Raw genomic sequence first — 141,740 nt, 5'->3', positions numbered from 1 at the left:
AACTTTTCATCTCAAGAGAAAGCTGGTCGTGGAGACAGTCTGGACGTCAATCAGGATGTGAACATTTCAAGCAAATATGTACACGATAAAGCTTTTGTGTGTGATGCAGATAGGGGTGCAATTAAGCCTGCTAGCCAATATACTAAATTTGGTAGAGATATAGAAGATGAAGTTAGCGAACATCCTAATATGGGTGAAGCAATGCAAATTAAAGGAGATGCTATCATCTCTGATGTTGGATATACAGATGCTAACTCAAAGGACTTTCTCCTGAACCATGATGATACGCCCCAAGTTATGATAGATGCAAAGCATTTCAGAAGTTTAGAAGGTGCTGCTGTTACAGACTGTCCAAATGTTGCTTTTGGCATCTCAGTCGGTTCCTGCATACTTTCGGCGAATAATAAGGGGACTTTACCTGAATTTGAAGCATCTTTTTCAGATCATATGGGAACTGTTCCCCCACATAATGTTTACTCTATTGAAGGATCTCCCGAGATGATAAGTGGCAGAGAAACTTGTGTATCCATTGATAATTCATCCTCCAAGGTGATAAGTGACAGTGAAACTTGTGTACCTGTTGCGAACTCATCCAAGGTTACTAGGAAGAGGGAACATAGAGGTGATCAGATGGGTGTTTCTAGTACGAAGACCAATGTGAATGTCGAAACAGTTAGATTCACTGATGATGGAATCACGAGCTGTTTGCTAAAGGATATTGTTCCTACAATGGATGGTGACTTTGTTGGTGACAAAGACAGATGCAAGGAGGTTAATTGCTTACAAGAAGGCCCATCTGGAGTACAAAATTCAGACCTAGAGGTTCATGTTACTGCAAATGGCTCATCCCAAGGCTCCCAGAAGAAGCAGAAACTTTCCAGCCCAAGATCGAGTATTTCATCTCTTTCTGAAGATGATACAATTGCAGATGGGTTCAGTAATCCGCCAATTCTTGAGCAGCATCCCACCAAGCCATCTGAATTGGGAGCTGAGCCAAGTGGGAATACTTCATCAGCACCCACAAACATCTCACAATGTCGAACCACAGATGCACGAGGTGAAGACTTAAATGTTGCAAATCAGGACGAGATTCTGGTAGATAGAGACAGATTACTAGGGATTGATGATCTGGCTTTAATTACTAGTGGCATATCGTGTTCTTACAGAAATGGTCCCAGTGCTTCTGATTCTGGAGATGAATCGTTAGCATCTAGCTTTGACATGCGATCTTGCATGTCTTCTCCTGAAGGGCTGCAAGTTTACTCGGATTCATGCATTTCCAGAAACACTGAGACATCCGCCTGCCTATCAGATACTGAAATGATTTGTCGGAGTGACAAAATATCCAACAAAAAGAATGTGTTTGCTGATCCAAATACCGATTCTCTTGGGAAATGTTTAGAGGTAGCTGTGAACAAATCACAAACTAATCCTGTCGCTCCACAATCTCTACTTCAGAATACCAGTCAAGTTGTCAAGAAACGTTATCCAGTACATGGTAAACTTACTTGGAGTAAGGACCAATTTCCTTCTGCCGTTACTAAAGTTTTTCCTGTGCAGCATCTTTCTCATGCCACAAAATCAAAGACGTGGTGTCGAACTGTTGACTCCACTGCTTCAGTTGCGAAACCTAAAGTAAAACCTCCTGTTCCTCAGAGTAGTGCAACAAAGGCAGCTGGACCTATACAGAGTTCATACATACGGAAAGGAAATAGTCTATTGAGGAAAAATTCCCCATCAAATGACACTTCACATGGATTCCCTGGTTCAAGCTGCTCTGTTTATCGGCCAAGTCCTTGCACCAATACTATCAAGAATGACCTGGAATCTGAGTACAAGACTGGTGATACTGATTCATTAACTCTGAAAAGAACAGGGAAGGTAAACACTTCTGAAATGACAAAAGCAATGACCCAAAATCGTAATCGGAACTCATTAAGTTGCAGTACTTGCAACTTGGAGGAGCCTTTGCCCGTCAGTAATCCTCACAGCAATGATTTTCCTTCTAAAACTTTAGATGTCATGGAGGAGAGGATAAAGTATTCTCCGGCCCCTGAATGTGGAACTGATTCAGTCATCGTCTCAGATAGCCCAAGTACAGCCGTAGAGCGGAATCCTGGGAAGAAGGTTGTCTATGTCAAGAGGAGATCTTACCAATTGGTTGCGACTTCGAATTCTGATGGTATGTCTATATTAGGGGTGGATAGTACACAGTCACGATTATCTGATGGTTACTACAAAAGTAGGGAAAACCAGCTTTTAAGAGCGTCACCAGAAAATCATGTCAAAAGAGGGAATGAAGATGCTACTGCGTCTGGACTGGTGCCTCACTCAATTATTCCTAAAATTCCTACTAGGAGGCAATCTGGTCTTGCCAAGACTAGCAGATCATCAAAATTTTCATTTGTATGGAAATTACATGATACACAGTCTTCAGAAAAGCATAAGAATTCATTGAGACCTCGGAAAGTCTGGCCGCATTTGTTTTCTACTAAAAAAGCTGCTTATTGGAAAAGTCTTATACAGGGTATAAACCCGTCTCATTCTAACATCAGGTATGTGTTTATGTCTTGCATCTCTCTTGTTCACTGCTGCAACTGCAATGCCTTTTCCCTTCTTTCTGAGCTGTTTGGACTTAACTAATGATGCATTTGTTGCATGTCTCTCTGTCTCTTTGTCTGGGTTGTGTAGCCAAAAGCTGCTGGTGTCAAGAAAGAGAGGTGCAATTTACACTAAATCAAGTCATGGATATTCTCTTAGGATGTCAAAAGTCTTAAGTGTCGGTGGTTCTAGTTTAAAGTGGTCAAAGTCAATTGAAAGGAGCTCGAGGAAAGCCAATGAGGTTTGTTGAGCTCAAGTACTCATGGATATACAGCTTCAATCATGCAAGTGAGTATGTTATATATGCTTTATTAATAGGAAGCTACAAGAGCTGTTGCTGCTGCTGAGAAGAGGAAAAAGGAAGAAAAGGGTGCTGTTCACATTGCTTCAAAGAGCAGAAATCATGTTTCTCGTAAGTGGGTTCTTAATGTTAAGCTGCGTCCAGGTACGCCGCTCTGCAATCCTGGTGTGGCATTTCAAATGTGCAGTATGTTGAAAAAATATGCTTATAGATAAGCTAAGATATAGTATACAATATGTAAAATACTTGTTAATTATTGTGAATGTTAGCTATATATAGTATCAATTTTATACTCCCTCAGTGTATATAACACTGTGCATTTTTGGATCAAATAAACAGGTGTACGAATATTTCGTATTGGTTCAGATCGCTACAAAATGGATCCAACAAGGAGGACTCTTCAGAGGATCACAGGTGGCTTTACATGCCTGCTCATTAGTTGCTCATTAGTTTCTGTGTCATTTGTGTTGGTCAATTTGTCATTTAACTTAATATTGTGTATATTACCCAGCCTACCTTTTCTCTATTTTCGCTAATATATTTGCTGTTATGTCATGAAAATATTTATGTGTTCAATTTTTTATGAATGGAGTTCTGTTCCTCCGTGTTCAATTTCAATATCGATTTCATCCTGATTCAAAGTCATGATATGTCTGAGTTCTCTTGCATTTACATGCCAAATTTTGTGATAATGCTGTTGATGAATGACATTTTGTTTGATTCCATTGTTCGAATGCTATGTATAATTTACTGTAACTTGAAGCAACTACTCTGATCTGCCTCTGGAGATTTATATATCTATGGTTTTAGGTTCTTATGTCATTGAACATGAGAGCTAATTTAGTTTGCGTGTCACAATAATAAGATCATCTCTGTTGTCATTACCTGTTGAGATCTAATCATCTGATCTCGTCTCATCATGCATATCCAACAGACAAAGAATCATCATCATCAGTCGCTCCTCAATCTAAAAAGAATGTTAAGAGATCTTATATTCCCAAGAGATTATTGATTGGCAATGAAGAGTAAGTTCTCTTGCATGACTCTGCTTCTATAATCTTGTGTGATTTATTGAAGAAGTCCTTAATAAATGAAACAAACTTTTACTAGCAATGTAGATACAATTACTGAGACAGACTTTGAGTTTGAGCATATTTTAGTGGTCTTTTTGATACCTTGCTATTTATTTAGATATGTTCGCATTGGAAATGGTAACCAGCTGATTAGAGATCCAAAGAAACGTGTTCGTGTCCTTGCAAGCGAGAAAGTTCGCTGGAGTTTGCGAACTGCTCGATTGCGATTGGCTAGAAAGAGTAAATATTGCCAATTCTTCACTAGATTTGGAAAGTGCAACAAGGATGATGGGAAGTGTCCATACATCCATGATCCCTCTAAAGTAGTAGTCTGTACGAAATTCCTGGCTGGTTCATGCACCAATGTCGACTGCAAATTGACCCACAAGGTAATAAGTGATTGTTGTCGCGCGGCTCTCAGTGTATGGTATCTCTGTGTATTTATGCAATGACACTATTTGTGATGTAGGTTATCCCGGAGAGGATGCAAGATTGTTCATATTTTCTGAAAGGTACTGAGTGCTGCATATTTTGGTTGTGTCGTATTAAGACCAACAGTCTAGTATCTCATTCTTGTTTTTACAGGGTCGTGCTCCCATGACAATTGTCCTTATAGACATGTACATGTCAATCCTGATTCAAGTGTTTGTGAAAATTTCCTCAGAGGCTATTGTGCTGACGGCAATGAGGTATTTGCTCGTCTTGGCTTTGGCTTCTTCACTCTCAATTTTTGAATGATATTGATTTCTTTTGGGTTTTGCTAAATCTACAAGAGGCGTTCTAATCACAAAACATAGGAATGGCAACCTTAGCTTATTTATCAGTTTCCGATATAGTTTTTCTGCTATCCGTTTTGTCTCCTTGTTGTGTCTCCCAAACATCCTTCTCCAGAAGATCTCTCTGTTAATTGAATCATGCACTTTCTTTAAGATTAGATGAGTTTTCGAACTATTTCGGAAGAATTTATTACCTGTTATAAAGCCCTTCACCCCATATGCTGCACGCTGACCCTCAAGCTAGAGAGCTGGATTTGAAGCAACAGCAAAAGACAACAACATTCCTCTGTTCACGCGCTAGTTATTATGTTTCTAAACTTGCAGTGCCAGAAGAAACACACCTATACCTGTCCTGCTTTTGAAGCAACTGGAGTGTGTCCTCAAGCATCAACTTGCAAGCTACACCATCCAAAAAAGAAGACCGAAAAGAAACCAACGATGGAGCAAAAGGTTGTAAGAGGGCGCTACTTTGATGGAGGACTTGTTGGAGTTGATGACTGGAGCTCAGCATCAGCATCAGCACCACCGGTAGAGAAGCTCGCCACGAGAGGTAAGGATGACATTGTTGTGCACGAAGGACAATACCCGGATTACATTAGCTTAGAAGTCAGCGATGATGATGAAATGGATCAAGGATGTGATGAAATTCCGCCAGATGCACAGAAAGATCAGAGTGTCGAATAGTTATAGTGTGTCATGCATATATATATGTTCGTCTCCAGCCATTGGCAGCCGGGAGATGAACAACGTAGATGTAGAGGTACAGGCAATGTTTATGATCTATACTTGTAGGTTTTAATGTATCTATATGCAGTTTTTAAGGTTTAGTTATAGGATTTTGTAAAAACAAATTATGAAATGAAATTTGAAATTAGTTAAATCTATTTGTTGTTTTTGAAGTTGCTGTGCAGTTTTTTCATGATTAATGTCAGAAAGGGTAATCCCAAATTTACTCAGCTCAAACTCCACTCCTTCTGGCCTCCATTAATTGTCCACTTTTACTTTTTACTTACCATTTTTGTCCACTTTTACTTTTTACTACAAATGGTAAGTAGGTTTCATATTTAACTAATTCATTTCACTCACATTCTATTATAAAATTAGTATATAAAAGTGAGATTCATATTTCACTAACTTTTTCAACTTATTTTCTTTTACATTTCTTAAAACATGTGCTATAAATCAGAACTAAAATGGATAATTATTGAGGATAGAAGGGGTAGTATATTTTTGTGGAGATATTAGCTATCCACAATCATATCTCTTATTCATATGTTCCATTCATTATTTATGATCCCACGCCACTTTTACTTCATCTCTTAATTAAAATTAAGAGATAGAACTTGCAAGCCATCTTTTGTTTAAATTATCACAATTTTACTCTAAGATTTGCCACCAAAAACGATTTTTTTTAAAATAAAATTATTCACTATTCAATTCAAAAATACAACTAAATAAAAAATATCAATTAACATACATTAACTACAAAACTCGGAAATACAAATTGAAATCCTAAAAAACAAAAAAAAATTGCATAATTGAAAATTATATAACTAAAATCCTAAAAATTTAAAAATTACATATTTTAATTCCTAAAAAATTACTCAATCAGCAGCGGTGGCTGAAATCCCAATCGAACCCTGAGAAGCTCAAGTGTTTGGTTATGTGCTCTTAATTTGGAAGGTGTCATGCGAGAAGTGTCGACAATTGTGGCCACCAGAACGTGGCTATTAAAGTTTTATCCGGTTGTTGGGTGGGGGCCGTCTGACTTGATTCGTCTCGTCCCCTTCCTCGAGCTCTGGGCGCCTACTTGTTCCTTCCTTGGCTTCCTTCACTGGACATTTTTGCACAACGAGAGAGATGAAGATGTGGAGAAAAATGAGAGATAAGGATGTAGAGTGTTTTGGTGTGAGAAGAATATTGTGATAAAAATGAGGTATTTATAGGTGATTGTGGGAACATAAAAAATATGAAAAACGGTAAAAGAAAGGGTCTGGTTTTTAAAATTTTTTAATAATTTATTTTTATTTTTCGAATTAAAAAAATAATTCATAAAAATAACGCCCACTCGCGGGCTGGCGAGTGAGCGTGTCACGCCCCAATAACAGTGCCCCACATTGGGGGCGACTCGTACCGCTAGGACGAGTCCGAGCTGGGCTAGCCCCGCGTTGCAGGTGCCCTTAGTAGTAGAATTGTATTGTGATATTCTTCCAGCACAAGATAACAAAAATCCTCATCCACAGATAACAAAATGAGGTCACAAATCCATCACAAAATTGAGAAAAGCAAGAGTGAGGGAGATAGAGGCAGAGAAGCATCAACATAATTAAACATGGCTGCTGCCTCCTCAGCCTACGCCGGCTTCTCCATGCTCCCATGGAGAAGCCGCAGCCAGAAACTGAAAAAGATCAGCACTTTCACAGTCTCAGCCCAGCAAGCAGAAGTCGAACAAGACACGACGAAGCAGCCAGGCATGACCAAGCCACGGCCAGTGGAGCCGCAGCTGAACGTGGAGAGCAAAAACATGGGGAAGGAATACGGAGGGCAGTGGCTTAGCAGCACCACCAGACACGTCAGGATCTTCGCAGCCTACATCGATCCAGAGACGTGCGCGTTCGACCAGACGCAGATGGATAAGCTCACCCTCATCCTTGACCCCACCGATGAGTTCGTGTGGACCGCCGACACCTGCACCAAAGTCTACTCCTACTTCCAAGAACTCGTTGACCACTACGAGGTATCTATCTATCTATCTATCTAACGGCATATGATCCATTGCTAACTTTTCTCTAATCGCTGACTTGCTAACTCATCAACGCAACATATTAAAAATGTTTGATACTTTTAATATGCTGCGTTGATGAGTTAGCAAGTTAGCAATTTAAGAAAAGTTAGTACTATAATCTATCTATCACGTTAAACTTAGTGGTGTGAACGGAACAGGGAGCTCCGTTGACAGAATACACGCTGCGTCTGATCGGTTCAGACGTAGAACACTACATAAGGAAGCTGCTGTACCAGGGAGAGATCAAATACAACATGGATGCAAGGGTGCTGAATTTCAGCATGGGGAAACCGCGCGTCGGATTCAGCTACGACGGCCAAGTTCCCGATTCCTACTGATACTTGTTTCAAAATATATCTGTGCAATAGTAGTATTGTAAAAACACAACAATATCATTTATGCTGCTACTGAAATAGTTTTGTGAAAATTCCAACATCAAAGATAAAAAATAGCAAAACATCAAAAATTGTCAAAAACATGTGATCTTAGACCAAATTATACAACAACAACAATGGAAAGGGCTTGCACTTGATAGTCTTGATTCTGGGGTTTAGGCAGACGGTAGCTCCAGCTCGATGTAGCGCTTGTGTTTCCATGGCCGAAACACTCCTTCACGGCTCACATTCTGAAACGGAGTAAAATTTCAGTCAGTATTATGAGGCTCTAATTAGGTATGAAGAACAAAGAAACAAAGCTGGTCCAAGTAGTGCTAAAACGGTAAACCAGATAACGGAGCGAGGAGGTCTGAAACGCATATCAACGAGGTTTCTAAGCAACTGTTTAATGAGCCAAAATGACTGAACAAAACTTGATTTTTGCTGATTAGATATTGAAAACAAAGGCTGGTGTAGTATCTAACCTCATGTAAAATGGCAACAACATTTATGTAAAATTTATATATCATCAATCTAAGAAATACATAGATTCTATGATACTATCATGAATGTGTCAACAAGTATTAGTGAACAAACGAAAAATACGTTCACCAACCTTAAGCCAAAACATAAATCCGCGAAGGATGGTCAAGCAATTCTCCCGTCTATATCTGTATCTCGTGAGTCTTTTTTGCACATCTGCGTTCAATAAGTACACATTAGATAATTCATCCAAGAATCTATGAACTGACATCAATTGAAAATTATTCAAAAAGATAAACAGAATCTTCACTGACCGGGATGGTAACAGGCGTATAATCCAGACTTGAAAGTTTCTCGGGCCCTTTTGAGTTCCACTCTGTCAAATGGCTTTCTGAGAACTTCTAAGAGCTCTTTCGTGAATTCGCCATCACCTGTTTTTTCAGGACTTCCTTCATTGAAGTCAAACTCATCATCATCCATCTGTTTAACGAAAAAAAGGAAGAACTTTCGATTACTACCAATTGCTAACGAGAAACTAATAACAGAAACACGGCCTCAATCAAAAGGGAAGTAGTTGTGTAAAGAAAAGACGTACGCTTCTGTGAAGTAACTTATCAGAAATAAAAGGGCTCCGGATTTCTCTGTTAAGAACCTTATCACTGTCTAGGATGACCAGTTCTGGAACACTCTTACTGCTACCTTCTCCTTCTTCCCAATCCCCTTCACCACTTCTATATACGCGCGAGCATTTAGGACACTTGACCTTTCTAACTTCTTTATGGATTCCTTTTTGAGGCGGACGAATTTCCACGTGATGGCCAGGCTCCTCCTTCTTAACAGCAGCACAGGCAGCCATCGTGCGTGAATCTCCTCGGGCTAATTTCCTCTTCCTTCTTATCCATGAGTCTCGATTGTGCATTTTCTCATGGTCTTTTATCACCCTAGGCTTATTCACGTCAGCCTCGCGCACTAGTTTCAACACACCCTTGCCTTTTCCATGTGGCTTCTCTTTCGAGCTCTTAACTGGTGTTACTCGAGCAGCACGGTCACATGGGGACCGTGCCGGCTTCAAGCCACCTTTGGCCAACGGCGCCTTATTTTTCTTTATAATCCGAGCTCTGCCACGATGACCACCATGCTGGTCTTTGACTACGCATTTTCTTTTCCTATCCTTAACTAGCAAGGGCCTCTCCACGATCTCAACGACATCATCTGATTCAGATGCATATGATTCAGAATCATCTGATTCGGTTTCATCTGATTCAATCTCATCCGATTCAGTTTCATCCGAGTCAGTTTCCTCCTCGGTTGAATCATCCTTATAACGTTGATCAACGATTCTGCATTTTCGTTTCCTATTCATAACCTGCGAGGGCCTCTCCATCACCTTGCTTGGACCACCCTTATCATTTTCGTCTACCATTCTGCATTTAAGCCCACTTTTCTTAATGTACGAGGGCCTCTCCATCCGCTCAATGCCTACATCCGGTTCAGCTTTCATCTTGCGCAAAGCATCCTCATCATTTTGGCATTTGATTCTGCAATTCCCCCCACTTTTCTGAGCTTGCAAGTGCCTCTCCATCTGCTCCATGCCTTCATCATCCTCATCATTTCGGCCTATGATTCTGCAAATTTCCCCACTTCTCTTAGCTTGCCAGGGCATCTGCATCTGCATCTGCCCAATGCCTTCAACTGTTTCAGTTCTCACCTTGCCTGGACTAGCCTCCTCGTCCGAGGTTAGAAGGTTAATGATGACGGTCTTGTAGGTCGAATCCATGCTGCTTCTTCCCTCCAACAGACTTTTCAAAATCCGGTGGTTGGGCTTATTCGCAGATTTAGCAGCAAGATGCCTTAAGTCGGAACAAGCCTCGGTGAGTTCCAACTGAAGATGCTTGGCACTGGGTGTAGTCGACATATTCGCTCACACGGAAATCTAACAACAACGCAGCAAAACTAACATTAGTTTTCTCAGAATTAACAACAGGAACACATATACAAGGGGAGAAAAAATCAATCTTCATAGAAAGGGACAATCAATTAAGAGTAACTATAAATCAAAAATAAAAATAAATGTGCCAAGCATACAGCATTAAAACTCAACAATCCAACTTTCAGAATTAACAATAACTGGAACACAAGGGGAAAAATCAAATCTTTGATAGGAGGGAGCAATAAATTAAGAGTAACAGTAAAAAATAAAATTGGCATGCATATATCATAAAAACTCATCAATCCAACATTCGAAATAAATAAACTCCTTTTCAGATTAACAACGGGAACACATATACATGGGAAAAATCAAATCTTTAATAGGAAGGAACAATCAATTAACAGTAACTATAAAAAAAATGTAGCAAGCATATATCATGAAAACTCAACAATCCAACATTCTAGATAAATAAACTCCTTTTCAGAATTAACAACTGAAACACATATACAAGTGAAAAAAATCAAATCTTTTATGGGTAGGAACAATCAATTAAGAGTAACTATAAAAAAATAAAAAGAAAAATGTGGCTAGCATATATCATAAACACTCAACAATCCAACATTTAAAATAATGAAACTCCATTTCAAAATGAACAACATATACAAGTGGAAAAAATCAAATCTTTAATAGAAGGGACCATCAATTAAGTTTAACTAAACAAATAAAAAATGTGGCAAGCATACATATATATCATTAAAACAATTCAACATTCACACACACACAACATATATTAACAATTCTTGGATCTGTCAAAAAATTCCCTATAAAACTCAATTTAATAATCCAAAAAAGTGCTGTATCTATCTACCATTCTTGCAGAAAATAAAAAGAGTGCTACAAATAAACCAACAGCACCTAAGAAATGGCTTGGAATGTTTCTTCTGAACTTTGAGGGATTCAAGAATGGCTTAGAAATTTTTTTCTTCTTGCAATTGTTGAATTTATTTGAGAGAAATAGAGACTAGGGAGAATTTTGAGGTTTCTTCTACCCTTAATTGCAAATAAAATGAAGAATCTTTCCTTTCTTAGTCACGAATTTAATGTGAATACCTGTATTAGATTCATACACTCAATTTTCTCCATCTATTTTCAATTCATACAAATTTTTTCAACTATAAATTTTTATTTTTATTGTAAATGCTTAAGGATGAATTATGTACTCCATTCAAGTCAACTAAAGATAGAATCTACTATTAAAGTGTTGAGCTGTATCCTATGCAAGTTAATAAATACTAATTTCATTTTTTGAAAAACGGAATATGTAAAATTTTGTTCAAATTATAAGAAGGGAAATTAAATTAAAAGCACACAGTATTACATAAAAAAAATACTAGTACTATACTACTATATATATATTAGATAGTGGTACTGCTTAATTTTAAATTAAAAAAAACTTAGTAGAAATCTAAACTCGTAAGAGATTAGAATAATTATTTTAGATGTTAAGTATTGCATAATATGTGCATCTGGCTGAATCCATAATCGATCTTTAAATAACAAATTAGATTAAATTCAAGGCAACTAAAAGGGCACATTTACTATTGCACAATATTAGCAGCTGGCTCCTATGCAAGTTAATAAATACTAATATCATTTTCTTAAAAAATAGATTTATAATATCTGTTTAAAATATATGTAAGAAGTAGATAAATAAATATTCGTTTAAATTATAAAAAGTGAAATGAAAATAGAGGTACACAGTATTAGATATTACCTCTCCATATAATTCAACTATAAACTAGGGTTGCAAATTCGGGTTATTGTGGTATTTGAACCTAAAATTTACTATTTCTATCTTCTAAAAATAGAAATCATTATTATTTTGGTTTGTTATATAAAATTGGAAGCTTTTTATTAAAAAGACCTCTATGTAACTCATTCTGCATTAACAATTCTTCAATCATTTTTCTTTCTATCTCTTTCTTACTTTATCAATTATTTCTTTTTGTTTTAAAATTTCTATTATTAAAGGACAAATGTAGTAGTATATAAAATATTCTACGTGATATTCTATCCGCATGTGAACGCAAGTACCCTTATACGCAATGCAGGTACCCAACTAATTGGATATAGACAAACCCAAAATATTATGCTTTAAATTTATTCTATGTATATAAACTATAGTTGTGATAAGTATATGAGGTATGAAAATTAACATAGTATACTACTTATTGACTATTGGTCAAAGATCAAACTTTAGCGCTTTATTTTTCTCAGTATATACTAATGTGGGGGTTTATTGTGGAAATTTTTCAATTCAAACAAATCAAAGTACATGATCTATTTTGATGATTACTAATACTAAATCTATCAGGCAATATAAAAATGTCGCATGCTAGAAAAGTTAAATAACTCATGTAACAAACATATAAAATTCTAAAACATGAATTCAAACGGTGAGAATGCTATACCTTCAAGATTCTCCAAAGAATCGAGATTGCTCGCTACATCTCCACGTGCTGATCATCGTGGTAGAGCTCAAATTACTAAGAAAAACAAGGTGCCATTAGCCAAAGGTGGTTTGCAGCCGACACGATCTCCACGTGACCACGCTGCTCGAGTAACACCAGTTAAGAGCTCGAAAGGGAAGTTACATGGGAAAGGCAAGGGTGTGATGAAACAAGTGAGGCTGACAAGAAAAAGCCTAGGGTGATAAAAGACCATGAGAAGATGCAAGATCGAGACTCATGGATAAGAAGGAGGAGGAAACTAGCACGAGGAGATTCACGCACGAAGGCTGCCTATGCTGCTGTGAAGAAGGAGGAGCCTGATTATCATGTGGAAACTCGTCCGCCCTGAAAATGATTAAGAAATGTTAAGAAAAGCGGGTGGAAAAAAGTTAATATAATACAAGTTTCACTTGTATATATTACTTTTAAATGAAATGTGAGTGGAATGTGGGTCGCTATTACCATTTATGGTAAAAGTGAATCGAGACTCCTATTCATGGACGGACTAAAATTGGAAAACATGACTCATATTTGCGGACGGAGGGAGTACTAACTTTTTCCACTCATTTTGCTCTACATTTCTTAAAATCCATGTAAAAAAGAAATGACACTCCTAATGGTAATTGATTGTGTTACTTACTTTAAACGATGCTCACAGCCAGTCTACTAAGCAGAAAAATTAGAATTCTTTATTTCTTATACTTTAAATTTAGAAAATAATATCTTATATATGTGTATAAATGTTTTAAGATTTTTTTATTATTAAAATGTATAAAATGGAGAAAATATAATTGTATATTAAAAAATAACAATAAACATAAACTCATAATCGAATATTAATAAGTACTCGAGATTCAAATCCTACACCAATGACCTAAATCTGCATTGGAACTAATAATTTCAAATTTCAAGTACCAAAATCTGTTGGGGGAGTCGGGATCAGGTATATTCGAAACCCAAATAACTAAATTTGCAATCCTAACTAAATAAGAATGAGATATATATAAATTTCTTCAGAAAGAATTTTTTGCTTCACTTATAAAATGAGAATGAGAAAAATATGTGTGTTTAATGTAATTTATAGAGTTAACTTCTTTGAAAACCATTTCTTTATCAAATCACAAATATTTCAATATTTTTAAATTGGATATATAGAGTATAAATAGAAAATTAAAATTTTGTGATTTGATAAAGAAGATTGTGGAAAGGGAAGAGTAAAACCCCAGAAGAAATTTAAGCTTGAGAGATGAAGATGACTTGGAAGAAAAACGTTAATGACACCAAGAACAAGACCAGAAAACGCCCAATTTCTTCTAACCCTAACCTTCCATTTGAAGATGTTAATTCCACCTCCGCCCCCAATTCTGCTCCAGAGCCGCTGATTGAAGCCGAATTGCCCGGAAAAGACACCCTACCTGAAAAGAACATCACGGTTAGAGACGAGGAAGCAGAGGAAAGGAGGAATCTTGCTGGAAAATTTGAAGCTCAAGGAAATGATCTTGCTGAGGTAAATTCAGTTTCATGATTTTTATTTGGGGTTATTGTGCATAAAGGGTTTAGAATTGTTGAATTCAGAAATTTTTCATGTGTGGATGATGAATTGGTATTGATTTAGATGTGTATTTCATTGATGCTATATATGAAAATTCAATTGGTTGATGTATGAAAATGGAATGAGTAATGATAATCTGAGAACTTACTGTAACACATTAGAATTCTGATGATGGCCATTGTGGTGTTGTGCTTTCCGAAGAGATCGTCCAGATGCCGGATACCAGTAAATAGGTTTAACGACGGCCTGCTGGACCTTGTGGCGGCGGAATTTGATAAAAACTACATTTGATGTTATGCCTCTTGAACCCTAATTAATCGAATATATATAGCCATCAATACGCGCCTTCTAGTACACGTGTCGTAGTAGCGTTAGTTTTACGCATTAGAAATGACGCGTTTTCTAGAAGTGTATGAGTAAGTTCATAGCTGTCACAATAGAATCCCATGCTTACTCGTTTGGACTACATTTCCCCTTCTGCAATGAGGTTCGCGTAGTCTGCCAGGATTGGCTCTAAAAGAGTTGGCCTTTATTTACATAAGCGAACTATTTCTAACACACTTAATGTCAATGAATTAGCCAGTGGCACTAAGAAGATCGGTTAAGTAGTTGGATGTGGTGACTAGAAGAGGGGGTGTCATATACATGACTAAGCTACGACTGGTAAACAGTTGCCTCCCACTAATAAAAGGGCTTAACGCCTCTCGGAACAGCTTTTCTCTCACGAACGAGAGAAAAGAGTTAATATTGTTGTGACTGAGTTAGTTCTCTAGTTTGATTGTTTTTTTTCCTTAGGTGTTCTTGAAAAAAGTTAAAGAATACTTTAGAATGAGAAATTTTGTGGAAGTCTTAGTTTGTAATTGCTTGAATAGGTTGATTCGGTTTACCATTTCACTGTTTTTTTTGCACGGTGCTTTGTTCTTTTGTTTCAACCATATTTGCTCTTGCGTCGTCAATTCAATGACTAGAGGAAGAATGCTTTGGAGATTTAGACAAATGTGCCGTTGCAGTATATTTTTCGTAAATCACATTGCTTTTTAACATTTCTAGGTGATTATTTGGCTCAGTTGCTCATTGAATTCCATTCACTCACTTTCCTTTTCTGAAGGAGGGAAAATACCGCGAAGCACTTGTAAAGTGGGAAGCTGCGATAACATTGGTGCCCGAGAAAGCTATATTGCACGAACAGAAAGCTCAGGTTCTACTTGAACTTGGAGAAGCATGGACTGCTTTGAAGGCTGCAACTCGTGCGTCCTCTTTCCCATCCTTGCACATATACGTCTTGTTTCTTTGTTCAATCATTAATTAACCAGAGTCTATTCCGTCACATGAATATTTGGCATCCTCTTTTGGTAAAATTAACTTAGCATTATAAGATACATCAGTTAAAACCAGTTTCTCCTTTTACTTTCAATCACCTTATACTAAATCCATTTTATGTCTCCTCATTTTACTCATGCTTTGCCCATGGTTATAGGAGCTATGGAATTGGATCCCGGATGGGCTGAGGTAAAGTTTCTACTTTATGGATCTACTTTTGTATGTATTTTGCTGTGATCGGTCTCACCAAGACGATAGTGTGTAACAACTTGTCAGACGTCCATGAGTAACTTATTTTGTCAATGATTATTTAGCAAAAAATGGGAACAAAATCTCTTGATACTATGTTAGTGACTATAGAGCAATTATTTCCTGTTCTAAAATGATTTATTGAAGAGTCCTTGTTCTTGTTTTCCTTTATTCTTGATAGGCGTGGATTACTCTCGGAAGAGCCCAGCTAAATTTTGGAGAGCCTGATCTCGCCATTGAATCGTTCGACAAAGCTTTGGCTATTAAGGTACACTTTAGAAACTTCCTATCACTACCTCATCTTCTTCATTGTCTTCGTATTAATCATGGATCTTGGATTCTTGATGATTTCTGTACTGTTCTTTACATGGAGTTTACTTTGAGTGATGAGATAGATTGATAACACATAGGATTGAGTATTTGAAAGACAAGATGATCAATCAAGTTCAAATGTGTTGGCCTAGTGGTAGAGTGGTTAATCTCCGAGGTCGAAGGTCTCAGGATCGAGGCTACTGTGACTTGGCCTTCAAATTTTTGTTTATTTGTCTGTAAAAAACAGTGGATTAGCTGAGATTATTTTTTTCATCAATCCATCCTTATTCAAAGTAAACCCCTCCTTAATGTATTGGATTAGGTTGCTCACATAAGTATCAATCACAGTTACAACGAACCGATTCCTTGATTCTCTTTTTCTTCGCCCAGTAAAGTTTTCTCTGTAAATGCAGCCCGATTCTGTGGAGGCAAAAGAGGACAGGCTTGCTGCATCGCATCATGTGCAGAAGAGAAAACAGCTTCATTCAACAGGTTTGAGCTCATCTGAAAATCGTTTCCTCGTTGGAGATGAAGGCTGAAAGCCATCGGCCTTGCAGCCACTGCTTCGGTGTATATGTAAAAATGTGTTTGGATTTAGGCTGAAAACTAAACCGTGCTCGTGTGGTTTGGTTTTACGGTTTCAAAAATGTAGTTTGGTTATGTTTTTAACAAACATAACATTATAATGCATTTTATGTTATTTCAGTTCATTGATTTGGTGGACATGATTTAATTCCCTTTAATTTAGTAAGTCAAAACCAACATTCTTATTTTTCAAATAGACCCAATTTTTTTTTTAGCTACTCAAATTGATTTTTCGTCATTTTGAGTCGTGTTTAAACTAGTGATTAAGTACAACACATAATGGTAATGTAATGAGCTACTCAAATTGATTTTCCATGATTTAAAGTCAAACACCAATTGGCTATGTCACTAGATGAATGATTAAATCCAAACTCTTGGTACATAATGTAGACAACCACTCAAGTTAAAATTCCCATCATATTCATTAGTAATAATGTAATAATAATAATAACGATTATTAATCGACTTAGACGTAAGATTCCCTAATAATAATTTCATTAAAGAAAATCCAAAATTTTGCTTATATGCCCTCTCCGATTCCAACAAAAGTCGCTTAATCCTTTCAACCAAAAGCGTCTTTAACATAATTAGGTCCCCATATAAAACGCTCTCGAAAAGAAACAAAAAAAGATACTCTTAAATTAACTGAAACACACACACACACACAATGCGGCGGAACAACCAGTGGAGGCGGCGGTCCTCCTTCGATTCCGACGTGGATTTCGACGACGAAGAGGACGAAGATGAGGACGACGACGAGGACGCTTCTTCCTCGGCGGCGGCGCGGCGGCGAGTGAGGATGAAGTGCCTGTCGTGCAAGGAGGACTACGGCGATCGCAGCGCCGGCACTTGCCGCGAGTGCTACGAGGAGGCCGGCGAGACGGAGGAGGAGCTCAAGCGAGAGATCGACGAACTCAAGTCCAAGGTCAATTTCCTCCGCCTCTGTTCCAGCCCCAACTCCGTTGCTATGGCCAACACCCCCTGCTTCTCCGACGTCGTTTTGGTCGCCTGCCCCTCGCCGGACTCCTCCGATATCCCCTGCAACTCCCCCTCCATCCCCGCACATCGCGCTGTTTTGGTACGCCACAATCTCTCTTACATTTTGCCCTATGATTTCAATTTTCGAATTCAGCAAGTTCTCGTGCTTAATCAATTCTACATTAGGTCAATTTCAAATCCTATTGGATTAGTACTTATTCCGATGAATTCGTCATGCTACATCAATTAATTCATTAATTTGATAACTGCTTATTCCTAGTATCATGATTTTGCTTAATCAATTCTAAATTAGGTTAGTTTCAAATCCTATTTTAGTACTGATTCCGATCAATCCGTCACGCTACAGCAATTAATCGTTCATTAATTCGATAACTGCTTATTCCTAGTGTCATGATTTGCTACGCAGACGAGCCGATCGCCGGTTTTTAGGGCAATGCTGGAGAACGAGATGGAGGAGAGCCTGAGCGGGACTATCAAGATGAACGACGTCTCGTACGACGCCCTCAGAGCGTTCGTGAACTATCTCTACACTGCAGAGGCGAGCCTCGACGAGCACATGGCCTGCGACCTCTTGGTATTGGCAGAGAAATACCAAGTGAAGCATCTCAAGACCTACTGCGAAAGATATCTCATGTCCAGACTCAACTGGGAGAACTCCCTCCCTTACTACGCCTTCGCCCACCAGCACGGCGCCAAGACCTTGCTCGAGGCCGCCCTCTCCCTCATCCTCGACCACATGGACAAGGTCACCAAGCGGGAGGAGTACACCGAGCTGGTCGACAAGGATCCCCGCGTCGTCGTTGACATCTATGAAGCCTACCTCTCCAAGCAGGTCAACACTGCCGCAACCAAAGACTCAACACCACCCAAGCCCCCTTCATAAGACTAGGGATGATTCTTGATTCATGGCTGTGAGTTGTTGCTCTTTTGCTTTCGAATGAATTGCAATAACAATTGGGAAATTTCCTTTTTGTGTTTTGGTACCAACAATCTAAGAGTATTTGTGTGAGAAAGAGAACATACATTTAGGTATATATGATATTTATGCATGTTCCCTTGCCAAAAAAATTGGGTACTACATCTTACAATCGTTTCTCGCTAGCTAAAAGCTTCCAGTTTGAATGGGGCCCCTCTCCAGAGTCGAACACGAAGGGCACCCATCCTACTGCCTTTGCAATTTCTTCGAGCTGTGCAATTACATCAGTTGTGTCGCGTATGTAAACGCGCCCGCCTGGTCTGAGGATCCGGTCCATCTCCACCATTATGTTGGTTATGTTACATCTGGAGGGAGACAGATACATTAGTGTGCATTATATTGAGAGCTAAAAATTCAACTGTGTGAAAATTTCTTACCTCCTCTGTTCTACAGAGAAGAGGCCTACTGCATTCAGCAAATCGTATGTTCTTGGATTCGTGTTGAACGGCTCACACCTGTACAGGCGTTCTACATGAAAATCGTGTATAATATGCAGTCGATTTATCATATGTTGTATGCTTAACGTACCAGTCGTGCATAACGCCTATAAAACCACGGTCGTATATCACAGGCAGCGTGTTGGGGCCACTTACTGGGACGACGTTCATAACCCAGCTGTTGAACTGGAAATCAACCAAAGCTGCAGCATATCTACATTGCACAACAATGTCAAATCGAGTTGAGATAGAACCCTAGTTCTAGAAATGAAGACAGAGAGAGAGAGAGAGAGATGATTACCCTCCATATCCAGCTTTCATGTCCATGACATTCCTCAGATTCATCTGATTGAGGTGGAAAGCGCCAACATATCCTCTAACCATATCATTCCTATATCTCGAATCTGCTTTGTACAATTCTTTCCTAGATTTCTCTGCATCCATTTCTATGGTGAATAGCCTATCTGGTGGACTGTGAAGGCGAGCAGGCCAGTCGGTAGTGTTAGTTCCGTAGCCATTTTCAGGCAAACGCGTGATGCAAGCCTTCACGTCTGCGTACCTGAGATGTAAAGACATGTCCCTCAATGCTACAGATTAATCAAACTAGGAGAGAAATTTGCAGTTAGAAAATACCATATATTGTCTGGATTGTCGTCTGTGTTGCATAGCGATGGCTGTACGTTAGGATCGCGACTGAGATAGCAACTGTTGTTTACTGGCTTCTGCCAAATGGCAATATACTCTTCCTTATTGACTAGCTCCCAACAAATGTTGCTAGTGAGATCCTCCATTGCTGTCAAGAGATAAAATTTTTAATCTTGGAAGGCATAGTTTCATTCTAAAAGTGGAAAATACTAAATGTAAGTGATTGACAAGTTAGAATCAAGATTGTCTACCTCTCCATTGCTCGCCAAGTTCGTTATCATATTTGTAAACGGGCTCCGCTTCCCACACAAAGTATCCTCCACCTCTAAGCAGACGATTCGCCTCAAGAAGCAAAATCCCACCTTAACCAGACCAAAAAACATCGTATTTTGATCATAATTAACATACAGCATCACTTTCATTCATTCAACAAACAGCAAAGATAACAGAACCAAAGAGAGAAGCATACCATCCACAGTCCAATTAACTCCACACCTAGAGCAATGAATCAGATCAAATGCTTGGCTAGGGTAAGGCAGCCGGCGCCTTCCAAATGTAGCTACCATAGCAGGTAAGCCTCTCTCTAGGGCAAGTTCGATCTGGTTAGGATGAACATCACTTGTAGCTATTGACAGAGTTGTTACATTCCGTTCGAGTAGGTAGGCCCCGAAATTTGCAGGCCCGGAGCTGATATCTAAAGCAACTCGAGTATGACGGCCAAATGCAATCTCAGGAACCATCTATATCACATTCTCCAGAGATCAGTCTAAAGCAAACAGAACCAAAACCTAAAGGGAATAAAGACAAAAGCAAACCTTGGATATCTGATCCAAGTATTTATCTGTGCCACGGATAAATTGAGGTCCCTCTCCTAGAAACACAAGCTTGTCGCCTTTTCTTGATACTGCACCTTCGTTTTCCCTATCCAAGCGCGTGTGAGGCACATTATCAAACCAGACCTGCACTAACATTACATTAGGATCAAAATCTGCTTCTTCCAACCCCATTGCTCACTAGCTATTGCTACAAATTACCTATCCAACATTTCTTCAATTATTGAACAAGAATTTCATACATTATATAGTTCTTACGATTACTCATAAATTCGTTCGATGCTGTGATCCTACTCAAGCAGAATTTTTTGCCTATTATCCCATCAATACCCTCATCTACTCATTCACATTGCACACACACTATCATGACCAATCTACATAAAACTCAAAAACCATCTCTACCATTACACAGTCAAATCCCAGAAACCAATTCAAAGCCAAATCCCCCAAAAATCTGAAACCAACAAAACTGAAAAAATGAAATCAAGAAAGCTATACCTCATCTCTGCTTTTGGGCCATGGAATGTGAAGCTTGTACTGATTAGGCCTCGGCACCAAACAATCCAATCCTTCCCCTTTCACTGTCAAATTATCCAGAGAAGGAACATAATCACTCAAATTCATTTCACAAATCCTAAATTTCTCAACTTTAACCACTTTCCTCTCCCCTCTTTCAACATTTTCCCTCTGATCAGTGCTGTTGGCCATCGCCACTATGCTTTCGATAAGCCCTTCATCGATTTCCCCAACTACGAAATCATCCGTCATGATTCCCAGCTCATTTATGATCCCTGTCCTCTCCAGCAACGGCCTCACCACCGCCACCGCCGCAGGCGACGGCGGCGCTGAAGGGGTGGCTGTGGCGCGAGTGGTGTTGAAGAAAGAGAGGTGCTGATTCTGGATTGTGGGAGTGGTGAATGCGGAGAGATATTTGAATATGAAGAAGAGGGAGAGGGAGAGGAGTGAGAAAGATACGATCTTTGAGGTCGTGATCATGGCTTTGATTTTGTTGATGCAGAAAAAATGGCGGAATGAGAAAGCGATTGATTAGATTGGGAGAGAGAGAATGAGAGGAAAGGGTTTTGATATTCTTTGCTGAATTACGCGTAGAGGCTGAAAAGTGAAAAGCGAAGATACCTAAACCCAAATCGATTTTTATTTGTCGGAAACTGCTTTGGAAAGTTATTTACTTCGCAAAGATGTGATGGAATTTTATTGTTAAATTACTTACCTAATTTTATGACTTTATATGGGTAAGTTATAAATTCGAATCAAAAGAAATACGTCAGTACTACTTACTAGGAGCACAAAAATGTTTGAATTTAAATTATAATTTCATAATTTAAACATATTTAAATTAGATAATTGAATCCCAAATATAAATTACACAAACTAAACATACACTGCACATAAAAATGCACACACTGCAACATACACAAACACATACGTACATGCAAAAACACACTATGTGCGTGTGCATATAATATATATTATGTGCAGTGGCGGAGCCCGATATTTCATAATGGGGGTCTAAAATTAAACTTCAAAAAAAATTACATAAATTAAATTATAAGGTTCAAAATGTAAAAGTCAAATGCAATCACATCATAACATTTGTCTTCTATTCTTCATCTTCTGAAACCGCTGCATAATAGTTTCATTGGTAACTTTAACAAACACATCCTTTTCGATGTAAGGAACTAAACAATCATTCAATAGTTGGTCTCTCATGCTATTACGTAGAGAAGTCTTGATGATCTTCATTGCTGAAAATACTCTTTCTACTGATGCAGTGGCAACTGGTAAGATCAATGACAACTTAACTAATGAATAAACCATTGGAAAAACTTCATGTTTCCTTGTAGAAACCATCTACAGAACCACCGTAGCCATATACCTACAAAAATAGTCAACACTGATTAAGTTCAAAATATTTGATATTTTCTGTATGCAAAACTATTAACACACACATCAAATAAAGAATTGGAGTTATAAAATTCCAACTACAGAACCACCGTAGCCATTGAATTACATAAGCTATCTTCTTTCTCCCCCTTTGAATTATTATTGCAGCCAAACAAAAAAACAACCCATGTAGAAAAATTAATTGAATTATATTTGAGTTTTGAATATACCTAGTTCTAGTTTACCAGATTTCAGACTTGGAACGGCATAATGAATACGCTAAATTCAGACTTGGATTGGAACGGCAGAATGAATACACTAAATTAAGAGGCACGATTCATATATATTTTGCTGAAACCTATCTCTAACATTATATTTATTATAAATTATAATTATTGTGAAATTACTAAAATACCCCTAAATTTTTTAAGAATTAGTGGGGGGGGCCATGGGCCCCCCTGGTCCCACCCTCCCTCCGCCCCTGAATTTATGTGTATGTAGCGTGTGCAATGTGTATTGTGTGTGTGCTCACAAAATATTTAAATTCAATTTCGTATCAATTACTGCCTCCGTCCCTTAAAACTTGTCATGTGTTAACCCGAAACTGATTTTAAGAAATGTAGTTGAAAGTGAGTTGAACTAAGTTAGTAAAATGTAGATATAATATTTTCATATTAGTTTTATAATAAAATGTGAATGAAAATGAGTTAATGGAACGTAGAATCTATTAAAAAATATTAAAAATGAAATGTGATAAATTTTATGAAAAGATGAAAATGGAAAGAAACGACCAAATTTGTAGGAGGAAGTAAGTACTTTATTAAATATGGAGTACTATAACTATAAAAAATTAATTAGACCGATCATGTACACTCATTTTTTTTCATACAAAGGAGTTCGAGATACATTTTGGCAAGTGAACTAGCTCTACATACAGCCCCCTCGTGGCTCAAATACTAGCCCCCCAGCCGAGCACTAGCCTGTGAACTAGCCTTTTCAAGCCCGTTCTCTAGCCCCCTGGTCAGCCGGGTCCGGGCCCGTAGACTACCCACCACCCTCAGACGTGGTCAGGCCAAGCCCCAAGGAAACATCAGGCCCACAGGGGAAATTAATCACAAGTTGCACTATCCAGGATTCAAACTCAAGACCTCCTGGATGGTGCCATATCCTTGCCATCCTTCTTGACCACTTGAGCTAGGAGGGTCGGATTGATCATGTACACTCATTACAGTACAATTATTTTATCATGACCGACAGTTGACAATAGTGGAAGGCCTTACAAAAGTACTCATTTGTCACAAGCCACACACATGATTTGATAATAATATAATAATACGAGGATTAAAATGTAAGGCAAAAGGGGCAAAACGCTAGTTCATTCGAACGCAAATAGAAGTCATGTTCTGTTTTTTTTTTGTTCGCGAATAAGACTCCCCATCTATTTTTATCATAAATAGTAATAAGGTCACACATTTTACTAACTCATTCCACTCACATTTTATTTAAAACTAATACTCCTTTCGGCCACGAAAAATAGGACACATTGTTAATGACACAAGTTTTAATGTGAAATTGGTAAAGTAAGAGAGAAGGAAAAAAAGTAAGAAAAAATTGTGTTAGTGGAATGTTGGGTCCATATTATTAGTAAGAAAGAAGTTGTTGAAAACTTTCATTTTTAAATGTGCTCTATTTTTTGTAGACGACCAAAAATGGCAAATGTGCTCTATTTTTCGTGGACGGATGGAGTATATACAAGTGAGACCCATATTCCACTAACTATTTTCCACCAACTTTTTTGAACACTTCTTAAAATTCGTGCCGCTAAGGTATGAGACTCTATTGGCGGAAGATGGAGGGAGTATTTGGTTCAAATTTCAATAGTCATCTATGGATATATTTTTAGTTTAAAACTGATACCACGAATAAAATGGTGCGCTCCAACTCCTATGCGAAAATATAAGAAACTAGTTAATTATTATAATTTACACTTAATTACCTACCTCGGTTAATATTAATTATCTTAATTAATGGTACATAGAATTTAGGCGGTGAGCGCATCATAATTGTTGCTCTCACAAAGAGTTTTTTATCCACACAAACAATGGCGGATTTAGTTAAGAAGTTAAAATTGGACGGTCGATCGATTCTACTGTTGATCATAAGAGTAAAATTTTTTTTATTAAATTTAGTTTTTGAGATGGTTGGTCGATCGATCGAGGTTGGGTTACTTTTGTCATTCATCGCAAATGATAACTGTCACACCGCCTCGCTTATTCAAATAATAATGATTTATCTTTGTTCTTAACAAATGCCGTTTACAGAAGCATTATTGAATATAAATGATATTTTAAGAGATTTTAAATGGCCAGAAATTAAGAAAAGGAAACAAAAATTTTGTATGTTTATGTAGTTTGAGCTGTTTTGCCAACTGCACAAGCAAAAAATTGAGATTCGTGCATAAATTATTTGCCGAAAAAGAAAATATGTGCGTAGCGGAGCCTACGGTTTTGTACAGTTACAAATGGAAATACTCCGACTCTTTGTAGCAGTGTGCCACTTTATTATTTTAACGAACGCACTGCATGGTTGGAGTACCGGAGGATTCTTGGTGGGTGGGCCGTGTACGTTACGATTTAATTGCAATAATAATTGTATCGAAAATCTCATGTAATAATGTAACAAGAGTTTAATTGGATTACTTAATAGGGTACCAAAAATATTATCCATCTTAAAGTCATAATTAAATTTGGTGCTGACTTTTAAAGGAAATGCGAAAAACAATTATCCATCTCAAAGTCCCAATTTAATTGATCCAGAGTTTTGAGAAAATGTGGAGAAAAAGTTAGTGGAAAAGTCAAGTAAATGTATATTTTATGTATTAGTTTATAAAAAAAATATGCAAGTAGTAAAATTCAGTAGAATTGATTGTCAATTTATTCAAAATAAAAAAAAAGTAAATATGAGTATAATCTGTATATATTTTAAATGATAAAATATCACATTATTTTGTGGAGTATATTTGAGAAGCTAAAAATGTCAATTTTTTTTAAATAATGAAAAATAAGGGATAACACAAGGGGTACAAATGTCAAAGTCAAATGAGACTCTATTCGAGTTGGAGGGAGTAATAATGATTCGAAATTATATAATACTCCCTCCGTTCCACTTTAGGAGTTCGGCACAAGTTTTATGAATTGGAGTATAAAAGAAAGTTGGTGAGAAAAAAATAGTTGAATGTATGTCTCATTTTTCTATACTTACTTTAATAATGAAATATAACTGAAAAGAAGTTAGTGGCATGTGAGGTCTATTACAATTTATGGAAGATTCTAACTAAGACTCCTAAAATGGGATAGACTGAAATGGATAACCGGGACTCCTAAAATGGGACAGAGGGAATATCCTTTTGATGATTGTTCTAACCGTTTTTAACCAAAGAACTCAATAACTCAATGATGAAATTCAATATACATAGTAAAGAAAATGAAAAATATTCTTTTAGAATATAAAGCATAATTTGAAAATTAAATTTACTAAAAGTATACGACCAATCATACAAATATTTAATTTAAAAAAAAAAATCATTTTTACTATTTAAGTCAAAACAAATAATGAAACATCGAGTCCCAATTCTCATGTTGAATTTAAATGACAGCCCAAAATCTTCATTGGACACTGATTCCAAAAAATTGTTTTCTTTGATGAGCCAATATGGACAAGGCCCATTCTTATTGTGCACAATCCTAATCTGATTGAATAAATTCGGCCGTTATCACAACCACTGGGTGACGTTCAGTTGTCATGACTAATATCATGAGACTATTCATCTAGGATTAAGTTGAATGGTTCAATCTTATGATCCAAATATGATACATATTTAATCATGAGATTTAATCTTGCCAACCGAACACCCCCTTGGAGTATTATAATAATAGAACACTAAATAAGGTTTTTCAATTTTTAGATGCAATAGAACACTAAATTCTATACAATTTTTCGAAACTTGTAGATGACAAAATTAAGTTGTATCGTATAGGTAATCTCACTATCTAGTCTAAGGATTCCATCCTCTCTACTCTCTACGTAATTACTTTCACGTTACACTTTCATCTCTTTTCTCTTTTAGCTCTTTACCCAATACATACATATTATAAATTTCAAAATTATTTTCTGAATGATGCTATTGCAGTTTATAAGTTCTATAAAGTGCACTTTATAAATTCTCCTATTAAATTAACAATAACCGGCCATATATTTGAATACGTTAAAGGAAGTCTTTCTTAGTTTGCTCTAATAAAATGAAATCTGAAAATATAAGAATTTATCCACCTTTTAACCGACATAGTATTATTTTTTATTATTTCTAAACTAAAATATTAGGGTCAAACTAGCAAAGTTCTAACAAGATTCCAAGGAATCAATTGACATCATTTCCTTAAACTCCTCGAAATCTAGCAATCCATCGGAATTCGTGTCGTAGACGCCAATCATTTGCATACAATCATGGCCACAACTCTTCTCATCCCATAATCCTAACCTACCTAATGCAATCCGCAGCTCCTCCCCGGAGATGAACCCGTCGTTGTTTAGATCAAAAACCCAGAACGCCTTCCTAAGATCGTCGTCAGGGAATTCAAGGTCATCCTCCTTGATTTGGTCACGATTTTCTTGAACAATGATTTTGTTCAAGGATTGGTAGAAGAAGAGGAAGTTGAAAAAGTCGAGGGCTTTGTCATCGCCCACTAGAAGCTCAAGCTCGGCCTGTTTAGCATGCATGCCGAGCCTGGTGAGGAGCGACATGAGCTCGTCGATGCTCACTAGGCCGTCCTTGTTCCGGTCTAGCTCGTTGAAGATTTGGTGCAAGTGGTATGTGGTGAGAGGATACATATTGTTATAATGAAATGTTTAGGTAGAAATTAAGGGGAACATAGAATTTATTTAGTTCATATAAATAAATAGAAGGGAATGGTATATATATAGAGAGATGTAGAAACGTGGAATGGCCTTTTGTACTCATCAAATAATGACGCGTTTTTATGTTGTACAAATGTACCGATGTATATATTGATTAACACAATATTTCCATGATATTCACAAATACACGATTGCAAGAAATTTCGAGGAAAGATAGTGGCAAAAACAAGTTGAAGTTAGGAAGATTCGGTAATCGATTTTGTTTGTTTAATCCAAGTAAGAGCATATATAATATTAGACAAATTATTAGATAAATAATGAAATTTGATTAATTCTGATTGCTCATCAATCTAGTCTCAATTATCATAACATGAATTCTTTTTTTTTTTTTAGAAAATTGGGAATATCTGATATGATAACATCGTTTAATTAAAAAGTAAATTCAGAAATGGAATCCACTACCAATAAACTATAGTAATTGATATTGTCTATTCATAAAGAAAACAATTTTGTTTAGCAAGATGTAAATTTTTTCGTCATGATACAAATTTTAAATAAATTCAAAATTTAGAATTTTTCCTTGGCCTTTCATTAAATATTATTATGTGAACTTTTTAAGAGTTCTTTTTCCTTCTCGGTTGTTGGTGATGACATATGGAAGCTATTGGTCATGCATGTAGAAGAATAAAATTAACGTCAAGTGGAGTTTTTTAACGTAGAAATTGACTATAAAAAGGTGAAAATGGAAGTGTGATACATGGACGAGTATATATCTTCCTTTTTAAAAAAATAAAACAAAAATATATTAGAATCAAAAGACTAAAACCCAAATACATCGGTTAATTTTTTTCACCCACGCCTTCATTATTGTGGTGAAACATCTAAGAAATTTCCTCTGAATTTAATTTTTCTTATGAGTAATAACTCAGATATAACAAATTAATGTGGCCAGTAGTTTTAGCCCACCATTTCTTATTAATTATTGCAGCAATAAAATCATGAGTTGATAGCTTCTTTCCATACAAATCCCAAACAAACTTTTGGAGGAGAATAAGAACACGAGGTGCCTCCAACGACTTTTAATCTATGGTCGACATCGATCAATTTCTCCATTATATTTATGATGCCATATTTATATAATTAGTTTTTCTAGCCATGCTTCCTTTTGCTGTTTTTCTAGTTTGGTTTGCTAGTTTGATTTCGACACTTTGATTTGTTTGTGTAGTTTGAATTAACCGTGGACGGAGAGAATAACAGAACATAAAGGTACTAATACAATATTATGAGATAAGTTCAAATAGACTTTATATAAGATTAAATTAGTTATATAGGTATGGTTTGATGGATAATAACAAGACACATTGTAATATTTGCACCATGTAGATGGGTTGAAGATCTATGTTTTTAAAACAATAAGAACCGAAAAAGAGATAAGAATAAACACGGTTTCTACTCTCGTTATACGTAATACGTAAATGTAACATGGAATTTTGTAAGGTCAACCATTATTCAACCAAATAAAAATACATGAACTTATAATCAAGAAGGGCTGGCTTGCCAAAATTACCCAGAAATTACATGAGTTGAATTATTCGAATATATAGAATGATGCGTAACAAGAAATTATTAATCAAACTATAATTATTTCCATGTGTCACTGTGTAATAAATTATTGAATTATTGAGATAGGAGCTGCAAATGTGGGAAGGTGTGTCCCTATTTATTAGGGACATATGACTTAATACTCTTTGAAAGGTTATTATTTAGGGCATCCGTAGTTGTGCGGATGTCCCGGCGGAATTCCCAAAAACACCTCCTGCCATGTCATAAGGACTTCTCACTGCACTGCCACGTTATACGGAATTCCCACTGCACAGTGGTGGAATTCCCCTGCGAAATTCCCGACGGAATCCCACAATAAAAAAATTCACAAATTCACAAATTAAACAATTTCCGGAATTAAACAATTTACGTAATTAAAATTTCAAGGAAAATAGGGAAAAAATTCCATTAAAAAAAGAAAAGTACATTTCACCAAATTAAAAAAAAATACATTTCAATAATTAAAAACTACATCAACGACGACCCCTACGCTGCCACACTTCTTCAATAATATCGTTCTGGAGTCGAACGTGGGCTTGTTTTTGGCGCATGTCGGCAAATGCACGGACTCAATCGACGTCGTCATGGGGAATCCCTATGCGTACATTGTTAGTGGCCACGCCGCAGCTTGGACCCGCAGCATCAGCATCATCATTGGCCCAATCGGTCAGTGCTGGACCTTCATCTTTGACGATCATGGTGTGTATGATAATACATGCGTACATGATGTCGGTGATGCTGTCAACGTACCACAGCCGTGATGGACCCTTCACTGCCGCCCATCGAGCCTAAAGCACACCAAATGCCCGCTCCACATCCTTGCGCGCTGCCTCCTGACGTTGCGCAAAGTATACCTTCTTCGCATCCGTTGGGCATCTGATCGTCTTCACAAAGACGGGCCACATCGGGTATATCCCATCCGCCAAATAATAACCCAGGTTGTGCTGGTTGCCGTTGGCGACGAAGTTGACGGCCGGACCGACGCCCATGCACTGGTTGTTGAAAAGGGGCGACGACTGGAGGACGTTGATGTCGTTGTTCGACCCGGCTACTCCAAAATAGGCATGCCATATCCACAACCGGTAGTCAGCTACCGTTTCAAGGATTATCGTGGGATTCTTGGCCTTGAAACCGGTAGTGTACATCCATTTCCATGCAGCGGGGCAGTTCTTCCCTTCCTAGTGCATACAATCTATGCTGCCCAGCATCCCCAGGAAGCCGTGCTGAGACCCGTGCATATCCAGCAGAGCCTGACAATCTTCGGGGGTAGGCTTCCCAAGATACCTATCCCCGAATATTTCCCTAACGCCCTGACAAAAATACTTCAGGCAGTCGCGGGCTGTCGACTCACCGATGTGGAGGTACTCGTCGAACATGTCCGCCGTACCTCCGTACGCCAACTGCCTGATTGCGGCAGTGCACTTCTGAATCGGCGTGTGGCCAGGTTTACCGGCTGCATCCTCCCGCACCCTGAAATACCTGTATCGATGCTCCAAAGCGCCAACGATACGCATAAACAACGGCCTCTGCATCCTTAACCGTCGCCGGAATAGGGTCTCCCCAAACCGTGGCTTCGGCGCAAAGTAGTCCTCGTACAACCGACGGTGGGCAGCGAGGTGGTCGCGGGGTACTATAGTGCGACGATGGATGGGTCGAGGCACCGCCGACACCGAGGCCGCTTGTTCCTCCCTCGCCGCGGCCTCCCGCACACGTGCCCAAATCGGAGCCATTACGTCTTCATGATGGCCACTACCACTACCAGCCATTACTATTATATAAAAGAAATTTAGAGAGAGAGAAACTTGTTAAAACAAGTGGTGCGAAATGAAACGAAGTTCAACGAGCGGTATATATAGACATTACAAAAAAACGAAATAAAGCGGAATTCCGCGGGAGTCGACGCAATGGCGGACGTCCCCGCGGAATTCCCTGCTGAATTCCATATCCCTGGAGGGCATGCACAATGGCGGACGTCCGCCACGGAATTCCGGGACGTCCGTGGGAATTCTGCATCGACGGGCGCCATTGCGGATGCTCTTACGCAAATCCTACGGACGTGGAAACCCGTATAAATCAACACTAGACTAAATAATGTTACTATTAAAATACAAATTTTAAATATTGTAAAAATTCGAGACTATGATCATGATCTTAGAAAATATCAATAGATGACAAAATAATAACAACAAAAAATATTAATACAATGTCAACAAAGCATCAATCGTTGACACTAATTGACATTTTTTATTGCTGGTATTTTATAATCTGTTAACATTTTCTAACGGTCCTGTCATAGTTTAAAGTTTGTATAATATTTAAAGTTTACATCTCATTACATCCGAGATAAAATATAATTATTTAAATATTATTATATATGATTATGTGTCAATTTCCACTTGATAATCACTAGTCCAACGTGGAGTGAATGACACCTTAAAGCCGTTATAGAGTTATAGTGTTTGTTTGGTGAGTTTTCATTGTTTGGTAGAGTTGCAATTACTATTAAAGAACCATTACAAAGCTATATCATTACTACTAATTGTCCAAAACGTGGTTCTCATTAATAATTTCCTATATAATTCATATAAATGCATGCGTCACAGTTGACTAAAATAGGACAACAAAAACACACAATAAAGGTTGAATTAATAATCTAAACACTGCCAAAAAAACATAACATAATTCCGCCGACTATTAACTAATCAAAACCAATGCTTCAAACAAATTGAATCAAACAAATATCAATATACATCAGGTTGGAAAATTCTATTAAATTCGGTCAATTAAGGCCCCGTCAGCCACATTTCTGACTACACGAGTTTCATTTCCTGAATCCGCTGACAGACATCATATTCTTAAACTCGTGAAAATCCAAAACGCCGTCAGAGTTATCATCGTAGACACCGATCATGCACTTACAATCGTCGGCGCCACCGCGCTTCTCGTCGAGCAGGCCTAATCGGGAGAGCACGCTCCTCAGCTCCTCCGACGAAATGTAGCCGTCGCCGTTCAAGTCGAAGACCTCAAACGCCCTGCGAAGATCTTGCTCGTGTTCGTGTTCTGGTTTCGAGGCCTTGACCATGGCCTCGTAGAAGAAGAGGAACTCGAAGTAGTCGAGGGTGGTCCGCCCCACGAACTTGTCGAGCTCCTCGGGGGTCGTGTGGACCCCGATTTGGCCGAGGAGGCCGTGCAGCTCAGCAATGCCGACTGCGCCTTCGTTTTTCTTGTCCAAGTTCTTGAAGATCCGGTCGAGATCGTCTGCGTTGATCATCGGAGACATTACTCGTAAACGAGAAGACGAAAATGAAGATGAAGAAGAATTTCTTGTTTGATTTGGGAGGGATTAATGTGTGATTAATGGTTTTTATAAGGGGAGGGAAAAATGAAAATGTATTTTATTTCAATGATTGGAATGCGTGTGTAACGGTCATTTGAAGAACTAGTACTATTTTTTATGGGAAAAATCGAAGAAGAAGTAGAAGGAGAAAAGAGGAATTTTAATAATAGAGAAATTTCTGTAGTCGTTTCATTCTACTTTTTGTTTGTTGCCATGTTTTTTCTAGTTCGGAATAATCGAGTGATCCTTCAAGAGCTTTGAAAAAGTGAGATGCAGTGTAATAAGTTGGTGAAACGTGAGCTCCATTTATTAAATGTTGCAGTAGTAATAGATAAATCAGATCTGTAATTCATGGACAGCGAGTATTTTAAATAGAATTTTTCCAATGTTGCAATAACGTTATTCCAAAAATATCTACTCCATCCGTCCATGAAATATTGTTCAAGTTTGACTCGACATGAGTTTTAAGAAATGTGAAGAAAAGTGAGTTGAAAAAGTTAGTGGAATGAAGGTCCCACATTTATATATCAGTTTTATAATAGAATGTTATTGTAAAGAGTTAATGGAAAGTGAAGACCATTTACCAAAAATAGAAAGAAAGCAAAGTGAACAATTTTGTATGGATAGATGAAAATGGTAAAATTGGACAATATTTCACGGACGAATGGAGTATTTTTTGTGCGGAAAAAGTACCAATTGTTTTTTCCTCAGTTTGATGCTTAGGAAAAACAATGACTTCAATTCATTCACCAAAATTAGTCCATATTCATTAGTCTATGAAAAATAGTTACTAGTATATTATTTACTATCAATTCACCAAAGTGAGTCCCTGCTATTTATGACTTATTAATTCGTTTTGATTATTTCAACATATTATAAATTCTCCAAATTATAATTTCGATAACTCCAATTAAATCTTAAAGACAGCAGTTTTTTATATCAATAACTCTAATGTAATTTGTTATCTTCAATATATACACTTTGAATTTCATTTTTTGTTTCATTTTCTGTTTCTAGTATAAGTTCAACTGTCCAAATATTTTCAAAACTTATTTGTTGCATTTTATAAGTATCTATACTTTTCATTGGGCTTCAAAAGCTTATAAACTTTTTTAACAAATACGGAACAAAAATAAGATTACGTTTACAATTTCTAAAATGTGTTAACTATGTCAAATTAGGCTCCCTAAAGAAAGCTGTATTAAATTAGGGAAGAATGAAAAAAAAAATATTGTTAAGTGGGTGGCACGCCGTCAAATAAGTACCAAGGAGCATAAATATTATTACAAAATTACTACTCCTACATTTTTTGAGAAATGGAAGGTGCATATGAACTACATAAGTCAACGTGATAAGGATGTACATTTATAATATTGACATTAGTATTCAATCGTTGTCATTATAGGAGATAAAAATGGACAATAATATATCTATGCCATTTTAATATAATGAACGAATTTATGAGATTTTACATATCATCCGTAGCAATAAGTTAAGGGTTCGTTTCTTAAGCTCTTCTAAGAAAGTAATTTGATTTTAAAATTTTAAACTCATATTTGTTTGATTTTTTAGTTAATAGGAGTAAGAAAAGTGATAAAAATCTTGTTAACAAGGAAAATAATGCAAATATAAGTAGAATTCTTGTTTCTTAACTTTGCTGAGATACTCCTTTTCTTAATTATCAAAATAATAGTAATGTTTAATTTGACTTTTAAAATTACTTGGAAAGTTAGAGTGTGAGTGTTATTATGCTTTGAATCAGTATAATTTGCCGCTAGCCAAACGGGGGTCGACGTTATGATATGTTTCTGTTTTAGGTCTTAATTGTTATATTGAGCCTAGCCCGTCGTCTTTGTGCCTATTTATATAGAAGTAGGACACATAACTCTGTAATCCGAAACCAATTTGAATACAATATGTTCATTGTTTTCTGCTATGGACGTAGCAAACATAACGTTGATGAACCACGTAAATTCTATGTCTCTTTACATTTCTATTTGTCTCGATTACACAATTGCTCTATTCCATCATAATAATTAGCGTATTTTTTTTTTCATTGGCAATAATATTTTTTTACTCTAAAATTGGTCTAAAACACTACTCCAATTTCATCTTCTCATAGTTTATTCTAAAATTACTTGGAGTATATGTTGCAAATAATAATATAATAGAAGACTCCCTCCGTCCGCGAAGAGAAGTCTCATTTTTCTATTTTGGTTCGTCAGCGAATAGGAGACCCGGTTCATAATTACAATAAATGGTAAAAAAACTCCACATTTCACTAACTCATTCCACTCACATAGTATCATTTAAAACTACTCATAAATAGGCCGCCGCGTCCCCTTGTCCCAGTTCGTCTCCCAGCTGCTCTCCCGCCTCCGTCCACGACTTCCACTTCTCAATCCACGGCAGATTCCCACGCCCCTTCGTGGCGAAATGCGTGGCCTATGCCATCCTTCACGGCGTCCAATCCCTCCGCTCCCACAACGCTGCGGGAGCTCGAGCTCAGGCAGTTGGATGAAGGACTCCACATACCTGCACAGTTTTCTTTACCAAATTTGAAAACCCCTTATCTTGAAACCGAGTTGTACTTCGATGATTATGATCCTCTTCAGCCTTGGCTCCGTTATGGCGTGGAGAGGGAGCCCTTTCGAGAGGCTCACTCTCCGCTGGTACCCCATTCCTCGCCTTGTTATAAAGGCTCCCAAGCTTAGAATTCTTGAAATCTTTTCCTACGATGCAGTGGGAGAGATATCTGCTCCGTTGCTTACCTCGTTCACATGCCATTGCCGTCATCCTTGGAGTGATGCTAACATGAACATGAATCTCCCGTTGTTGGAGGAAGTTGATTTAAACATTAATGGCGATGGTTCTGTCACGACCGCCCTTTATGGTTAATAAATACGGGCGATCGTGATTAAAAGAACTTAGTAAACAGACGAAGGAAACTAGGGTTTCAATAAAGAGTTTGACCAATAATTAATATTTAATAAAAAAAGGCCAAGAGGTTGACATTATCCAAATAATTAGGTTCAAAGCTAAAAGATTTATGAGTAAAAACAATGTCTCAGCGGAAGCGTTCAAGAGAAAGAGTGACGTCATGTGTGGAGACACAACGACACTCGTAGTTCACAACTAACCAAACCATGCTTCAAAGTTTAAATTGCCCAACACCACCAATTGCTCGTCGCCGCTCAACCTGCACATAGAGAAAACACATGCAGAGCTGAGTACTATAAAATATACTCAGTGGGCTCTTGCCGAAAACATTTACAATAAAAATATTATTTATCATGCCATACATAAGTAACCATCGGGGTTTAGCTTTAGAAAGGCCCGAGGCACTCAAAATCATTTCCCATTGTAAAAGTCGACTGATCAGTCATTTTCCCATAGACGTTTACCATATCTGCCAATACATGACTTGGAATGTGGCCACAAACCAAGCCACTAGACCGGCCAGCCCGTACGCTAGCACACGATCTACCATAGGTGTACACTAATCCAAGTAGGGTTTGCGGCCATACGAGGACCCGGATTCGATTTATATAATAATGGCATAAAGCCACATCAGATAGACACGTTAAAAATCAAATCATGGCATGATAAATAAAGTTTCATTTCCATCGATAAAATATTTAGGACGTTGTCCTTATTTAAAAGAAAGCCCACCTCGAGTGCTTAATCCGAAATTATTTTCTTTCCCTTGCGATCATGATTCACTTGCGAGATACCACCTTTAGAATTTACATAATACATAAATCAACACACTTTCCAAATAAATAAATAAGATGCATGCATCCTATGTCTCCAATTATTTTTCTCGTTCAAGATTATCAAATTTTCCCAATCAAAGGCTTAGATGTTTTCGATTAATTTCGGCCGCTCACGCCCCAACCAATTACATTAGAAACAAGCCCAAACCAAATAAATTAAGAGACCCAAAGAAAGAAATAATATACTCCCATTTATAAATACACGTGTACTGTATACACCATTCCCATTTTTAATCAACCTACTCCCTCACGTCTTTATTTAATAACTCAGTTGGTTCCTGGGTGGTAGATTGTCCCTAAGCAGACAGGATCGAATGCTGGCAGCCGCAGTGTGGGAGTTTCACCACTGTGGTGGCTCCTTGTGTGCTGGTTACCAGTGTAAGTTCCTCCCACCTAATGGGCCGCTGAGGTACCGTGTTTGAACCCCTCCATAGCGATGTCGGGCCGGGTTATGGGGGCGCCTGGGGTGAGCGAATCACTTTTTGTCCCTAAACAAGGAATTAATAATAGTAAATATTTTTATACTCCCCATTTCTTAACAGTACACCCTCCCACTCCACTTTATCAATAATCAAATATATAAAGAAGATAATTAATACAATAAAACAAGAGTTTCACATCTGAGTATCCTACTCTCTCTCTCTTGCAGCTTTCTCTTTCAATTTCGTCCAAGATTTTTCAAAGAACACACCCTATTTCTCAAATTTGCAACACACTCAAATTAAAGATTTCAGAAGCACCCACACACAAATCCATCTCTCTCTCCCTCGATTTCTTTCACAGGAAGAACAAAACAAGACCCCTAAATTTGCTGCTGCAGGATCGATGCTGCAGTGTCCGTGTTCGCCCGCTCCGTTGCCGTTCAGGCAACGTCCAGACCGAGCAGCTGCTGGGCGGCTCGCACCCACCGTCGTCGCTGCTCCAGCCGCCCCAGCTCGCCGCCGTGCGACTGGACCTCGCCGCCGCTGTTGTCTGCCGAGACCGCGCCTGCTCCGGCAGCCTCCGAATAGCCCCGATTTGCCCCGAAACTAACCCGTTCAGCCCCGCAAGACCCCGATTTCGCCTTGATTTAACCCGAAGATAAGTTCTTAAATTTGATTTCGCGAGATAAAGTTTGATTCTTTAGTTAAGTATGCTTTGTCTTTTTTTTTTGATTGGAGATTTATTTAAGATTAATAGATGGTAGTGTGGGATGTAGGGATGCAGTAGTATGAAATAGGATTTGGGTGGAAGGAGGTGTATACCTTCAACAATATGGGACGTGTAGCTGTAATGAGGTTGTGGCTTCTATCCTCCCTTCTCTCGGTTTTCTGCCAGAAGAATATAATGAATGAGTTGATTACCAAAAGGAACGTGCAAAAACGAGGGGAAAATTTCTGCAGAATTACCTTGAATCAATGTTGTTAAGAATCTGTCTTGGTTTTCTTGCTGCAGAGAACGGTAATGAGAAAGAATAAATTTGTGAAGTGTTTAATATAGAGGGAGTGTGGTTAAAAGATATGGGAGAGATTTAGGGGAGAGAGGGCGGTTTTTCTAACGTGGGTTGGGGAAAGAATTCGATTTTCTTTTCTTTTATTTGAATTTATTTGTTATTTGTTTGCAGATCACGGAGGAGGAAAATCTTTTCACGGAGGAGGATAATCTTTATAAAATCTTTATTTAATATCTGAATTAATGTCGATTGATGATCAAATCAACATGGAGAATATTTATTTTAATTAGTTTAATTCACAGTCCATTGTATTTTATTTTAAATTGTGCAGTCCCCAATTTATTTATCACGGACTGAATTTTTATATTATTTATTCAATTTATCCAATCCAACTCGCGGATTGAGTCCAATATATTTATTCCACACGGAAAGGAATTATTTTAGATTTGCACAGTAATTTACTTCACAATTTCTAGCTCTAGTAATAAATTATCAATTATTCACAAACATTTAATTTCACCCCACATCAATTATTCAAAGCAGACGTCACATATTCCACAAAGTTGACCCAAACAAAATCCCAACTCAAAATTAGGTCACGAAAAGTATCCAACAACAATTCCACTCGACAATTAATTCACGGACTTCGCGACATTAAATGCATTAAATGCAAGTACTTTAGGGTTCGAAAATTAGGGTTCAAAAAATGGGGCGTTACATGTTCACCATCGAATCGGTGGCGCGACTTATTATGGATGCTTCACCAACTCGCCAACGCTACCACTGTTACATTGACTTTGGAAACTCTCTTGGTGATTATTTCTCTCTCCCCCTTCTCTCTCTCTATATATATCAATCTCTTTATCTTGAATTAGTACTTATATGATTGTTTGTTTGAAATTAGATTCTTGAATGGGATTGTGATCTCCATAAGAGAAGTCCTCCATTTCCCAACATCAAATGTCTCACGGTGGTTAAAAGGAGTCGTCGTGACCGCATTTGTGAATGGCCTTATAACGACATACTGTAAAGGAGAGTGATGGAGTATATGGCAGAGGGAACCATGAATTTTGAGACATTGTGCCACGACCACAACTTCCTAGTAATATTAAGTGTAGTTATTTCGCGACTAAACTAACTCATTGGTCACAAGCTCGTCATGAAGAGGTACTTGATTCAAGGAAACAATGTCTCAAGGTGAAATGAGTACAACCACATCGAAATCAGAGTAATTAACCTAGTGCATAGTCTTTGCTTAAACGATTCTTAAACTTTGCAGCGGAAGGTTCCAAGACAAAGTAATATGTATAAAGACATATTAAATCAGCTACCTAGTTACTTATTTAATATTCTCTCCTTACACCTCCTCTGCTCCGATCACGTTTAACCTGCACATTAAGAAAACAACACGCAGGACTGAGTATTTGGTATACTCAGTGGGCTCATTGCCGAAAACATTTCTTATTTAGTTGTCAGCCAAACTTGAGTGAGCTCGAGGTTTTTCTTAAAATAATTCCTAGTCACTAAAACTTTTATCTTTTCAAAAGGTTAACTGCTCAGTCACATATCATCTCATAACATACCGTATCTGATCCTGTGTGAACCGGGAATGTGACCACATTCCACGACGATCACTGGACCGGCCAACTCTAGCGCTAGCACACGGTCCCTTATGTGTACACTAGTCTGAGTAGGGTTTGCTGCCCTACTGGGACCCGAATTCGATTTAACTTGCTTGGCATAGCCAACAGATAGGTAATCATAAACAAAACATGGCATGAAAACTCATTCAAAAATATTCACGTTTTCACATAAAATCACATTTTGAAAGAAAAGCCCACCTCGTTTGCTTAAACTCTCAAACGAGCGTTCCTTGACTTGAGATTACTTGTCATGCGACGACGTTCCTTTATAACAAATAACATACTTAAATTAGGCTTAAGTAATTATTTATCTTTCGTGTATGCATGCCTAAGCATGTAATCATCTTCTTTTCCTCTTTCCCTAAAACATAAGATCTTTAATTATCAATTAAATCAAGCGATTTAATTTATTCGGGAATTTGCCGAATTATTCGTGCATTAGTTAAATTCCGGAAAATTTTCTTTATTTTTAATGCCATGAATTAGATGACGGCTACTTATTATTAAATTTGTAAAAATACTAGGAAGGCCCATACTTAATTCAATGTTTGTCACACTAGAAATTTTAGATTGGCCCCTTCTCCACAATTTATTCTATCAAGTTAATGGCCCAATCAAACTAAAATTTAATGGCCCAATCAAACTAAAATTTAATGGCCCAATAATATTTAATCTCGGCGGCCCGAGGAATTGATAGTAGGCCCGACTTGATTTAACTAGTAGTGGCCCATTTCAAGCGAGAATCCGCAATGGCGCCCGTCCCGGCGGACGTCCGCGCGGGACGTCCGCCATTAGGCGAGAGAGGCACGGATACGGACGTCCGCTGCGGACACCGAAGTTCCGCGGCATCCCTGGGATGTCCGCGCAAACGTCTGCGCGGACGTCCGCCATTGCGTTGACACGACGGACTTCCGCGAGGACGTCCCGATTTTATTTTTATTTTTATTTTAAAAAAAACTATATATGTTTTAATTTTTAATTTTATTTGGGAGATTTTTAAGGAGTTTCGAAAATTGTAAATCAGTCCTTCGACTATCAGAAATTATGTTTCCGGATGAATTTTCTACACAACAACTTTAATGGAAATAAATTGGCAAGCTTACGGACCTGGACCCGTCTGAGGGTGGACAACTTACATGCCCGGGACTCGTCTGAGGGTGGTCAACTTACATGCTCGGGACCCGTCTGGAGTGGGCTAGTTCGTGCGGCCACGAGGGACTGGGGGAGGTTAGCTCGCTTGCCGAATGTATCTCGAACTCCGATATGTGTATGTGTGTGTGTAAAAAAAAACTTTAATGGAAATAAAAAAATTTCCAAACTCGACCACAGCTAGGGGCTGCCGCCCCTTGGACCCCGCTTCTTGGGGGCGCTGCCCCTAACCCCCCACACTTCCAAATTTATTTGATATCTCATTATGACAATATTGATCAATCAAGTTAATCCAATGTATTTTTGTTTTAACTATGTATTTTTGTAGAATTTATGTATGTTTTTTTAATAATTATGTACCTCTTTTTTTAAATAAAGTGGTTGCATTTTTTCCATTTTTGTGTCGAAATTTTAATTCTGTAAATTTTTAATTCCAGAAATTGTTTAGTTTGTGAATTTGTGAATTTTTATTATTGTGGAAAGTCTGTCGGGATGTCCTTGGGGATGTCCGCCACTGTGCAGTGGGATGTTCGTATGACGTGGCATTCGCAGTGGATGTCCTTATGACGTGGCAGGAGGTGTTTTTGGGATGTCAACCGGGACATCCGCACCACTGCGGATGCCCTTAAGTTGGAAAAATAAACATTTGAATTATTCAAGACTTTTGTCAAGATTTGTCAAAATAGAAAGAGTAAAAGTGATGTTGACATTAAGTTGGGATAACAAACATATGAATTGTTCAAGACTTGGACATCCATTGACTTGGCTCAAACTTCATGTGTATATTCTCTCTCTACCCCACCATTATATCAATTCACACGCATAATTAATGTCATTTAGGCTATCCGCAATGCTGTCAGTTATCCTTCCATTAATCGTCTCTTAAATTAATATTCATGGGTCCCTTTGTACATTTTCCTCCATCTCATAACTAAGGGACAGACACCTGCAACCCTCCATCTCTTATCCGTTCTTAATCATCTCTTAAATTAATATTCATTCATTCCCATTTTTTATTTTTATTTCCAACAAATTCAACTAATAAAAAACACACTTCATTAAATAAAATAAAAATACAACATAAAATAAAAATACAACTTAAAATTCAAAAAAATAAAAAAATACATAATTAAAATCCTAATAAAATAAAAATTACATAATTTAAAATACAATTTTATAGAAAATAAAAAAAAACTACTCCGCCGGCGAATCATCCCCGAAGGCGGTGGAGGTGCACTGAAGCCACCTGGAGGCGGAATACCAAGTTGTCTTGCCATAAACTCAATTCCGGTAAGATAGGCTTGGTATTGGGGAGGCGTCATGCGGGAAGTGTCCGCCATTGTGGCGGTCATTTACATGGACATTAGGGAGTTCGAGGGTGCCCCCGAGCCCGAGCCGCCTAGCATGTTTCGGCTCGGCCCCTCCTCCCTCTAACCGCCTTCGCCGCATTTCTCCCTTGCGGCCGACGGCGCCCATGGGAGGACCCCCTGGCATCGTATGTCGTGCCCTCAACCCCCTGCGAGGCAAACTCTTGTGCGGCGCTGCCCGAACCGCCCTCACTAGACGAGTATTGGCTACCTGTTGTGTGCTTCGTGCTCTTCGAGGTCGAGCCTGAGCTAGATCGCACACCGCCGGCCTACCTTTCCTCGTCTTTGACGACCTCCCAAACATCGGCATGTTTGAATTGTTTGTCGGTATCGTCGAAGTAGACTCGCAGAGCCGACCTCAGAATGTTGGTTTCCGTGGCTCCGCTTTGGTAGTGGGCCGCTTCACTCTTGTAGATGGCGCATAATTTTTTGACCTATCTGTCGACTCGGTCAAAGTGAGCGCGGAGCATCTTAAATGTGCGGCGGCGGGACCCCTTCGGCTTAATCTCGTGGTAAGCCTCGGTGACCTTTTCCCAGAAGCACTTCCGGGATGGTTGATTCCCGACGATGGGATCGTACGAGACGCTGATCCAGGCATTGTACACCGCCAGCGTTTCCTTGGGCTGTACGGATGCAGGCATAGATCCTCCTCCTCCTCCACCTCGTCCGCCTCCGCCTCCGCCCTAGAGCTTCCACCGCCTAAGCCTCCTTCTGGAGTAGGTTCAACCCAATAATCCTCCTAAATCTAGGATAATCCCTGCGAATACCTCGGGGCTGAGGGACGGGCGTATGTATCCACATCAAAATGGGTTGGTTGGTACCCCCGGCGTCGACGAACCCTGGGTGCCCGGCGTCGACGAAACGGAACCACCACCCAGGACATTGTACTTGCCCCCCAGTCGCCGAACGCGTTGACGTCGAACCCGCCGGAGCCGCCACCGCTAGAGTTTTCGTCGCCGTACATTTTGTGATGAGAGATTAGATGAAAATTGGATAGGAAATGGAGATGATTTTGGAAGAATAGATGTGTATTTGTGTGTGAAATGAGGATGACTTAGGAGTATTTATAGAGTAAAAAATTAAAAAAGAAAAAAAACGGTAATATTAACGGTAATTTTACCGTGTTTGGTTTTTTTATTTATATATTTTTTAATTTTGAATTTTATAAAAATGATTTATTGCATCAGCGTGACGATACCTACTCGCGGGCCGGCGAGTGGGCGTCACGCATGGCGCCGGAGCGCGCCACGTCGCACTGGCGCGGGGCGAGACATCTCGCCATCCGTCTCGGCGGGACGGGACGCTCGACGGGCTGGGGAAGAGACGGGACGCTGCAACGCGTCTCGCCGTCGTCTCGTCCCTGCGTGACGGGTTACGGGCCACCCGCGTGACGCGTTGCGGGTGGCCTTATTAACAAATGTTCTTGTTTCCAAGCAAATGTGGAGACTTTATTTTATCTTGGTCAAGATTTGTCATATTTACATTTATTTCCGAATAAAAACGAGATTGAAAGTTTTTGCATAATTCTATCAAAACAGTTTTGACGTATTTGTTTAATCAGATCCATCACAATTACTCTGGTTTGAAATATTTGTTTAATCAGTTCCATCGCAATTACAATCAGGTTTGAAATATATTTGTTTAATCAGTTCCATCACAATTAATCTAGTTCATGGGACCTACAATAATGCTAAAGTCCAAAGACTCCAAGCTTCACCACTTATAAGGGCATCCACTATGGGCGCCCTTAGGGCATCAATAACCCCGTCCCCATTTCCGGCCCCAAGTCCCCTTCACATCATCATTCTTCTACAGTTGCGGCCCAGACCCCAACTGCTGTAACCCTGCATGCCGCAACTCGGGCCGCAACTAATAAATGACAATATTCACAACTCCAACCTATTTTACACGTAAAATAAAAAACACCGGAAATTTATAACACGGAAAATTTCATTTATAACACGAGAATTTCATTTTTAATACAAAAACAATAAATTATAACCTAAAAAATATAAAAAAATTAGAATATTAAAAAAAATTATAAAAAAATAAAAAATTGGGGAGTAGGCAGCACGTCGCCCCTCTCCTTCTTCTCCCTCCTTCTTCCTCTCCCCCTCCCTCTTCTTCCTCTTCCAAAATGTAAAAATTCAGAACAATGATTGCAAATCTGCAGCACGTCGCCGCTCCTCTTCTTCATCTTCTTCCCTCTTCTTCCTCCCCCCCTCCCTCTTCTTCCTCTTCCTCCCTCTTCTTCTCTTCCAATTTTTGGCAAAAATTGCAGCCCTTCCGTCACGGCCCCGAAGCTGCAACGCCGTCCCAAGCCGGGACGCGGGACGCTCACCAGGCCGGGAACGCGGCCCGGGACCGGCCTGGGCCGTGACTCGCCTTCGTGTAACGCATGGGACGGGCCGGGACTCGCGATTTACGGCCCGGCCCTCCGCGTTACAGATGCTCTTAGGTCCGCCCTAAAGTCCGCCCTTAGTATTTTAATTATTTGAATATTTAAATAACTACAAAAATTGGAAAATACCTTAGTTTCATAAAAATTCAGCCGGGTCTCATTTTTTAAGTGAGAAAGATTGCGAGAGAAATATTGGTGTGTGGGGAAAGTAAGAGATGGGAGATAAAATATGGTATGAAAAAAAGAATGAGAAAGGGGGTTTAAATTTGTAAAATTTCGAGAAAAAAAAAACGCGTTGCATCGTCTGCCTCGCGTGTTTCAACGCCATCGTCCGCAGACGATCTATAGGGCGCGGACGATGCATCGGGCATCGTCCGCATACCCACAGTGGCAGACGATAGGCCGCCCGATGCATCGGGCGGACTACCGTCCGCCCCACTATGGATGCCCTAATAATTCTAGTATCTTATATGGCGGCCTATCGTCCGCCCCACTGTGGATGCCCTAATAATTCTAGTATTTTAGCGGGTGGCCTATCGTCTGCCCCACTGTAGATGCCCTAATAATTCTAGTATTTTATTATTCAGGTCATATATAGATAATTAATAAAGTACGGTAACAAGTAAACATTTATATATTCAGTTAATTGGATCTTGCCAAGTTCACAAGTTGGCCTAGTGAATTCGTAGCTATTTGAATTAGTGATTAAACTGAACAATAAGATAATTACTTATTTTCGAGTATTTTTTCCGGAAATTATAAGAGTGTCCACTATAAGGCGGATACGCCCAATAGCCCCGCCCCAGTTTTTGTCCATAGCCCCAGTTTTGTTGTCCATAGCCCCAAAATTCTATTTCCGCCACTATAGTGGACACCTCCAATAGCCCCTAAATTTTATTATTAAAATAATCGCAGTGTTAATAAATAGAAAACGAGGTAATTAGGGTCGAATATTCGTTGTATTGCAAACCGGTAAAATTATACAACGAATAATTAAAATAAAATACAACTAAAAACTCCGCCACCGTCTACTAGGTGTAAGAGTCGGCTTCCTCATCGTCTTCTTCTTCTTCTCCTCCCTCGCTGCTGCCGGCCGCGGTTTCCCCAGGATCATTATCAACGCTCCCCAGTCGTCTCTCAATCCGAGTGATGAGCCGCTTGTAGATGTTCCTGAGGTACGGGTCTTTTTCCCCTGCATATTTGCTGCATACGTCTTGCAGTTGTTGCATCAACGTTACGTCTATGGTATTGATCAATACCTCGTGGGGTTGCACCGTGGGCTGTGGGATTGGGGCAGACTGGGGGATGCGCGATCCGGACGCGGCCGCCGTTAGGCGGGAGGCACTTCTACCCCCTCTGGCGCTGCGGATAGAGGCCTGTTGTCCCGGGGGCCGTCGTCGCCTAATGTGAGTCGCGACTGGCTCTTCGACTTGCTCATCGGACTGCTCGAACTCGTGCGAGCCGCTCCCACTGCTGTATCCCCCGGCAAGGTTGTGCCTTGTGCGCTTCGGGCCAAGAGCTGTGCCCACCTCTTGCGCCACGATCGACCTGAATTTCGGACAACCCGCGAGGACAAGATACTCCTCCCACAAGGTGAACTTCGGCGCGCCCGTCTTGTGGTATTGGCCCTCCGACAGGGTCTTCACATCTGCTACGCTTCGGCCATTCTCGGCGTGGCGAAGGTTGTTCTCGTATATGGACGCGAACAGCTTGGTAGCCCGCAGAATCCTACCGTACTTTTTCGGATCTGTTCTGGGCCGAGCTTCTCAGCGCCGTCGGGCTTGAATTCCTCGTATGCCATCATGACACACCTCCAAAAGCTCCCCGACTCCTGATCGGTGCCCACCACGGGGTCCGAAGTGATAGAATCCCACGCCTTCGCCACGGCAATGCTCTCGTCTTTGGTGTATGGCTTGTCGCGGCTGGACCCCTCGGCCTGATTAGAGCCACTGCTACCGCCGGCGCCACTGCCCTTGCTACTCGCAATGCCGGGCCAGCTGCCCGAGCATCCACCGACGTTGCCGGTGCCACGACTGCCGCCTCCGCACCTAATGCCTCCGCCCCTAGCGCCACCAGGGCCCCGACTGCCGCTACCTCCTCGGGTCGGAACGGGCGTTTCCACCCGCGCTGCCGGCGTATCTGGGATGCCTGAACTGAGCAGACCCATCATGGTATCAAATGTGTCTTGACCTGCTTCGGTGATCGGAGATTGGCTGGCTTGGAAAGGGGAACCCGGCCGCGGCTGGTGAAGCGCGTCTAGGTTGGGTCTGTAATCTCCAAATGCGAAATGACTCAGATTCCGCTGTAAAGGTGGCGGCGTTGGAGAAGACCTCCACGGCTGAGATGGAGGAAGGGGTGGACTCGATGCCCACGGTGGGGGAGATTGATTCAAATTCCAATACTGGGACGGAGTCGTGCCATATCCGGCAAAACCCGACGGGTGTGATGTATTGGTGTCATATCCCGATTCCTGAGAGTCGGGTGAGTCATCGTCTCCTCGATTCATTTTTTAGAGAGTGGTTGTGTGGATAGTGAGTGGATGGATTTTGTGAAAATGGTGAAAAATAAGTAGGGGGTGTGGTATTTATAGAGGGAGTGTAAAAAAATATCAAATTCCCTGCAACCGGCTAATTCGCCGCTGCTATGTCGTCCTCTATAGGCGCCGCGCCTATAGGCGCGGCTATAGCCCCCCGCCGCGTCCTCGCCCCGCACCCGGCTATCGCGCGTCCGCCGCCTCTCGCCCCCCTCGTCGCGTCCGCCCCCGGGGCGGACAACTTCTCCACTATAATCCGCCGGCCCCCCGCCCACCCTCGCGGCTACAGCAGCGTCCACTCCATAGTGGACAACCTAATGGTCCACAATCTGAAATAAGAAAACAAACATATAGAATATAGAAAGGTACATATACTATATGAGAGAATAGAATAAAACATAGAGAAGATGTGTTGCTTTTTACCGGAAAAAGAAATAGTTGTGACTATCTATTTCATCCTTTTTTTAATTCGTTCTCATAGACAAAAATTGAACTCTTAACCTTATGTCGTTTAAAAGGAATGAGGTGCTGAACTACTACAGCAACAGTATTTATTTATTCCAACTTTTATGAATAGAAACTAAGGTTTAAATATTCAAAATAGAAAGAGTAAAAGTGGTAACATAATGGATGTTGACATTAAGTTGGGATAACAAACATTTGAATTGTTCAAGACTTGGACATCGATTGACTTGGCTCAAACTTCATGTGTATTCTCTCTCTACTCCACCATTATATCAATTCACACGCATAATTGATGTGATTTAGGCCATCCGCAATGCTGTCTTTTATCCGTCCATTAATCGTCTCTTAAATTGCTATTCATGGGTCCCTTTGTACATTTTCTTCCATCTCATAACTAAGGGACAGACACCTGCAAACCTTCATCTCTTATCCGTCCTTAATCATCTCTTAAATTACTATTCATTCATTTTCATTTTTTATTTTTATTTCCAACAAATTCAATTAATAAAAAACACACTTCATTAAATAAAATAAAAATACAACATAAAATAAAAATACAACTTAAAATTCAAAAAAATAAAAAAATACATAATTAAAATCCAAATAAAATAAAAATTACATAATTTAAAATACAATTTTATAAAAAATAAAAAAACTACTCCGCCGGCGAATTATCCCCGAAGGCGGTGGAGGTGCAGTGAAGCCACCTGGAAGCGGAATACCAAATTATCTTGCCATAAACTCAATTCCGGCAAGATATGCTTGGTATTGGGGAGGCGTCATGCGGGAAGTGTCTGCCATTGTGGCGGTTATGTACATAGACATTAGGGAGTTCGAGGGTGCCCCCGAGCCCGAGCCGCCTGGCTTGTTTCGGCTCGGCCCCTCCTCCCTCTAGCCGCCTTCGCCGCATTTCTCCTTTGCGGCCGACGGCGCTCACGGGAGGACCCCCTAGCATCGTATGTCGTGCCCTCAACCTCCTGCGAGGCAAACTCCTGTGCGGCGCTGCCCGAACCGCCATCACTAGACGAGTATTGGCTACCTGTTGTGTGCTTCGTGCGCTTCGAGGTCGAGCCCGAGCTAGATCGCACACCGTCGGCCTACCTTTCCTCGTCTTTGACGTCCTCCCAAACATCGGCATGTTTGAATTGTTTGTCGGTGTCGTCGAAGTAGACTCGCAGAGCCGACCTCAGAATGTCGGTTTCCGTGGCTCCACTTTGGTAGTGGGCGGCTTCACTCTTGTAGATGGCGCATAATTTTTTGACCTCTCTGTCGACTCGGTCAAAGTGAGCGCAGAGAATCTTAAATGTGCGGCGGCGGGACCCCTTCGGCTTTATCTCGTGCTAAGCCTCGGTGACCATTTCCCAGAAGCACTTCCAGAATTGTTGATTCCCGACGATGGGATCGTACGAGACGCTGATCCAGGCATTGTACACCACCAGCGTTTCCTTGGGGCTGTACGGATGCATGCCGGCCTAGATCCTCCTCCTGCTCCACCTCGTCCGCCTCCGCCTCCGCCTCCGCCCTGGTGGTTCCACCGCCTCGGCCTCCTCCACCGCCTAAGCCTCCTTCCGGAGTGGGTTCAACCGAATAATCCTCCCGAATTTGGGATAATCCCTGCGAATACATCGGGGATGAGGTACGGGCGTATGCATCCACATCAAAATGGGTTGGTTGGTACCCCCGGCGTCGACGAACCGGAACCACCACCCAGGACATTGTACATGCCCCCTAGTCGCCGAACGCGTTGACGTCGAACCCGCCGGAGCCGCCACCGCCAGAGTTTCCATCGCCGGATAATTTGTGATGGGAGGTTAGATGAAAATTGGAGAGGAAATGAGGATGATTTGGGAAGAATAGATGTGAATTTGTGTGTGAAATGACGATGAATTAGGAGTATTTATAGAGTAAAAAAATAAAAAAAATAAAAAAACGGTAATATTAACGGTAATTTTACTGTTTTTGGTTTTTTTATTAATATATTTTTAAATTCGAATTTTAAAAAAAAATTATTCATTGCGTCAGCGTGACGATGCACATCCGCGGGCCAGCGAGTGGGCGTCACGCATGGCGCCGGAGCGCGCCACGTCGCGCTGGCGCGTAGCGAGACTTCTGGCCATCCGTCTCGTCGGGACGAGACGCTCGGCGGGCTGGGGATGAGACGGGACTCTGCAACGCGTCTCGCCGCCGTCTCCTCCCGGCGTGATGGGTTACGGGCCACCCGCGTGACGCGTTGCGGGTGGCCTTATTAACAAATGTTCCAAGCAAATGTGTAGACTTTATTTTATCTTGGTCAAGATTTGTCATATTTACATTTATTTCCGATTAAAAACGACATGAATCTTCAAAGTTTTTGCAGAATTCTATCACAATTAATCAGTTTTGACGTAATTGTTTAATCAGACCTATCACAATTACTCAGGTATGAAATATTTGTTTAATCAGTTCCATCACAATTAATCTAGTTCATGGGACCTACAATAATGCTAAAGTCTAAGACTCTAAAGTTCACCAATTGTAAGGGCATCCACCGTGGGGCGCCCTTAGGTCCGCCTTAAAGTCCGCCCTAAGTATTTTAACTATTTGAATATTTAAATAACTATAAAAATTGAAAAAAATCATTGTTTCATTGAAAATTCAGTCGGGTCTCATTTTTTTAGTGAGAAAGATTGAGAGAAATATTGGTGTGTGGGGAAAGTGAGAGATATGAGATAAAATATAGTATGAAAAATAGAATGAGAAAAGGGGGTTTAAATAGGTAAAATTTTGAAGAAAAAAAAATGCGTTGCATCGTCCGCCTAGCCCACAGTGGGGCGGACGTTACTGCGGACAATGTGTGTTCCAACGCCATCATCTGCAGCCGATCTATAGGGCGCGGACGATGCATTGGACATCGTCCACATACCCACAGTGGCGGACGAAAGGCCGCCCGATGCATCGGGCGGACGATCGTCCGCCCCACTGTGGATGCCCTAATAATTCTAGTATTTTATCGGACGGCCTATCGTCCGCCCCACTATGAATGCCCTAATAATTCTAGTATTTTATCGGCATCGGGCGGCCTATCGTCCGCCCCACTGTGGATGCCCTAATAATTCTAGTATTTTATCGGACGGCCTATTGTCCGCCCCACTATGAATGCCCTAATAATTCTAGTATTTTATCGAGGGGCCTATCGTCTACCCCACTGTGGATGCCCTAATAATTCTAGTATTTATTATTCAGGTCATATATAGATAATTAATAAAGTACGGTAACAAGTAAACATTTATATATTCAGTTAATTGGATCTTGCCAAGTTCACAAGTTGGCCTAGTGAATTCGTAGCTATTTGAATTAGTGATTAAACTGAACAATAAGATAATTACTTATTTTCGAGTATTTTTTCCGTAAATTATAATGGTCCACAATCTGAAATAAGAAAACAAACATATAGAATATAGAAAGGTACATATACTATATGAGAGAATAGAATAAAACATAGAGAAGATGTGTTGCTTTTTACCGGAAAAAGAAATAGTTGTGACTATCTATTTCATCCTTTTTTTTAATTCATTCTCATAGACAAAAATTGAACCCTTAACCTTATGTTGTTTAAGGAATGAGGTGCTGAACTACTACAGCAACAATTTTTGTTTATTTATTCCAACTTTTATGAATAGAAACTAAGGTTTAAATGTTCAAAATAGAAAGAGTAAAAGTGGTACCATAATGGATGTTGACATTAAGTTGGGATAACAAACATTTGAATTGTTCAAGACTTGGACATCGATTGATTTGGCTCAAACTTCATGTGTATATTCTCTCTCTACTCCACCATTATATCAATTCACACGCATAATTGATGTCATTTAGGCTATCCGCAACGCTGTTTCTTATCCGTTCCATAACCGTCTATTAAATTACTATTCATAGTCCCCACTGTACATTTTCCTCCGTCTCTTAACTAAGGGACAAACACCTGCAACCCTGCATTTCTTATCCGTCCATTAACCATCTCTTAATTTACTATTCATTCATTTTCATTTATTATTTTTAATTCCAACACATTCAATTAATAAAAAACACATTTCATTAAATAAATAAAAATACAACATAAAATAAAATTACAACTTAAAATTAAAAAAATAAAAAAAATACATAATTAAAATCTAAATAAAATAAAAATTACATAATTTAAAATACAATTTTATAGAAAATAAAAAAACTACTCCGCCGGTGAATCATCCCCCGAAGGCGGTGGAGGTGCACTGAAGCCACCTGGAGGCGGAATACCAAGTTGTCTTGCCATAAACTCAATTCCGGCAAGATAGGCTTGGTATTAGGGAGGCGTCATGCGGGAAGTGTCTGTCATTGTGGCGGTCATGTACGTGGACATTAGGGAGTTCGAGGGTACCCCCGAGCCTGAGCCGCCTAGCTTGTTCCGATTCGGCCCCTCCTCCCTCTAGCCGCATTCGCCGCATTTCTCCCTTGCTGCCGACGGCGCCCACGGGAGGACCTTCCGGCATCGTCTGTCGTGCCCTCAACCTCCTGTGCGGCGCTGCCCCAAACCGCCCTCACTAGACGAGTATTGGCTACCCGCCGTGTGCTTCGTGCGCTTCGAGGTCGAGCCCGAGCTAGACCGCACACTGTCGGCCCATCTTTCCTCGTCTTTGACGACCTCCCAAATATCGACATGTTTGAATTGTTTGCCGGTGTCTTCGAAGTAGAATCGCAGAGCCGACCTCAGAATGTCGGTTTCCGTGGCTCCGCTTTGGTAGTGGGTCGCCTCACTCTTGTAGATGGCGCATAATTTTTTGACCTCTCTGTCGACTCGGTCAAAGTGAGCGCGGAGCATCTTTAATGTGCGGTGGCGGGACCCATTCGGCTTAATCTCGTGGTAAGCCTCGGCGACCTTTTCCCAGAAGCACTTCCAGGATTGTTGATTCCCGACGATGGGATCGTACGAGATGCTGATCCAGGTATTGTACACCGCCAACGTTTCCTTGGGGCTGTACGGATGCCAGCCTAGATCCTCCTCCTCCTCCTCGTCCGCCCTGGAGCTTCCACCGCCTCGGCCTCCTCCACTGCCTCGGCCTCCTTCCGGAGTGGGTTCAACCGAACAATCCTCCCGAATCTTGGATAATCCCTGCGAATACCCCGGGGCTGAGGGACGAGCGTATGCATCCACATCAAAATGGGGTGGTTGGTACCCTCGGCGTCAACGAACCTTGGGTGCCTGGCGTCGACGAACCAGAACTACCACCCAGGACATTGTACATGCCCCCAGTCGCCGAACGCGTTGATGTCGAACCCGCCGGAGCCGGAGCCGCCACCGCCTCTGCCAGAGTTTCCGTCGCCGGACATTTTGTGATGAGAGGTTAGATGAAAATTGGAGAGGAAATGGAGATGATTTGGGAAGAATGGATGTGTATTTGTGCGTGAAATTAGGATGAATTAGGAGTATTTATAGAGTAATAAAATAAAAAAATAAAAATGAAAAGAAAAAACGGTAATATTAACGGTAATATTACAGTTTTTCATTTATTTATTTGTAAATTTGAATTTTAAAAAAAGATTTATTGCGTCAGCGTAACGATGCCCACTCGCGGGCCGGCGAGTGGGCGTCACGCATGGCGCTGGAGAGCGCCACGTCGCGTTGGCACGTGGCGAGACGCCTCGCCATCATTATCGCCGGGACGGGACGCTCGGCGAGCTGGGGACGAGACGCTGCAACGCGTTTCGCCGCCGTCTTGTCACGGCGTGATGGGTTACGGGCCATCCGCATGACGCGTTGCGCGTGGCCTTATTAACAAATGTTCTTGTTTCCAAGCAAATGTGGAGACTTTATTTTATCTTGGTCAAGATTTGTCATATTTACATTTATTTCTGAATAAAAACGAGATGAATCTTCAAAGTTTTTGCAGAATTCTATCACAATTAATCAGTTTTGACATATTTGTTTAATCAGATCCATCACAATTACTCAGTTTTGAAATATTTGTTTAATCAGTTCCATCACAATTACTCAGGTTTGAAATATATTTGTTTAATCAGTTCCATCACAATTAATCTAGTTCGTGGGACCTACAATAATGCTAAATTCAGGGACGGACCTAGCGTAGGCCAAGCCACCGCTCCAGCGGGGGCTTGGCCGGCGCCGAACCAGTATTCCGCCATGGTTGCCCGTGAAGTGTGCTTGTGTCTGTGAAAGAATTGAAATGGAAATACACAATGAAGAAGAAGAGAAATAGAGAAGTTTTAGTGGGAAATGTGTAAAACTTACAAAAAGTAAAGCTAGATGATGTCAAATTATATATAGACGATAGTGAAGAGGTTACGAGGTGCGTAGGTGTCGTTCAAGTGAGGATATATCCTACTGGCAGGATAAAGATCCTAACTAAGCCTAGACCTCGTCTTCAAAGATTCCTCAACCCACTTCTACTGATCAGTATAGAATCCCACAGAGATGGTGCGTTTAAACTACTGCGGTGATGTTTTGGAGGGTTGGTTAGCTACCACGCTCGGGTTGAGTTTCTACCTAGGCGAGTAATTAAAGGGTGGCGTCCTACTGACTAGGATGGGGGAGCAGATCATGGAATGCAACTGTGTACGTGGAAATGAGGGGACATGGTGTAACAGAAATTGTTTGGAAAGGACGGTATTTCTATTTTTGGCTAAACAGAATATTCAGAGTGTAGTGGAGGTAGTGGTGACTAGGCTGACAGATCTGCAGGTACAACCAGAGGTGAAGGACAAAAGAAAGCAAAAGTAAATAAAAGTAAGGTGGTCCCCAATCTGGATGTAGACATCGTCTTCTCCAACAACACAACTTAAACTCAGATAACAATTCCAGATCCAACCCGGCAAACGCAGATTAACAACTCGCGAACACAGATCTAAAACTAAGAAATCAAATCTGAAATCAAACGCTGAAACTGGACTTCTGCATGCTGGTCAACATGAAAAATCGATTCAGAAAATAAAACGAAGCCTTGCATGCAACGATCTACTTCCAGATCAAATAGTACATGTTTACCTATCCTAAAGAAATTTGTTACGTAACAGAATTTAGAGATTTAGCACTTAAAACACCGAGAAATCTTAGATCTAAGCTAACTAGACAAGGAAAGAAAAGAACACTACAATGAACGAAACGGAAATCAACTTCATAGCATTAACACGTTCGGATATCCAAAGCAAGTATTTCAAAACAACAAAATCCCAAAATGTAACAGAAATCCAACGTAAAGACGGAGAACTAATTAAACTACGAAAGCAATTTAAAGATTGTTTGCCACTCCGGGCGATAAAATCTCTGACTGGAACTACGATCTAGCTAACTGGAACGGACGATGACTGGAACTCGGGAACATTCTGAACGTCAGGTGATCATGGCTCGGCGAGGCAAGAAGTGGACACGGCTGAAAGACTGAAATTACCGAGAGAACTCTCTACCTAAAGATGATGGTGAATTGAAGTCTATCCCCCCCCGGCTGCTCCTTCTCTCTCCAACTTGGCTACCTTTTATAGGGAGGCTACCCTTGATTTTAGGGTAAATCCTCGCTGCAATTTGACTTCTTTGCCCTTAATTGTGGGTAATCCGTCCCAGCTATCCGTCTTCTTCATCTCAAGCCGTTTTAGCACGTATACGGATCAGTATGAGACCATGCTGGCGCTTTTTCTACCCGAACACTCCGGAACTTCCCTACTGGCCAGAACACTTATCCTGCACACTTTGAGCAACTGCTTTGCAAATATAATCATTTAAACCTGTCATACTGACCAGTAACCGAGGCCTAGAATACGACTTATCAAACTGCTCACACTTACCACATGCTTGCCCTCAAGCGTGAAGAACAAACAAAAAGCAATAAGTCGCATTCTAGCCTGGTTACTTCCCTGCCCGACTCTACCTAAAACTGGACTCTAGACTACAACGACGAAGAAAAAAGAAAACACAAACACAAACACAGAAATACATAAAACACTAACAGATTGGGCTACATTTTCAACCATCCCTCCCCTCGGGATCAGGTGCAATCCGGCCTTAGACAGCCTTGAACTTCTGCCGCCCCCCTCTTTCTCTCCCAGTCAGTACATCTGCTTGTCAAGATCGCCCACACTCTCGGTCAACCACTAGGTTCACTCAGTCACTCGCACCTCACCAGGAACGTTAGGACTGAATTCTCTCATCATGCTCAACCACAATTGCTTTGGACTTAGATCTCACGTGCAGCTACTGAAGGACTTTAAGGCTTGTAACGGGGCTGTTGGGTTGTAGTGTTTTGGGTAGATGTTCCTAAGGCTCTAAGGTTCAAAAACTTCTATTTAATTTATGAAGGGGGATTGTGTGCATCAGGCTTCTGATCAGTTGCTTTTCTTAGCTGGTGCTTCTGGCTTGAGTTTCCAACTGGTTAGTAGGCTTCTTGTGGCTTCGCCACCCTTATTCCTTCATTTTTTTGTGTGGTCAAATCTCTGACCATTTTCTTCTTTTCTTTCTTTCTTCCTCTCTTTTTTTTTTCGTGGCTTTGCCACCCTTATCCCTTCCTTTTTTTGGACCTGGAATGTCTCCCTGGTCGATTTTCTTCTAACTTTCCTGCCCAGCTGGTTTCTGCTTTTTTCACACTTCTTCCTAGCCAGTAAGCTCCATTTGTTTCATGCCTTACACACAGTCCCAGGGGCTAGGGGTGTTTATCTGGGTATAAAAGGTTAAGAAAAAAAGGGTTCTAAAGGTGGTGGTTTTCTTTTCTTTTTTTTTTTTTTTTTTTTTTTTATGGGGGGGTTCCTACTGCCTTCAGTATTTGCTACCCGTGATCACTTCACCCTAGGCAAATTGTGGCAGCCTCCCTTTTCTTTAAGTGTATGTGGAAAGTGGTTCCACTTTAAGGCTTATAACTCACATTTTAGAGGGCTTTCGTGTTTGGCTCTAAGTGTGGGCTTTTCTCTCATACTCACATCATCCATACTGGTCAGGAGGTACTAAGGAGAGTGGTTTCGGTTTTCCAGCTTGTCTTATCTCCCTCAATTCCCTTCACCTCCAGCTCAGGACGGTTGAGTTTTAAGCCCAAATCAGCACACAACATAAAAAAACTAGACCTAAAAAACACAAAACGAGCACAAACACAGAACACACATATATACATCATACTGGCCATTACGTCCCCCCTCCTACTTCACAAGTGTCTGCCCCAGATAAGGCTGTGAAGTGGAAAAAAAAGTACTGGCCAGTATGGTAGACACACAGACAACAAAATAACAAACAAAAATAACAACTCAAACAGAAACTTCTCACACTTAGGCTATGGAATAGGCTAAGTGGGAGAGGTTTGAACACCGGACAAAATCCACTAAACAAAGAAACACGTATATTCAAAAGAAACACAGAAAACATGCTACCAAGAAACAAACCCTAACTTCTCACACTTAGACTATGGAATAGGCTAAGTGTTATGAAGTGGGGTTTGCTCGCAAACACAGATTATACTACCTAACCGAATACCACAACATAACAAAAATACGAAAAGTTAAAAAAGCTTAAAAAAAAAACTAACTTGGTCAGTAGGGGGGGGTCTATCGAAGTCGCCTGCTCCTTCGTGGGGCAGGTGGTGCAGGTTGTTCCTTCGGGTTGTCCTCTTCCGTTCCAGTTTCATTTTCCTTCGCCGGCTCCTCGGCTCTTGCCAGCACCTCGGCGTCCGCTGTCTCTTGCTCATCTGCTACTCCGGTCTCTTGGATATGTGGTTCATCAGTCCGGCCACCATGGCCACTCGGTCTTGCAGCTTCCTTTCCTCCTCACAGGCTGTAGCATCCATATTCACTTTCTGTACTGCCCAGTATGCTCAGTGCTCGATCCCTACAGGTAAGTGGCACATTTTTCCAAAAACTATTCGGTAAGGGGACATACCAATGGGGGTCTTGTAGGCTGTTCGATATGCCCAGAGAGCATCCTCTAATCTCACGCTCCAATCCTTCCGAGAAGGATTTACAGTTTTCTCCAAAATCTTCTTTATCTCTCGATTAGAGATCTCGGCTTGGCCGTTAGCTTGCGGGTGGTAGGGGCTTGAAAGTCTATGGTGCACACCGTACTTTTTCATTAAAGCTTCAATTGTACGATTACAAAAGTGTGTACCTTGATCAGAGATGATCGCCCTTGGGACTCCGAAACGGCTGAAAATGTGACTCTTTAAGAATTTGGCCACCTCCTTTGCTTCACACGTACTTGTGGCCGTCGCTTCTACCCATTTGGAGACGTAATCCACCGCGACTAGGATATACAGATTGCCATAGGACGAGGGAAAAGGCCCCATGAAATCCATTCCCCATATGTCGAATAATTCACAAACAATAATCGGTACTTGCAGCATCTCATCTTGGGCAGATATTCCACCGGTCAGTTGGCAACGCTCACAGCTCCGGCAGAACTCGTATGCATCTTTGTTGAGAGTTGGCCAGTAAAAGCCGCTATCCAGAATCTTCCTTGCCGTCTTCTTGGATCCGAAGTGCCCTCCACATGCTAACGAATGGCAGTGGGTCAACACATCCCGCTGTTCCCAGTCAGGAATGCACCTTCTTATCACTTGATCGGATCCTACCCTCCATAGGTAAGGGTCGTCCCAAAAATAATATTTTGCCTCACTCTTGATCTTCATTCGTTGGGCTTTGGTAACACTTGGTACCTCTGGAAGTTCTCCAGTTACTAGGTAGTTGGCCAGGTCCGCATACCATGGCTCCTGCCCTACCTTCTCTTTTCCTTTTGCTGCATCATTCTGACCAGTAAGTTTGTACACTTCTTCCCAATCAATTTTTCTGGGTGCAAAAATCACCTCACATAAGTGTTCCTCTGGAAACTGGTCGTGCACCTCCTCGCTGTTTCCTTCTTGCACTATTCTGCTCAAATGGTCTGCCACCTTGTTTTCGACTCCTCTCTTATCTTCCACCTCCCAATCAAATTCTTGCAACAAGAGTACCCATCGGATCAAGCGTGGTTTTGATTCTCTCTTGGTAACTAGATACTTAAGGGCTGCATGGTCAGTGTATACTACGACCTTAGATCCCAGCAAATATGGCCGGAACTTCTCGAAAGAAAACACCACTGCCAGCATCTCCTTTTCGGTGGTATCGTAATTCCGCTGGGCTTGATTTAGAGTCTTGGACGCATAAAAAATTACGTGCCTCCTCCCATCGATCTTCTGACCCAGCACGGCCCCTACCGCAAAGTCGCTGGCGTCGCACATTACTTCGAAAGGATGGTTCCAATCAGGAGCTCGTATGATAGGTGCGGATACTAATTTTTCTTTGAGAAGATCGAAAGCTGCCTTGCATTGCTCATCAAAAACGAACTCCACATCATTTTGAAGCAGTCTGGTAAGGGGTTGGGCGATTTTGGAGAAATCCTTTATAAATCTTCGATAAAATCCAGCATGTCCCAGGAAACCCCTTATTCCCTTCTGATCAGTAGGGAATGGTAATTTGGATATGACATCCACCTTGGCTCGATCCACCTGGATACCTCTTTCTGAGACTACGTGTCCTAGGACTATCCCTTCGGTGACCATAAAATGGCACTTCTCGAAGTTCAAAACCAGACTCTTTGCTTGACACCTTTCCAAAACTATGTCCAAATGATGAAGGCAAGAGTCGAACGAGTCTCCGTAAACCGTGAAGTCATCCATAAATATTTCTATGCACTCCTCAATCAAATCGGAAAATATGCTCATCATGCATCGTTGAAACGTACCTGGAGCGTTGCATAAACCGAAAGGCATGCGACGGTATGCATAGGTTCCAAACGGGCAAGTAAAAGTGGTTTTGTCCTGGTCCTCAGGATCCACGTGAATTTGGAAGTACCCGCTGTACCCATCTAGGAAGTAGAAAAATTTTTTCCCAGCTAATCTCTCTAATATCTGGTCGATGAAAGGCAAAGGAAAATGGTCCTTCCTTGTTGCATTGTTCAGCTTCCGGTAGTCGATGCACATTCGCCAACCCGTGACCAGCCTTGTTGGAATCAGCTCGTTCCTCTCATTCTTGACAACTTGGATCCCGGATTTCTTTGGAACCATGTGGATCGGGCTGACCCACTCACTGTCCGGCACTGAATAGATAATCCCTAGCGACAACAACTTCAAGATTTCCTTTAAAATTTCCTCTCGCATGTTAGGGTTTACCTTCCTTTGAGCATCTCGATGAGCCTTCGCTCCCTCTTCTAGCCTGATGTGGTGCATGCAAACGTCGGGGCTTATCCCTACTAGATCTGTAAGGCTCCATCCGATTGCCTTCTTATTCCTATTCAACACAGTCAGTAGCCGCGCTTCTTGTTCTTTTGTGAGACTGCTGTTGATGATTACGGGATATGAGTTCTCCTCCCCGAGGTAGGCATACTTCAAGTTCGATGGTAACTTTTTTAGCTCGACTTGGGGTGGAAGTGTGTCTTCGGGTAGAGGGTTTTTCTGGGCCTCCCCGTCTTTCTTTAAGTCTTCCCCTGAAGGTTCTTCCGTACTGACTGGAAGCTTGGCCCCTGCGGCTCCAATGAACGCCGACTTTTGACAGAATTCCTTGATCGCTCCTTCTATTTCTTCGTCGGTCAACCCCTGGCTACTGATCAACTCACACCACGCAGCAGCTTCTTCGTCGGCCTGATCACAAGCATCTAAAGCCTGGAGTTTTTCCTGTAATAGTTCGGTCTCAAGAAAATCTTGGACTAGAGGGTCAATCACATCAACAAAGCATAGATTTTCAGAATCAATGGGTTTCTTCATGGCATCATTTATATCAAAAGTAAACTTCTCACCATTAAAATCAATGCAAATAGTCCCCTCGGCCATATCCACTATTGTCTTAGCCGTTCTCAAAAAAGGTCTCCCTAACAAGACTCCACTAGACTCTCTCGCTTCATGCTCACTCATTTTGATCACATAAAAATCAGCAGGGTATGTGAACTCCTGTACTCTAACCAACACGTTCTCTAAAACTCCCTCAGGGCTTATGCACGACCTATCAGCCAGCTGGATCAACACCCTAGTGTTTGACAGCCTCACTCCTTTCAGTCGGTTATAGATTGATAATGGCATGACATTAATGGAAGCTCCAAGATCACACATCGCATGTTCAACCTTCACATCCCCTATAGTTATGGGTAAAGTGAACATACCTGGATCGGCCCTTTTGGGCGGCAGTTTCTCTTGCACAATTGCGGATGCGATCCCTTCCACCATGATTTGTCCATCTTTTTGAGCTTTCCCGGCTATGAAATCCTTAATGAATTTTCCGAGCGGGGGTAGTTTCACGGCTTGGAGGAATGGTATGGTGACGTCCAACCTTCCAAAAATCGACAAGTAGTCGACCGGGTTCTCTTTCTTCCTCTTTGTAACAAATCGGAATGGGAATGGTTTCTCCCCTTTTTTCTCTTCTACGGGTTCCTCAGCAACTTTCCTTGGTAGCTCTTGGGTCCGAGCCTCCATTCTGGGATTTTTCTCTTGAGGAGGTTCCTTCCTGGTCAGTAAGGCATCGGGTTCACCTCTTATACTTGGTGTATCATCCAGGAAGAATGGATCCTGCATTCGAGGCATGAAATTCCCTATTTCCTCAGCTGAAATTGTCTCGCCTCCTATCTTCGTTCCATTCGATCCTTCACTCGGCTGTTTCGGTTGAGGTGCATCATAAGTAGTTCCTGACCTCAACGTGACCTTACTCACATTTGCCTTCTCGGGCATTTGGACTGTAGATGGGAGTTTTCCTGCATTTCCCTTCAAATCACCCATCGAACTGGCCAGTTGAGCTAACTGCCTATTCATCATATCCATGTTCGCCTTATGTTCTTTCTGGGAATTTTGCATCCCCTGCACGACCTCATTATGGGCTTGCAATTCTCCTTTGATGTTCTGTTGTGATGCTAGCATTTCACTCATCATGTCCTCAACGGATCTCCTCGGCCTGTTCGAGTTTTGGAAATGACCCGGCCCTTGGTGTTGATAGTTCTGGAAGGTTTGCTGTCCTTGATTAGGCGGGTATTGGTTATATTGGGCAGGAGGAGTGTACTGATCTTGAGGATATTGATTCTGGTGCTGGGCTTGGAATTGATTCTGGTTCTGATGGTGTTGGGATGCTTGGTTTGGTTGATTTTGGTAGTTTTGGAAATTTCTCTGATGGGGTGGCACGTAAACAGGGTTCGAGTTTGAGCTTTGTGGGTTATAGTTTTGGGCTTGTTGGTTTCTTCCTGACCAGTTGGGCTGGAAGTCTGGGTTTGCTGGTCCACGGTTAGGGTTTTGGTTCGGGTAAGGGTTATATTGGTTCTGGCCTTGACCTTGGTTCTGGTTTTGGTTCCCTTCTCCCCATCGAAAATTCGGGTGGTCCCTCCATGGTGCGTCCCGTTGTCTCCCCTGGATCCAATTCTCATTCTGGTTAAAATACCCAGCAGCATTAGCTTGCTCCGTACTGATCAAGTCATTCGGATGCTCGTATTGGGCCCCTTGATTCCCCTGCTCTGCACCCTTGTAGTTCCCAGTTGGGAGAGGTGGTGGAGTGCTCTTCTCGATGGCACTCAAAAGTGACTTCTTCAGTTCATCCATCTTCAAGTCCATTTTCTGCTCCAGCTTGTTCTCCTGATCAGTAGTCGATGCAACCGCAGCCCGCTCTCGGTTGTATCCTTCCCTTGAATGGTCATACTCTTTCTTTGCATTCAGTAGCTTCCTTAGGACTCTCTTTGCTTCGCTGACCCGTAATTGCGTGAAGCTTCCTCCCGAAGATGAATTGGCCAGGTCTTTGGTTACCGCGTTCATGCCCTCGTAGAAAGTATGATGTACTTCAATGTCCGCCATGCGATGGTTGGGACACGATTCCAAAAGACCCATGTATCTTGCCCAATAGTCGCTCAAGGGCTCGTCATATCCTTGCTTCACATTCGTTATTTCTCTCTTCAGTGCGCTTGTCTTAGATGACGGAAAAAACTCGCCCAGGAATGCTGACTTGAAGTCGGCCCAAGTCTCAATAGAGTCAGGGGGCAAGCGCATGAACCAGGTGTTCGCTTCCCCCTTGAGCACAAATGGCAGAGCTTTCAGCCTATAATCATCTTCAGTCGCTCCTGCTGGTCTTCTCTGCGCTCTACAAATCTTACAAAATTCGTGAAGGAACTCATACGGCCCTTCATAGCTTTTCCCGCAGTATGTAGGTAGAATCGCTATGACATGAGGCTTCACGTCACAAGCAGTCTGTCCCGGGGTGACCACGATAGCTTGCGGTGGTTCTCCTTCGGTATGCGCATTCAGCGTACCGATCTCTGGATCTTCGTCCATGTTGGCAGCCATTCCTGGATTGCCTTCCAACAGTGGTAACTCCACGGGAATTGGTCCTTCTATGGTGTCCTGTTCTTCGTCGCTACTCGTGTCTAGGTCAGACAGAGTTGTTGACAGGCCAGAACGAGTGGTCACAAGTATGGATCCTCGCTGAAGTATCTTCGGTTTCCACGGATTAGGATCCGAACTGCTTCTCATAAACTGAAACAAAAGAAAAAGAGAAAAAATTATACACAATATTTACGCCAAAGTATCACACACAATAGTATATAAAACGCCATCCATCCCCGGCAGCGGCGCCATTTGAAGAGGTTACGAGGTGCGTAGGTGTCGTTCAAGTGAGGATATATCCTACTGGCAGGATAAAGATCCTAACTAAGCCTAGACCTCGTCTTCAAAGATTCCTCAACCCACTTCTACTGATCAGTATAGTGGAGGTAAGGGTCGAATCCCACAGAGATGGTGCGTTTAAACTACTGCGGTGATGTTTTGGAGGGTTGGTTAGCTACCACGCTCGGGTTGAGTTTCTACCTAGGCGAGTAATTAAAGGGTGGCGTCCTACTGACTAGGATGGGGGAGCAGATCATGGAATGCAACTGTGTACGTGGAAATGAGGGGACATGGTGTAACAGAAATTGTTTGGAAAGGACGGTATTTCTATTTTTGGCTAAACAGAATATTCAGAGTGTAGTGGAGGTAGTGGTGACTAGGCTGACAGATCTGCAGGTACAACCAGAGGTGAAGGACAAAAGAAAGCAAAAGTAAATAAAAGTAAGGTGGTCCCCAATCTGGATGTAGACATCGTCTTCTCCAACAACACAACTTAAACTCAGATAACAATTCCAGATCCAACCCGGCAAACGCAGATTAACAACTCGCGAACACAGATCTAAAACTAAGAAATCAAATCTGAAATCAAACGCTGAAACTGGACTTCTGCATGCTGGTCAACATGAAAAATCGATTCAGAAAATAAAACGAAGCCTTGCATGCAACGATCTACTTCCAGATCAAATAGTACATGTTTACCTATCCTAAAGAAATTTGTTACGTAACAGAATTTAGAGATTTAGCACTTAAAACACCGAGAAATCTTAGATCTAAGCTAACTAGACAAGGAAAGAAAAGAACACTACAATGAACGAAACGGAAATCAACTTCATAGCATTAACACGTTCGGATATCCAAAGCAAGTATTTCAAAACAACAAAATCCCAAAATGTAACAGAAATCCAACGTAAAGACGGAGAACTAATTAAACTACGAAAGCAATTTAAAGATTGTTTGCCACTCCGGGCGATAAAATCTCTGACTGGAACTACGATCTAGCTAACTGGAACGGACGATGACTGGAACTCGGGAACATTCTGAACGTCAGGTGATCATGGCTCGGCGAGGCAAGAAGTGGACACGGCTGAAAGACTGAAATTACCGAGAGAACTCTCTACCTAAAGATGATGGTGAATTGAAGTCTATCCCCCCCCGGCTGCTCCTTCTCTCTCCAACTTGGCTACCTTTTATAGGGAGGCTACCCTTGATTTTAGGGTAAATCCTCGCTGCAATTTGACTTCTTTGCCCTTAATTGTGGGTAATCCGTCCCAGCTATCCGTCTTCTTCATCTCAAGCCGTTTTAGCACGTATACGGATCAGTATGAGACCATGCTGGCGCTTTTTCTACCCGAACACTCCGGAACTTCCCTACTGGCCAGAACACTTATCCTGCACACTTTGAGCAACTGCTTTGCAAATATAATCATTTAAACCTGTCATACTGACCAGTAACCGAGGCCTAGAATACGACTTATCAGATAGCTAGCAGTATAACCTAATCAATCCAATAAATTTTCCTATTTTATTCAATTCAACTCAATTCAATTACATTGGTCACCATTTTCGATCAGTAATTCTAGTTATTCTAATCTACCAATCCAATTTTCATTAAATAAAACTATACAAATGCGCTTTCCCCTTTAATTAAATAATCAATTATTTAGGTTTTATAAATTAAAGCTGAATATTTTATTTATTTATTCAATTTAGGATTGAATTTTTGTAATTATAATAATGATTTGTGATGCTTATTCATTCTATTTTTGGGAATAGAAAGTTAGAAATGTAGGTAGTAACTTGCGATTATAATTTATCATTAATTTCAAAATGGAGATTTATTGAATTTTTGTTCATTATCTAGCATTTTATAAAAAGTGTAAAGACATTATTTATACAAATGAATAATTATTATTATTACTCCCCCCATTCTGTGGTAGTTGAGTCATTTCATTTTCTGCACTCGTTTTACAAAAATGATACTCCCTCCGTCCCAATAAGTTGAGTCGTATTCCTTTTTGGGACGTCCCAACAAAGCTGAGTCATTTTCCTTTTTTACTAAAAATAAAACATTCAACCACTCTTACTTTATTTTATTCACCTACTTTACTATTTCTTTATCCCTCCTAGTACTTTTTTCTCTTTCCTATTGTATTTTAGAGCATCCACAACCGTGCCATTGCCAGCGGCACGGTTGTGGGCCCGACCCCACTTTTTCTGCCTGCTCTCTGGCAATAGCACAACACCCACAGCTGTGCTCTTCCGCAAGGACGAGCACAATTAATTTAAAATTCAATTACACAAAAACATTTCCATAATACTAAAATTCATTAAAAAACCACAATAAATATTACAAATTACAAATAAAATAAAAAAGACATAATTAAAATCCTAAAAATTACATAATTAAAATCATAAAAATTAAAAATAACATAATTAAACTCCTAAAAAATAAAAATTACATGATTATTGGCTAATATTACCCGAGGAAGACTATGCATCCGGCGGCACCAACCCCAATTGTTTTTTGAGACCCAATATCATGTCCTCGTGCGTTTGAAGTTGCGTGGGGGTCATAGTTGACCTATCGGCCATATTGAGTTGGGCCAAAAGGGCCCACAACGAGTTGTTCGGGGGTGGAGGTGGAACATAGGGTGCGGGTTCGGGGGCGGGGGCAGATGGAGTCGCGGCGCGACGGCGTTCGGCCGCCGCCTTCTTCCTTCCTTGCGGTCGGCGTCGGGAACCGCTTGGTCCGGCGTCGGGGCTACCCAAGTTAGCTTCGGCGAGTTGGCTAGCCACTTCTTCGCCGGCGTCGGATAGGGATGCCGACCGTGACCGTTTGGAGGAGCCGCTAGAGGAGGATGTTACGCCTCCCAGATACTTCGGGTGCGTCCTCGTTTCCTGCCAAACATTTAGGTACTTGAACGACTTACCGTTCATGGATTGGTAGGTGCTCAGCGCCGCAGTGATGATGTCGACCTTGCTCCGGCCGCTCCCGGCATTCTTCGACTCCTGGAAGAAATAGCCATTGAACTTGCCAATTTCGTCGTTGGCTCGGCCGATGCAGTTGCGCACCATACTCTCGTTGCGCTCGATCATTCCCGGCGGCCGGTTTGCATTGTATCGCGGAGAGACGCGCCACCAAAAGTGATCGCCGGATTGGTTCGTGCCAACCACCGCATCTTCGGAGATTTCCAAGTACGCCTTGAACAATCTATCCATCTCCGCCGGTGAGTACGGTGTGCGGGCACCGGCGCGAGATGGAGGAGTCAGAGTTTGGGAAGGGACGGGAGGCCTAGGCTCCGGTGTCCACCCGTATCGCCCATCGGAGGCACCTTGCTCGTCGACCGGGTATGGCCGGTAGCCAGCCGGAACGCCCGAATCTTGGGTGAGAGGAGGGGCCGAATAGTCCGTTTCCGGACTAGGAAACGGTTGTGAACCGAACCATTTGGGGTTCCAACCGTGGGAGCCCGTAGGGTTATCGTCTTGGCCGGACATAGTGATGTTGTAGGGTATGAGAGAATGAAGATGAAAATGGATATGAGAGATTGAAGATGAAAATGGATATGAGAGAATGAAGATGAGAATTGTGTAGTTTGATGTGAATTTTTTGGAGTGAAATTGGGGGTATTTATAGATGAAAGTGTGTATTTTTGGGGAAAAAAATGAAAAAAAATTAAAAAGTGGAAAAAACGGTTATAAACGGATATATTTTTTTTGGGAAGTGAAATTTTTTTTAAGTGAAATTTCACGTCAGCTGCTCGCTGGCACGGCGCGAGCGCAGCGGCGGCGGGTAGCGTCCGTGCCAGCGGCGCGGACGGCCGTGGCAACGGACGCCACCGTTGTGGATGCTCTTACTTTCATTTAATCTATTCTACACAATTTCTTAATCTCTGTGCCCAAAAGTTTTTGTACCAATATAGTTGGGACGAAGGCAGTAATAAATAGTTTAAATGGAAAGAAAGTAAAGTAGGTGATAAAATAAAGTAGATAAGAGTCTTATCTACATTATTCTCTCTCTTAGTTTATTTTTTCTTTACTTTAACTATTTATTATGATTTTGTTAAAACGAGTGCAAAAAAAAAATGACTCAACTAACGCGGAACGAATGAAGTATTATTTTAAATTTCAGCACCAACTTCTTAATATTTCTGGTTCCGTCCCTGGCTAAAGTCTAAAGACTCTAAACTTCACCACTTGTAAGGGCATCCACAGTGGGGCGCCCTTAGGTCCGCCCTAAAGTCCGCCATAAGCATTTTAATTATTTGGATATTTAAATAACTACAAAAATTGGAAAAAAACCTTCGTTTCATTGAAAATTCAGTCGGGTCTCATTTTTTAGTGAGAAAGATTGGGAGAGAAATATTGGTGTGTGGGGAAAGTGAGAGATGAGAGATAAAATATGGTATGAAAAATAGAATGAGAAAAGGGTATTTAAATAGGTAAAATTTTGAAAAGAAAGAAAAACGCGTTGCATCGTCCGTCTCACCCACAGTGGGGTGGACGATACTGCGAACGATGCGTATTCCAACGCCATCGTCCACAGACGATCTATAGGGCGCGGACGATGCATCGGGCATCGTCCGCATACCCACAGTGGCGGACGATGCCCTAATAATTCTAGTATTTTATCGGACGGGCTATCGTCCGCCCCACTGTGGATGCCCTAATAATTCTAGTATTTTATCGGGGGCCTATCGTCTACCCCAGTGTGGATGCCCTAATAATTCTAGTATTTTATTATTCAGGTCATATATAGATAATTAATAAAGTACGGTAACAAGTAAACATTTATATATTCAGTTAATTGGATCTTGCCAAGTTCACAAGTTGGCCTAGTGAATTCGTAGCTATTTGAATTTGTGATTAAACTGAACAATCAGATAATTACTTATTTTCGATTATTTTTTCCGTAAATTATAATGGTCCACAATCTGAAATAAGAAAACAAACATATAGAATATAGAAAGGTACATATACTATATGAGAGAATAGAATAAAACATAGAGAAGATGTGTTGCTTTTTACCGGAAAAAGAAATAGTTGTGACTATCTATTTCATCCTTTTTTTTAATTCATTCACATAGACAAAAATTGAACCCTTAACCTTATGTTGTTTAAGGAATGAGGTGCTGAACTACTACAGCAACAATGTTTGTTTAGTTATTCCAACTTTTATGAATAGAAACTAAGGTTTAAATATTCAAAATAGAAAGAGTAAAAGTGGTACCATAATGGATGTTGACATTACGTTGGAATAACAAACATTTGAATTATTGAAGACTTGGACATCCATTGACTTGGCTCAAACTTTGTGTATAATATTCTGTGTCTAAATAGTAAATATACATGTATATATATATATGTGTGTGTAATGTTATCATACATGTCACAGGCATAATCTTAGCTATGATCATCTTTATCTCCATCTTCGTGTTAACCTCCTTAATCTCATCAACTCTAGTGTTTTCATCACTTAATAATTTCCCCATAGCCAGGCCCGGCTGCAAGAGTACTTGCGGCGAAGTACAAATCCCCTTTCCTTTCGGCATCAAACGCAAATGCTACCGCACGAAACAGTTCCTCGTGACTTGCAACAACACAGATTTCACTCCTCCGAAGCTATTCTGGGGTAACGTAGAAATCACAGACATATCCCTCGACGGCCAGATCACGGTGGTGCGCAGCATAGCCAAAAACTGTTACGATAAACAACAAAATCGTTCTAGCGACAACAACCCCATTCTAGAACTTCCTTCCAATTTCAGGGTGAGTAACACTGCGAATAAGTTCACTATCGTCGGGTGTGACAGCTACGGCTATGTGTCGGGCCGCCGTAGGATCGGCCGCAACTTTACTACGGGCTGCACCGCCATGTGCAGCTCCCGTAACGATCTCCAGGAAAGAGAGTGTGCCGGAGCCGGCTGTTGCCAGACTACCTTCCCTGAAGATGTTTGGTGGGTCGGGTCCAACTTTATCTCATAATTAATAGTCTTTTTCATTTTTTTTTTAATTTTGGTCAGTAAGTCCCTTATTAATTCATTTTTAATTTTAGGTGCGAATTGATGTCAGGAGTTATTCCAATTATACCAAAGTTTCGGACTTCAGCAATTGTAGTTATGGCTTTATTGTTAAGGACAAAGCCTTCACATTCTCTAAGGACAATCTTACAAACTTGTCCAACGTTACAAAACTTCCTGCGGTGCTTAATTGGGACATCGGGAAAGGCACGTGCGAGGTGGCCAAGAGCAACCTCAAAGCCTATGCTTGTAAAAGTGCGGAATCGGAATGCTACGAACCCGTAAGCGGCTCTGGCTACCGCTGTCGCTGCAGGAATGGATATGAAGGAAATCCCTACCTAACTAGTGGATGCATAGGTATTGACTTTTAAGAATCAAATGTGTTTGTTTACTACTCTCTTTCTATTTACTATATTTGAACTACAATGTTTGCAGATATTGATGAATGCACACTCAAGATTAGTAATTGCACCAAGAATGCGAAATGCGAGAATACAATAGGGAGTTACACATGTTCTTGTCCCAAAGGTCACAAAGGTGATGGAAAAGAAGGAGATGGCTGCGTAAAGAAGCAGAGTCTGATGATTGCCTATGTCTTAATTGGTAATAAATCAACACTTGATCATTCTCAAATTTTGGTTTCTTCAGATTTATCTTTTAATTTTGGCTTTTCAAACAAATTAACAGGAATCATTGCTCTGCTACTTTGTATCATTCTACTCTACTTGGAACTTAAGCGAAGATCACAGCGAAAGACCAAGCATAAATTCTTCCTCCAAAACGGTGGAAGTATATTGCAAGAGAAACTCGCTACGGGAGAAGTCTCACCGCAAATGGTCACCATTTTCACCTCCACCGAGCTACAGAAGGCGACAAACAACTTTCACAACAGCATGATCATTGGCCGAGGTGGCTTTGGCACCGTGTACAAAGGTGTGCTAGCAGATAGAAGAACAGTGGCAATCAAGAGGTCTATAAGAGTTGATCCCACACAAATCGAGCAGTTCATCAACGAGGTTGTTATTCTGTCTCAAATCAACCATAGGAATGTAGTTATACTTCTTGGATGTTGCCTAGAAACAGATGTTCCGCTTTTAGTCTACGAGTTCATTAGCAATGGCGCCCTTTCTTCACACTTGCACGATGAGGCTAAGGCACGTGTTCTTGATTGGAACATGCGTCTAAAGATCGCTACAGAAACTGCTGACGTCCTCTCGTATCTTCACTCTTCAGCTTCTACTCCCATCATTCATAGGGATGTCAAGCCGGACAACATCCTTTTAGACCATACTTTCACAGCAAAGGTGTCGGATTTTGGAGCTTCAAGGTTGGTTCCCGTTGATCTCGCGCAGCTATCTACAATGGTGCAAGGGACTTTCGGATACCTTGATCCTGAGTACATGCAGACGCACCAGTTGACAGAAAAGAGCGATGTTTACAGCTTTGGAGTTGTTCTGCTGGAGTTAGTCACGGGGCGTAAAGCGTTGAGTTTTGATAGGCCGGTAGAGGAGAAGAGTTTATCCAGCTATTTCCTTTATGTACTCAAGCAAGATTTGTTGGTAAAAATAATTGATGAAAAAATTGTGGGTTCGGGAAATATGGAGCAAATATATTCGGTTTGTAAGCTAGCGAAAGAGTGCTTGAACGTGAAAGGAGAAGATAGGCCGAATATGAAGGAGGTAGCAATGGAGCTTCAAGGACTTATACTCGGAGGAAAGCACTCGTGGGAACGAAATAATGCGGACAATATAGAGGAGATGGAGTATTTGCTACCAAATAATCATGATGGAATGGGAGGTGTGAGCTCAAGTGTGGGATATGATAGCATCAGCAGGGATCATATTGGTTTGCCAATCAATGGAGGAGGAGGAAGATGATATTTTACTTTGAGAATTTATGTCTTCTTTCGAGTTTGTGCAATTTGGTATTGTGTCTGTCACACATTGTGTTTTGTATCAAATGTCCGTTTTTATTTTGAAATATTTGTAGTGTTTTTATTATAACTAGTATTAACACCCGAGCTATGCACGGGATATAAGAGTTTCAAATAATGAATATAAAATATAATAAATATATAAGAATTGAAAGCAATATTGTGATAAAAAAAAGAAAAATGTACTTATCTTGTCTCACTCAAAATGAAGAATTTATTACTCCTCAGTAAATGAAACATTTATGCAATTTTAATTTATAATCTAAGTGAAGTAAAAACAATAAAATTAATGACAAAAATAAGATATGTGACTAATGATCAAGGAGTATGAATTAATTAGAATAAGATATACAAATAAAGAAAATATGTGTGAGTAAAGATGTTTATCATCGAGCTTCAATGACAAAAAACCTAGCCGTTTTAAAACAGAAAAGTAACGCCTTTTCAGCTTCAACAATGAGCTGAACTTCATATCATCGAGCTAGAGCTTCTTTCTTGGGCCTGGACTTGAAATGATTTTGGGCTTGAGATAATTCAGCCACATTACTTTCAGAAGGTGTTTGCAAAATCTATACCAATTCAATTTTGAAATGTTATTCTATCACTATGCCAACTCACGTACACAATTGATGGGGTTTGTCATTTTTACATTTTATTCTGAATAAAAACGAGTTGAATCTTCAATGTTTTTTGCATAATTTTTGTACCAGTACAATTTTGATGGGGTGCTAGCAAAAAATTACTTCTTGTCATAGTTTATCACCAATCATCTTTGATGACCCATTCCATATTCTAAAGAAAATGACACAACAATGAATACTCACACTATGTTAAAATACTCTTCTTTTGTGACAGGGATGGAAGAAGACCCCTGTTTGCAAGTTGATTATTCATGACTCGAACGTCCGTTGACTTGGCTCAATTTCATTTCCTATATTTAAGTCATATTTTGCAGAGGGGGAGGAGACTATGTGCGACGGTCGGTCTAACGGCGACAAGCGGGAATGTCGGGCTGTGACAGACCAGACCCAGGTGAGGTCGACATTCGTCCGAGGGCCGCCGGAAAGTTCATTCATGGACCTCCGACTCAGTTTAGTTATTTATAGTTTATTCATAATAATTTTATGTTTTGTAAAATTTATATCAAGAAGATATTTCTTTCTCATGGTATACATTAATAATTTAACTGATAGACTTAATTTAAGAATGTTTTTCAAATTTAATGATAGATTTCATCCATCCAATATAAGCCATACGTTTCTTTTGGATATGAGATTTAAAAAAAATGATATTTAAAATTAAGTTGAGAGAAAATAAGGTAGGAGAGATAATTAAGTAGACAAGTGAAATGAGAATAAAAAAAATCGCTTATGATGCGACGGAGGGAGTACTATGTTATTGTGATCAAATTTATATTTTTTTCTACTTTTTTTCCTTATGTGCTTAAATGAGTAGACGGAGGGAGTACTATGTTATTGTGATCAAATTTATATTTTTTTCTACTTTTTTCCTGATGTGCTTAAATGAGTAGTACTCATGTATATGCTTAAATTCTTGAAACATGTTTTTTACTTATTATAAATCTAATAAAGTGTTAGTATATATATTGGATATTGCCTTATTCTAATTAACACATTTTCTGAAATAGAAACATAATTATTTCTATTTTATCGTATGTCTTACTTTATTCCATATCCACTCAACTTACAAATAAAAGCGTATAAAATCTTGTGCCGAATAGAAAATACTTCACTAGAGTGAAAAGGGATAAAATACATTTTTTAAGTGTACATAATGATATTAGTTTTTATTTCTATTGAATTATTTAGAATTTGTATTTATTAAGTGAAAATTATATGTCATGTGCATAGCACAAGTGTTAATACTAGTTCTTAAAATAAAACGGCTGATGATTGGCTACTACAAGATTCCTAAGAAGTTATTTAGTAAGTGGCTCCAAATTTAAAAAGGGCAAATAAACACATACATTTAATGAGTTGTGAGCTATGAACCAAATTGCGAGTGCCCAAATTTGCAAATGTCCGAACCCCAATTTGGGAGTTGTGAACCCTAATTCAATTTTCACGGTGTAATGAGTTGTGAACCCCAATTGTGAATTGAAGTTACAGATCTCAAGTATCGTTTAGAAAGTCAAACGGCTTAATGTCCAAATTTAATTTTAATTTCATAATTTTTGTTTTATTTTTTATTTATATTTTTTAATTCAATAAGCCTTTATGACCATCTAAATAATGTCCGATGGCCAAAATCGACACGTGCAAATTTCAAGTCATTCATATTGAAGTGCATTATCAAACAGTAGAAATGAGATGAAATATTCATCTTCCTCCATCACTTGGTATTTATGGTCCATCTATTTGTTTTTACTTTAGATTTCTTTGTCATAATGTTTAACTAAAGATACAATGTAATTTTACTCTAGTTGTATTCATCTTAGTTGTAGTACTATAAAATATTGAAAATGGGACACCAAATGTGGGACAAAAGCAATAAAATCATTGGATTAAATAGAAAGAGATGGTGATGATGTCAAAGTAAAGTTAATTTACTAAGCATACACATATCACTTTTTAATTTGAGTAATTGCTAATCATAAACCAACAAACTGCCGATACTATTTGTCACCATCTTGTTTATATTTTTCGATACTCAAACTAGTTACTATACAATTCTGCATAATATATAACGAAATATTCCAATCATTCCCTCACTAAGGGGCAAGGGCAATAAGCTTATAGTACTATTTACTTGACTATCTTCACTAATGTTTCTTTATGAATAGAATAAAAATTAATAATTTCATTAAATAACTAAAGATTACATAATTGAAATCCCAAATAATATAAACATAATTAAAAAAAATGAAATGAAAACTAAAGTTACATAATTTAAACTCTAACCTCTTGTTCTTCTTATAGTGGAGTACTGTACAATCTTCTCCTTTGGGAATAATCAGATAGGGAAAATGAAAATCTGCATAATTATGGCCAAAAATAATATGGCATTCATTATTTCTAGTATTTAGTGTTTAACCTATTAATATTGATCATACGATGATTCCATCCACAACCAATTCAACTACAAATGCAGTCACTCTCACCACAAACATAGTGTGAATTAATCAAAGTGGCCAATTCAACAAGACACAAATAAATCATCTATAAATACCAATGAAACTAATTAAACTAGAATCACTAAAATCAAAAATTTTTAAAAAAATGGCCGTAACCAAAGGCAATAAAAAGCCTCATGTTTTGGCAGTGCCGTTTCCGGCTCAAGGCCACGTGAAGCCGCTCATGAAATTGGCGCGCCAAATCGCCAAACACGGCATTAAGGTCACGTTCGTTAACATCGAATGCGTCCATCGCCAAATCCTCGCGTCCTCTCGGGCCGAGGATATGGAAAATTTGGTGATGGCCGCTGTGGGCGACGGGCGGGGCCCGGGAGAGGAGGATGACGTGTTCAAGCTGCTCGACACGCTGAGAAGCTCGATGCCTCGATCTCTGACGGAGCTGATCGAGACGATCAACGCTTCCACGCCCGATGAGAGGATCAGGTGTGTGATTGCTGATATCACTATGGCTTATCTTTCGCAGACGGCGGAGAGTGTGGGGGCGGACTTCGTCGTTTTCTCGCCTCCCTAGGCCGCGGCCGTCGGCATACTCGGGCTGATTCCTAAGCTCCTAGAGGAAGGAAGTCTGGATCAAGATGGTGAGATTTCCCGCCTTATTCTTCATTTTAAAATTAGTTATTATTTTTATTTTACTACACTTTAGTAGTATACCATTTTTTATTTAGTTGGTAATGAATAAAATTTCACTTATTTTTATCATTTAACACTACCCTACCATCGTAATAATATCCGCAAAATCTAAATACAAACTAATACTTCATGATTCGTTCCATTTAAAATGACATATTTTTTATTTTTAAGACGTCTCAATCTACGTAACACATTACTATTTTATTTATTTATCTATATCATACTGAACATCCAACTATGTTAACTTATCTACACAAAACTAAACAATTGATCTTATTTATAAACTATCATGACTAATCCTAATTAATGCCATGAATGGTTGGGGATAGAATTTTAATGAGACATAAATGGACTTATTTCAAGGTGTAATAGCTGTTAATATCATCAAAAATAGTTAATTAAATCATAAACTTTTGAATTTGGTGCAATCCAAAAATTGCAGGAAGTGTGACAAATGGAGTGATAACAAGCCTCTCCAAAGACATACCAGTGTGGAAGAGAGATGAATTTTCATGGAGTTTCGCAATCGACCTAAAAACTCAGAAAATCTTCTTCGAATGTTCTCGAAGGATCGTTAGAGATGTATCCGAGGCCAAGCTACTCATAAGCAACACTTGCTACGAGCTCGAGACCGCAGCTTGCGATCTCACCGCCAGCATCCTTCCGGTCGGGCCGCTGACTATAGTCAACCCGGACGGCCCGAAGCCCGGCCCGAAATCATGCAACTTCCACCCTCAAGACTTGTCTTGTCTAAGCTGGCTGGATAGCAAAGAAGTTGGATCAGTCATTTATGTCTCATTCGGCAGCTTGGCTGTTTTCTCTCAGCAGCAACTGGATGAGCTGGCGTTCGGGCTCGAGATGTCGGGCCGGGCTTTTCTGTGGGTCGTGCGGTTGGACCTCGCGAATGGGTCGCGGGCCGTGCTCCCGGACGGGTTTGCGGGTGAGAATGGGAAGATTGTTGAGCGGGCCCCACAGGATCTGTCTCATCGCTCGGTCGCGTGCTTTTTGTCGCACTGTGGGTGGAATTCGACTCTGGAGGGGTTGAGTAGGGGTGTGCCGTTTCTATGTTGGCCTTATTTTTCGGACCAGTTTCATAACCAGAAATACATATGTGATAAATGGGAGATTGGATTGAGGATTGATCATGATGAGAATGGGATTAGGTGTAGGCATGAAATTAAGGAGAAAATAGATTTGGTTTTTTGTGATGATCGTTTTAAGAAAAATGCGTCGAGGCTTAAGGAAGTAACTAGGGAGAGTGTTGTCTACCAGCTTTCATACAAATTGATTTCAACACGAAGCCTAAAGTAAACATCTCCCTCAAACGAATCCGTCGACAAAGTAGCCACGCCTCGAGCCATGAAGAAATCGCCGGTGCCTCCAATTACGGAAATATCCCTCGTCTTGTTCATCAACGGATCAGCCCCGGCGAAGTTCAACGTGCCCACGTAGTCGGTGGAGTTGAAGAGGAACGAGAAGCTGAGCCACGCGCCGTATATGCTCTTTTGGTCGTACAAATACATGCCTTGCGCCCGGCCCACGGGCGTCGAGTGCAAGTTGTTGTCTAGGGTTATGGGGTCGTCGAACGCCACTAGGTCCCCAAAGTTGTAGGGCGTTGCCACCGTGGTCTTGTTGGCCCACTGTGGGGACCCAATGATCGCGAAGGTGGCATTTCGTAATTGTGCCCGTTGTAAAGGATGTCGTGGAAATAAAAGACGAGTTGCTGGCATGGCGGCCGGGGGTGGGGTTTCCGGCCGCGGGGGGACGAGGCACAAGAAAATGGCCTTCAACATGGATGTAGTGGCCATATTTTGGTAAGTGAAACTAGTAGATGTGTTACAAAATTGAGTAGTCTTAGACTCTTAGTAGATTTTGCATGTGTGTGAGAGTCTATATATTGGGACTTGTGGTTGGTGAGCTTTGAAAATTAAATGATTAAAGAGAAACTACTTTCAATAGGGCAGGTCGTTTTTCTCAATTTCAGACAACAATGTTAATCAAGTTGTAACTTTCATAATATACTTGCATAAACTATTTTTTATTAATAAAATTTATTCGTTTTATTAGGTATATTCTAATTTGCTCCTTGTACCTTTATGATCAATTTCGATTGGGCTGTATATAATATTGTTACTTTATTAGGTCTTGTATTTTTATTTATATATATTTGAAGAAACTAATGATTTTTAAATTTTGAAAAGGGGAAAAACCAGAGAAATCAAGATTCCAATTTGTCAGTATTGGAAATTCAAATGACACTCGGCTACTAAAGTTAGGACTTGGGATTTAGGAAGGTCCCTCAAGTCCACTTTTTAGAGTGGTAGCTTTCGATGTTTAAATCATACATATGGAATTAATATGGACAGTGCGATTTTAATTAGTTAGTAAAATAATTATAATAAAATTTTTATCTTGGTTCTATTTCAATATTTTCATGGAAACATTTATGTTAGTTATTTGTATATCACTAGAAAATAAAATGCCCAAATTATAATCCTCACATTTAGGAGTGGAAAAACAAGTATTCATGGATGCTCAGCCCGAAAAATCGGATATTTAGAACTCGAAAATGACTTAAAGTGCAAACTCGATATATCCGACCTGATACATTTTTTGTTATTCAAATACCAATATGGGTATCTAACCCAACAAATCTGGTACTCAAATACTAACACATGAATTCAAATCCGACATATTAGGTACTCGGATACCCAAGATATCCTAAACCTATTACCCAACCCCGCAAAATTAGGTATTATCACTTTTTCAACCCCTATCAAATTTCCTTTAAAATTCATGAATTTTCTCCTAGTTTTTTTTCCCATGAACTTTAAGTGTGTATTAACACTAATAAATGAAATATTCACATGATTAATATTTCCTCTGTCCAAAAAAATTATTTTATTTATGAATGGCACATATTTTAGTGAGAAATTAGTAAAGTGAGAGAGAATGAGATCCAACCAAATGTTTAACTCTTCATTATCTTTCCTTCTATTCATATTTCTCTTCATACCCATATATGAGAAACTTATTTATCATGAAAGTGTAATTTTTTTATTTAATTGTATAGTATCATCATATGTCCAAATCTAGTGGAAAGTTGCAACTTTTCATTTTGGTCAGAGATGTACAAGATAAAGAGGAATTGTCCTCCATACTTGCATCTTTATATCACCTACCACAATTATTGATTTGGAAAATATGTGAGAAGAAAATTCCATTGGCTTCTTATTCGTTTAATTGTCAAATTTAAAGATCTGATGAAGACAGCCACTTTCAAGTTTGAAGTCACTAAAATAACTGCACCATCTTATGTTCATATTATGCATTTCTTATCCATATACCATATTTTTAAAATGTAAATATTTTATTCATAAGAAATTGAGATCGATCATTGTAAGGGATTTTCTTTCATTAAACTATTTTTAAAATTAATTTTCTTCCTATATAAATGTCTCATTTCTACATAGTGATAATGCAAAAATAAAATAAAATTACTTTTTATCATCAATGCAATATTATTTGCATTTTAATGGATTGATCGTCTATTTTTGATAGATCTCCTTTAAGCCCAATCTGCAACATGGGCCTCAAGGCCCAAATATATCTCGGAAACATGTTCTGATTTTTCTTCAGAGGATATGAAACCTAAATTAACTACACCATGTTTCTTCATAAATGCAATTTTTGTTATATCATGTTAACTACGTCGCCATTTTTCCCTTTTGATTTTACAAATTTTAAATGTTTTATGGACTCATTTTGGTGTTAATTTAATTATTTTTGTTGTGGTTACGCCCATTAAAACGATGTTGTTTTGGACACATATTTATTTGTAAAAATTCACATTTAATATGAATAGGTGCGGATTATAATCAAACAGCCTCAAGTTATTAAGTCTATTATCTCAACATACCTAAAAATCAATGATGGAATTAAAAAAAATCTTAAAATAATAGTTGCAATCAATACGTCATTGCTTTGACATACCATCATTCCCCAATAATACTTTTATATGGAATATTTTATTTGTAAATATTAAAAAGATGGCAGTTCTCTTTAGTTCCAGACCTAACTTAACTTACTTTTATGAGTGGAACTAGGAAGGGATGGATGTAAAATTAGTAAAGTAAAAGAGATATAGATAGAAAAAGTAAATAAATATTATTAGTGGAGTATGGGTTTCACCTTATTAGAGAGAAAAAACTTTTCAAAATTAGAAAGGGCATATTCTTTTGGAACAGACTAAAAAGGAAAGAAAGCATATTCTTAAGGGACGGAGGGAGTAATATATACAAATAGGACTCTTATTCCACTAACTTTCTTTCACTCACTTTTCTTAACATTTCTTAAAATCCGTGCCATAAAGAAATGAGACTCATATTCTCGGACGGAGGAAGTACTAACCAAATACTCTCTCCATCCCAAGGAAGATGACCCATTCGTTGGGCGGCATTCAGTTTTATTGTGTATTAAGAGGAGAGAGTAAAGTAAGAGAGAAATAATAAAGTAGAGATAAATGTTTTTCTATTTATAGAAATGAATCATCTTGGATGAGACAAACCAAAAAGGAAAGTGGGTTGTCTTAGTGGGACGAAGGAAGTAATAGTATTAGAGCATCCACTACGTTGTCCACCCACCGTCCCTTAAACTACTATTTGAGGGCCCCACTGTACTTTATTCCTCCATCCCTTAACTAAGGGACGGAACCTGCAACGCTCCGTCCCTTAACCGTCTCTTATTCCGTCCCTTAAATTACTATTCATTAAATTTCATTTTTTATTATTTTTTTCAACCCAATTCAATTAAAACAAACACACTTTATTAAAATTAAAACAACATTAAAATTCAAAAAAATAGAAAATGGACATAATTAAAATCCTAAAAAAAAATGACATAATTTAATTTTCTCCGCCAAAGTTTTCCCAAATGTGCTCAATTAGATCCTCTTGGAGTTGGGCGTGGGCGCTAGAGTCGCGTGTCCTTACCCGAATAGACAACCGTTCTTGTATTGACGGATGCGCAAAAAGAGTCTGCTTTGGGTTCGCAAGCCTGTTGCACATCTTCACGAAGGTCGGCCACTTCGGGTAGATGTCGTCGGCGAGATAGTACCCCATTTTATACAGCCGAATGTTGGCGACGAAGTTGATGGCCGGCGTTTTACCATCCAAAACTTCGGTAAAGAGGTCGGACTGGTGGAGCACGTTTATGTCGTTGTTCGAGCCAGGGACCCCGAAGTACGCGTGCCAGATTCAAAGCCGGTAGTCGGCAACGGCCTCGAGTATAACGGTTGGGTGGGTGCCTTTGTGGCCGCTCGTGTAGGTCCCCCTCCAAGCCACCGGGCAATTCTTCCATTGCCAGTGCATGCAATCGACACTGCCAAGTATCCCTGGGAATCCGTGCACTTGTTCGTGCAGGTCGAGGAGGAACTGACAATCGGTCGTGCTTGCCCTCCGGAGAAATTCATCAGTAAAGGTTGCCCGGACGCCTTTGCAGAATTTGAGCAAGCACATGCGCCCAGTGGTGTCTCCGATGTGGAGGTATTCGTCGAACACGTCGGCCGTTTGTCCAGTCGCAAGCTGACGGATTGCTGCAGTACATTTCTGCAGCGTCGTGTGGCTGGGACGGCCGACCGCGTCGTACCCTTCTCGGAAGAACTGTTCCCGGGCCGCCAAAGTATTCGCAATGTGGAGAAATAACGGTTTACTCATGCGGAAACGGCGACGGAAGTAGGTTTCTCCCCAAATCGGTTTATCGAAGAAGTAGTCGCGTACTAACCTTGCGGCGGCTTCCTCCCGGTTGCGATGAATGTATGTTCGGGAGCGTCGTGGAGGCGGCGCGGCTTCCTCCGCCTCTCGGTGTCGATCTTCTTCAAGTAATTGTTCCATTAGTTGACGCATTTGCTCAAAAGGATCCATTTGTTTGAGTTGATTTAAGATGAAATTGGAGAGGTTATAGAGAGGATTTGAGAGGAATAGATGTGTGTTTGTGTGTGAAATGAGTATGAAATAGGATTATTTATAGAGTAAATAAATTTTAAAAAATAAAATAAAAAGAAAATAAAAAATTAACGGTAACATTACCGTTTGAAAAATAAAAAAAATTTAATTAAAATTCGAATTAAAAAAAACGAATTATTGTGTCATCCGTGACGACGCCCACTCGCGGGCCAGCGAGTGGGCGTCACGCATGCATCGGGGTCGCGACACGTCGCCCGGGCGCGTGTCGGGACGGCGCATCCCTTGTCTCGCGGCTACGGGCTATGGGACGGGCTAGGGACGGGCTCGGTACGAGACGAGCGTTGCAACGCGTCCCGCGGCGGAACCGTCCCTCCGGGACGGAACGCGAGCCGCGCGGGGGACGCGTAGTGGATGCTCTTAGATTGATATCTTGTACGATACAAAATGTGTCAAGTCAAGCATATTCTTAGGCATTAACTTGTAAACATAACACATTTTGAATGTTGCACGCTCGAAGGGTGTTTTCCAAACGGTTGCAGGAAAAGAACATTGTCAAAAGGTAACAACACGCTTTTGTAGATTCATAGTTGAATTTCATTCTTCAAACATCAAAATCGTTTAGTGAAAATTGAAGAAACAAGATTACAGATTTCCCACAACATGATTTAATTTTCTAGCAAAATTATATTTATATTGAAAAAACAAGATTACAGATTTCCCACAAACACAAAATGAACTTTAATTTCATACAAGTCAATTGTAAAATTAGACTCTTTTAAACAAGTGAAGTAGAAAAATAAGCCACAAGAAATTAGAGAAATATCACAGAGAATGGGATCGAAACAATTGCAGTCAGCCTAGATAGGGTCTAATTTTCTTCCATTATTCTATGTTCAAAAGCATGAATCCTCAAAATCCCAACTAACTCACTCTCTGATCAGTTGCAGAAGCCCCAAGAATTTATTTGATGTATATAATGTTACAAAAATCATACAAAGATTGAATCATGCAAGTAGTTGAAGACAGACCTCTATATCCAATATCCGATATCTGAATCAGATCTCAGGGGCTTAATGAATACTTTCCGGGCTCGTTGTATGTCTTCTCCAACTGCTCCACTTTGATCATTTTGAAACCTCTGATCCTCACTTCTTCGGGCACTGAAGTATCCTTGTAATCGACTTTTTCAATGGTCCATCCTGCGTTGTGCACAGTCCCTCCTACTTTAACCTGTTGAGAAAATGACCAGTGATCAAGTTCAGGTTCCTTGTATCGTCAAAAAGAGCTGTTGTTGGAAATTGTGAGATATACTGTAACATACCTCAGCATTGTCAACAGCATCGATAACTAGAGCTCCATCCAAGGCAAGATCCTGGAGAAAGATGCTTTGGCCCTTTATGGCAATGGTAGATCTTCCGGTAATGGAGCAGTTTCCGTTGACTTTGCTTTTGATATCTGAGAATGTAAGCCCCCATTTAGGACTCCATGCAATACGAGGCCATACGTCCACCTCCTGCCCATTGAATACATCTTGAACTGGATCATCCACCTTGACTCCAGCCTGTTAATGCAACAGAGTGTTCAGTTGCAAGCTCAAAGAACACATTGGTAATGAGAAGAGCTTTAATTCTTTGGTACAGCTAAGAAACTTATGGGTAATGAACCAATCAAATCCAGTTTTGTGAGATGTTGTTTTCTCTTATGCATACAAGGAAACAATCACTGAGATCCACAGACCACAACAAGCAATCTAAAAGAACTACAGCATCGCAAAACATATTTTTGATTCATGGTGTTCCATGGAGAAAAACAATAACATGATGTTTACTATAAACCTTTATATGTTTAGGGAATATGTAAGGAACAATGACCATCTGGTGAAAATTACGTATGATTCATGGACCATGGTATAATGTAAGAACCAATGACCATCTGGTGAAAAAATGATTCATGGTACAATTTGTAGCAGCTAGATTTCGTAAGAGTATGCAGTTTGTTACTCCATGGTAGAGGAAACAATTTTACATATAAACCTTTATATGTTTAGGAATTTTCAGTATAATACCTCTCTCAAAATAAGGCTGTTAGCCCTATATATAGCCATCTCCCCGGAAGTAGCGCTGTGATAGGGATTTCCTTTAGGTACCTTAAAATTGCAAATACAAGTGAGATCCAAAAACATTTTCAAGTTATGTCATGCATGAAGCACAAAAGCAGTGTACAAGAGTTTCTGCAAGGAAATATGATTGAGGTAAACTAATAACTAGTAAAGAGAATTTGTGGAACGAATTGTCTATCTTCGCGTATTTTCTAGAGTGCCACTGTAGGACAGAATAGTGTAACTTCAATAACTTCAAGTAACAAGTTCTCATTTTGTCTCCTTCAGTCAGCAGAAAGATAAATGGAACACGGCAAATTCCCGAGTTCATAGAAAGTAAAATGTTGAAACAGGTCATGCTACAGAAGATTTTTGTATATGAGACTGTGTCCTCTTTTGTTTTGTGATCCAGCAGAAGGTCAGGCATTTCACATTTGCAGCCAATGAAGTAATACTGGAGATATCCAAATATGTATGCAAAGCTATTATTTCTAAATTTTGTTCCCATTATGTATAGGATCAGAGCATAGGTTATATTTTCATAATTATCTCTAAACAATAAATACACAATTTACTTCTCCCAAATAAACAAGCATCTGAAATAATATATCAGATTTCAACATTGTTACCAAATAAATGCTAAGATAAATATATAGTCATACCTTAGCCGCATCCTCAGGGTTATTCTTGACAGGTGCATAAGCAAGCCAAGCTTCCATTACCTGAATAGCATAAACCACATATTTGTTATGTCAAAGCCAGAACTTACAGCAGAGGGCATTAGGAACTAAGAAAAAAAATCTTGAAATTTTAGAATTTAGGGGTTATGCTTACAGTAAATCCAACTCTAGCTGAAGGTGGCAGAGTTTTAGGATAATCTTGCATCATACATTCCAGCCGAGTAGATGATTTGAAAGCTGTTTTAGTAGAATCTTTGTATCTGAAGCAGACAGTAAATTATTAAACACACAGCAAGTTCACAAGACCCCGGAAGGGCTCACTTGAAGCAGAGAAGAAATATAAAGGCGATGTAAGAGACAGATAACTCACTTTGGATTAACAAATTCCTTGATAGAACCACCTGTTTTTGAAAGTTCTTCCAGATAATGGCCAATTTCAAAAATCAACTACATAAGAAAATGTAAAATCAAATATGCAGAATACTAGATATGCAAATGCATTGTTTCAGACGATTTCATGACTCATCACTAATCACACTAACACTGCTAGATCAACTATAGGCATTATTGAAAACTGCATGATTTCATGACTCATAACAGAATATTCAAAAACCGACTATAGGCATTAGTGAAAACCGCATGCATTAATGGCTCATCACTCTAACACTGCTAGATCATCTGAAATAGTGTAACAAAGGTATGCACAATAGTTTCGGAGGATATATATACTTGATTTATGTTGCCTGGAAATGGAGAATATCCTGTTTCATTGTTCACATCACCATCAGGATACCCTGAAGCTCTCAGCAATGGATCAAGTTGATTGTATTCCACATTGATCACCATTGACCTCCCTGACCAAAATTTATGCTTCAATGTGTCAATAGAATGGTAGTATAAGACAGTCGTTCAATAATGTTATTGTAGCAATCAAAATAATGTTATGGCATTACATTCACATAAAAATATTATATAAAGGTGCATAAAGGAAGCTAGCTTAATTAATGATGAAGACAATCTGGAATAAAATGTCAGGAGCATAAAAGGTAGAGTATGTGTTCTTCTCTTTTAGGAGGGAATAATGGATGATGTGTTACATTGCATAGTAACTGGTAAGACTTTGCCTATTAGTTTATAGGAAGAACTAGCCACAAAAAGAGGCTGCAGAAAAGTTAATTCCCAACGCAAGCATGTGATTTCTATGTAATATATCACCCTTCACGATGAGCATACAAGATCAAAATAGTGTACCATCTTTATGAGTGAGCTTAGTAATTCCTCCAATAGCTTCCTTAGCTTTCCTGGGAACTGCAAGAGAATTAACATGGTACTCTTTGATGGCACTGACACCCAATGCAGATGGAACTGCCTGTGATGGTGGATCAGGAAATGTGAATAAATTAAGCAGGAAAATAGACATTCATAAAACTATACACAACAACAAATTAGCTCCACAATTTACGTTTCAACCGAACCTTGAAAAGAAGGCCATTAGTATCTTGGAAAAATAAAACCCATTTGCGTCCAGCAGCGTGCCTGGAATGTAGAACAGAGGATGAATCATAACTAAAGATTTGAACATGACAGAGAACAAACCACTAGCATCAAAATCTATGTGTATACCATTCTTTAAGAAGACCTGTTGAATAGAGAAGTGAATGAACATCGCCATGACCATGAGGCTTTGTCTATAGAAGAGTTGGACAACATTTCAATAACAGTTACATATCTTAAATAAGCTATTACATTAATTTTGTTCATAAGATTGATATGCAAAAGAAAAGACACCTGAATTTGGAACTTATTGTTTGGATCCACAGCCAGCCTAGCATCATTATCATCTAAACAAGCAACTTTCTCCTGGAATATCCAAAGGAAACAATGAAGTACAGAAGTTAATTTCAAAGCAGTTTAAACTTCACTAAATTATAGGATATAATTTTCAGAAAATCACCTGCTTCATCATTTTTACTTGTGAGGGTTTCATCCCAAAATAAGCATTATCCTCTAAGAGCTTTGTGGTACGTGAATGAGTATCATCAGATGTCATAATGGCCAAAGGAATTTCGGTTGGTCCTTCACCTAAATTTGTAAGAATGTAAAAAATAATGAAAAATGTATGAGCTTATCAATATCAAAAGAAATACTAGATATCAGTAATATTTTATAAAGGTGTTTGCTTGAAAGATTTTTCTGTATATGGAGAAAATCATCATAGCAAATATCAACAGTACTAACTTCTCTATAGTAAGACCGAATAACCTAAAAATTAATGCATATTGTTCAATAACCTAATAACTAATGAAAACTGATAAACTACTTAAGTATTTATAATAAGAGATGATTCATATACGAACCTTGACTTAGCCTACAGCTCGCATCTTGCAAGGCTAGAATAGATTCAATGTAGTGCTGTAAGAAACACGTTCCTGTAGTAGATTCTAATGGCAGAGCCACCTGCAAGGGGTAGAATAATTATAAGTCAAATGAACTGAAGTTGATCATTTCATGTTGTAAGCATATGAAAAGGTTCTCAATGATAGTATAGATAATACACATAAGCACAACAATCAATAAAAGTTCATAATCAGAACATCAAATAGAATGATTAACACCAGAAACAATTGCATAAATTAATGCAACAGTTACACTACTTCCACAATTGTCTTACCTTTATACCATTGTAGCCAAGACGCTCACCAAGCCCCCCAGCAACAAGGACAAATGCAGCCTTCCTTGCCTCACGAACACCCGCGTTCTCAAATTGAATGAAATTTTCATCACCGAAATTCAAAATTTCCCCTGATGGTACCTATGTTTCCCAAAGTTACATGCACAACATGAGAAAAAATCAGGCGAACACAATATGAAGTGAGTATACCCACTCTCAAGATTAAGTGATAAAACAGGTTACGTTGCCAACTGAAGGGGCAAAATTAAATCTAAAATTCAGGGGATTCCTCAAAAAAACCTGGCAGTTGGTTTGGTCGAAACGGTATTTGAATCCAGTCAAGATTAAAGAATAATGAAAACACAAAGTTCCTCTTAAAGTCCAGAGAAAAGAAATGAATCCGCATATGTCTACTCTTTAGCATATCAGTCAAGGAAAATCTAACTTACTGAAGGAGAAAACCCATCATAGGGGTTCTTTCCAGCCTTTGAATCCGCCAAAAGTTCCTGAGCAGTTGTGATGTAAGAGGCTAGGCCACCAGGGTAACTTGCATTAAGCCGAGAAACCTACAAGATCATCAAAAGACAAAAGACTAAGTGCCAAAAATTTATCAGAACCAACAAACATGAAAAATCAGCTCTAGTTAAAAAAAATCCTCATTTAGCAAATGGTACAAAACATTAGTAGAAAATGTAAAACTACAGGTGTCAGTTAGAGATCACTTCACTATAAATGTTCAAAACTCATCTGTCAATTTCGTGATCTAAATTTGAAGGATCTCTGCGTAATCAATTGTTATATCACACCAATATTCAAAGACAAAATTTTTTTTTTGTCTAATAATACATAAAAATGTGAAAATTACAATGAATGAGGCAAACTCAAGAAAGAACTTCTGATCTCTGGAATGGAGAATAACCGAAATGTTAAACCCAAACCTAAGTTTCATCCAAAGTTGAAAAGCCAATTCAAATCAATACAAACGCAGGTAAAGCAACCACAACACTACCTGTTCGAAAAAAGCACGCTTGCCATCATCATCAACACCGGGCTCTGGCCAATGCTCGAACAAGTGAGCCTGATTCAAATCCAACAGCATCTTCGCCAACTCCACCTGCACACACAAAACACTGCATCAATAAACCAACAGAATTTTAGCCACGTAAGCATAGAATTTAACGATCTGGACAGAAATGTGGACCTGATCAGGCGAGAGGAGGGACAGGTTTTTGTGGAGATTGGGGGCGGCAGAGGCCAAATCGTCAATAGAGAGCTTGGAGAGCGCATCCGCTGCGGCGGCGGCGGCGGCGGCCATGACGTCAGATTCAGGCGACTATGCTGAAACAGTGAGAGAGAGAGAGAGTATTACTTTGCAATTCTAGAGTTTGTATCAAATAAATACATATATACACAGAAATTTAGAAGATATTGAGTTAGTTGGTGATAGTGACGTGAATCGAACCGATTTCGTCGGGTCGGGTCGGGTCGGTAAACGGCGGCGAGAGTTGGTTGAAAATTTGAAGAAGGTTCAGTAAATATTTAGTAAATCGAATTAATATTAATTTTCCCTCAAAAAAAAGTAGATTATGTAGTTTTTTATTCATGAAATTACTTTTGGATTAATGGTAGATTGTGTCCACTTTTAAAATTAGACGAGAAATAAATAAATGAAATTTATGTATTTTTTTTGGTTTGAGGAGATTAATTTGTTTGCTGTGCTGGAATCATGTGTATAAGTTCAAGATTTCCTTAACTTATAAAATAATATCCTCAAAATAAGTTTAAAGCAATGTTTTTATAGTATAACCAAAAAAATGTATACAAACAAATAATTTCATTGTATCGATTAGAAAAATAAAAAAATATATAATTCGATTTTGACTGAATTAGCCGAAATAGCCTAAATAACTGAATAAAATTCAAATTTTCAATTTGGTTTGTTATTCCATTAAAGAGCACTTAGATACAGACTAAAGAAATGACGTAACACGAAAATAGGAAAAGATGAAGAAAAAGGGTCACGGGGTAAATTTATTTTTTCCACTGTAGAAAATAGAAATCTTTACAAAAGCCAAAAAAGTTGATGAATAATGATTGTTATTGAACTGATTTTGCCTCTAGTTGGCATATTCCAAGGAACATCCTCTCTTTACTTTTTAAACGATGTTAAATTATTTATTATTCTTCACCAGAAAAGTGGCTTCGAATCAAAGCTATCGAAAAGAATTCAGTGCCAAACCCATGTACATTGATTCCTCCTAAAAAATATTTTTGTATCTATTTTTTTTATTTATTCAGAGAGTGTGAAACATGCCACACCTTTGCTGAGATGGACGCATCCCACACACGAGCAACCGGAGAGCGGCGTGTAATACAACTGGCAACGATGTGCGTTTCTCCCTTCGCACGGCATGTAGTGCTCATAAGCACGCGCTGCCAATGCCCTTTGTATATCAGAATCTTGGATACATACCTAAGCAGCTTGTTCCCCCAAACTCCGAGTACATTAGGCTAACGTCGCACGTTTACCTTTTGCTTCCCTCGACTGCACATAGTTCACAAGCATGTATAAGATTACACTTGATGTCATGGTTAGAGATAAGTAAGCAGAGAGAGAGGACCTGTGCAGCGGCTGATCGCTTTGAATCAAGAAACTGGCTGTAGATATCATACAACCTTCGCTTCTCAGCTTCTGATACCGACGGTTTAGCATTGGAAGCGATGGACTTCAAGAGAGCATTTGAGATTACAGGCATCTTTTTAGTTGTGCTGACATCATTGTTATCTAAAACCTCGTGAACCGCTTCAAGTTGTGTGTCAGAGAGAAGCGCTTGAAGGTCGGCTCCACTGAAGCCTTCAGTCATTTGAGCTACGTGCTCCAAGTCGACATCACCGTCCATTGGTAACTGCAGTGGTTCTCGGATTAGTCATTAGTGAGTTGTGTAAACACGAATTCTTATGGTCCAGAAGACTGAAACCACTTGAAACTTCTTACACCACGAAGAAGAAATCACCGACAAAAAGAACAAACGTCTACAAATTGCAGATATTGGTGCTTACCTTTCTTGAGAGGACCTTAAGAATCTCTAGCCTCTCCTGGTGTGATGGAAAATCACAAAATAAAAGTCGATCCAGCCTACCAGGCCGTAGAAGTGCAGCATCAAGCAAATCTGGTCGACTGGTTTTCAGCAGGCAATGTGTTACAAAAATAGCATCAAAATGAAGCTTCTAAGTGATAGTAACTTTTCAGATTATTTAGCATAACATTTTCATTTAGGGAGAGAGAAAAGGAAGGTCCATAACAGGTCATTCAATTCTGCACTGAAAAAAGTTCATTTCATCAATGTATACAGATAACTTCTGAAAAGCAGAACTTACCTAGTAGCAGCAAAAACAAATACACCAGTCAAGACTTCAACACCATCCAATTCTGTTAGAAACTGGCATATAATGTGACGAAGGTATTGGTAGCTGAGGCGGAACAGCAAAAGAAATATTAGGTTGAGCGGGATGAAGGAACTGACCTGATTGACAACTCTATCAGTTACACCCGTATTATCATGTCCTCTCTTCGGAGCGATAGAATCAAATTCATCAAAAAAGAGAAGGCAGGGAGCTGCTGCAGCTGCTTTTGAGAAGATATCCCGAACCTAAAATAGTTTATTCATGCAGTCAGTTGCTTCTCAATACCTATCCCCACAGAAACTGAGAAAAGTAACTTGTTTTTGACATCTCTTTAAGGACCTCAGGGCTGTGCGACAACTTCCAAGCCCAGCTTTGATATAGCACATGCCAAATGGCTTCATGCATTAATGAAAAAAGTACATCTGAGTGAATTCTACGTATAACCCTAACTGACCATAAGCAGGCCCTTTGGATGTCTAGGTGCCCAGGTATCATAATCTAACAAATGAAAATGTAGACTGCTAAAGGAAAACCAGACTATATAAAGGCCCTATATTTATTGACATTCTAGTGCAAACCACCATAGAAATGAACTAGATCCAGATTTCGAATAATAGTAACAAGTTCAAGCCACTTCCAGTATTGTATTTGTACCCAATGGCTGATGCACTTGGTAACATGCATGCTAACAATTACAAATTACTCCATAAGGTATGAAGTAGTATTCGAGGAGGCGAAATGAAAACTAACAAACTATCACAACAGATTACCTATAGTAGGAGAAACTAAAAAGACAAAATATAGATGCTTAGTCTCCAAAAGTAGAAAATGAAATCTATACAAGGCAGCTCATATCTTACAGCTTGTTCAGAAGCACCAATATACTTGTTAAGCAATTCGGGCCCTTTCACTGAGATGAACCGTAGTGAACATGCTGCAGCAGCTGCACCAACAATATGTGTTTTCCCACAACCAGGAGGACCATATAAGAGAACATTGGACCGCAATCTTAATGGTGCTTGTGCAAATATGTTGGGATATTTTGAAGGTAGCTCAATCATCTGATACAAAAAACAATACACCATTAATCAATCTATAGCCAATATGTACAATGTGAAGATGGACGATTGAAAGAATACAAACTCTATATCCTACAGAAATATACCTCTTTAATAGCATTTCGAATATCATTAAGACCACCAACATCTTCCCAACCAGAGCGACCACCTTCTGTAGCTGGTTTAGTGATGTCTCGCATGGCCACCGGTAGAAAATTTTCCACTGCTTGTTGAAAGTCATCCCGAATCAAAGTAGGCTTTCTATTTTCTTTAGATCCCAAATCAGCAGATAATGAGCGACCAATGGCTGCATGCACGGATCGGTCTACCAGTATTTCCTGAAATATATAATTTGCATATGAGTATATTTTAGCCAAAATTTGTTGTCATAAAGGGTAAAAATCCAAATCAATTAGATACCAGTTAAATTTCATCCATATAGCAGTAAGTTGTATATAAGTTTTTTAGCAATGACTTACCAGATCATAAGCATCATATCCATCACATTTTGATGCTATATCTGACAGGAGATCATCAGAACATTGCAATGATCGTTTCTCCATCTCATGCTTCAATATAGCTGACCGTTCAGCAGCAGCAGGTGCAGGAAGATTGATATGAAAGTCAAACCGTCCTGAATTCAATCAATTCTAGTTGTCAGATAAAGTCATAAAAGAAAACAATTATTTAAAGAAAAACAATTATTTTCACTTAATGCAGAATAACGCACCAGAACAGCTCAAGCTCTGTGGAAAATTAGTCAGGGATTGCACAGTAGCAATGAATGCAATGGGACCAGTCCCACAAAAGCTCCTTTGCTTTCCCTACAAGCATGAGAGCATAAAAAAACGTTATGTCAAATATAAAAGAAATGTGTCCACCTGGAAATAGCCATCATCTATTGTGGTTCATTGTTCACTCATTATTAGGAATCACCATACACTATTAAACATGATACACCAAATAATAAGTAACACCAAATAATAAGTAACATGCTGTATCTTTATTTTGAGGAAAAACATGTGACATCTAGTTGAAATGGAGCAAATGCAGAGAGAGAGAGAGAGAGAGAGAGAGAGAGAGAGAGAGAGAGAGTGAACCTACCTACAAGGGAAGCACGAGGTGGGTTAAGATCAATGCATGGAGCTCAAAAAGGACTAAAATATTTTCACTTACATGAATTAACTTATATTTTGTACATATAGATCACAATTATTCTAGGTCAAAAAATGAAGCATCAGTGGGTCAACTCCCAGTTTCAGAGAGACAATAACAAACCATCAGATTCTTAAGAGAGAGAGAGAATTTCAAATAACAAATTCATCTTGCCTCATCTAATATATCAGCAAGAAACTCAATGAATGCTGCAGAAGATGATGAAGGTTGAGACCCCTCCAGATCCGAGGAAGATGCAACAAGGCTGTCAAGATCATCCAAGATGATGACAGAAGGTGCATGATCCAGTGCTTCGGTGATGTTGCTAGAAAGTTCTTGACGAATAGTTGAAGGCTTCTCCAGAGTGAGCCTAGAACAAGACACAAAGACTCTGCAAAAGGGAACCTCTATCTAATCAGATTCATGCATCAATTAGAGGTAGGTAAGACCCAAATTCTTGATGATAAAGTATGATTAAATCAGAAAATTCTTACACATGTGCCAAAATATCATTACAGCCTTCAATATAATTTGCAGAGGCTTTGGCCAATAATGTTTTTCCAGAACCCTACAAAACAAAATTTTCCAGCACATGATAATAATCTGGCTTCATAAAGGTAAGGTAACAGAAACAAGAATTATATATTTTAATTTTTCCCTAATAGATAAGTTGACATTGTTTTATCATGTGCATATATATTTATATAGTCTAATCAACATTTCTTTAAGAAAGATTCAGGCAAAAGATGCCAAAAAAAATCCTTCTAGAAAAATATTTTCTTTAAAAGGCCTCAAATGAGTTAGTTTTTGTGAGACTTACTGCAGGTCCGCATATTAGAATATGCCCAGGCAACGGCAGATTATAGATACTGAACAACATTCCAGAAGTAGGAGATAACAAAGAGATCAACCCTGAAGGTTATTAAACAAGTTAAGATGAAATATTTCACAATATAGGAGTATATAATAGCAAACAATCAAAATAGGTACAGTACATATTCCTGTAGCCAAACCATGAACAAATGGCCTATGGAACCAAAGTTGTATCAGGAAATTGACATAATTCTTATGATGATACATGGATATGGTGCTGGGAGTTTAGTGGTCTAAGGTGACAACCTTCTTTGAGAATATGCACCTTTACCTATGCAAATTTTCAAGACTTCACTCAATTCAGAGACAACTTAATCACATACATTACCTGTAGCTTGTTTGGGCTTTAAATAGAGCTATACAGTTACAGTTTAGTGGTTGATGGCAAGTTTTTCATCTTATGGTCTCCTACAGAGTATAGACCTCCTAAGCAGTAACTTTTGAATCCCACAAAAAATACCCATTCCATCACAAAAGATTGAACACACAACACTTTTATAAAGTTTTTCTTCTAGGCAGTCCTATAGCAAGAAAATCATTATAAGCAAACCAGTAACTAGGCAACGAATCCCCTCCTTGGGGATCAAGTAGGCAGTCATCAGTAGTCTCACACATGTACAGACATGTTAATCCCATACAGAAATTTCAGTAGCATACATAATTATATTATGATGGAAATGAAAAGGTAACTAGGTAAAAAAATACCTACTGTGATTTACATCAGATGGAGCTGTACCCATCCAGTCCAATGAAGAACTTGAAGCAGAAATGACATTTCCAGGAAATACTGAAGGGGCAACATGAGAGAATAACATATCACCCAGCTGCAGCTTCTCTAGCAACATGTCTAAACTTTTTGAAGAAAAGTTGCTCACGCAGCCTTTGTCAAATGCAAGTTCATAGGTATTATAGTCTCCATCATGCAAAGATTCATCAACAAGTGACAGCATATAAAGGATATCAACCCATGCATCTTCAGCCTGGTTTCTGTTTCTGGGGAAGCTTTTACCATATGTTTGTATCTTGCAATTTATAGGCAAACTCTCATATTTGACTTTTAAATGAAGTAAGTTTTTGCTTCCTATAACCAATGAGCTTACGTCTTCTGCTGAATTTGAAGCAAAAGTTTCAAGCTGGGCTATACACCACACTCGTAAAAGATCTGATAAACCATTTCTATGACCAAGTTTCCTGTGTCTTTCCCTGGTCTTAGTAGCTGTGGCTTCAACCATGTCACGGGAAAGTCCAGAAGAAAGTGCTGCAACAACCTTGTCGTGCATAGACCAATCACTAACACCCAGTTCTGCATTTGAACTAATACTATCAAGACTATCGTTTTGTTTATGGTACTCACGGTTGCTTGCAACTTCTGGGCTGTTATTCTCCATAAACTGATTCTTTTCAAATATCTTGAAATGATATGGTGAAATAGAAAAGGGAGGTATGTCTCTTTTTGCACTAGTGATACACCCTTTGACATGTACCCCTGAAATAAGAACAGAGTAAATGAATATCACAAACTTAAATAAAGCCAAAAAAGAAGACCAAAAAAATTAGGGTATTGTGACAACTGACAAGTTAACAAAACAAAGACGAACTTACCCGTTTTGATTTTAATTCAACTAGAAATGTTACTCAATACTTTGAAGAATGAACTTACATGAGTGTAATTCTACCCCCAAATACAGGCGAAGAGACTGGGCTAGCATTATGTGCCCTTTTGACACTGATTCACATAATAATAGATGGACGATGAGATGCTGGGGGGAATTCCGCTTATCGTTATGAATACCATTGTTGGCTTCATTTTCATTTGAATTGCTTCTAGATTGCAGCTTTTTCTTGCTATTTTTGGATAGAGACCGTGGAGATATCTCTACAAGCTGACAAGAACTGAAAGAATATTTCTTAGCTGTTTCTGGATGGACATAAACACCAAATGTGAGTACTACGTCCATTTCAACACCATTCTCCTCATATTTATAAACTGACTTATTATCTGAATCTTGGATCCGAAGTTGTGCTTTAGCAATTGTGTGACCCTCATCTGGAGATTGCAGGGACGGATTTTTACGTCTCTTCGGAGCTACTGCAACTTCAGTTCCAGGAACAAGTTGAACTGGAAACAATCTCACATGTAAAATAACAAGCATAAAAAATGATAATCTACTTAATAGAAGTATGTTCACAAGAGTTTTCATTGAATGGAAGAGGATAATAAGAGGCCTTAAACTGGCACAATATAACAAGTAATGCATAACCCAAACATAAAAGGAGAACTGCTTCGAAAGTAGAACAAAGAAAAAAGAAAAAAACAGAATAGGGAATACGATTTCCAGGATTCCAGAAACTAAAGCAATGCAGTTACCTACTGGATTCTGGGGAAATATTGACATAACAAGAAATGTGACAACTGTTTGTCCATGCAACCACAACGGAAATTTCATTTGTTCGTGTACAACTCCAACCTGTATGCAGCCAAATATGAGTTATAAAAGTTTACACAACATTTAACAAATCAAATTGTCAAAATATAAAATGAATCACACCCTAAATCAATCCCAAACTTCTTAACTACAGACAATCAAACTCTCCCTAACAAGAGGCATTCTCTTAAACTTAGAAACGCAGCCCCAAACGAAAACACACGAACTCAGACCATAAATCCTACTTCGAAAATACTACCATGTTCCACCTTACTGTACAGTAATTCGAATGCACAGAAGCACAATCGAACCAAGGCAGAATCAATCAAATCACCTGCTTCAAAATAACACTTTCAGCAAGCTCCGAATTGAGCTCCAGAATCTCCCAATCATCCTCCGTGAGCGGCTCAACCGTCACAAGCGTAGCTTTCGGTAAATTACTGACCACACGCACTTTAACCGCGGTCCGATCGCTCAATCCAATGCAATCCGCATAGTGACGAGCTATCTGCAAAAATTCACCCCCCACGCCCAAACCGGAGATTCAGATAAGTAAGAGCACCACTCTCCAACCAAAACAAACTTAAAGCTCTACCTCAATTGAGGAAGGGGAATTCGAGGCGGCGCCGCACCACGCGACTTGCCAGAGGCGATCGTCGGAGCGGAGCTCGAGCGCTAGAATTGGAGGGAGGTAACCGGTCTGGAGGGTTTGGATGAGGGAGAGAGGAAGGGAGACGAAGCAGCTCTCGATTCCTCCCACTGCTCTCACCTCAAACTCCATAGCTGAGTAGCTTCAATTTTTTGTTTACTTTTAGAGCTGAAGAAATGGTTGATAATTTTTTTATAGCAGTATGAGTGATGACGTTGCCTGCGGTTCCTTTGAATACAGTTCTTTGTGGTATCACTCAAAAGTGTTTAGTCGATGTTGATATGATTGTGAATGCGATTGTAGGGACTGACTCCTCTTATCCATTCTATAGTTATTGGTTGGAAAGCGTGTATGTCCAAGCTGCAAATGGGTCGGGCCAATCCGGGTTAGATCCGATCCGATCCGATCCGATCCACGAAAATGTGGTTGAATTATATTGGTATGGGTTCATTAATTCATATCGGGCTCTAACAGCGCCCAAGCCGACTGAGGCCCAATATTAGCAGCCCCAAATTCTATACTAACTCATTTTCTATCACACAAGTGTATCATTTTTAAATTTTTATTTTATAGTAGCAATATTAAATCCCTTGGGCCATTCGGCTAATCTGCTCGGGTTATCGGGGTATACGGAAATGGGCCATTCGGGTTATAAATTTTCAAATCAAATCTTAAATCGGATTTGAGCTTACCCGTTTGGGCCAATAAGGCTTAAAAATGAATATATTTTTTTTACTAATATACTCCACTCGTCCCTAAAAATTTATCACTTATTTCTATTTTCGTCCGTCGGTAAAAATTTATCAATTTTTTTACCATTTTAGTAATGGATATAATATGAGTCTAACTTTTAAATAATGACTCAAAATAAATTTTTAAGTGCATTTGAAAAAATATTATTGGACTAACTTTTAAAAATCTAAAAAATGTGATGGAAATTGAAAATTAAATAATGAAATTATCTCATTTTGGGTCAACCCTATGGGACTCAGGTTCATTTCCGGCCAATCAGATTGTGGGCTATTCGGTTTAGGATTATTCAAATTGTGATTATTTCGATGTATATTTTACAATCCTATAATTACAAAATAATAAGGCTATTTAGGCCAATACACAGATTTTAGGTTGAATTAATATCTCTACAAATAACCCAAACATGCTATATCTCTTATAAACCGTTTAATTTAGCTAAAAGAAACAATGAAATTAAGCGTTCAATATATATTAAGTCCATTATTCAATTTCCAAAACAATAGAGCATATTCGAAACGAAGTGGTTATATGTTTTTCCGGGTAATATTCTCCGTTGACTCTCAACCTATATAACTAACAAAAGATATATATTCTGAAAGTCAACTATGTGTGAAATTATTGTCGTAATATACACTCTTTGAATTGAATTCTTCAAGTCAACATGTTTCCTGTTCACGTGCCTTTGGGAATTGGTCGCCCACGCAGGGACGGACCTAGCACAGGCCAAGCCGCCGCTCCAGCGTGGGCTTGCCTGGTGCCGGACCAATATCCACCATGGCCGCCACTTACCTATTGTGTGGAGAATTCGTGTTTTCATTTTTTTTTACAGAGGGTGTGAAAGAGAATGAGGGGGGATGAGAGAGAGAGTAAAAAAGCAGGGTATAACTTTACCGTTGGTAAATATGGGACCCCTTTTTCATTTTTTCTCCTTTTTATGTCCATAGTCATAAATATTGGATTTGGAAAAATAATCATTTAAATATTGTGTCAACATCTTTTCATTTTTTCGATATACTATGATCATTTATTTGTAAAAGAATATTGTGTACTAATAATTTGTATTTAAGGTTTATCGCTGAATCTCTATTAACTTACTACTATTTTAATAACTTATTTTAAATTGATGTATTTCTTTTTTATTTCTCTTGAAAAGTAATAATTGAATTTAATTTAATTTTAGTCGGTTTTATAAGTTTGAAATTAATATATTTAATTATAATTTTTTTCTTTTTTTAAAGTTATTTCATTCATGTATAAAATACTTCGTTTTTGGTTATATTCAAAATTATGGTTTCTTTTTTTTCTATTTTTTGTATTTTAATGGAACAATATTTTTATAAGACAGTATTTATATACTGATAAGAAAATTTAGAAACTTAAAATTTTGTGCTTTAGTATTTTGATTTAAAATGTTATGAAACTATTTAACTAAAACTTTATAACTTAAATGATTACTATCCCAAATAAAAATAAACTACTAATATTTGATTTGAAATTTATTAGTACTATATTCATATATTTATCATTCTATAAAATATGTAAAATAAGTAGGAAATGTAAGATTTGTGAATTACAGTATATTTTTTGTAATATATATGGAGTATTACTTTTTAGAATTTTAGCACCGACTTACGTAGATTTCTAGTTCCGTCCCTGCGCGCACGCACTTAAGTACGAGAACACACGCACATATAAATACTCCCTCCATCCACCAATACAAAGCCAATTTTGACTGGGCACGGGTTTTAAGCAATGTGATAGTAAATGAGTGGAAAATGTTAGTTCAAAGTGAATCCTACTTTTATATACTCTCTATGTCCCAACTAAGATGACACACTCTTCTTTTTAGTTTGTCCAACCAAAATGACACGTTTCTATTTTTAATAACTTTTTCACTCCAATTAATACACTCAATTATTTCTTCTCTCTTCAATTAAATATTCAATACTCTTTCTCTCAGCGTTTAGTATTTACAATTCACTCTTTCTCTCTCCAACTAACCACTCTTTCTCTCTCCAATTAACCACATTAATTAAAAACTTCTAAAATTCTCGTGGCAACTAAGAAATGTGTCATCTTAGTCGGGACGGAGGGAGTATTGGTTTTATATTGAAATGTGAGTGAAATAAAGTTAATGGAATGTGGAGTCCATTACCAAAAGTAGTAAAAAGGCAAATGAGACATTTATTAGTGGACGAACGAAAATGATAAATTAAAATGGGACACTTATTGTTGGACGAATGGAGTATATAATTATACGACTGTTATCAAATGCTAACTAATTCTCAATTCAGAATCAAGAAGTTCAATATTGTGTATTAAAATTACCAACACAAAGACATAGCTTTATTAATACAACATGTAAATTACAATATCAACACAAAGACACGAGTATATCGACAATCTTTGCGGTGATATAGTTGTATCTCTATGATAATTTTAACCATACAAAATTGAGATTTTGGATTGGAAATTAGTTAGCATTTTAACGGGACCCTATAATCTCTCTCTCTCACACACACACACTTACACACACTTGATGTCAACAAATATAAACCTGTAAATTAGTCTCTTTCACAACATTGTGCCTCGAAATTTCCACAGTAATCAACCAAAAAAATTTGCAATATTTTCGACGTGTTCTTTCTTGAAACCACACAGAAATTTGGGAGAATAAAAGTGACAAAAATGTAGCAGATTATTGGTGAGTAAGTGAATAATGTTTGTTAGCACTTAGATTCATTTTGCATTGTATTGTGCTGATTAAATTCAGTTGTGTTATTACATATTAGTAACCATTGATGTAACTTTTAGTACGTATTCTCTATAGAATTTATGTAAGATTAAAAATTTTCACATTTAATAAGATTCAAAATTTAACATGTTTGATAATTTTATGACAAAATTTAGATAATACAATGGGAATAATGAATTTCATTCAATTTCGAGACAGAAGTTGGTTAGGAGAAGAAAAGGTTGCTATTTATATTACTATTAACTTTTTTAGTTGATTTATGATCAGTTTCATAACTTTTAAATTCTTGAATTAAGTTATAGTAGTAATTTGTTATAATTTGTCCCAAAAGAAAGTTCAAATCACCAAGACACCAACGCATAAATTTGCATATGTCTGGATTACGGTTTGGAATTTTCGAACCCCAATCCAGCTTCCACGCAACAGTAAGTTGCGAACTATATTCGAACTGTGAATCCCAAATGGCAAAGCTCTACAATTCCAGTGCCAATAATGCCCTAAATTGATTAAAATGAAGGAAACTATGTCGTTTCAAGTCTACTTAGACGATAACGGTTTTTAAAAATCTACGCTTTGTCCATGTAAATAATCTGGCTTCCACGCCTCTACTAATTTCACCAAAAAAATAGTCTCGTACGATAATTCACTGCAAAAAAACTTATCTTTTAAGGACACAAAAATTTAGACATAATTACTAGTGTTTGGAAAATTTTAAAAATAAACCATAATTTAAGACACAAAAGAAATCGTTCATAAGTTAAAGACAAATTATCTTAATCATTAGTTGGGACACCAACAATATGAGAACTTTATGAAGCATTGACCGTTACACACGTAAATTAGTGTCCTTAATAGCATTAAAATTGTCCATATCCAATTTTTTGTTGTAGTGATTGCACATTAATGTTGTTTAATTTGTATGGTTCGAAATTTATGGAAATGGCCATTAAGTCAACCAATAGTTTTGGTGATTATGCAAAAAAAATACTCCAGTTTTTAGAAAACCTTTTCAAGAGATAGATAAGGTCATTTTACTCCCAACAAACACGTTAATCAATATAACGACTCTAGTTAGGCTAAAAAACGAAAAGGAAGCACAACGATATGAGTCACACCCAGTCGAACACAAGCATCAAATTCGGCAGGAAACTGACTTCAATTGTTTTTTGTTGTTTAATTGGTATACGTAGTTTAATTATTTTCATTTGATTACTAATTTACAAGAAACAAATAAAGCAAATAAGTAATCAAAAGTAAATTCTGAGCGTGTAAGAAATGCACTAAAATTACGTCAACAATTTATATCCGTAATCAAGGATTGAAATTAGCCGTTCTATGAATGTAACAAGATTATTGAGTTCTTCCGAATTTCGTTTAGTAGACGTTGTAATTTTCATATACGACATATGTTCAAAAAAATAGTCTGATTAATGACGATATGAATTTTAATGCAAAATCAGTTAAATAAGATAAAAAACAGAGAGAGAAAGTTAATGGAGTAGTATAATTAATAGATTATAGAACCCAACTCATTAAAGATTAAAATTTTTTCATAAATTAGTGGTCAATCCAAAATGAAAAGAAATTACTACTATTTTCTTAAGTGGAGGTAGTATAAACCAAAAATATTGACAATAACGGAGTGGAGGTAGTATACAATGTTATACTTCCTATCCCTAAAAATAGTCTATTATGATCCGTTCATCAAAATTAGTCTCATTTTTATTTATAGAAATATTCTCTCTCATAATTTATTATGAGACTAATTTTTATAGACGAATAACATTTATTCATACGAAGTATTGCATGATCACGTGACCCTAATAGTCCTAAAGCCGATATTAATTTTCAGGTAATTAGGAGTATTAATTAAAAAAAGGCATATTCGCAAAAAGTCAAATTCAATACATAGTCTCACGCGACGCGACGCCTACACTTTGAATTCTTGAAGTCCAATGTTTCTCACAAAGAGATACATGCATTTAAAAACGCTGTGGTCCTGCGCAATTACAGTAACTAAAATAAAATATATTTTAAATTTGTAGAGACAAATAATATCTCATATCGGAGAATGAACAAGAATTGCATGCATATATATTGGCTACCCCAACTCCATTAGTATGTGGCCTTTTGAAAAGTACCCCAAGAGCAAAACTCAAAAAAAAGCCAAAGCGGACAATATATATACTAATATGGAGTTTGGCCGTTTGAGTTTACACTACCAATCCCCAACAAAATTCTAAATTTACTTAATTAAAATGGAAGATTATAAATTTGAAATTTGAATTTTTCTTAAATGAAACTGAAATTTACATACTGCGGAACCAAGTAGGGACAGAAAATTAATGATTAATTAAAATCAAAGCTGTGTCTATTTTGAAGGTAATTAACTGAGACGTGTGTTGTTAAGGTCAACTATTTGAGAAATTGTTTTTCGAATATGAAATCTTGAATTCGTGAAGTCGGAGTCACGTGTCTGTCGGAAATGGTCGCGCGCGCACCCGCACCCAAAATACAACTACACACACACGCACATATATATACACATAATAGAAGTAATTATACACACACACACACACAAGCGAGGCGTTGATCTCCTCAAAAATAAACCTGCAAATTAGTCTCTTTCACGAGATAATACCTCGAAATTTCATCAATTAATCTAAACAAATATATAGAATTACAATATTTTCGACGTGTTCTAACTCCAGAAAGTCCTTCAAAAATCGAAATGTTTTGTACTTGTACAAACACAAAATTAACATGATCGTTGGAAAATCATGAGCAACGTCTCCACTTTGATTTCTTCCTTGAAACCACACAGAAATTACATAAAAAATGTGATTTCAGGAAAAATTCACATTTCTCAAACCCTATAAATATCGAACATATCTTCAACCACACAACACCATAAACCAATACAAATTATCAACACATACACACACACACACACACACATACATTTAAGGAAATAGTCAAGAAGATGAGTTCGAGCAACGGAGGAAACAAGGGAAGTATTTTCCCGAAAAAGATGCCAAAGGTTTCGACGATGGTAGGGAAGAAGATTGGAACGGCTGCGGTTAAAGCTGTGAAAGCCGCTGCAAATGCAGTCAAGAACAAGGGAAACTAACACTTCCTATATTCTATATATACACACATGCCAACAATGTGTTGTTTTTTGTAATATTTTGTGATTGAAGTGAGAAAATGTAGCAAATAATGTTGGCACTTAGTTTAATTTGTATTATGATAGATTTGTTGTGTAATTAGTAACCCTTCTTATTGAGTTTGATGTAACTTTCGTTATTAATGTATTCACTTTGGAATTTTACTATGTTCAATCTATGGATTAATATTTGATAATATAGTATATGCACATGGAGATGCAGGGTTAGCTAACATGAAATTTAATGTTTTATCGTGAGAATTGAAAATATTGTAGTACTAAGCATATAAACTTATTCATAGCGTGAAATCAACTACACTCAGAAAATTAAATGAGATTTTCACATTTTATAAGATTTTGTCGTAATGACTTGAAATTCACACAATGCTTGCAAAACAGGCTGTGGAATTAAAATTATCGCTATGTTCTAAGTACGATAGATTTTGGCCATCGGAGATCATTTAGGGGGTGAAATCATCATTTTATTGTTTTTTCAAGATTTTTAAAATTTTCATAAATTAGTTTGATTTTATATTGAGTCCCTAGGGTTCCGAACCACTTATAAATAGCGTCTTCATATTTTTTCATTAAGTATCCTTTTTTTAAAATCAAGATCTCGTGATCTAGTTTTAGGCTGAAAACGGAAACAAAAAGAATTTTGAAATTTACATTGCTAGGAATTGGATGATGGATTGTAGACATTTCATGGTTTGCACCAAGTCGACATAATATTTCCTTCCAAGAAACAGGGTACGAATTATTAAAAAGAGAACTCATTTATTTGTTTCTTTTGATATAGTTAGACTATTTTCAAAGGATATTATGTTCAAAACTTTTTTTTAATATAATTACATGAACATAAGTTTAAAGCCGCATCACATGCAACTCAATTATCTTGATTTGCATTTATAAGTGTCGATGTAAACAATACCATCTTTAAAATCTTTGTTATGGTGGGTGGAAACGAACGATCGTACATCGAATAAGCCACATGCAAGAGTATTTTAAATTTTATGATGATTGTTTGAACGTTGTGCATAGTAAGGTTACACATTCTGATTTACAGCTCTTAAACTTTTTAATGCCCTACACTTCCTAATTTCAGGCACCATGCTCGATAAAATTTAAATTCCACAATTTGGAGATAGAAGTTGGTTATGATCGAAAAAGAAAAAGGAAAAACAAAAGAAATCGAATTAAGGAACATGACAATTGACAAGGAGAGAGAAGTGCGCAAATAATTAGAGCATCCGCAATGGGCGGACGATGGCACGCCCGATGGCACGCATCGTCCGCGCCATCCATCGTCCGCACCAATTGAGGGTGCATGCCATAGGGCGCGGACGATAGCCGCGCCCTATACTTCGGTCGCGGAGGATAGCGCGGACGATGGCCATCGTCCGCGCCATCGTCCGCCCCATTGCGGCTGTCGCGGACGATGGCCGCGGATGATGGTCATCGTCCGCGCCATCGTGGAGGTTGCGGACGATCGACGCGGACGATGGCACGCGGTTTTGATTTTCTATTTAAATCTCGTTTCACATTCAGTTGTGCATACGAACATATCGACTATCTCTTTACATATTCTCTCTCTACATCCAACCAAAATGAATCTCGGCGACACCAATAGTTCTAGTTCGTCTGAATCCGGTGGTTCGCTTGACGAAGCATTAGATGCAGCCGTTGAAGAGGCCATGGCGGCATGCTATGCGCAAAAGCAGCGCGAGAAGGAGGCGGCGGCCACTGCGGCGGCAACGGCGGCTGAGCAAGTCCATTGGCCTATTCGACATAGGTCGTATGTCCGACGCGACCACCAGGAAGCTCACAGACGTCTGGTTGAAGACTATTTTGCCGATCAACCGCGATGGGGCCCGACTGTTTTCCGCACTGGGAGTGGAAGAATTGTCCGACGGCGTGGAGAGGCCAATTCACAAGTGGATACAAGGGCAGCCACCCGACGATGATCCTCGAAGCCGTCGCTGACCATCGGCTCTGGATCTGGCATGCTTACTTCGGCGTAGCCGGGTCGAATAACGACATCAACGTCCTCAACTCGTCCACCCTCTTCACCGACCAATGTAACGGCAACGGCCCGGCCATCGAGTTCACTGCCAACAGACGCCAATACCATATGGGGTACTACTTGGCCGATGGCATCTACCCACGGTGGCCAGTTTTCCTAAAGATGGTCAGCTGCTCAATTGGTGAGAAGAGGGTTTTATTTGCGCAAAAGCAGGAGGCGGCGCGGAAGGATGTCGAGCGGGCATTTGGGGTGCTCCAATCACGGTGGGCAATTGTGAAAGGGCTGGCTCGTTTCTGGTACAAGGAAGTCATCGCCGATGTCATATATGCGTGCATAATCATGCACAACATGATAGTCGAGAGTGAAGGCGGAAGCATCACCGATTGGAATGAAGACGACCGTGCATCTAGCTCTTCCGGCACATCGACCGACACACCCGATAGAGGGTTACCGTTAGGCTTCGAAGAGGTTCTATCTAAACAGGCCTCAATGCGCAACCAACAGGAGCATGCTGTCACGCCCGCCCACCCCAGGGGTGTTGCAAACGAGGCGATCGTGACCAAGGGACAAACATTAACAGTAGCATTTAAGGATAACAGTATAAGGCGTATTGTGCTTCACTTATAATCTCATCTTTTAGCGCCTCATCGCTCGGCACACCCAAACGTCCATCGGCCTCCATTCGCACTCTCGATCTCCTTGCCTCGTCGTTACTTGACATTAGGGGTTCACCCCAAACTTTCAGATTCTCGTTCGTTTTCATCGCTCGGAAAAACGATAAATTATCTCAACTTAAAACTACGGTTCGCGCGTATTCAATCTCGCCTACACATAAGCACTTTATAATCACAACACATTTCACATCTACTTTAAAAACAAATATTTTCTTCAAAACTCACACTTTTCTCAAAACTTTTCACATAAAAAAAATATATTACCTCTTTCTTGGTTGAGCGTGGCGAAGCGGGATGTTGAGCCTTCCAAACGAGGTGTTGCAAACCCAGCATACGTCAAAATTCTGTCATTGACAGAATTTTTGATTTCTGCAAACGTCAAAATTCTGTCACGATACACCCTCGTTTGTAACACCTCGGATCCGCCGCCCTCGTTTGCAACACCTCGTTTGCAACACTCTCGGATTCTCGGATTCTCGGCGCTGCAGACCGCGACTGCGGATTCGTGGCAGCGGCGGCAGCGGTGAAGAGAGAGGGAGAATCCGAGAGAGAGAAGAGAGAGGGAGAATCCGAGAGAGAGAGAGAGCGCCGCCGGAGGCGGCGACGGTGGACGGCGGCGCTGAGGATGGCTGGAGGCGGCGACGGCAGCGTCCTCCCGGCTTCGCGTCTCCCGGCAGCGACAGCAGCGGCGCTGCGTTTTGATCGAGGTGGGCTTTTGAACTAAAGTGTTTCCAAGAGCTTTCGTTTTAATATATATCGGTTTGAACATCATGTTTTATGTGATTTATGTGCTTTAAATGAAAGTGATGTTATGCGATTTTTTTGATTGAATTGTGTGAAGTTTGATTTGAATCTTTGGTGAATGATCTAAGTTTATGTGCAAACATGTTTAAGAGAGTCTTATCAAGCATGATTTCGTGTTATAAGCATGAGAAAATTATGTTTGGATGATTGAGGAAGAAACTCAAATTTCGAATTTGTGAGTATGAAATCTGTGGTGTTCGGACAGTAGATTCCAACGTGTATTTGACTGACCAAACGATCGAATTTTGGTATGAAAATTTTACTGAGTTAATTTCAAGGTGTTTTCTGTGTCTCGTATAAATTTCAGCCCCGTTCGACGAAAGATGAATTTTTGAAAAATGTTTGAAGTCGACTGCGCAATTCTGCCATAAACTGGTATTCTCGGCCAGAATGTTTCGTTTTCTGTTTGACCAATCAAATGACCTCCGTTTGATGTAATTCTTGAACTAGATGAAAATTTGAAGTGTCTTCTGAGTCTTGTAAAAATTTCAGCCTTATTGGGCATTGGATGAATTTATGGAGAATTTTTCAAATGAACTGCGCACTGCCAGAAATTTTATGTTTCAAAAAAAAAAACGTTTTGAGGAAAGAAAAGTTGAAAAGGTTATGTCAAGCCATATTTTGTTTTGGAACTATGCCTATCTGACTGCAACGATGAATGGAATGGAATGGATTGATGGGAGACCGTGGGAGGTAACCACTTCCCCGGCACTTGAATGTTAAGATATGATGAATGATGAAAGGAATGATGAATGATGAAAGGAACGATGAATGATGAATGGATTGATGAATGAACAAGAGATAGTGAAATCGGGTTTGTCAGATACGGCATATGTTCCAGGAAAATAGATCGAAAGATCGCTTTTGAAAAAGGAAAAGAAAAATGTTTAGTGTTCTCGGACTTTTCCTAAAATCCCGAGTTCACTCAAAGAGTGGCTTGACAAAATCTATTTTTATAAAATATATTTTGGCACGTGTCCACTGAGTACACCAAGTACTCAGCCCTGCATGTTTTCTCTATGTGCAGGTTGAGCGGTGACGAGCGCGGTGGGTGTTGAGCATGAAAGTGAAGAAGATTGTAAATAAAACTTTCTGAATATATTATGTCTTCATACATAATAGTATTCTACTCTCGAATGCTTCCGCCAAGTATTGTTGAGATAATTTTATCTCGAGTTGCTGATTGTTGAAAAGACACTCTGATTTTAATTGAGCTTTTCCCATTTGTTTGGAGCTAAAGTCGAGTTTGCACTCTGTGTATCATACACTCTGATATATATTATTCTTTTAAGCTAATTGAGTCTTTCTTATGAACTGTTATCCTTAAATGCTACTGTTAATGTTTGTCCCTTGGTCACGATCGCCTCGTTTGCAACACCCCTGGGGTGGGCGGGCGTGACAGAATGGTATCAGCGAATCGAGATTCTCGGAACCCGAGAGAGAGAAGAGAGAGGGAGGAGCCGCTGGTGGCGGATCCGCGATGGCGGATTCGTGGCAGCGGTGAAGGGAGAGGGACGAATCGTGTCAACGTTTGTTCTACCGATTCGTTTTGTGTCAAAGAAGGTATATTGTTCACTTTCTATCATCCTACCCGTTTTGACCATGTTCTTGAGTCCTACATGCATGTAGAGGGTGTAGGTTTGATAGATCGCAAGTTTAACGGGAGGGAAAGTGTGTTTCGTAAGAACTTGATTGATTTTGCGCTGTTGATTGAAATCATGTGTGTTGGATTGAAATATTTGGTGAATAATATGAGTTTATGTGCAAATATGTGTATGAGGAACGTGTAAGCATGATTATGTGTTATCGAGCATGAAAAATCGGTGTTTGTGTTGTGGAAGTTTTAAAAACCCTATTTTCGAACTTGAACCAGAAATCTGTGATGCACGACCAGTGACTTATGATCTGTATTTGACCTATCAAACAAACGAATTTTTCTATGAAATTTTTACTGAGTAAACTTCAAGTTGTTTTCTGTGTCCCGTATAAATTTCAGCCCTTTTTGTTGAAAAATGAATTTTTGAAAAATGTTTGAAGTTGACTGCGCAATTCTGCCAGTAACGTGTGTTCTCGGCCAGAATGTTTCGAAATCTGTTTGACCGACCAAATGACCTCCGATCGATGTGATTATTGAACTAGATGAAAATTTGAAGTGTCTTCTGCGTCTTGTGAAAATTTCAGCCTTATTGGACATTGTATGAATTTACGGTGAATTTTTCAAATGAACTGCGCAGTGCTGCTAGAATTTTATGTTCCGATCAGAGAGTTGCATAAATGTTTTGACTGACCAAATGATATGATTTCAGTGTGAAATTTTAACTGGGTGAACTTGAATGTATCTCATGTGTTGTGACCAAATTTTAGCGTCATATGAGGAAGGATGAATTTTTGGTGAATTTTTGAAGTTTACTGCGCAATAACTGTTATCCTTAAATGCTACTGTTAATGTTTGTCCCTTGGTCACGATCGCCTCGTTTGCAACACCCCTGGGGTGGGCGGGCGTGACACATGCGCAGCTCATGAGCGACATGATTGAAGAAGTGTGGGCTCGTAACCGCCGTCGCTGAGTTTGCGTTTTTTTAATTCGCATTGTAATGTATTAATTTTTATTAAATGAAATGAAGTTTTTGAAATTCGTATTTTAATGTATTATTTTTTTAAAATTCGTATGGATTTTGTAAATATTAAAAAAATGATGACGTGGCGCGCCATAGGGCGCGCTTTAGGGCGCCCCACTGCAGGTGGGGAGGTAGGAGGATAAAACTGCTGACGTGGCGCGCCATAGGGCGCCCCATTGTTAATGCCCTTAGAAAATATGGTATGCTACTATGATTGGTTAAATAAGGTACTGTTGCCCGTTGAAATAATCATCATTTGTCTCCTCAAATTAGTAGTCCCATGAAAACGAACAAATGGAAGAAAAGGAAATAGTCACACGCGGTAGACACGCAGTGGAATTACATGCACCAAATTCAAGAATGCCACACAAAAATCTAAATTAGATTTTCTGACAGAGGGAGTTTAAGTCAATATGTTTCCTGATCACGTGCCTGTCGGAATTTGTCAATACACAACACAAATAAACACTCTTATACACACACACCAATTAAAATAGGCATAAGATTAAATACAAACACACACAGTGACACACATAAACACGCGAGGTGTTGATGTTCACAAAATTAAACCTGAAATTAGTCTCTTTCACAATATAATACCTCGAAATTTCATTGATCAATATGAAAGAAATATTGCAATATTTTCGACGTGTTCTAACTTGTGAAATTGCCTTCAAAAATCACAAAATATGATCACTGGAAACTCATGAGCTTCCATGAAATCACACAGAAATTAGTGGTTAATTAATGTACGCAGAAAATACCTCAAAAATGTGATTTCACGAAAAATCACAATCCTCATACACTACAATATTTCACAGTTTTCACATTGATAAAATTGAAAATGTGGCCCTTTTTTTGTCTACCTTCAAATAATCCCATTCAATAGAGAAAAATAATAAGTAAATAATGATAATATTTAAAAATTATAATTCAGCATTATTAAACCTTTTGCAGTTTAGTAAGATTAATAGACATGTGATATAATTTAAATTTTGTTCAAAGTTGTGGGACTAATCAACTTAATTTCCTAATTGTGTCATGCATTATGAATGTATGATATTACTCTGTCTCTCTCTCTTTAACACAGCAACACAGTTGATGTGTAGAGGAGTGGATGCAAACTTGAACGCTCCATTAACCAAAAAAAAACATTAACAAAGCTTGACATCCATCAACATAGAAATTTCCAAAACAAAGTAATTCAAGAAAAAACAGAGGAAAAGCAAAATCTCTCCATTATAAATACCCATAATCCATCTTCAATTACACACCACACCAACAAAACCATCAACCAAGATAATTAATCTTTACATACTTTTTAAACACACACACACACACACACGCAGATAAGAGGTTGAAGATGGATCGCAACGAAGGAGGGCGGAGCAATGGAGGCCACGAGAGCCTTATTCCGAAAAAAGGGAAGAGTGTTAAAGAAATGGCGGTCGACAAAATTATAGATATTGGAAAAACGGCTGCTAAATCTGCTGCTAAGGCTTATAAGGATCACAAAGATAAGGGAAAGATCAATCCTTCTTCTGATTAATTCTTCAATTTATAACATATTATGCATTCTTAATTGTTTATTTATTTTTGTTTTCTCAATCGGGTGTTTCATTAATGTCAATGTAAGTCTAATTTATCATTTGTCTAGCTGAGGACGAGGTTCAGTTTCATCCCTGTAATATATTGAATAAACTATATAAATGTTCGTTAAATTGTTGGATTTTTTTTCTTTGGGGCTTATGGATAAAATTATTATTGATTGTAGCTAAACTATGTGTATGATTGTGTAATATTTTTTTATCTTACCTCGAACAGACAATAACGGCAAACATTTTTTTATTTAGGTCTTCGATGTACCGGCTATTACTTTTTAAGAATATATGTTACCTTTTTTTTGTTTTTGTGAAGGTAAATGAGAAACATACTCTCAATTTACTTTTCCTATTGGAGATTCTCTTAGTTCATTATTAATACTTCATAGTCCATCCGTCCACAATTAATCGGCATGTCACCTAGCTCGGGTTTTAAAAAAATATAATGGAAAATGGATAGAAAAAGTTAGTGGAAAGTGAGTCATACTTTTATATATTTAGTTTTATTTAAAATGCGAGTGAGGTGAGTTAATTAGTAGAATATGTGGTCCATTACCAAAGGTTATAAAAAGTTAAGGTGTCAATGAATCGTGTACATATGAAAAAGAAAGTAATACCAATTAATCGTGGATGAATGGAGTATATATATTAGGTGATTCACTTGTAATTAATGAGGGGTAATTATATCCTTTTATATGAAAGTATGTAAGTTTTACGATATTTATAAAGGTGGATATAATTTATTTTTAAGGATAATAATCATTTAAATGACAGAATTCGGTAAAAATTTGGTCAATTTCATAAAATTTGAAGTTATAATACTAAATCATGAAAAAAAATCAATTGCCTCATGTACACCAACTTTGTTGATGTTTAAAATGACTATTTTAGTTAAAAAAGGAAAAAATATAAAAAATTACTATTTTAATAAATAAACATCGTTTTGAGCGTCACCAAAAATATTATTTTATACACAAATAATACAGTTGAAAAAAAAATTGAAACTTCATAATTTAGTATTATGTTTTAATCAATTAAAATTAGTTCAAATTTCATAATTTAAATAGCTATTACTATTTCTTACATTTACTATCTCAAAAAGGGATATATCTTATGATTAGTTAATTTAGTTTCATAAGTAATATTCCATTGATAAAGCCTAAAGGACACAGTATCATTCATGGTAATAATGGCTAATGATTCAACCTTGACTATTGCTTTCTCTACCCTCTCTCTCCAGAATGTAATCTTCCATTGTTAGCTACGAAAGTAAGAACCAACAACAAGAGGCCTTAAGATTATTTCTAATGTGTAATATTCCATTAATTTAGGAGGAAAAATGCCCAAGATAACGAAATTACCTGCCCATGTTCGAGGCCTCTAATTAACTCATTCGATTTTAGTTTTATTTTTATTCTTACATTCCTAGCAAATTCCTGGAAACTGTGAAGTTTTCATTTTTTTTTTATATATACTTTTTTGTGCATTGTCTCTCTATCTCCCACACACATACAAGAACACAAGAGACGTGTAGGTTAGGTATACACTTTTGTTATAATGAGATTTAAACTTTACTGACTAAGAAAAATTCCATCATAAACTTCTACACATTCACACATATTTGGCTAGATACTTATAAAATCAAATCATTTTTTGTATATTTTTAGAATGTCGCAGAAATTACGTAGAATTAGTAACGAAAGTTGAGAAGATAAAAAATTAAACCAATAAAGAAGGGGCATTTGGCAATCCCTACTATAAATATCTCTCAAATCTAGCTTAAACAATACACCACCCCAACTCAAAACACAAACAAAGAAATAAAGGAATCAATCAAGAGGTATATCTCATTATAGTAAGTACTTATGTTTTAGTTTTGGTTTTCAAATTTACTTCCCAATATAGGTTGTGTTTGTTTAGGAGATTGTATTCTTAATCCATCACTTTCTCTTGGCTGTTGTCACTTAAAAAAGTGGGGATTATCGACATAATCACATGTCGATGAACCCGAAAAATCAGTTGGTAATTAAATTTACCAACGGATACAATTGTCATGTACCAACATTAGTTTACGTCGGTAATCCATTCTTATTTATTTAATTTTTTATTTTGATTTGTTCATTTTTTTTAACTAGTTGCAACTTGTAACATGTTATCAATGAACCCCTAAGCGATAAAATGACAACTCACCGATAAATAACAATATGACAAATCATTTGTTCGAACAAGAACAAGTTTAACTAACGTCGTATCTCGTTATTGAATAAAATTTTTTATGCGTAGCTAATTCTTCGTTGATATTTGGTTTCTATTTGTAGAAGAGGGTGAAGATGAATCCCAACAACGAAGAGAGTAGCAGTGGGGAGAAGAAGGGAAGTAGTGGTTCTAAAAGAGGGAAGATTACAGCAATGGCAGTGAAGAAATGTGGAGAGCTTGCAAAGAAAGGTGCCAACACTGTTGTTGAGGCTTATAAAGACCACAAAGATAAGGGAAAAGTTAAACCTTGTGATGATTAATATCTATACATAACTATTGTTCTTTAATTATATCATTATGTGTCACAAATTTGTATTTGTAGTAAAATATAGGTCAGAAGTATACTTTTGTAGAATGTCTACCATATTGATCATACTTGTGATTCGATTCTCTCTGTAAACGTATACATTATTTATTACTAAAACACATTGATTGTGGATTTTTGGTTGTGTTGTATACCATTTACCTATATATCATTAAGAAAATTACTGAAAAAACTGTGAAATTTTAAATCCCTATCTAAGAAAGTGTTGATCATAGATTCGTAGTTTGTGGTTTTCAGTGGTTAATAAGCTAAAATTTCAAACTATTTGAGACAAAAAGATTTCACAAACTTTTTCCGAAAAAAACAAAAGTCAAATTTAACTTACATATATAAGTTAAACAATTTTTCAAATATAATTGTTTTTAAAATTTTTATAAAAATCTGAAGCAAAGACAAATAATAAAGAAAGAGAAGTAAATTAACCATACAATTAGAGCTTCAACAAGAAGCAAATTGCTAATTATCAAATTTAACTAATTAATTAATAAGATTTTAAAGAAACTATAACCTTATAAAATTATTTATCTCTAGAATATTTTGAAATTGGACCACAGACCCCATTATATCATGTAGCTCTACTTTTATCCCTGACTGTTAGCGTTTTTCCATAATATCTATCATCATAATTTTGCAATAATAATTTTAGGTCTAGAATATTGTTTGTGCGTTCACGAAAACTAGCAAATACTTGCATATTCTTGAAATATTAATATTTTAGGCATATAAAGTAAATTGTGATGTGAATAGTTAAAACATCGTTGATTTATTGATTACATATGGGGAACAAACAAAAGACAATTTTAATTTGGAACAATTCTTGTCTTTATTATTATCCCTTAATTAAACCCAAAACTATTAAAATCAGTATAGTCATTTTAGTTACGAAAAGATAAATTGTTGTCTTTGTAATTTAATGTTGATTAACATGTTGCCGCGAAATCACACCAAAATTTCACAGTAACTACGTAAAACAAAAAAAATCTTAAGAAATTGTATTTAATGAAGCATCACGTTTGTAAAAATCTTGATAGTATATTCTTTGACAATATGATTTGTTCATAATCTTTATCTAAAAGACGTATATACGATTCACGATTGTTTTTACGTGCTAAGATAGTCTATAGCCCCACACGGCAGATGTCATTGTATACAATTTAATGTGGAGTGGCCTTCTCTTATTCCAAATAAATTTACTAGGATGCAGTGGTCGAAATAGAGGGAACAAAGTAAACCACAACAAGAACAAGGAAAAAAGACACAAATTTGATCAAAAATCTTTAGATGATCATGTATTAAATAATCAACATTCTATAGCATTTAAACAGCAAAGCGGGAAAAATTAACCAATTTATCCCTCAACAAATATCTTGTGTTCTACACCAATGATGAATATTTTTTAATGCGATTTGAGCATTATACATCATTAGTAGATATTCCCTCCATCTCTGGATAGTGGACAACGTAGATATTACTACCTCTGTATTTAAAAAATAGAAATATTTGAAATGGCGGGAGGAGAAAAATGAATAAAGTAAGAGAGAGGGAGAGAAAAAGTAGTGGAAATAGAGTTAGTGGATTGTGGGGTCCACTTCCTTAGAAAATTTAGAAAGTTTCTATTTTTAAAATACGGAGGTAGTATTGAAATATTGTTAATTGAAAATGGATATATATATAGGAGGAGGAAGAGAGAAAAGGTGCTCAATCCCTAAAAAATAGACAACATGACCCGAGTTTTAATGCATAATTGGTAAAGTAAAAGAGATGAAAAGAAAAAATTATTAAAGTATTGTTAGTGGAAAATGAGACCTACCTCAATAGAGAGGAAAAAATTTCCTTAAATAGAATAGGTTTATTTTTAAGGGACATTCCAAAATGACAAATATTGTCTACTTTTAAAAGACGGAGGGAGTACTTTGATTGTTGTGGACGGACAAAAATAGTAAAAACGAGACTATTATATGTATACAAAGAGAGTATATTGTTAAATTAAGATTATAGTACTATTTGAAATTCCACAACAAAGTCCTTCCCTCCTAAATTATTGATCTAGTTTTGAACTTGAGAAATGCCAAAACATGGAAAGAAGTCGCATAATTGTATGTCCACACTTACACCTCAAAAAAATTTATTGTGCCACTATCACCAATTGACATTACATAATTACGACAAAAAAGGAAAAGATCACTGCACTCCAACACAAAAACATCCACTTCTTTTAGAGCTATAACTAACATACTCTTAGTCACACCCACACTAAATGACTAGAACTTCCAATTTATTAGTAAGAAATGTTTTACCAAGTTATATATATAAAGCTAAATCTATGGACTTCATTTACTTATTTAATGATTTGAAATCAGTAGAAAATCCATGGTGTCATCTTAGTTAGATCAATATAAATATATTAGTATTGCGACATGTTATCGTATTATCCAAAAAAACGCGTAAAATCATTCTTAGTGATATATGTTAAATGCCACAAATTCCACACGTCAACTGTTGGTGTTAACAATTTCACCTCTTCACACACTCACTGTGTCTCTCTTCACATAAACACACACAGATACACACACTGGCTGTTGTCCTCCACATTTTTATGAAGTTGAGAAAGTCTAACAAGCATAAGCCTAACTATAAAAGCACGTCCACATCCTTCTATTCTATCAAAGCAAGTACAGAGATCTTACTTACATAGATACATAACTAACTCCAACACACACACAACGCAGAGAACATCATTGAAAGGTAGCAAGCAATGGATTCCAACAACAACGAGAGCGCCAGCAGCAGCAACTATGCACCACCACAGGGAACAAAGGCAAGTGTTATTCCTAAACAGAGGGAGCATGTTTCAACAATGATGGGCAAGACGATGGCTCGAGCTTTTGGAAAATCTCTTGCTAAGGTTGCAGGGGATCACAAGAACAAAGCAAAAGTCGGTACCAGTAACAACTAGCGTGCGCTGCTGAGAGTCCGTTTCCACTAGTTTCTGTATGTTTTTCGTATAGTTGAAGTGATTTTACACAATATCTTGCAAATTAGTCGCGATATGGACAGATCCTATTTGTAATGTTGATGCTAGAAATGTACATCATCCCAAAATTTGTTCGACTGTTTATTCTGATATTTGAGCCATTCTACTATAATTGTAGGCACATGATACATTTTCTCATGAAATATACGTGCATGTTCGCTCATGAAGGTATGATAATTTTCTGATATTGGACGGCAAGCTAAGAACAGCATGAAAACTAACGTTAAAACGATACGCAGAAATTCAAAACATTGTCATGACAAGAATGGAGCATTGGGGGATAGTGATAGAAATCAAAGAAAAATTCAGTTTTCTACACTTTTTGAACTATGAGTGATAGAGTTTGCTTATACATACATGTCAGGCAGCAAAGAATTTGATGATGAGTTTAGTCACTTCCATCCTCTTCAGCATCACTGATATCACTGTAGAGTATAGGTTCGTCACCATCTTCCACAGTGTCAACTTCCATGGAAGAATCGGCATCACTTTCATCGTCGTCACTATCATCCTCATCTTCATATATAACAGGTGCAATCACATCATTCTCCTCCACTTCGTCGTAAACAGACTGCACCAAGAATTCCGTATTCACCGCATTGTTCTCATATGTTAAAAATAAAATATAAAAAGTTCAGCAGCATCCACTCACCTCTGCATAAAGCAAGTCCAAATAACTTGATAGTTGAAGAGCTGGGTTGAAGGTTGAGACTCTTGATTCTATTATCTGCATAAACATGTCAAAATTATTCGCAAATTATTCAGTGGAAATATAATCCCATAATCTATATAAATGTAGCCTAACAAACATGAGAGATCCTCTTACCTGATATAAAGAGTTTAGAGCAGCCAAGGAAGACTCTTGAGACATTATGCTGCTAGAATGCTGAAGAAGTAAACTTCTGAGCCATGGAAGAGCACAGGCCAAAACGGCACCCCTGTTTTATGTTCAGGAAAGAATAGTTTGAAGAACAAATGAGACTGTAGTTTGTCTTCTAAAAATTAAAAATAATTCAAGGTTCATACTATCAATAGATGAAGTAATTTCACTGAGGAACAAAAAATGACTGAAGTAATCTTCAGAGGACAATCACAACTTGACAAGTACACCTAACTCTCTTACTTTAATTGGATTATCGGCACAAGAGACTTTAAGAACTTGAGGACATCAGAAGGATTCAACATTGATAGTGAGTTTGCAATGACCTGCATACAATTCGTTATCAGGCAAAACTGAAAGCCCAGCCATCTACAGAATGTGAGAATGAACAACCAATAAAGCGAAGTGAGTGCAAATACTAACCTTTTCATCCTGTCTGTATAAGCAATCTATGAGAAGGGCTCGGTCATCAGCATGCAGTGCTTGCTTAACTAAGATATTAACCGAGTCTGCACTAGGTGGCTTTACCACAAGAGAAGAGTCTGCATTTTCAGGGTTAAGGACATCATCCTTTCCTTCCAATTTGAGGCTTGCAAGTTTTTCACCCATGGTTGGTTCACTCAAGTCATCGACAGCATCAAATCCATCTTTATCTCCAATACCTTAAATCCACGAGGAAACACGATGATGCTTTGAAGTTCCATAAAAGTGTAACCATGTCTATGTCTAAAAAGCAATCATTTTCTATTAGTATCCTCAACTAGTAAAAGGCATTTAAGCCAAGATAGACAAGAAAGAGAAACTTCCTATAGCTGAACTTATAAACCTGTCAAAAGTTCAGTACTCACCACTCTGTAAGAAGGGAAAATCATAATGGAGCAGCACAGTTTTACATGAAAACATCAGACATCTCAATATGGAAATTCAGCAATAAGAACCACTTTACAACTGCAATTCATTCAGCGACTTAAGTCTATAAAGTGCTTAGGCAACACAAGCTACTGATAAAACGCCTCAATACGTGTATAGGGAATTCAATTTAACCTTGCTATTCCAGACAAATTCGGATAGGGGATATGCAGCATATCACTGGTAGGTGTTTTATAAGGTAAAAATCACAATCTCTCAAGCATATCCAAGTCATAAAGGCCAAAACTTAGATAGAATCAGACTAGCACCATAAGCAAAAATTGCTACATTACAAACTTGATTCCAAACCTCAGCTCAAAGTCTGCAATTAGACATTATTAAAACAATTAGAATCGTATTAAAACATACTCTTCTGCAACAAAACCTCACTGCCGACTCTGGTCTCTCGATTTTTCCTTTTCGATGATTTTTCCTTCTTTCCCATGGCTTCTGCATTCAATCAGAGAAAGGAATCGAGTTAGGAGAAGGCAGAGAAATCTCCCCTCAGAACTCAAAGAGCCATGGAAAAATGGTCGGACCAGACCAACAAAATTTAGAAAGGCAAACGATAAATTTCTTGAACCTTGCAGAATTGAAGAAGTAAAGCGAGGTCGGAGACGGCGGCGAGGCGGCGGAGAATTGGCTCTGAGCGGTGGCGTCGGTAAACCCTCTTAAAACCCTAGAGTTTTTGTATCTGTAGAAACCCGGGAATTAATGGATCAATTTCCATGCTACTTATTTTTAAATGAGTTAGGCTAAAATTGGTCCTAAACCTATGCCTATTTTATCATTTTGGTCATAAACATTATCTTTTAAATTTTTTGGTCCTGAACATTTTAAATCGGATCACAATTGGTCCTCCGTTAACAATTCCGTTAATATTTAACGGTCAACGATTTTAATCACAATTTTGACCAACTTAAACAATTTTTAATTATTTAATCATCAAAAATATTTTTTAAATAAAATCATAAATAATTTGATTATTTAAAAATTGTTTAAGTTGTAATAAATAATTTATGATTTTTTATGATAAACACAATTTTGACCAACTTAAACAAATTTTAAGTATTTAATCATCAAAATTATTATTTTAAAATAAAATCATAAATAATTTAATTATTTAAAAATTATTTAAGTTGTAATAAATAATTTATGATTTTTTTATGATAAACACAATTTTGACCAACTTAAATAATTTTTAATTATTTGATCATCAAAATTATTTTTTAAATAAAATCATAAATAATTTTGTTATTTAAAAATTGTTTAAGTTGGAATAAATAATTTAATTATTTAAAAATTATTTAATTATTTCTAATAAATAATTTATGATTTTATTTAAAAAAATAATTTTGATGATTAAATAATTAAAAATTGTTTAAGTTGGTCAAAATTGTGATTAAAATCGTTGACCGTTAAATATTAACGGAATTGTTGACGGAGGATCAATTGTGATCCGATTTGAAATGTCTAGGACCAAAAAATTCAAAAGATAAAGTTTATGACCAAAATGATAAAATGGGCATATGTTCAGGACCAATTTTGGAATTTACTATATAATTTCGTTTACTTTTGTAAGATCATCAGCAATGCCGGACTTCCCGCCGGACATCGGATCGGCGTGCCGGATGTCTGCGCGGGACGTCCGCCATTGCGGTGCCACGACAGACGTCCCGGTGGACGTCCCGATTTTTAATTTTTTATTTAAAAAAAACTCTATATATACGGCTCGTTGAACTTCATTTCATTAGTGCCACTTGTTTTAACGAGTTTCTCTCTCTCTACTTTCATTTCTTTTGAAGATAAATGGAGCACGAGAGTGGTTCTCCCGCCACGAGCGAGTCACAAACGCAGAACTGCAGGGATGTCCGGGATGATGATGTCTGGAATGGCGCCGATGATGCCCCAACCCCAAATGGCGGGGATGATGCCCGGGTACTACAGTATGTACCCCTGGGCCGGGATGGGAGGGATGATGCCCCAAATGGCAGGCATGAGTGCGGGGATGGCGCCCGGAATGATGATGATGCCCGGTATGATGCAGGGCATGCCAGCCGCTGCGACTGCGGGGGGTAGAAGACTGAGGGTCCCCCAATCACCTGGGGACAATGTCTATTGCCCCTACATGGATTTATTGTCTAGCGATTCCCAAAGTACTCTTCTAGAGACACAGTTCGCCGGCATTGAGACTTTCTCTTTTGAGGAGTTGGGATATCTCCTGTCAGGGAGTCTCCCACTGAGATACCACCGGCGGTAGGGAGGTAGAAGAAGAAGGACAAAGGGAAGGGCAAGGGCACTACCTCGTCCTCGCGTGCGGGGGACGAGGGTGTGGCGGGGGCCGGGGGGAGGTGGAGGCCGGCGAGGGAAAGAGGACCATCTGGAGCGGGCGGAGTGTGTCGCGCTGGCGAAGGCCTGGGTCGGTATAGTCGATGATCCCTACATCGGGGCTAACCAGCATATCGACAGAATGTGGTGGCACATTAGCCAAAGCTACCTCAAATTCAAACAGTGGGAGCGGCTGAAGAGGCAGCTCGGCCGATTTGCCGGCATCTACCAAAACAACCTCCGCACAGCAACCTGTGGCATGTCCATGGAGGATGTGAAGGCTTTGTCCATGCAGCAGTACCCCGACAAGGAGCAGGTTCGGCGTCTTCAATTATTGGGAGGTCTATCTTGTGGTGCAGAATTCCTCCAAGTTTTGTGCGGGTGTTGAAGCTGGCTGGCCGAAGCGGACGAAGATCACCGCCTACGGCGAGTACAACAGCAGTGCCAATTCCCACGACCTCCCCGACGCCGAGGCAGAGTTCCCGACCCTTCGATCGTCTTCCCGCCGCCGTCGCCTGGTTGGGCAAAAGACAGCGATGCGGATGACTAGGGGAAGCGCCAGCGGGTCCCACGAGGTCCAATTGGCAGCTCCTTCCCAGCTCGATCCCGAGCTCCCCACACTCGCCCGCATACAGCAGCATCAGAGCCTGCTAGACACCATGGACAAGTGGCATGCAGCGACTAGCCCCTTACACAAGTTGATGCTGAAGGATGTCATCGACAGTATTCGGTGCGATTTGGGGAAGCCACCCTTGCCCGTGAGTGACGCCGAGACCGGCCGCGGGGACGACGAGGAGTGAGACAGGAGCCGTGTTTGTCGAAGCTTTTAAATAAAAAATAGTATAAAATAATAAAAAAATAATCGTTGCACTTTCTCCGTTCGTATTCTTGTCGAAATTTTAATTTCGTAAATTGTTTAATTTGGGGAATTTGTAAATATTTTTTATTGTGGATGTTCATCAGGATGTTCTTGGGGATGTCCGTCATTGTACAATGTGATATCCTTATAACGTGGCATGGGGTGTTTTTAAATAATGTAGACTTATGAAATGAAACTCATCGAATTCAAGCTCATAATTACTTAAAAATTTGAATTTAAGTCAATAGTTATAAATAAGAATTTACTACAAACTTATGAAGCTCACGCACTACTTAAATTCAATTATAAATTTAGTACTTTTATTTATAAAATAATTTAATTAATAGTTATAAATAAAAATTGAGAAATATAAAAAAAAATTAGAGTGAACTTTATCAGTAGTACTATTGGAAAGTTACATAAATTTCCATTTTCAGTTTTTTATTGATAAAGATGATATACTCATAATCAGTCCAGCTGTATATTAAAAGATTCCGACAGAGACACTGTAAAATTCTGGTGTATTAAAAATTTAGAATGCATTATTAAGCACATTTGAAGGGCACGTGTCATTCTACCTTGAATTAGAAAACTTCCATTCTAAGTTTGTTCCATATTTTGAAATTTCCCTTTAAATTCGTTTTTAGTGAAGTACATCATCACTCCGAAAATAACACAGCTAACAAACTCGATGGCAGCTGAGGGCGGCGATGCGGCGGCGGCGGCGCCATTCACGGCCAAGAAAGGGAGTGTTTATCCGGCGAAGAAGAGGTTGGTGAAGAGGATGCTGTCTGATTTAATTGTTCAATCCGTCGCTTCATGTTTCAGGAAGAGATGCGGATGGAAATTGAACAAAAGTGTTGTATGTCCGTACATTTGAAAATTAAATAATGTAGGAGTATATATTTTGATTTTATCTATTTTCTAGAATTGTTTTTTAGCTATTTTGGCAGACTCTACTTTACTTTCTGCCTTGTCTTTTTTTTGTAAGCAAATATACTCTGTCTGTTACCTGTATACTCTCATTTCTATTAGAAATGAAATATTTTATTTTAAAGTGTCTCAATAAAAATTAAACATTTTTTAAAATATAAGAGCATCCACAGTGGTGCTTTTTACAAGAACAAACGTCGTGCTGACGGCATGGCAAGAGCCATGCTCACCATTGCACTCTTGCCGTCGGCACGGACGTGCTCTTGCAGAATAGCACTGTCGTACCGACGGCAAGAGCACGAGCAGCCAACATGACATGCTCTGGTTGGCCGTTGATTTATCATTTTTTTTAAATTCAAAAAAATCTGAAAAATTCAGAGTTAATAATAAAAAATATTTTCTCACTTCCATTAATCTATATCATTTTTTTCCACACTGTTAATTTATTTTTTTATTATTTTTATCCCAAAATTCACACTTTCATCTATAAATATCCCTCATTTCAACTAAAAAAAAATCACACTACGCCAAACAACTCTCTCGATCTCAATTTTAGGATTTTAATTATGTAATTTTTATTTTTTTAGTAATTTGTAATAGTAATTCGGGTATTTTGAACGCATTTTAACATGTGGAAAATGTTCTTAGTAATTGAAGTATTTAAATTGAATAATAGAATGGTGGGACCCTTGAGCATGCTCTTGCGGAAGAGCATGGATGTGGGTGTTGTGCTCTTGCGGAAGAGCAGAGAATTAAAAATGAATAAAGGTGGGTCCGGGCCCACAATCTATGCTCTTGGCAAGGGCATGGATGTGGATGCTCTAATAAACCGCACTAAATAATACTGCATAAAATCATGTGCTGGAAACCAAATGTTGTATATTTATTGAGACGGAGGGAGTACATTTTTTATAATTATAAAGTGTGCTCATGCCACGATTAGATGAAGAGCCAAGAGCGTAAAAGTATAAGCGAACCAAGGTCACAATAAAAGCAGAATCAGAAGGAAAAAAAATGAAAAGCATAGATTAGGGGCTGCCACAAACACACCACAGTCCTTACAGACCAAGAACAAACCGAAGCCAAAAAACAAGATCAGACAAGAAACACACCCCATGCTGCAACCGATGGCCAGATAACTAGAGCAACAAAAAATCAAATAAAGCCTCCAAAACCACAAGGAACAAGGCAGACACAGTTTCCCTACCATTAAAAAGGGGATAAAGTGAGCAACAAAAAATCAAATAAAACCTCCAAAACCACAAGGAACAAGGCAGACACAGTTTCCCTACCATTAAAAAGGGGATAAGTGAAGACAGTACCAAAGCCACCTCCAAAATATCATTGAGTTATGCATTTTCTCTGAGTTTTTTGGTTCTTTCCATTTTTTTAATATTGTTTAAATCTTGTAGAATATGATTAGGTGAAAAGGCAACGAGTGTTAGTGTGAAAATAAGTTTGTCACTATATTCCACCCGGCCAATTAAGTGAGACAAAGCTTAGTGTGAAAATAAGTTTTTTCTCATTTTTTTGGGAAGTTCTCATTTGGGATGTTGGATCTTCTCCTCCTTATTTCCCTCATCTCGTGTTTTTCAATAATTTTATATCTAGAATGAGCAAAAAAAGTAAGAGATATCCAACATCAAATTAAATCTTGTTGAAAGATATGAGTATTATTCATTCAACTTATTCATTCAATTACAATAGGTACGCCTCTTTTAAATAGGCCAATGGTTACATAAAAATGGCAAGATTTGCCCTAATACTCATTCCCTAATTAATTTCTTTTCCTTGCTTACCTATTTTCCTTACTTACATATTTTCCTTTCTAACACTCCCCCTCAAGTTAAGTAATGGGATTACCCATACTTAACTTGTCCAATACCTCATGGAAGCTTCTTGCATCGACAGCTTTCGTGAGTATATCCGCCAACTGATCTTCAGATCTCACAAAAGGAAGTTCTACCGTCTTGGCCTCTATATTGTCCTTGATGAAATGTCGATCCACCTCGACATGTTTTGTCCGATCATGCTGAACTGGATTTTCAGATATACCGATTGCCGCCTTATTATCACAGAACAACTTACATGACTTCTGTGAGTTTAAGTTCAACTCAGTCATCAATTTCCTCAGCCACAGAATCTCAGTCAACCCACTCTTAATCCCTCGAAATTCAGCTTCTGCACTTGACAAGGCTACCACTTTCTGTTTTTTGCTTCTCCACGTGACAAGATTTCCTCCCACAAAGGTAAAATATCCTGCAGTTGATTTTCTGTCATTTGGGTTCCCTGCCCAATCAGCATCCGTGAAGCCATGAATCTCTAAATGTCCATGATTCTCGAATAGAATCCCATGGTTCGCTGTCCCTTTCAGATATCGAACAATCCTCAGTGCTGCTTCCCAGTGAGCTACTTGAGGTGCATGCATAAACTGACTAACTACTCCAACTGCATAAGCTATGTCGGGTCTAGTGTGGGATAGGTATATCAATTTCCCAACTAAACGTTGATATCTCGTGCGGTGAGTGGCTTCAGCTCCTTCAACTATCCGCAGACCATGATTCTGAACCATAGGAGTATCTGCTGGCTTACAGTCCAGTAGTCCTGTCTCGGTTAACAAGTCAAGTACATATTTTCTCTGACTGATGAAGATCCCCTTCTTTGACCTTAGCACTTCTATACCCAAAAAGTACTTTAGTAATCCTAAGTCCTTCATTTCAAACTCTGCAAACAAATTCTTCCTTAGCTTGCTTATTTCCTCTTCATCATCTCCCGTGAGAATCATGTCATCTACATAGATGATGAGGCATGTGATCTTTCCTTCTCTTTTCTTCAAGAATAATGTATGATCAGAGTTGCTTTGTTCATACCCATACTTCTTCATTGCCTCAGAGAATCTCCCAAACCAAGCTCTAGGTGACTGCTTTAGCCCATATAGTGTTCGTTTTAGTTTGCAAATCTTTCCTCCTTCGAAATCTCCAACAAATCCATGTGGTGGCTCCATGTAAATGGGCTTCTTCAGTTCCCCATGTAAGAATGCGTTTGTCACGTCGAACTGATGTAGTGGCCATTCCCTGACTACCGTTATTGAGAAGAGCACTCGAATAGTACTCATCTTTGCTACCGGTGAGAATGTTTCAGCATAATCAACTCCATAAGTCTGAGTGTATCCTTTGGCCACAAGTCTCGCCTTATACCTTTCAATCGACCCATCTGGCCTCCGTTTGATAGTGAAGACCCATCTGCATCCCACAGTTCGAACTCCATCAGGTTTAAGACATACTTCCCATGTATTGTTCTTCATCAGAGCCCACATTTCTACTAGCATTGCTTCTCGCCAGTGAGCAATTTTTATAGCCTCCTCGGCCGTATATGGGATTTCTTCTTCTTCGTAAAGTGCTGCTTCAAACGCCCTAGTCATCTCTGTTAGATTTGCTTTAGCCAGATTCGCCATAGAATATCGGCTTCTACTAATCCTCTCAGGAGTGTATCTCTTAGCCGGGACCCCACGAGTAGTTCTGTTGGGGAGTATATAGCGGCCGGTATCACCATCAATTGCTGCATTCTCATTCTCGTCTACACCAAAAGTGTCAGGGGTAATAACTGTATTATCTGAGCTAGTTTCAGGAATTACCTCAGATATCACTGGAAGAGGACTCGATTCAGGCGTGGGCGGTTGAGGAGGCTCTACAGCAGATGTGACTGACTCGGCAGTGACACTAGCTTGTTTTGTTGGTTCCACGATCGAGATACTTGGATGTGGCATCGGCGAACTGAGGGGTCCAATTTTATCACACTCCCCCTGAACAGCACTCTCCCCCTGACCCCGAGGTTGGGTGTGATAGAAGTATTCACTTTCTAGAAAATTACAATTCATGGTTGTTATAACCTTCCTAGACCCCGGGTGATAGCATCGATAGCCCTTCTGATTTATCCCATACCCCAAAAAAAACACATTTTATTGCACATGCAGAAATTTTCCTCTCTCGTGTTTCGGTACATGCACATAAACGGAACAACCAAAGATTTTGAGCGGAAGTGTGAGAGGTGGGGGAATATCAGTAAGGGATGCGAGAATCTGCAAAGGAGTTTTCATACCCAAAATTTTTGTAGGCAAACGATTAATCAGGTAGACAGCAGTGGCAACAGCTTCGGGCCATAAAAATTTAGGAACATTTGAGTCAAAAAACAGGGCTCTCGTGACCTCTAGGATTATCCTATTCTTTCGTTCAGCTACACCATTTTGTTCAGGAGTGTAAGGACAAGTAGTTTGATGAACTAACCCTTTTTCTTTAAAAAAATCGGTCATGTCTTTGTTAACAAATTCCCTACCATTATCGGATCTAAAAATTTTGATCGTGGTTTGGAACTGTGTCTGGATCATTGTAAAGAAACGGGTAAATTTTTCAAAAACGTCAGATTTATGCTTCAAAAAATATACCCAAGTCAATCTAGTGCAGTCATCCACAAAAATGAGAAAATATTTAAAACCATGATCACCAACAATAGGAGCTGGACCCCAAACATCGGCATGCACTAGAGAAAAAATAGTCTTAACGCGATTATCACTTGATCTAAAGGATTGTCTGTGGTTTTTTTGCCAAAACACAAGATTCGCAAGTAATATCCTTAAAATGGGAAAACTTTGGAAAAATCAATTTTAAATAACCCGAGGATGGATGCCCCAATCTGCGGTGCCACAACCAAGCTTTCCGATTTGCAGATCCGTGAGCAAGCATCGCGGTGCCACCTTGTTGAGTAATCTCATCCACATAATAAAGACCTTGACGCTCAGTGCCACGCCCAATTATCCTCCTCGTCCTGATATCCTGTAATACATAGAAATTTGGATGCATTAGTAATGTACAGTTTAATTCTTTCGTCACGTGGCTGATAGACATAAGTTTATGAGATAATTTGGGCACATAGAGACAATTTGTAAGCTTTAGGGTTGGGGATATTTCAATGGTTCCACTCCCACCCACAGCGGTCAACTCTCCATCGGCAGTTTGAATTTGGCTTTTAGTTGCCCCATTAAATTCAGAAAAATCTTTCATATCGTAGGTCATAGTATCAGTTGCCCTACAATAAAAAATCCACTCACTCTTCTTAGGGTCAATTTTACTTTGGGCAATGCATGCAATAGGTATATTTTCCAAGGGTGCAAAACGATTTGGGCTTAAGACGGAATTTTCAGACAGTTTTGGGGTCAAATGTGGAATATAGTCTTTCTGGGGTCCTAACTGTAATTTTCCCGGGTCATATTGCATATATTCTGAACTATAAGGACCAGAAATTAAATTACTCATTCTTTGGGGTTTATTCTGAAAATCAAATTGGGGATCGGGGTTTCTCAACTTCAATCCGTTACCTTCATATGACCCGCCTCTTTTCTTCTCCGCGAAGGCTGCCTCGCCGGGCCTGCCGCCTCTACCCGGTTGAGGACCGGTATCTCCTGCTCTCCCACGGGTGTTAGTCATCTCCCTATTCCCTGCTCCTTGCGGAAATAATCCGCATCCATCTTCGACTCCGATAGCTAATCGAGCTTTAGCCTTTTGAGTTTCATCCCACCATTCCGGAAATCCAACGAGGAGGAAACAGGTATCTCGAGTATGTCTTTGTTTTCCGCAATGAGAGCACCATAATTTTGATTTGTCGGGTTTGAAACCGCCTTGGCGATTGGGCTGTTGCGCGGCGGTTCGTGGTGGTGGCTGTTTTGGTCGCGGTGATGGCTGGTTTCTGATGGCGAACCCGTGTCCGACTTAGCCAGATGATGATCCATCGTTGATTGCGCCGGTCTGGGGATCGATGTCTGCTGCTGGCATGATTTTCAACCGCGTAGCTTCTTGTTTTACTAGACCGTATGCGGTCTCGACTGAGGGCAACGGAGTTTCCTTGAGAATATCCCTTCGGATCCCGTCATATCTTGCATTCAAGCCAGTTAGGAATTTGAACAGCCGTCTTGTTGCTACATACGTTCGAAGTTGGCTAATCCCCTTTGTCGCAGCAATCCACAGGTTGATGTTGGCATCGGTCAATTTCGACCCAGATTCCGTGGAGATGTCGCCAATATGTGTCTAGCCCATGTTCCCCTTGCACGATACGGCCTGCCTTTTCCTCTAGATCGTACAACAGATATGGATCTGCAGTACTTTCGAATGTAGTTTGTAGGCTCTCCCACAGAGCTTGCGCGGTTTGGTGATGTGCAAAGTTGAAGTGGGTGTCTCGCTCGACTCTAATGTCGAATGACTAGACTCAGGAGTAAGCGAGTGTGCACATATGGGAATTAATGCAAAGCTCGGTCCAGACACAACGCTCCTTAAATCCGCTGGATCACTGGGTCCAGGAACTCTAGAGAACTACAGTGTTTTTGTCGTTGGACACACTCGACTCCCCTTCAAAAATAAATCCCTCAATCCGAACACTATGAATTAGTATAGGGAAGTGGGGTCGATCCCACAGAGATGGATTCGCAAAGTAGTGCTAAGAGACTATGGAAACAAACGGCTGCTGCCACGCAAAGGGGTTGAGATTTAAACTACCACTACAACTAGGCAAGAAATATAAACGCTAGACCTAGGACACAGACAACTTACTGGATTCAGACATCAATACCGAAAGACACAATTACTCCCTAGACTAAGCAAACGACTACCTGATCTAGCTAAACAGTAAGCAAATAACAGTGGGGACCATATTTCCAGAAATAGCAAGTACGGTAAAAAGCTGCAGATAACCAACCCATGCTCCAACTAACTATGACATGTACCTTCGCAACTAAACTAAACTCGCAGATGGAGAAAACAGAGCACACTCCTAGATTCAAACAGAATATAAAGATTTGGACGCAGGAAACTTGCTATGAATCGGAAATACATCAGATCTACATAAACTAGGTGAAATGAAATGAAAACACGTAAGCTAGGCATAAAATTAAAACACTCATGCTCAGAATCACTTCAGACGCTTAATCCACTCCGGATCCAAGCCATCCGAACTCAACAACCAACAAAATCAACTCCATAACTCCGATTCTCACAGATCTGCTCCGATCAACTCCAAATTCCAACAATCACAAACAACTCCACAACATCAGCAAATCAAAACCCCGATTCATCCACAAACAAACTCCATTCTTCCAGATCTCACCATTAACCTGCAATAATCCAGAAAATAACCACGAAAACAACCAACTCCAACAATCTAACTCCAGAATTCAAGTAAACACAATCAATCAACAAAAATCATCACGATCTACGTAAGCGAAAACGAAACTTGCATAAAAGTAGAGAAATATCCAGAAACAAAAGAGGACCGAGCTTTGAACAGCGAAGCTCGGCAAATTCAGTAGAAACGAAAAGAAAACAGAAATAAATTGTTTCTTCGCCCCAAAGAAGGACGGTGTTACAACCCACAAACACTATCGGAAAGCTAAATGTGAACCCCAGCGCGAACCCGAGATCCTCCGCGAATTAGAACCAAGTATGTGAAAAGTGAACTGAGCAACAGGCTGTTCGTGAGGCCTCCACCGAGAAGGTCCCTCCAGCTTGCATGCTTCTTCCTTTTATAGATGCGGACATAGCCTTCTAGAGTCTTCGTAGAAATCCCTATTCTACCCTTCAACTCCGAGGCTTCCTCCGTCAAGCAATTTCTTTCATAATGTCCGCTCTTTCGCCAGTTTCCTAGGACTATGCAAGCGTCCTCTTCTTTTCCTGGATCTAGCGAAAACCTTCACACACCTGGCTTAAAACATGCGTTAGACCCAGTAATTTCACGAAATAAAACCCCTAGACCGATGCATGAAATTAGCCTTATCAAACTGCTCACACTTGAACCATGCTTGTCCTCAAGTATGAAAGACAAGAGAAAGAAATAAGGCGAATTTCAATGCACGGTCCCCAAGAACGACTCTACAAACAAAACAAAAACAGACTCCTGGACCTAGACAACTGGCAAAATAAAAAAAAAGACTTATAAAAGAAAACAACACAAAGAATCAAAACACAAACAAGCATGAACTAGGTTCGACTTTTAGGCAACCGTCCCCACAAGCTTAAGTTCAATCCGATCGTCTACAGTCTTCAAATCTTCCCCCTTCCCTCTTCTACCTAAACGGTCCGTCAGTTCGTCAAGATAGCCTATTGACACCCCAGCTGTTAGGTTCGCTCGATCACTCATTCCTCACCAGGTATGTTAGGATCAAAACGCTCCCCAGTTAAAGTTATGCCACTGATGTGTTGGGTTATGAGAGTTTTACCCTTCTTACTTCTCTTTTTTTTTCCATTGATTTTCCTGGGTCAGGTTGAAATTGCTTCCTGCCCTTGAGGATACTAATATTATATTTTTTTTATTTTTTCATGTATTATATCCCCTTTTCCCCTGGACTTCGTCCAGCTTATACCTCCAAATTTTATTTTTTTTTACTCCTCCTCTGGACTTCGTCCAGCTTATTCCACCTTTTTCCTGGACTTCGTCCAGCTTATACCTCCGAAACCCATTTTTTTCTCCTTCATACTCTACTCCCTAAGCATCAAGTGGCAGCCCAATTTACATGTTAGCACAAAAAAGTGTTTAGGCTTATAACTCGCTCTTATAGTAGGGCTGCACAGCTGGGTTATCTAAGGCTTTTTCCATCGTCCCAACTTCATTCAGACCGCCTTTGGTTTATTAAGGAAGAATGTGTCAAAGTTGACATGCATTCTCTCTTCAATCGCTCTCACTAAGGGAAACCTGCCTTATTATCTCACTAGCTCATGCGAAACACACATCCTAAAGACTCTTAAAACAGAAAGAACACAAACACCATACTTACTCCCCCCCCCTCCCACTTCACTCAAGCTTGCCCCCAAGCTATCCTAGTGAAGGGGGGAAAATGAAGTAAGAACAGCAGACAACAGACACAAACGCAAACAAAGCACAAAAACAAAACAAACTTCTCACACTTAGACCGAACATCGGGCTAAGTGAGAGAAAGCGCAACATACAAAACCAAAACAAAACAACCCCTTCTCACATTTAGACCAAAAATTGGGCTAAGTGTAGGAAGGTATAACACATATATACAGAACGATGCATGCTGGCACATAAAAACACAAGCGAAAGAAAAACGAAAAGTAAAAGACAGAAAAGTAAAAGTTACTTGGTTCTGGGGGAAATTCAATTCGGGTTCTGGCCCCCGCGGGAGCCAGACTTGGGTGGCACTGTCTGTTGGGTCACTTTAACTTTCTTTCTTGCCGGTGACTCCGGCGTCTCCTTCTGATCTTCTGTGGGTCGGGGTACGGTTTTCTTCAAAAGCACGGGCCTGGAGGAAGAAGGGGTGGTCTGAGGCCTTTGGGCTTGTGGCGGCTTCTGCACAGCTAGACTCCCTTGACCCGGCGTCTTGGAACCGCCGCTAGGTTCAAGAAGTCCCTTCGGTGTCTCGGGGAACTTCGCTTGAAGCCACTTCGTCATCTTCATCATCAGTGCGACGGCCTCCGCCATCTTGTCGGAACGCCTTGACGATTCTGTCACTAGGTCGGTGATACGCCCCTTCAGGGCTACGACCTCCACTCTACTTCTCCCCATTTCCCTCCGTATCTCCGTCACTTCTTTTCGTACACCGATTACCTCCTTCCTCACATTCTCTACTTCGTTTCTCACTTCCTCAACTAACTTTCTGACTTCTGCATCCTCAGCACTGTCCCTTCCTTTACCCCGTAGGGCCACAATCCCCTCCAAAACCATTTTCATCTTTGACCTCATCCATCCAACCTCTTTCCTTACTTCTCCTACTTCTATCCTGGCCCCGGCTTCCATGTCAGCAGTATCCTTCGCCTCCACCATCTCAGGCTGCTGCTTCGTCTGCGCCTCCGACTGACCAACCTCATAAAAGCACACGTCCCTTCCCTGTGTAATGAGCAGCCCCTTATTGAAAAAGTAGTCCACGTTGAACACCTCCGAAGGGTAGACACATCTTCACTTCTCTGCAGGACTTGTGGATTTTCATAATAACGTTGCGTTGCAGGTAAGCCCCTAGAAGGTGGCATGTGTAAAGATGTCGGGAAGGGTTGGCTGTCACTTGATGGCAGGCTTGGGCTAACCAATAGCCCAAGTGAACACGTACTCCCTTGGCCATGCACCAAGTGAAGTACAAGTCGGGGGTCGTCAGAGCGTTGTTGGTTGTGCCCATCAGGTTGTAGCTAATGAAGGTCTGGGCGAATCGCAGGACCCTGTTCTCAATATGGTGGGCCTTCGACCAGCTGGTTTTGAACTGACCTACCCTAGGGTGAGCCACAAACTCCCATGCGTTCTGCGTCTTGAATCCCGGCGTCAGCTTCGGCGGACCAATCATTCTCTCGCTCCACAAACCCTCATCATCCTCTGTGCGCGTAAGCAGTCCCATCCGTAGAGTCCATTCACGGATGCTCATCACATGCTCTTCATTGAAGAGCCGGAATTTTATGGAGTCAGCATTCAGATAGGTGGTGGACTTAAATCGGAAGGTGGAGAAGAATTCCCTTGCCAGGTCGATTGGAACTTTGGCGGTGCTGTGCTTGAGCAACCAGTCAAAGCCGATTGCGTCGATATAAGTTCGGAATTCATCATTGCAAGCGATCTGCTTGAGCTCCGATGAGCTGTACATTTTTCCAGACTTAGCGTACTTGCCCTGGGCACTCTTCTCCTTGTGGATGGTTGCGCGTTTCGGGTCGTCAAACTTTCTCATCTCGTCCAGGAGCTCTCTTGTAATCCAGATCTCAATTGGCTCAAAGTTGAGCTCCTCTTCTTGTTCTTCTTCAGAGTCACTAGACCCAGCAGAATCCTCGGGCTCTGCAGCGTATGGTACCTTGGCAGGTCGAGGAAGTGGGGATTCAGTGGATTTCCCTTTCGCCTTCTTGGTCTTGGAAGGAGCAATTTGTTTCCCCTTCCTTTTCTTCTCGGCCGCGAGGCGGCGTTCCTCTGCATCACTCTCCCCTCTGCTCGGTCTGGGAGATTCTGCCTGCTCAGGTGCTGTGGCTTCTGGACCCAGCATTTCTTCCTCCGTCTGCTGGACGGTTTCATCTATCTCATCAAGCAGGCTCCGACGAGCCTGCCTCTGCGCTTCCCGTGCGTTAACCGGTGAATCGGTCTCGTCGGGGACATCAGTCAGATCCACTATCAAATCCAACCCGACATCGACGGGTTCTTGGACATTCTCAGCACCGAGGGCTTCTCCTTCCTCGTTCAACAATGGGGTTGCCCCTGAAAAATATACAGGGGTCTCTATCCCTTCCAAACCTTCTCCAACGTGGGTTTCTGTACCCGCAGACTTCTCAGGGGTTTCCGGTTTCCCCCTCTCTGACATCTTCCTCAGTAATTAGGGCTTCGTCGCCCCCAACCACTTCTGGGGTTTCCCTCTCCACATTTCTTTCAGCATCTAGGGCTTCGTTGCCCTCTGGAATTTCAACTCCATCAACAGGGGTTTCCCCCTCAACAAACTCCTCCAAAACAGGGGTTTCCCCCTCAACACGGCTATCAGTAACAGGGGTTTCCCCCTCAGAAACACCAACCACTCTATCCTCTAAAACAGGGGTTTCCCCCTCAGTGGCAGATCCTAACCTGGGTGCACTTACGGTAAACAACTCCAACCCCGCGGCCAGATCTGCTTCATCTTCGCGAGTTTCTGCAGCGGTTGGTTCTGAAACGGCGGCAGTGGGTTCTGCGACGGCCTCCGGCTCAGCGGTGGTTTCTTGAGCGGTCTCTGGTGGTGGTGCGGAGGATGTTGAGGCGGTTGGTACGGATTTCCCCATTACAGCCGCGAACATGGCAAACGCCTCCATCGCTTTTTCTGGTCCCCCAAATTTTTGTAGCATGTCTGCCATAAACGCCGCCGCACTTGAATCGGCGGATCCTGAGGTGTTCCCGGCACTTTGCTTGTTATCCATGGAGAATTCTGCAGAAATTTTTTTGACAAAGACTTGGACGGAAACTTCTTTGATTAGGGTTAGAAAAGGAAACCTAGAGAGAATTTGTGATGTAGAGAGAGAGAGTAAGTAAGTAAGTAAAAATAAAAGAACACGGTTATTATCCGATAAGTATGGGCGAGGACTGTTTTTGCAGGCGGGTTGCAGGCATGACGCCAGCGACTGTACGCCTCCCATAAAGGTGTCTTTTGAAATCCGAGCCGATGCCAACTCCCTCCAAAATTTTACTTCTCAATTCCCTGCCCAAGTAACTTCCTTCTGCAAAATCACACTTAGAGAAAAACATTAAACTAAAAAAATGAAATGCCAGACTCCCCGGGTCTAGGGTATGACAGTATCAAAAACATTCCTTAAGGAGTCTAGTATTTCGAAAATATTTTTGGAAGATTATTTTTTTTCTGATTTGTTTGGGTTTTTCTTGATTTTAAAGAAAACGATTAAATATTTACATTTTATGTTCAAGTGTTCTCAAGATTCCCTAGGTCAGGACATGTTAAAACTTCTTGGATGCTGGACCTAGGAAATTCTCTAAGAATACTCACTTCCCAGACCGATTAGGCGATATCAGGGAGTGCGCGTAGTGGCATTTCGTCCACTACGCACATCACCGAATTATCCCTAAATGCCTTCACCCTATGGCCATTGACAAGAAATGGAGTAGAGTTTGGAGCACTTCCCTGGATCTCTACTGCTCCATTTGCACGAAGACTCACAACAGTGTATGGTCTGACCCATTTGGACTTCAGCTTACCAGGCATCAACTTGAGCCGGGATTGGAATAGGAGAACTTTCTGCCCAACTTGCAATTCCTTGACTCGGAGGTTCTTGTCATGCCAAAGTCTTGTTTTCTCTTTGTACCACATTGCCGATTCATATGACTCCAGCCTTAGCTCCTCCAACTCCTGCAGCTGCAATTTCCTCTCTTCCTCGCAAGATTCGGGTCTCATGTTTATCTCCTTGACCGCCCAATATGCTCGGTGTTCTACTCCCACGGGCAAGTGACACATTTTGCCGAACACAAGCCTATATGGTGACATCCCAATAGGCGTCTTGTATGCCGTCCGGTAAGCCCATAGGGCGTCTCCAAGCCTCTAACTCCACTCTTTTCTAGACGGATTAACCGTCTTTTCCAGTATCGCCTTTATCTCTCTGTTGGATATTTCCACCTGGCCGTTAGATTGAGGATGATAAGGTGTAGACAGTCTATGGTGGACGCCATACTTTCTCATCAAAGCTTCAATAGTCCGGTTGCGGAAATGCGTCCCATTGTCAGATATTATAGCTCTGGGCACTCCGTACCGATTGAAGATATTAGCTCTAAGAAACTTCGATACCTCCTTAGCTTCGCAAGATGTGGTCGTCTTGGCTTCTATCCATTTCGAAACATAATCCACTGCCACTAGTATGTATGTATTCCCGTATGAAGATGGAAATGGACCCATGAAGTCCATTCCCCAAACATCGAAAATTTCACAAACGATCACCGGTACTTGCGGCATTTCATCTCTTCTGGAGATTCCCCCAGTCTGTTGACACCTCTCACAATTCTGACAAAACTCGAACGCATCCTTATGCAATGTAGGCCAGTAAAAACCACTATCTAACACCTTCCTTGCGGTCTTCCTAGGTCCAAAGTGACCTCCACACGCTAGGGCATGGCAATGATTCAGCACATCCCTCTGTTCCCACTCCGGAATACACCTCCGGATTACTTGGTCGGCTCCCATTTGCCACAAATACGGGTCATCCCAGAAATAGTTCTTGGCCTCGCTTTTCAATTTCATCTTCTGGGCCCGGGAAATTACTTGCGAACTGGGCACTTCTCCAGTGACTAAGTAATTTGCCAGGTCTGCGAACCATGGCTCAGCGTTTTGATGACATTTCCCTTTTTCGGCATCCCCTGGACCTGTTAACACCATAATCTCTTCCCAGCTGATAGGTCGAGGAATTTTTTTTACGTAGTACAAATGTTCCTCTGGGAATGCATCCGGTATTGCTTCCTCGGTCTCCCCTTGAAATATCCTGCTCAGATGATCGACTACTTTATTTTCTGTTCCCTTTTTGTCTCTGACTTCCCAATCGAATTCCTGCAAAAGCAACACCCATCGGATTAATCTCGGCTTGGATTCTTTCTTTGCCAACAGGTACTTTATAGCCGCGTGGTCGGTGAAGACTATCACCCTCGACCCAAGCAAGTACGGGCGAAATTTCTCAAATGAGTATACTACCGCCAGCATTTCTTTTTCAGTAGTGTCATAATTTCTCTGAGCTTGATTCAGCGTTTTTGAAGCATAAAAGATCACATAGCTTTTCCCATCAACTCTTTGACCTAGCACCGCTCCCACGGCATAATCGCTTGCGTCACACATAATCTCAAAGGGTAGATTCCAGTCGGGCGCTCTAATAATAGGCGCAGATACTAGCCTGTCTTTTAACAACTGAAAAGCCTTTTTGCATTCCTCATCAAAGACAAAATCAACATCATTATGCAACAAGTGGGTGAGTGGCTGAGCAATTTTTGCGAAATCTTTTATGAACCTCCTATAGAATCCTGCATGCCCTAGGAATCCTCTCACCTCCTTCTGATTCGTCGGGTAAGGCAGTTTTGAGATCACCTCAATCTTTGCTTGGTCTACCTGTATACCTTTTTCCGAGACTATGTGCCTAAGGACAATTCCCTCAGGGACCATAAAGTGGCATTTCTCGAAGTTCAAAACCAAATGTTTTTCATGGCACCTTCTCAATACTATATCCAAACTAGCCAAACATGAGTCAAATGAATTCCCGTACACAGTGAAGTCGTCCATAAAAATCTCGATGCAGTCCTTCAAAAGATCCGAGAAGATACTCATCATACACCGTTGAAAAGTGCCTAGCGCATTGCACAGGCCAAACGGCATACTCCTGTAAGCGTACGTGCCGAAAGGACACGTGAAAGTTGTCTTCTCCTGGTCCTCGGGATCCACATAGATTTGAAAATACCCACTATACCCGTCTAGGAAACAGAAGTATTGCTTGCCTGCTAGCCTCTCCAGCATCTGGTCAATGAAAGGTAGAGGAAAATGGTCTTTCTTGGTCGCTTCATTTAACTTCCTATAATCGATGCACATCCTCCACCCAGTAACTAGTCTGGTGGGCATCAATTCATTCTTGTCGTTCTTGACCACCTGTATTCCTGACTTCTTGGGTACCATATGGACTGGACTCACCCATTCACTGTCTGGTATGGAATAAATGATTCCTAGGGAGAGTAGTTTCAATACTTCTTTCAGCACTTCCTCCTTCATGTTAGGATTCAATTTGCGTTGAGGATCTCTGCAGGCTTTTGCTCCTTCCTCCAAGCGGATGTGATGCATGCACAAATCTGGACTAATTCCTACCAAGTCAGAGAGTGTCCACCCAATAGCCTTCTTGTTTCTTCGGATTACCTTCAGCAGTCCCTCTTCTTGTTCCTCGGTCAAGCTGCTGTTGATAATCACAGGGAAAGTTTCGTTCTCCTCTAGATACGCATACTTTAGGCCTGGTGGAAGTGTTTTCAACTCTTTCTTGGGAACATCTTTTTCCTGGGGCAAGGGATTTTTCTCTGTTACTTCCGTTGTCATTCCCTTCCTCGACCCAGCAGAACCTTCCACACTCGCCACATAAGGTGTATTCCTTGACCTAGCTAGCTCCGGATTTGCACAGAATTTTAGAATTGCTTCAGCTAGCTCCTCATCTGATAACTCGCTTGTGTTCATTGCTTGACACCAACTGACCACTTCTCTATCAATGGCATGACTCATCTCGGGGTTCTCAATCTGTTCCTGCATTAATTCCGTCTCAAGGTATTCTTGGACCAAAGGGTTAATAACATCTATAGCATGCAAATTTTCAACGTCAAGAGGTTTCTTCATTGCCTCATCAATGCTGAATGTGTATTTCTCCCCATTATAATCAAGGCAAATTGTTCCATCAAAAACATCAATGATAGTCTTAGCGGAACGTAGGAAGGGTCTCCCTAAAAGTACTCCACCCGACTCTGCAGACTCATTATCACTCATCTTAATCACATGGAAATCAGCAGGGTACAAGAAGTCATGTACCTTGACTATCACATTCTCAAGCACCCCTTCAGGACAGATGCATGACATGTCCGCCAGTTGAATCACAACCCTCGTGTCTACCATGCCTACCCCCACTAATTTCTTGTATATGGAAAGTGGTAACACATTTATCGACGCACCCAAATCACACATAGCGTGCTCGATTCTCACATCACCAATAGAGATGGGCAAGGTGAACATACCTGGGTCATTGCATTTTGAAGGCATCTTCCTCTTCTGAATCACTGCGGAGACGTTCTCGCCTATCAGAATTTTCCCACTGGGCCTAGCCTTCCCAGCTATAAATTCCTTGATGAACTTGCTAAAGACTGGCATCTTCATGGCCTGTAAGAATGGCAGATTGATTTCCAACTTCCCAAAAATGTCCATGAAGTCTACCGGTTCTTCCTTCTGTTTCTTGGCGTCCCCCCGACTCGGAAAGGGTTTCAGTCACTTCCCTGCTCCGGTAGAACTTTCAGCTGATAACTCTCCAGTTTCTTTTCCCACTGCCTCATCTTCCAACTCCGGCTCTGGATCGAGGAAGAATGGTTCAGTTGATCTAGGCAAAGGTTTATCTAAATCTCATGTCTTAAGGTCATCCTTGACCAAGGGACTTCCTCCCTCCAAGTGTCTTGGCCTAGGAATTGTATCCTCTTCTTCCCTGTCTTCCTTGGGATCTGTCACCCCCTTTGTTCTTACCACTGGCACATCATATCCCTTCCCGGATCTCAAGGTAATCTGACTTATATTAGCTCTGTCCGGTGGCCTTACGGAGGCGGGAATCTTCCCTTCATTTCCCCTCATATCACACAAAGAAGTAGCTATCTGGGACAATTGCTTAGCCAGCATATCCATGGCTGCTTTCTGCTCATGTTGAGCATCTTGAAGCTTGTGCACTACGTCATTGTTCGATTACAGGTTGTTTTGCATATGTTGCTGAGAACTGACGAGGTCGTGCACCATATCATCGATACTTTTTGGTGGTTTCGGTGGCTGACTGGGTCCTGGGCCGATACTTAGAGTCGGTCCACTTGCTTGATTCTGACGAGCGTTTCCTTGACCGCCTGAAGAGTTATTGTATTGATTTCCTTGGCCCTGGTAATTGTTCTGAAAATTCCTTTGGTGTGGGGGTACATAAGAGTTCCCTTGACTGCTCTGATTCCTGTTTCCCCAGCTCGAGTGGTCTCCTTGGTTCCGATTAATCCAGTTGCCCTACCCCCTCTTGATTCCTTCCTGACCAATTACCTTGTCTTTCGGGCTGAGGTGCAAACTGCTGACTTTGTTGCGGTGCCGGCTGATTCTGTTCATTGTCAGTCCATCTGAAATTTGGATGCTTTCTCCAGGGCGCATCTCTCTGTCTCCCTGGATTCCAGCTCCCATCGGGATTCCAACTTCCCATTGCATTGACCTGGGCCTGATAATCTCCTTCCTGGGTCCCGTAATATTGTTGAATTTGATTATCTCCTGGACCAGGAGATTTCTCCTTCCCTTGTGAAGCCAGTGGAATCGCCTTTTCAATCGCGTTCAAAAGAGCCTTCTCGAGCCTATCCATCCTTGCTTCGACTTTGTCATCTTCTTGTTCTCTCACAGCATGCACCGATCCTCTTCTCACTGCATTCCTAGGGTTATCGTACGCCTTCTTAGCGTCAATCAACTTCCCTAGGATCTCTCTTGCCTCACTTCCCCTTTTTCTTGTGAAATTTCCCCCACTCGAGGAGTTCATTAAGTCCTTTGACTCGGGAGTGGCTCCTTCGTAAAACAGAGAGTAGGTCTCTGCTCTATCATTCGGTGATTCGGGCATGCATCCAACAAACCCTTAAATCTCGACCAATACTGACTTAACGATTCATCGTAATCTTGCTTACACTCTAGTATTTCTTTCTTAAGTGCATTCGTCTTGTTGGATGGGAAGAAATAATCTAAGAATTCTAACTTGAAGTCCCTCCACGTGCGGATAGAATCCGGAGGCAACCTCAATAGCCACGTAGTAGCTTCCCCCTTCAAGGTAAACGGAATCGCTCGCAGGCGATAATCCTCCTTTGTTGCATCATTCGGCCTCTTCTGAATACCACATAACTTACTGAATTCATTTAAGAACTCATACGGACACTCATTTCTACGCCCAGAGAACGTCGTCAAGATGCCGAGTACGTTTGTCTTGATCTCGATAGTCCTCTGGCGTGGATTCATCACTATAGCTTGAGCTGGTTCTCCATCTAAATGGGCAGTGAGAGAGCCGATTTCTGGATCCGGGTCTACCACCTGCGCCATGACTACTTCCTCTGCTTCCCCTGTTTCTGACTCTGTTTCTGATTCGGGGTGGTGATTCTGGATCTTCGCGTCCTGATGACGTCCAAGATTCGTCGCTAGTAAATTCCCTCGGAAACGGAACCTCCCGTGGTGAACCCTGATCTGGTGGTCACAGTAGAGGACTGTACCCTTAACCCGCCAATCAAAACTGGTCGTGTTTCCACCCAGATGAGTTGCTCCAGTAGGTAGATCTTGAGCCTCTACTCATAAACTGCAAACAAAAGAAGAAAGAAACAAATCAAAACTATTTACACCACAGACTCTGAACACTAACACTAAGCACGCCATCCATCCCCGGCAAACGGCAGCCCCTTTGAAGTGGGGTGGTCTCGCTCGGACTCTAATGTCGAATGACTAGACTCAGGAGTAAGCGAGTGTGCACATATGAGAATTAATGCAAAGCTCGGTCCAGACACAACGCTCCTTAAATCCACTGGATCACTGGGTCCAGGAACTCTAGAGAACTACAGTGTTTTTGTCGTTGGACACACTCGACTCCCCTTCAAAAATAAATCCCTCAACCCGAATACTATGAATTAGTATAGGGAAGTGGGGTCGATCCCACAGAGATGGATTCGCAAAGTAGTGCTAAGAGACTATGGAAACAAACGGCTGCTGCCACACAAAGGGGTTGAGATTTAAACTACCACTAGATCTAGGCAAGAAATGTAAACGCTAGACCTAGGACACAGAAAACTTACTGGATTCAGACATCAATACCGAAAGACACAATTACTCCCTAGACTAAGCAAACGACTACCTAATCTAGCTAAACAGTAAGCAAATAACAGTGGGGACCATATTTCCAGAAATAGCAAGTACGGTAAAAAGCTGCAGATAACCAACCCATGCTCCAACTAACTACGACATGCACCTTCGCAACTAAACTAAACTCGCAGATGAAGAAAACAGAGCACACTCCTAGATTCAAACAGAATATAAAGATTTGGACGCCGGAAACTTGCTATGAATCGGAAATACATCAGATCTACATAAACTAGGCGAAATGAAATGAAAACACGTAAGCTAGGCATAAAATTAAAACACTCCTGCTCAGAATCACTTCAGACGCTTAATCCACTCCGGATCCAAGCCATCCGAACTCAACAACCAACAAAATCAACTCCATAACTCCGATTCTCACAGATCTGCTCCGATCAACTCCAAATTCCAACAATCACAAACAACTCCACAACATCAGCAAAACAAAACCCCGATTCATCCACAAACAAACTCCATTCTTCCAGATCTCACCATTAACCTGCAATAATCCAGAAAATAACCACGAAAACAACCAACTCCAACAATCCAACTCCAGAATTCAAGTAAACACAATCAATCAACAAAAATCATCACGATCGACGTAAGCGAAAACAAAACTTGCATAAAAGTAGAGAAATATCCAGAAACAAAAGAGGACCGAGCTTCGAACAGCGAAGCTCGGCGAATTCAGCAGAAACGAAAAGAGAACAGAAATAAATTGTTTCTTCGCCCTAAAGAAGGACGGTGTTACAACCCACAAACACTATCGGAAAGCTAAATGTGAACCCCAACGCAAACCCGAGATCCTCCGCGAATTAGAACCAAGTATGTGAAAAGTGAACTGAGCAACAGGCTGTTCGTGAGGCCTCCCCCGAGAAGGTCCCTCCAGCTTGCATGCTTCTTTCTTTTATAGATGCGGACACAGCCCTCTAGAGTCTTCGTAGAAATCCCTATTCTACCCTTCAACTCTGAGGCTTCCTCCGTCAAGCAATTTCTTTCATAATGTTCGCTCTTTCGCCAGTTTCCTAGGACTATGCAAGCGTCCTCTTATTTTCCTGGATCTAGCGAAAACCTTCACACACCTGGCTTAAAACATGCGTTAGACCCAGTAATTTCACGAAATAAAACCCCTAGACCGATGCATGAAATTAGCCTTATC

At 39.6% G+C, this 141,740-nt stretch overlaps 12 protein-coding genes, 3 long non-coding RNA genes and 1 pseudogene across 22 annotated transcripts in view; 8 read left to right on the top strand and 8 right to left on the bottom strand.

The window, feature by feature from the left end:
• Positions 1–5,631, top strand: part of LOC121782469 — a 7,873-nt gene extending 2,242 nt beyond the window's left edge. The window contains exons 1-9 of one of the 2 annotated variants that reach the window (XM_042180328.1): positions 1–2,555; positions 2,692–2,842; positions 2,920–3,013; positions 3,242–3,316; positions 3,837–3,927; positions 4,094–4,364; positions 4,445–4,487; positions 4,561–4,664; positions 5,076–5,631. The exon at positions 1–2,555 is cut by the window's left edge and continues 2,242 nt beyond it. In XM_042180328.1, coding sequence (XP_042036262.1) covers positions 1–2,555; positions 2,692–2,842; positions 2,920–3,013; positions 3,242–3,316; positions 3,837–3,927; positions 4,094–4,364; positions 4,445–4,487; positions 4,561–4,664; positions 5,076–5,435 — 3,744 coding nt within the window. In that variant the 3' untranslated portion in view covers positions 5,436–5,631. Of the gene's footprint in view, positions 2,556–2,691; positions 2,843–2,919; positions 3,047–3,241; positions 3,317–3,836; positions 3,928–4,093; positions 4,365–4,444; positions 4,488–4,560; positions 4,665–5,075 lie in introns of both variants that reach the window. The other variant, XM_042180327.1, reaches the window with a different exon arrangement.
• Positions 5,632–6,999: 1,368 nt separating this feature from the next.
• On the top strand, positions 7,000–7,963 carry LOC121780783 (NAD(P)H-quinone oxidoreductase subunit M, chloroplastic-like). The gene is made up of 2 exons (XM_042178411.1): positions 7,000–7,488; positions 7,695–7,963. Exons 1-2 carry the CDS (start codon positions 7,084–7,086, stop codon positions 7,872–7,874), a joined length of 585 nt encoding a protein of 194 aa, XP_042034345.1. The 5' UTR covers positions 7,000–7,083; the 3' UTR covers positions 7,875–7,963.
• A 95-nt stretch (positions 7,964–8,058) lies between these two features.
• Positions 8,059–13,163, bottom strand: LOC121780782. Its single transcript, XM_042178410.1, has 5 exons — positions 12,795–13,163; positions 8,989–10,326; positions 8,708–8,873; positions 8,527–8,609; positions 8,059–8,161 (listed from the first exon to the last, which is right to left on the bottom strand). The coding sequence occupies exons 2-5, from the start codon at positions 10,306–10,308 to the stop codon at positions 8,087–8,089; spliced, it is 1,644 nt and encodes a 547-aa protein (XP_042034344.1). The 5' UTR covers positions 10,309–10,326; positions 12,795–13,163; the 3' UTR covers positions 8,059–8,086.
• An 852-nt stretch (positions 13,164–14,015) lies between these two features.
• On the top strand, positions 14,016–16,976 carry LOC121780776 (tetratricopeptide repeat protein 33-like). The gene is made up of 5 exons (XM_042178405.1): positions 14,016–14,340; positions 15,494–15,632; positions 15,863–15,894; positions 16,136–16,222; positions 16,680–16,976. Exons 1-5 carry the CDS (start codon positions 14,080–14,082, stop codon positions 16,803–16,805), a joined length of 645 nt encoding a protein of 214 aa, XP_042034339.1. The 5' UTR covers positions 14,016–14,079; the 3' UTR covers positions 16,806–16,976.
• A 480-nt stretch (positions 16,977–17,456) lies between these two features.
• LOC121782486 (BTB/POZ domain-containing protein At4g08455-like) lies at positions 17,457–18,823 on the top strand. Its single transcript, XM_042180350.1, has 2 exons — positions 17,457–17,929; positions 18,257–18,823. The coding sequence occupies exons 1-2, from the start codon at positions 17,519–17,521 to the stop codon at positions 18,731–18,733; spliced, it is 888 nt and encodes a 295-aa protein (XP_042036284.1). The 5' UTR covers positions 17,457–17,518; the 3' UTR covers positions 18,734–18,823.
• Positions 18,824–18,870: 47 nt separating this feature from the next.
• LOC121782484 (probable methyltransferase PMT10) lies at positions 18,871–21,874 on the bottom strand. Its single transcript, XM_042180349.1, has 9 exons — positions 21,240–21,874; positions 20,724–20,867; positions 20,378–20,648; positions 20,160–20,270; positions 19,897–20,056; positions 19,565–19,822; positions 19,355–19,477; positions 19,204–19,281; positions 18,871–19,131 (listed from the first exon to the last, which is right to left on the bottom strand). Exons 1-9 carry the CDS (start codon positions 21,735–21,737, stop codon positions 18,933–18,935), a joined length of 1,842 nt encoding a protein of 613 aa, XP_042036283.1. The 5' UTR covers positions 21,738–21,874; the 3' UTR covers positions 18,871–18,932.
• A 5,102-nt stretch (positions 21,875–26,976) lies between these two features.
• On the bottom strand, positions 26,977–27,574 carry LOC121782487 (probable calcium-binding protein CML44). The gene has a single exon (XM_042180351.1). The coding sequence runs from the start codon at positions 27,531–27,533 to the stop codon at positions 27,045–27,047; it is 489 nt and encodes a 162-aa protein (XP_042036285.1). The 5' UTR covers positions 27,534–27,574; the 3' UTR covers positions 26,977–27,044.
• A 4,282-nt stretch (positions 27,575–31,856) lies between these two features.
• On the bottom strand, positions 31,857–32,477 carry LOC121782081 (probable calcium-binding protein CML44). The gene has a single exon (XM_042179784.1). It carries the CDS (start codon positions 32,440–32,442, stop codon positions 31,984–31,986), a length of 459 nt encoding a protein of 152 aa, XP_042035718.1. The 5' UTR covers positions 32,443–32,477; the 3' UTR covers positions 31,857–31,983.
• Positions 32,478–35,518: 3,041 nt separating this feature from the next.
• LOC121783043 lies at positions 35,519–37,585 on the bottom strand. Its single transcript, XR_006046510.1, has 3 exons — positions 37,520–37,585; positions 36,172–36,236; positions 35,519–35,698 (listed from the first exon to the last, which is right to left on the bottom strand). It is a non-coding gene; the product is annotated as an uncharacterized LOC121783043 (long non-coding RNA).
• LOC121783042 lies at positions 36,770–38,094 on the top strand. The gene is made up of 2 exons (XR_006046509.1): positions 36,770–37,715; positions 37,879–38,094. It is a non-coding gene; the product is annotated as an uncharacterized LOC121783042 (long non-coding RNA).
• Positions 38,095–68,242: 30,148 nt separating this feature from the next.
• On the top strand, positions 68,243–70,875 carry LOC121780675 (putative wall-associated receptor kinase-like 16). Of its 2 annotated transcripts, none has more exons than XM_042178306.1 (4): positions 68,243–68,812; positions 68,928–69,232; positions 69,311–69,478; positions 69,563–70,875. In XM_042178306.1, the coding sequence occupies exons 1-4, from the start codon at positions 68,265–68,267 to the stop codon at positions 70,750–70,752; spliced, it is 2,211 nt and encodes a 736-aa protein (XP_042034240.1). In that variant the 5' UTR covers positions 68,243–68,264; the 3' UTR covers positions 70,753–70,875. The 2 variants fall into 2 exon arrangements, with proteins under 2 accessions (XP_042034240.1, XP_042034239.1); XM_042178305.1 differs by having other exon boundaries at positions 68,243–68,816; positions 68,911–69,232.
• Positions 70,876–74,037: 3,162 nt separating this feature from the next.
• On the top strand, positions 74,038–76,020 carry LOC121781277 (annotated as a pseudogene).
• A 5,324-nt stretch (positions 76,021–81,344) lies between these two features.
• On the bottom strand, positions 81,345–87,374 carry LOC121783004 (UDP-sugar pyrophosphorylase-like). The gene is made up of 17 exons (XM_042181034.1): positions 87,206–87,374; positions 87,014–87,118; positions 86,454–86,570; positions 86,005–86,145; positions 85,691–85,790; positions 85,288–85,415; positions 85,122–85,193; positions 84,957–85,021; positions 84,809–84,869; positions 84,585–84,702; positions 84,063–84,187; positions 83,704–83,780; positions 83,488–83,593; positions 83,316–83,375; positions 82,621–82,701; positions 81,877–82,116; positions 81,345–81,785 (listed from the first exon to the last, which is right to left on the bottom strand). Exons 1-17 carry the CDS (start codon positions 87,317–87,319, stop codon positions 81,618–81,620), a joined length of 1,878 nt encoding a protein of 625 aa, XP_042036968.1. The 5' UTR covers positions 87,320–87,374; the 3' UTR covers positions 81,345–81,617.
• A 648-nt stretch (positions 87,375–88,022) lies between these two features.
• Positions 88,023–95,818, bottom strand: LOC121782380 (peroxisome biogenesis protein 1-like). 5 transcript variants are annotated; one of them, XM_042180184.1, is made up of 17 exons: positions 95,517–95,802; positions 95,256–95,429; positions 94,864–94,963; positions 94,156–94,614; positions 93,205–93,981; positions 92,443–92,534; positions 92,117–92,190; positions 91,797–92,013; positions 91,198–91,291; positions 90,947–91,101; positions 90,575–90,805; positions 90,270–90,470; positions 89,529–89,654; positions 89,383–89,444; positions 89,065–89,182; positions 88,626–88,910; positions 88,023–88,549 (listed from the first exon to the last, which is right to left on the bottom strand). In XM_042180184.1, exons 1-17 carry the CDS (start codon positions 95,700–95,702, stop codon positions 88,511–88,513), a joined length of 3,390 nt encoding a protein of 1,129 aa, XP_042036118.1. In that variant the 5' UTR covers positions 95,703–95,802; the 3' UTR covers positions 88,023–88,510. The 5 variants fall into 5 exon arrangements, 3 of the variants coding, with proteins under 3 accessions (XP_042036118.1, XP_042036119.1, XP_042036120.1); XR_006046403.1 differs by lacking the exon at positions 88,023–88,549 and having other exon boundaries at positions 88,872–88,910; positions 89,065–89,174; positions 95,517–95,807; XM_042180185.1 differs by lacking the exons at positions 91,797–92,013; positions 92,117–92,190 and having other exon boundaries at positions 95,517–95,807.
• Positions 95,819–111,745: 15,927 nt separating this feature from the next.
• On the top strand, positions 111,746–112,659 carry LOC121782065. Of its 2 annotated transcripts, none has more exons than XR_006046240.1 (2): positions 111,746–111,804; positions 112,283–112,659. It is a non-coding gene; the product is annotated as an uncharacterized LOC121782065 (long non-coding RNA). The 2 variants fall into 2 exon arrangements; XR_006046241.1 differs by having other exon boundaries at positions 111,767–111,819.
• A 3,138-nt stretch (positions 112,660–115,797) lies between these two features.
• On the bottom strand, positions 115,798–118,070 carry LOC121780764 (WD repeat-containing protein 43-like). Its single transcript, XM_042178387.1, has 7 exons — positions 117,952–118,070; positions 117,738–117,818; positions 116,883–117,121; positions 116,703–116,785; positions 116,406–116,517; positions 116,232–116,306; positions 115,798–116,150 (listed from the first exon to the last, which is right to left on the bottom strand). The coding sequence occupies exons 2-7, from the start codon at positions 117,811–117,813 to the stop codon at positions 115,968–115,970; spliced, it is 768 nt and encodes a 255-aa protein (XP_042034321.1). The 5' UTR covers positions 117,814–117,818; positions 117,952–118,070; the 3' UTR covers positions 115,798–115,967.
• Between the last annotated feature and the right edge of the window lie 23,670 nt (positions 118,071–141,740).

The sequence above is a fragment of the Salvia splendens genome, chromosome 20 (assembly GCF_004379255.2).
Source record: "Salvia splendens isolate huo1 chromosome 20, SspV2, whole genome shotgun sequence".
Taxonomy (NCBI): Eukaryota; Viridiplantae; Streptophyta; class Magnoliopsida; order Lamiales; family Lamiaceae; genus Salvia; species Salvia splendens.
Note: the sequence above shows the minus strand (reverse complement) of the source record. Positions and strands in the feature narration are given on the sequence as shown.

Bases quoted from the DNA above. Each gene is read 5' to 3' on its own strand.
- LOC121780783 (XM_042178411.1), top strand. From the start codon at position 7,084: ATGGCTGCTGCCTCCTCAGCCTACGCCGGCTTCTCCATGCTCCCATGG. The intron at 7,489-7,694 runs GTATCTATCTAT...TGAACGGAACAG, and splicing joins AACTCGTTGACCACTACGAG to GGAGCTCCGTTGACAGAATA.
- LOC121780782 (XM_042178410.1), bottom strand. From the start codon at position 10,308: ATGTCGACTACACCCAGTGCCAAGCATCTTCAGTTGGAACTCACCGAG. The intron at 8,874-8,988 runs GTACGTCTTTTC...TTCGTTAAACAG, and splicing joins ATAAGTTACTTCACAGAAGC to ATGGATGATGATGAGTTTGA. The intron at 8,162-8,526 runs GTTGGTGAACGT...ACTCCGTTTCAG, and splicing joins GATTTATGTTTTGGCTTAAG to AATGTGAGCCGTGAAGGAGT.
- LOC121780776 (XM_042178405.1), top strand. From the start codon at position 14,080: ATGAAGATGACTTGGAAGAAAAACGTTAATGACACCAAGAACAAGACC. The intron at 14,341-15,493 runs GTAAATTCAGTT...CCTTTTCTGAAG, and splicing joins AAGGAAATGATCTTGCTGAG to GAGGGAAAATACCGCGAAGC. The intron at 15,895-16,135 runs GTAAAGTTTCTA...TATTCTTGATAG, and splicing joins TGGATCCCGGATGGGCTGAG to GCGTGGATTACTCTCGGAAG.
- LOC121782486 (XM_042180350.1), top strand. From the start codon at position 17,519: ATGCGGCGGAACAACCAGTGGAGGCGGCGGTCCTCCTTCGATTCCGAC. The intron at 17,930-18,256 runs GTACGCCACAAT...TTTGCTACGCAG, and splicing joins CCGCACATCGCGCTGTTTTG to ACGAGCCGATCGCCGGTTTT.
- LOC121782484 (XM_042180349.1), bottom strand. From the start codon at position 21,737: ATGATCACGACCTCAAAGATCGTATCTTTCTCACTCCTCTCCCTCTCC. The intron at 20,271-20,377 runs GTATGCTTCTCT...GGTCTGGTTAAG, and splicing joins AGTTAATTGGACTGTGGATG to GTGGGATTTTGCTTCTTGAG. The intron at 20,057-20,159 runs GTAGACAATCTT...ATCTCTTGACAG, and splicing joins ACTTGGCGAGCAATGGAGAG to CAATGGAGGATCTCACTAGC.
- LOC121782487 (XM_042180351.1), bottom strand. From the start codon at position 27,533: ATGTATCCTCTCACCACATACCACTTGCACCAAATCTTCAACGAGCTA.
- LOC121782081 (XM_042179784.1), bottom strand. From the start codon at position 32,442: ATGTCTCCGATGATCAACGCAGACGATCTCGACCGGATCTTCAAGAAC.
- LOC121780675 (XM_042178305.1), top strand. From the start codon at position 68,265: ATGATCATCTTTATCTCCATCTTCGTGTTAACCTCCTTAATCTCATCA. The intron at 68,817-68,910 runs GTCGGGTCCAAC...TTTTAATTTTAG, and splicing joins TCCCTGAAGATGTTTGGTGG to GTGCGAATTGATGTCAGGAG. The intron at 69,233-69,310 runs GTATTGACTTTT...CAATGTTTGCAG, and splicing joins CCTAACTAGTGGATGCATAG to ATATTGATGAATGCACACTC.
- LOC121783004 (XM_042181034.1), bottom strand. From the start codon at position 87,319: ATGGCCGCCGCCGCCGCCGCCGCAGCGGATGCGCTCTCCAAGCTCTCT. The intron at 85,022-85,121 runs GTGTCTTTTCTT...ACTCTTCTATAG, and splicing joins ACAATAAGTTCCAAATTCAG to ACAAAGCCTCATGGTCATGG. The intron at 84,703-84,808 runs GTTCGGTTGAAA...CCACCATCACAG, and splicing joins CTAATGGCCTTCTTTTCAAG to GCAGTTCCATCTGCATTGGG.
- LOC121782380 (XM_042180184.1), bottom strand. From the start codon at position 95,702: ATGGAGTTTGAGGTGAGAGCAGTGGGAGGAATCGAGAGCTGCTTCGTC. The intron at 91,292-91,796 runs GCAAGATGAATT...TCATGCTTGTAG, and splicing joins TTGCTGATATATTAGATGAG to GGAAAGCAAAGGAGCTTTTG. The intron at 89,445-89,528 runs GTCAGTTCCTTC...ATTATATGCCAG, and splicing joins CTGATAGAGTTGTCAATCAG to TTTCTAACAGAATTGGATGG.
- LOC121780764 (XM_042178387.1), bottom strand. From the start codon at position 117,813: ATGGGAAAGAAGGAAAAATCATCGAAAAGGAAAAATCGAGAGACCAGA. The intron at 116,307-116,405 runs GTAAGAGGATCT...ATGTTTATGCAG, and splicing joins CTCTAAACTCTTTATATCAG to ATAATAGAATCAAGAGTCTC. The intron at 116,151-116,231 runs GTGAGTGGATGC...TTCTTGGTGCAG, and splicing joins TGGACTTGCTTTATGCAGAG to TCTGTTTACGACGAAGTGGA.